Here is a 112,240-nt window from a genome sequence, read left to right as displayed (position 1 = left end):
AGTGTTCTTGAAGAGCCATAAGTATGGTTTTATTTGGAATTATTATCCACAGGGTTATTGGCATTTGTTTCGAAGACCGTGTCGGGAGTTCATGAAGTGCGCAACTCCCTATATACGGAAACCGCAACAAATAAACAGACAATAGAGAAGAGATTTTGTAACAGATTTACGGTTATTCTTAAACTTTGTTTGCTACACACTTCAATTCATAAGTTTGGGGTGAGTAAAAATACTAAGCAAAACACCTCTAAACTATTGAGCAAAACAACAGTTTTCAATATTGATAATAATAAGAAATGTACCAAATCAGTGTATTAGAATGTCAATTATGTGACACTGAAGACTGGAGAAATGGACTTCAATTCAGCAGGGAAATCAAATAACTATTTTAAATATTTTTAAACATATGAATCAATCAAATCAGATGCTTATTTGTGAATTGTAATCACACTTCATAATATTACTGTTTTTACTGTATATTTGATCATAAAAATGCTGCCTTGGTGAGTATAAGAGACTATCAAAAACATTGAAAAAATCTTACAGACCCCAAATTGTCAACAGCCAACACTTACTGGGTAACTAATATAATATAATATAATATAATATAATATAATATAATATAATATAATATAGATTATAAAAGATTGCTATGTGTCAAAATAATATATAATATAATATAATATAATATAATATAATATATAATATATAATATAATATAATATAATAATAATAATATAAATATAATATAAAATATAATATAATATAATATAATATAATATAATGATTATAAAAGATTGCTATGTGTCAAAGTTTAAGTAGACACCTGAAACAAGACTTTTTTAAGGAGGTCTACAATACTTAGAGAATGTGTTTTAGCTTAGTACTGTTACACTGACGAGCTGCCAACCAGACAGATCCATTTAAAAAATAAACTTCAAATTTTGCTGTTGTGCCACATACTTGGATAACCACTTATTCTGAAGAAATTATGGCTGGCCAGATCAGAGACACAATCGGTATTATTCTTTGAAAACAAATTATCAAACATATTGTGTGTTAGACAAGCTTTTTACTGGTCAAAAAACAACCGAACCCTGCAGTGAGGTTAAACAAAGAATTGCATTTTCATTTCATGAGGGGTTAGTTGTCAGAGACTCAGATGTAATGCCCAACCTTTAGAAAGACATGAGTCATAGAACTCAGAATCGTCCAAAGAGCAAATGTCACAGCCCACAGTAATTCAGACTTGGCTCATTTCTGCTACACAGTGTTCTGTCAGTCCGTTATACCGAGAACCTCTCGTTCCAGAGCTTGTTACTGGATACTGCAAACGCTCACACAGTTCACACAAGCAGACTTCCTCATTGCGAAGTTCCCGCCAATAATAAAACTGTGACCATAAATTGTGATCTGCCTTGAAAATGAACTGTTACATGCCAACAGCTGTTGCACGATTTTTAGTAGTTTGGTCATTTTCAGAGGCATTCCTTTCAAGCACACTGTGTTCAGATGGAATGTGTCCAATTTTGTAAGCAACCTCTGTGCTAGAACATGAAGACACTGGAAAAAGGTTAAATGGGGCTTGATTTAATAAGCCGGTTCATTTTTAATCCCAGCTTTCTTTTTATGGTAATCCAATGCATGCCGAAGCAGTTTAGAATTCTTCGGTATTGGCATGCTAATGCTGCGCTAACATATATGTGCCCATGTTTTTACATGAGTGTGTCCATGCACTGCCCTGCCTTTGTCCAGTCTAACTCAATGTGTCTCATTGAGTCCAAATGTATACTTCTATTGTGGCCTCTAAGACAAATATGTAGCATCGTGACTGCTCCTCCACCCCCAGTCCAGGCAACCCAGCACATAGCACTAGTTCACAAACAATCAAGTGTCCATTGACCAGCCAAGGACAACAGTGGTCTTATGTGCTCGATGGGCGTTTGGACGTACAAGGAGGGTTAGTGTGGTGACATGGTTTGTCATCGCCAGCTGGTATGGTGGGCATGTGAGGGCGAAGACGACCCATTGTTCTTGCACCACCAGAACAATTGCACGTTTCAGAGGGCCACACTGTCTTTGAGGGACAACGCAGCCCCCTGATTGCAATGAGGGGCCGATTGCATGTGATACAAGAGTGCACAGTTTGCTGTTATCTTCTGTTGTTAGTTATTTTGAATAAATGTATGATTTCCACAAAAATATTAAGCAGCAATGTGTATGTATATGTATATGTATATATATATATATATACATATACATACATGCATACATACTCATTGCTGCTTAATAAGTGGGGAAAATATTTATTTGATCCCCTGCTGATTTTGTAAGTTTGCCCACTTAAAAATAATGAAGGGTCTGTAATTTTTATGGTAGGTTTATTTTAACGTATAGAGACAGAATACAAACCAAAAAATCCAGAAAAAAAAACACATTATATAAAGGTTAGAAATTGATTTGCATTTCAGTGAGTGAAATAAGTATTCGATCCCCAAGCAAAACATGACTTAGTACTTGGTGCAGAAACCCTTGTTGGCAAGCACAGAGGTAAGACGTTTTTTGTAGCTGGTCACCAGGTTTGCACACATCTCAGGAGGGATTTTGGTCCACTCCGCTTTATAGATCCTCTCTTAATCTTTAAGTTTTCTTGGCTGTCGTTTGACAAGTCGAAGATTCAGCTTCCTCCACAGATTTTCTATAGGACTGAGGTCTGGAGACTGTGCTTCTTCTTGAGCCACTCCTTTGTTGCCTTGGCGGTATGTTTCTGGTCATTGTAATGCTGGAAGACCCATCCATGACCCATCTTAAGTGTTCTGGCTGAGGGAAGGAGGTTCTCATCCAAGATTTTACAGTACATGGCCCCGTCCATTTGCCCCTTTATTCGGTGAAGTTGTCCTGTACCCTTAGCAGAAATACAGCCACAAAGCATAATGTTTCCACCTCCGTGCTTGATTGTAGGGATGGTGTTCTTGGGGTAATAGTCAGCATTTCTCTCCCTCCAAACACGGCTAGTCGAGTTAATGCCAAAGAGCTCAATTTTGGTCTCATCTGACCACAGCACTTTCTCCAAAGCCTTCCCTGAATCATTTAGATGTTAATTGGCAAACTTTAAATGGGCCTGTATATGTGGCCTTTTTTAGCAGGGGGACCTTGCGGGCGCTGCAGAATTTCAGTCCATTGCGGCGTAGTGTGTTATCAATGTTTTGCTTGGTGACTGTGATCCCAACTCCCTTAAAGGGATACTCCACCCCAAAATGAAAATTTTGTCATTATTCACTTACGCCCATGTCGTTCCAAACCCATAAAAACTTCGTTCGTCTTCGGAACACAATTTAAGATATTTTGGATGAAAACCGGGAGGCTTGTGACTGTCCCATAGACTGCCAAGTAAATTACACAGGCAAGGTCCAGAAAAGTATGAAAAGCATCGTCAGAATAGTCCATCTGCCATCAGTGGTTCAACCGTAACGTTACGAAGCGATGATAATACTTTTTGTACACGAATTAAACAAAAATAATGAATTTATTCAACAATTTGTCTCCTCTGCGTCTCTCAATATCACCGTAGTGCCATTTTGGCGAATCTGAGCTGTACGCAGGCAGCTTACACTCTTCTGTGTTAGCCATGCCACAAGGATACGTTTTCTACATCTATTTATGCTTTGATTTGAAAGAAAACAGCGCATCCTTGTGGCGCAGCTGACACAGAAGAGCATAAGTAACCTGCGTACATGTGTTTTTTCTGGATTTTTTGGTTGGTATTCTGTCTCTATCCGTTCAAATAAACCTACTATAAAAATTACGGACCCTTCATTTCTTTGTAAGTGGGCAAACTTACAAAATCAGCAAGGGATCAAATAAATATTTTCCCCACTGTATATAAACAAAAAACTGTTGTTTAAATTGTAATAATAAGAGACATAAGACACACACACACACACACACACAAAAAAAAACAAGCATACTTTTGAATGGTAGTGTTTATGAAATAAATTCAAAGAAATTTGAGTGGAAGATAACATATAGGCCTACTGTTATGAAATACAAGAAACCAGGAAGTGTTAAAGTATTACATACAGTCACAGTCCTCCTCCCCGACAACATGTGCATCATACTAAACAGGCCAATTCAGATCAATATTTTCTATTAATGCTCTATACTCTCCAGCTCAAGGCCTTTTATTTTTATTGTCTTCAAAATACGCACACTTTTATTCCCCTTCCACATCAGCTCTCAAAACTCTCAAATGATCAAAAGGAAACTTGAGAAAATTGATTTTCAGATAATGCTGTGTTGTTGCTGCTTGAGATTGTCCCTCAGAGATGAGTGCGACCGAGCCTGTCATTGAGCTCTGTACTGTAACACACAAACATATATACACACACACTCACTTCTAAAACAGCCTTTACCAAAGAGCTATTTTACAATAATGGAGAATATGTTCCTCTATATTTTACTGACAGTTACATTTGCCTGTTATTGAATTTCACATCACTACACAATGTTTTAAAAAAGCGGTACTTTGATATAAAGTTTCCAGGCTTCTTTTCTTTTTTTTGCTCCTTGTTTTTTCAAATTAGAATTTCTTTTTTTTTTTATCTAATGGAATGTTCTAATGGAATGAGCATCATTAGAATGCATTAAATTCCCACTTGAAAGTGTCAGAATTGTCCATGTGAAGATTGGAACTCTACAAATAAATACTCAAGTTATTTGTCCTTGCCCATTAAACATTCAATAATTAAAGCATAAATGAAATGAATAAAGCTTACCATTGTTACCAGAAACTGTACCTCACTAAATTAATAAATAAATTTACCAATAGGGCTGCTGCTTGAATTAATAAGGCTGATCAGCCAAAAAAAAAAATCAATAACTTTTAACTAACAACAATAATTAATGTTTTTTTATTAAATAAAATTTTATAAAATAATGTTTATTAAATTTTCTATGAAGTGTTGGATGACTAAATAACACTCTGCAACCTGGCCCTGCATCTAGCTAAATAAGTTAGTAAAATATTATTAATTCTTAATAATCTAAAATGATTTAGACCCTAGAAATATTTTAACAGCTATTGCAGATAATAAAATAATTTTGATATAAACAGTCTTCCTTTTATGCTGTTTTGTCTCCCTTGAGAAAGCTGTTGCCTTATACTCTTTGCCTAACACCTCTCCTTCTCACCTTAATTCAGTTTACACAGATAGAAATAGTTTTTTTTGGCAATCTAATATGTGATATGTGTGGAGGAGTCGGACTTACAGCTTGTCATTGTGAATGATTGATTGATGGTGCTATTAGAATGAGTCAATAGCAGATGTGTGTTTAAGAGTTTAGGTGAAGTACATTTAACTCTTCTTTCTATTGTCATCCAGAAACATTTTACAAATCCCAAAAGCATGCTAAAAGAATGAGTGTCTTGTCAAACTTTCACTCAGGTAATCTGGTTTTGGCACTAACATTGGATTCGGGGGTTGAAGGCGAATTACACAATAATGTTTCTTTATCTCGTGCTCTATCTAGATAGACTGATGACAGAATGTACAATATTTGTTTTTCTCTGCGTGTAAATTCTTTCTCCCAGGCCTTAGTGAAAAACACATAAAAGTGTTAAATAAAGCTCTTAACAGATACAATTCAGCATAAGAGGCTCATAAGAGCTTTTTTATGTTTATTTTTTTTTTAAGTTTAAATATATATATCTGGATAGATTTATAATAGACTGAATAATATTTGTTATTCTCTGCTTGTCAAATTTTTCTTCCAGGCCTTATTGATAAAGACAAACTGGCATAAAAGAGTTAAATAAGGCTATTCTGGGTTAAATAAAATTCAGGATTAGTGGCATACCACAACTTCAACATATATATTCTTTATGTTTGTTTTAGTTTAAATATATATCTGGATAGACTGATGACAGAATTAACAATATTTGTTTTAGTATAGTAATTATTAAGTTTTATTATAAGTGTAGGTAAAAATGAATGAAGAATGAATGAATCAGAACAGGAGAGATGTGATGAGATGGGCTTTTGGAAGCAAAAGTGAAAGTGTCTGTTAACTTACCTTTAATATAGATTACCACTATCAAAACCTAATTATACCTTTAAGCTCTGCTGCCAACATCCCCTGCAGTGCAGAGAACAAAAAGACCCAACATCTACTTACATTGAAGCCTTACTTCAGCATAACTTGACACGCTAATGGCTCCAAGGCTGAATAAAGACAACCCAAGCCCATAAGAGCCTTTCACCTTCACTGGAGGGCGGTCAGACAGAAAATATATATAAAAAACTTGCCAGGAAAGTAAAAAAAAAAAAGTGGGTAAAGTCACCTGTGTTTTAAACTATAAAGGCTACCACAGCCTCCTGACAGACCCCCAGTCATCAGAGTTAAGCTGGCGGCCATGTTGTAAATCACATAATGCAGTCTTTCCCTACAGACTTTCACCATGTTTAATCCTGATCTCAGAGGGGCAACATCCAGCAGTATAATAAAACACAAAACACTCTCTCCTCTAGCCACACAGTTTAACCTGCCCTGCAACAATGAAGCTACACCTACAAAGAACCTCTCGTTCTTCACTTCAATGCGTCCATCTATCTCTCCCTTTCTCGGTCCCCAGCGTGTTTTTGTCATTCGCGGTCTCCCTGCAGGCATTTATCACCGGGTCACGTAGAATGAGAGCAACCCTGGACTCAGGCCAAGCACAGAGCGCAGAGGGGTGAGAGAAACGTCTGGGGTCACGACTGTGTAAGTATTTGATCATCATGAGATCATTCTGCTTTTTATCCATAGGTATATTGTTAAAATCGAATTATATGTGACAGATATTTTTGTTGAGAAGTTATTGGCTTTGCATACAAAGATCACATGGTGTAACTTGTCTGCATTGTGACAGAATAGAGTCTCTGTCAATATGTGTCACGTCAGTAAATGCTGCCCCCATGAGGATGATTATGTTAATAATTTCTCATAAGACACTTAAAGGTACACTGCTTTAAAAAAAAGTTCTACAAATTACCTACTTCGCAGGAAAAATATGTTGAAATCATGTATACTCATTTTTGCATAACCACATAAAAGGCCAACACATATTGCAATTAACCAACTGTTAAACTACAACATATATAAAACAACTGTGACATCCTGCTTCCGGACATTTATAAGAAATACTGCTTGCCTGAGGACACCCTTCAACCATTTGGCTAGTTCACACTTGTATACCCACTATAGCAAATATATAGCAATATGATTATATTGGAATAAAATGAAATTTAAAAAACTATTGAACAACTAGTTTTAATAAACATTTAAAAAATCACTGCTAGAGGAACCACATCAATTGTTTATTTGGACGTCTGTCTCAAAACCTTACTGTTATTGAGACATATTCAGTTACAACTTACCTGAGTCAACCAGCCTCAACTCCCTTGTTTGTGAAAGCCAAGTCCACCATTATTTACTAAATATTTCAGTCTTTTGAGGTTGTTATACTGTGCAGAATTTTATTTTAAACCAGAATATAAAATAAAGCTGCTAAAATGATTTGACTCTTATGTCACACCTGTTAGGACTACGTTAGCTTACTGTATTTGAGCAAATGAAGGCAGGTAAACAAAGCACTGACCTCTACTGGTGACAAGTGGATAAAGATGTTTTGGATCAGTAGTTCCTTCCTGTACAATTTTTATCAACAACGCACCGGCTGCTAAATCTTCAGTGCAATTGCACAAGTAACTGAATTTTCTGGAGTGTGTGAGTTAGTTTTAATAGAATGAAACATTTTCTTATTAACTTACATTATTTATTTTGATAAAATATTGAATATAATCATATATATGTATAACAGAGAAATTATAGTTAGCTTCAGCTGCTACACATGAAAATAAAACAACAATTGAGCGTTACTAATAATCACCACTGAGTGTTTGTAATAACTTCTGATTGCGATCCAGTGTGGATTTTGGTCAAATTATGAGGCAGACATATATTGTTGGTAGGCTAACATTTTAGAAGAATTTTATGGGGAAGATATGCAACTTATGTGGGGCGTGAAAAAAATAATAGTGTAACTTATTACTGTTACCAGAAAGTAATAATTAAAGTAATAATATTACTTTTGAAAGGAGTAAATAAAGTAGTAATATATTAAATATTTTGAGTAACTAGCCCAACACTGCTGCTGATTCACGACCAATAACTCTTGAACTGTTTCTTTTTAGTGAATCAAAAACATGCAGGATGATCGGAGTAGTTTGATTCCTGAAAGAAAAAAATGAATCGGAATGCCGATTCTTTTAACAATTAGCTGAATTTTTTCATTATTCTGATGTTCTGAATTTAAATGAAGAAGGCTTTGTGGCCATGCCATTATTAGCCTGTGCATAAAAGAACACACAGTAGATGTACACGAACACACTTACACTCACTCACACGGACCCCTGCATCATTCAAACAGACAGAAAACATGATCCCATTAAGCTGAATGTGTGGGCTGTGTTCAGCCATCAGACTCTCAGAGTCAGACATTACTTATGAGGCTGTAAAAGGCTAAAGACACAGAGCACCGGAGTCCTCTGTCTTATTAACTGTCAGTTAGTCCAAGCTATGAGCATGAGTATAAGACTGAATAACTGCCAGGAGAGTTGTCTTAAAAGAAAAGTTAATCCAAAAGTATAATTCTGTCATCATTTAGCCTACTCACTTTTATGTTGTTCCACAGGCTTATGTTGTTATTTTCCCCATGTAATAGAAAAATATAAATTTTTGTTAGGCAGTATTTAATGGAGCCTGTCGATATACAAATTGGACCTAAAATCCATGTTTATAAAATATATTTTTTAGAAGACTCTAAAACAGTTGATAGTAAGCTCGTAAATACGAAAACATAAAATGAAACAATAAGACTTGTTGTTTTTTAACTTATCAATTCAATGCCTTATTCATAACACATAAAATATGCTACATTTGTCGCCACCTACTGGGGTAAATATGCAATATGAAGAAACAGTCACTGAATAAGTCACTGGCCTGAATCAATCTCCTCATCACTAATGGAAAAACAAAAATCTTCTTTTGTAAAGAGTAAATAATAACAGATTTTTCATTTCTGAGTAAACTATTAGGCCTACTGTAAAGCAGATAATGCAAACCATGTAGAGAAGTTGAAGCAGTTGAACTGGGTGAACATCGGCAGTATAATGGCCACTGAGTGTGAGAGTGGGTGTCTGTATATGATTCTGTGTAGGAGGAGCTCAGCTTTGCCTGAAGATGTTGGCAAAAGATGGATCGAGAGATGAGGCAATTTTCCAGCTGTGAGGGACAGAGAGAGAATCTCAGATCCCCGGAGAGAGAACAGACAATCCATCACAACACAGTGAAACAGGTTTTGTAGTGTTTGCAGAGACGTAATTCAGTCTGAGAAAAAAATGAGACCTACGTCGATACCTTGATGATAATGATTATTGAACACCATACATTAAAGAACACACCAACAGACGGCATAAATCGATAGTTAAGGTTTAATGAAGTGTTTATGTTGGTAGGCCTAGTTCTGTCATTGACCCCTACTGTTTGACTCAAAGAAAGAGGATTTAAAAACAGGTCAGTGTACATATCCTTTGAGTTTACACTGTGTGAGATTTCTGCCCTATTGGTGTTTTATGAAAAGTACGTATTTGATATGAAAGTGCAAAAAATAATGCCAAATTATTCAATATTGAGATGCAGATAAATAGGCTAAATACATGTAGGAGACAATCTGTTAATATCTATATGAATTAGACATTTCACCTATAAGAATAATCCAAATCAGTAAGTAATTGAGTCAAACCAGTTATAATTTGTATACATCTGATAAAGCAACAATTATAAGAATTAACATAATTATTTGCTGTAAATAATCTAGTAAGGGGATAAAAATGTGATTAAGGCATCCCCTCAACTAAAAGCTACAAGTCAATTCCCTATTATGTACTGAAGATTTATTATATTGATTTACCTGACATGCAGGCTTGCACAGATGCACCTTCTCCTTTTTTTTTAAATTGCACACTGTTCTGCCAGTTAAACCACATACAGTTAAACCATTTGTCACTATTGTGTCTGCCCTGCATTCTATATATATCTTCTCCACTATATTTCATCACATAATCCCACGTTATGATGATATGTGACCCAAGTTTGACATTACAGTTATAAGATCACTTTCTTTGTTAATATAAAGCTAACTGTGAATCTACACTTGCATGGTGTCCCCCATTCCCAAAAATCCTGTGACCTAAAAGGAAAATATGGTGGAAAAGAGAAGTGCACAGTTTGGTTTGACACATACTGTACCTGCTCAAGGACATTCTGTATCCTACACTGCTTGATACTCTTCACCGGATATGCAGCAGGAGTCCAGGTCACCTGCCAAGAAGTTAAGCTAAGTACACTCAAAAGCAGCTTACTGTCTTTATCAGATCATCAGTGTTTATGTGCTTGTCGGCAAACCAAAATACCCAAAGAAAGTCACCCTCTTTATATGGCCTTCCCATTTTCCATAGTATTTCAGCCAGTTTCGTTCCTAAAAGCATAACATTATAATGTTAAGTGTGGGTAACTTCTCAATTTTCAGGTTTAGGCAACAATTAAACGGACAGTTATGTGGCTTATATAAAAAACCTCCTTGATTTTGTTAACATACCATATTAATGAGGTATTTCATGTACATCACTTTTTAAATACAAACCAAAAACTGTCCATATGGAGAAACACTATTCAGATCACTGTCATGTGCCATGCACGACAAACACCATGTGAAAGAAATAATCACATAATTCTCTGCTGATCTTATTGGATAAGGCAAACCTCCCACAGAGCTTCCAGAATGCCCTGCTCTTTAATCTCAGCAGATGACTGGACAATAGAAATCAAATGACTGGGCAATAGAAATCTGGATGTTTTTACAACTGAACAAGTTTTATTCACAATAACAAACACTACGCACCAAACGCCATTCTAATAATGTCAACTTTTCTTACAAGTAATTTTATGAGTGTTTTTACAAAAAGAAAAATATATTATTAAATAATCCTACACTATTTACATAGAAACACATAATTAGAATTTAAATAAAATAATTACAAAAAATACAGGTTTGAGCATAGAGTTTCAGTCTCTGGCCTGGGACGTTTCTTGGAGTAATTGTGCGGATGTAAAAGCAGCAGTGGGAATGCAGAAGTCACAGGTCAGGGTTTAGCTGCCAAGTTGTCTCCTCAACTCAAGGGGCCTTCTCAAGCATCCCCTCACCCTGTACCTGGTTCTCCCTCTGTACCATAGCACATATTGGGGCCTCATATGTTGCTATTCTCCTAAACCTGCAAAATCTGCCTCTTCGTTTAGGGCTCATGAAATCATGTGTTATCTGATGCTGAACATAGCAGTGTACTCATCATCAGACAGGTCAAAAAAATATATTTACATTTTTTATACCCTTTCCCAATTCACAACCCCGGTTTACCTTAAAAATAGAACTTTTATTTTTTTTTATAAAGCATTACTTTAAAATAAAACAAAACATCTAACTTCTTGTCTCTTTATCCATCTGTCAAAGTATGTGCACTCTCACTTGCACACATTTCATACATAAATACACAAGGGTGAAAAAAACACCTGTCTAGCTTCTTTAAAAGGTGATTTAAAAAGTGTTTCTTTTCATTTGCCATACCTGTCATATGACAGATTATGTTGTTTACTCCTAATAAATAGAAGGACTCACTGTACTGAGGCTAGTTTCCATAGTTATATCTTTCACACTATTCCAAATCCCTGACTAGCCATTCTTAGGTTGAATATCAACTCAAATATGAAATAAAATATGACTATAAAATTGTTTAGAGTTTGTGAAGCAAAGTACAAAGTCAAAGGGAGAAGCAAAGCTGGCAAAAAAATAAATTTTGATCTATTTTTCGAGCCAATAATTTGGATATTAATGTGTTTTGTTTTGTTTTTCACCATAATATGGAATTCTAATATACTAATTGGATTACAGGAAAGTGTCTGACTGACAAAAGTTTGTATTTAGATTTTTTTTCCCTTCACCAGTTCCTCGTTAATTGGCTTTGTCTACACTTTGCATAGTGTTAGGGATATAGTTACAGTTTTAGGCTGTGTCCCACAGCTCTCTACCTCAGGTAGGCGTGGCCAAAGTTTGGTGGGTGGGGCTCGCTCAGCTCACAGTGGCAGCAGCCTCTTCATTTGCCCCCTCGTCCACTTGATTACCTTTGCCCATGGCCTTCATCTTAGCCATGATGTCAGTGAAGGTCTCTTTGACAGTTTTCTCCAGGATCCAGCCCTCGCTCTCACTCTCAGGGTCTTCTGGGTTGACCAGTGTGGACAGAGAGGTGTTTACGTACTGAAGTCCAATCATTACAGCAATCTAAAGCAAAACATGAAAGATATGTTGTTGTTGTTTTTTTTTTTTATCAAATGTATAAAAGGTTCTACATTTCAAGTCGGTGATTTGAAATCACCTTTTCTAAGAAAGCAAGATTTAGCTCCACCCCACAGATTAGAACCTATGATCCCTGTGAATCTTCAGTGTCACCACACCATCTCACACTTCTAATCTCCACCACAACTAGTTCAAGGTCTTGTTGTTGCTACTGCATGTCATAAGCCTGGCAGATTTCGTTCAAATATTTTTTTTTTAGATAAATGTCAGGTAATATATATTAAAAAATGTATTTACCAATCTTTTTAAAAGTAAGATCAGGTAAAAAGAGTCCCTTAAGGTAATAGCCGCTGATAATTTATCCTAGAATGTCAATCAATATTTCGGTATTACTACAAGGTAGTCAAACATTGTATTATATTTTAAGCAATGCAGATGTTTTCCATGATAGTGCCATGTTAGGTGATTGATTGAGGGAACAAGGCTCCTCTCAGTGAACATGGTACAAAGACATACAAACTATTACGCCTCTAACCAGCCTTCACTTTTGCACCCTTTTGGGATGGTCTAATAAGAAGTACAGGGTTTAAATCATCCCCAAATCTGTAGCCAAAACAATTTGTAGTTATTATTTACCTTATTAGGAGCAGACAACAAAACACCATTTAATGGCAGGATTTGAACTGTTTACAGGTTTAAGTGTCAGAACTGGACAAAACCAGAGATCAGTTTGACTGTTATAGCACAATCTATTAAGATTAGAAGAACGTAATGTATGTGATTAAAGTCTGATCCTGGATTAGCACATTACGATATTTCAAAGCTAAACATCTTACATGCAAGAGGGTGACCATCAGCACAAGTATCCCAATTGTGTTCATCATTCCACCATAGTAGGACACCAGAGCATCTCGGCAGCCACGTTTCCAGATGTTTAGCTCTTCGGTGTAGTGGTCATAGCTGTAGTGAGCGGAGTTGTTGGTTATTTGCTGTTGGATGCAGGGCCGTGGAGAGCTAGGGTTGCAGCAGCTGAAGGGAACTCCGTCCATTAGGTATTTTCCATCCACATTGCTGCTGATTCGGCTAAAGACAAAAAGTTTATTAATAACAAATTTCTCATTAAATTTCAGAATGTATTTGACAAGTATGACTCAAATGTACAGTAAATGAAAAACAACATTTAAAAAGCACTGTGAATGTTTCATTTGACATCAATTATCATTTTAAAATTAAATAAATTATATAGGCATTTCTCAGCCAGAAGAAAAAAAAAGGGCAACATTCTTTTTTTAGTATGAAAACTGTTAATACTCACAAAAAACTTTGAGAATTCTGCATTACAACTTCAATGTTATTTATTATCAATTAAATACAATTTATATAAATAAATGTAATTTATATAGCTCATTTAAGCCACTTTAGAAAACTTTTCATTGACTTTGTAGGTTAGGTGTTAAACATCAAAAGCCATTAAATATTTCTTTGATATTAATGCATAAGCTTTCGGCTAGTAATTTCAATGTCTATTCCAAGCCAATCTACCAGGTATTCAACTGATTGAAAGGGACAGTAAGCTCTGAGGGCAAGAAAATGTGATCCAAGAAGATTAGTGACTAAATCTAAACTGGCTAACATGCCTGATACCACTTACACTGCAAATTGACCCCTGCGAATCACCCATTCCCTCCCCTTACTGTAAATTGCTAAATAATTTTGTAAAAAAAAAAAAATAAATAAAAAATAAAGTCATTATAAATAAGTCATTATAAAAACGTCCACAACAAACTATTTTTATCATTTAAAAGATTTAAGTGTCTTAAATTAAATTTCTCTCAACCCGTTATATGAATGTCTAAACTATTTATGAACATCATGAAATGAAAAGAACTGAAAGAAAACAATGTTTACATTAAGAAAAAAAAAAAAACCTAAAAAAAAAAACACTTACTCTTTGACTCCCTTGGAGCTAAAGTCCAGGTACCGGTTGCTCACCCACTGGATCTCGAACCAATCTTTGTAGTTGTTGTTGCCACAGCAGCGAAACTCCATCTGCATGAGATCCAGAGTTCTCTTCATGTAGCAGCGTCCTGGTGTATCGGTGTCCTTGTAGTACTTCATTCCATTTTTCAGGCCCTCAGCAAGTGTAAACTCTAGAGGAATGCGCATGGCAAAACACATAGCCGCTGTGACAATGAGGAGGATGTTGAAGAACAAACAACAAATGAGAAAGGGCTTCACAATGGACTTCCATTTCACAAACTTGGTGGAGTCGAGCGAGTCGTAGCAGATTTTGCCCCCAGAGGCACTGAGAAAACATGCCAAAAGACCCACACCTATTAGAATGTTGGGTACAAAATGACTCTCATTGTTGTCCATAAGTTCGCTTCTCTTGCGCAGTTCAATTTTAAAGAAAAGGCCCATGCTGAAGACCAGCACTCCGGCCATAATGGAAAACCAGTACATGAGCCATAGCATCTGGGCCAGCTTCACCCGTTTCTTCAGGTCAAACTTTACCTTCATTAGAGCCATGATGAACAACTAGTTAAAGTCCAAATAAAAGTCCAAAAAAAGTCTTTTCAGAGTTTGGAGATCTCCAAAGACAGCTCTGCAATGTAGCTTACAGAAGTTGAACGTTGAAAGTACGTTCAAGGCGCAATGTGTAATCCATTCCAGTAAAGCGAGAACTTTTTAGCTACTTTCATGATGATCTTCGCACCCATAATAGACTAAGTTCAACTCAGGTTCTTCTAAAAGTAAACACCAATCGATACCTTATGATCTTAAAAATGGATTTTCATCTCAATAATTAAAACAGCAGTGTCCTTGGGTTGTGACGCAAATAGTGGTGTCTCTCTATCTGCAAAAGAGAGGACAAAAGCCAAGGATCCAAATGATTAAACACAAAGTTACTGTACGTCATCCTTAACCCAGCTAATCACCCTCATCCCATTTACAGAAATCCCTGGCCAGTAGATGAGCCTATCTGTAAGCTGCTGCCGTGGCGTCTGATTGGCTTGATTGGTCACATGGTATGAATGGGATAACCACAGAGACACCAAAAACCAAGAGGCTAAGACTTAAGACCACTACACTTCTACTTCCAGGGTCTTTGAGTTCATGAAAAACACGCCACTGTTTGAGAGGATCTCTACATTTCTCAAAGTTGAAATATTCATGGAACTGACGATAGTCAAAACCCTGACACTTTACAATTTGTTAACATTATTTAATCCATAAGCTAACATGAACTAAGAATGAGGAATATAATTCTACAATTTTTATTAGTCTTTGTTAATGTTAGTTGCACAATTATTTAATGCATGAACTAACATTAAACAATATGACTATTTAAAAAATGTATTAATGTTGAAATTAGCATTAATATTAATGAATTCTCAAAGATTAATAGTCGAGAAGTATCGTTAAACAATGAAAACATGTTAACTTATTTAGTCAAATGAATCCTTATTGTTATATTTTACCCACAAAATAATAATAGTCAAATAGTAAAATTAGTAAAATATAAATTAACCTACAGAACTTCACATTCAGATAATGATTATACTTGTATAAAAGACTGCAGCTAAAGGTCACATTATTCACTGTATTAGAGTATTACCCAAATATAACAGACCACGTCTTGCAGTTACATTTAAGAACTGTTATCGTTTTTAAAATATTAAATGAAAACCCCATCTGTATGCATTATTTTGCATATAATACACAAAAGCACCAAAATTAAGATCTGTATAGCATTTTTCCATAAAGATTTTATGTTGAAAGATGAAAGATTTTATGTTCAAAAACTTGTTACCAAACAAAAATGTCAATTTCTTCAAGTTAATCTACGACAAAGTGTCTGAATAGAAACAGAATTAAAAGAATTTCACCCAAAAATTAAAACTGTTATCATTCACTCAACCTCAAGTCAGTCCGAACCTGAATGGCGTTTTTGAAATTTTGAAAAACTCTTGTAGTTGAATATTTGTATTCTGCAGGTTTGGAGTGTCATGAGGGTGAGTAAACGATGACAGAAGTTTCATTTTAGGGTGAATTATCCTTTCAACATTGATTTTATTTAGTGATTATGATTATTAAATGCATAGACTTGGCAAATGAATCACAAATACACGCAAATGTGATCAAATCAGACTTTATTATTGTCTTACACAGCCTTCTATTAACATATATATTATTAATCAAATCAATTGATTTGCAAGTTGGAATTCTAGAACATTCTATGTTTATGGGATCTCAATTTTAGCATCATATTGACTGAGCGCACAATAATGCAATCAGATCATTATTGTTAGGATGCTTGTTCCACAACATCCCAACTACATATTCTCTCAGTCTCAGGGATGACAGTCCAGTTGGGTGAAGGTGTGCCAGCAGCAAGCCAATTGAAGTCGTCCACCTCTGTCCAATTATTCCTGTTTGGATCGAGTCCAGCCACTTTGTAATGATCATGAATCCCTGGATAAGTCCATGTAAATGGGGCAAACCGGACCCCATGACAGTCCTCTATAATTGCCCGGCTGGTCACATGCAGATATATCTGAGTGGCAGTGGTGTTATGGGTGCGCAGCTGCTGACAAGGGAATACTAAAGTGCTGTCAGTGCACTGGTCTACGAAAACAGAGCTGGACACTGGCCCGGAGAGGATCTCGCAGCCGCGGATGTTCTTGATGTGCACAGTGCTCGGACAGCCATAGAGCCTGACTTTACAGTTTGTCAGATGAGAAAATCTCGCTGCTGGATCTCCTCAGCTTGCTTGATTAAGACCTGACTGTCAGCATGAGAGAATCCACACTGATTTACAGAGACAGCAGCATCCACCACCACCACAGTACCAGCCACATCAGACGCAGACTTATCTGTTGTTTGTTGAAGCGGTGCAGGCTGCTTACTTGCTTCGGTGTTCCTGGATCTAAAGGCGAATTTCTTTTTAGGCAACAGCTCATCTCTTTTCTCAGCAAGCGAGCTCTGGAGCTTCTGCAGGGATGCTTGCGCCTGTCGTATTTCATACTGGGTTAGAAACATCATGCTGTCATTGAAGAACTTCTGGAGCTGGTGAATTTTCAAAGTGGCCTCTTCCAGTGTTTCTGCGGCTTTGTCGCGGTCATTATGGTCACAGGCGGAGAGCATCTCCTCGACTGCTGTCTTCTCAGCATTAAAGGTGGACGTGAAGAAATCGCTCTTTTCTTCCGTCACGGTCTGGCTCTCCTTGACGTTTCTCCGGCGCTCTGCCTCCTCCAGCCTCGCTTGATCCCTTCGTAACACACGTTCGGGAACTCTGACAGCTGTATTTGTTTCTCCGTCATCATTCCCCACATTAACTTCCACTCCCAGTGCCGACATGATGTTTCAAAACAGGCGCGGTGAACGCAAGTTGATCATGTGAAGACTCGTCAAAGTGTGCTTCTCAATGATTGGACTAAGAATCAGCTCCGTTAGTAACGCGGCGTTCTATTGGCGCATTAAATGTTCACGTTCATAATAAACTTATGACTGTTTTCCCATACATAATTAAAATGTAGTATTTATTTATTACTTTGTTTAGACTTCTTCTTTCATATTCATATTTAATTAGTTAATGATTTTTAATTGATGTGAAATGTATTACAGCATGTTTATAAAAACAATTGTGTTGATTTATTTCTTTTAGAATTGCAAGACTGTATTATTGTTATTATTTGCATATCCCTTACAGTTCATATTGATTATCTGTTGAATTTTGTACATGGTCAGTGCCACGTACTGACCATGCACTGTAAACAAAAATCAAACCAGCAGGGTTATTATTATATTTTGCATTTTAATTTATATTTAAGTTTACTCCATTGCGGTTAGTTTCATTTTCCTTTTATCGTGTTTTTTTTTTTTTTAAAGATTAGTCCATTGTCTAGTTATTTTCAGTACTTTAAATTGGTTTTAAAATTACTACAAAGTAACTTTATTTTTTGTTCGTTTTGAAGTGATGAAAATATTTCTCAATAAATTTTATTCGATTTTTATTTTAGTTTTAATTTAGTTTTCGTTATTGATACAATCTCATATATTTTACATACTCAGATAAAGGATTCAATGAGGTATTGTTTGTTAGGTTGACACTTGTGGGTGATGTGTGGTTTCAGGACACTAAGGTGTGGTCGATGAGGATTCCCCGCCCCCTGTCTCTTGTTTAAATTTTAAATTTTTTATTAATTTATTCATGTCGGGCATTTCGAGTTGATAATCAAAACAACAGCTTTAACTTGTTGCAAAAAAGGTGGAAAAAACCTCAATAGTAAACAGAGTTTAACAGACCCTTTTTCGTTCAAGTAAAGATCCCTATGGAGTGTAGTGCACTATGTAGTGATGCTGCCTTCTGCTGGAGCTGCACCGCTCCACCGGCCCGTGCAGAGATGGCGAGGAAACCCCGCGGACACGGCACTGCTTTTTCATGACGGTGAGTTTCCCCTTTGAGTGTATTATAATTTTGTGATAAAAATTTCAAGGAAAAAACACACACAACCTCCTTCCTCCCCTTCCTTCGGGGAGGGAAGAGCAAGCGTGGAGAGAGAAAAATCTATCTGAGACTGAGCAGCAAGGACAGTGAGGGGAAATATATATGAGTGGGAGAGGGAGAAAGAAGAAGAAGAAGGAGGAGGAGGAGGAGGAGGAGGGGGAGCAAATTAAAAGTTGCCAAATGGAGATATTGGGTTTCAAGAGGAGTTAGACAGGAGTAAGGGTTTGCTTCTTATTCAAGTCGTCTTTGTGTGATGCAAATTCAAATAAATATGTATGCTTCGCCAACGATCTGTTCTCCGCTCGGTTTTGGGTTTTTGCTCGACGAATTCAGCCGTTTCTTAAAAACGTTAGGTGTGGGGGGGAACGTCCACAGCGTCAAGAAGGCCATCATCAACTCCCGAGCACGAAGAACGCTTAGGACTCGCCTGAAGATCCGCGTTTACCCGCTTCTTAAACCCACGACGTCCGCGCCGTCCGAAGCCGAACACGGGTCTCTTCGTCCCGCGTGTCCCGCTCGCACTCCTCGGCTGTCACAGATGCGCAAATACGCTTTTAGAAGAGCATTTGCGACAAAACGAGCCTCTCCAGCCTCGGTCTATTTATGGACAAAGTCCCTGTGTGTTTGTATCCGTTACATTCAGCGAGATTAAGGCGGGTTTTGTGCGTCCTGCCCTTGCGCCACGGAGAGCCTTTCAGTCCTCCCTTCCACCGTTTGACAAGTGAATCAGAAAAACGCGTCGCCTTGCTTCAACAGGGTTTTACTGTGTATTTCGAGGGGTTGCTGGTTTTCTACGTGTCTATTTTCCGCCCCTTTGACTTAACAGGCAAAGAGGATAGATAGGCTTTTTTTTTCTGAGAGGAAGAAAAAAATAATTCATCTCCTCCCTCATTTGGCTTGCTAACTTGACTACAGCCTAAACGAATACAAGTGTTAAATATATCTCTCACATTTAGTACATCGTTTAGTTTATAAAACCAGTATTTGCATGTATAAGAATGATTTTTAAAAAAATATTTTTAAGTCGAGATGTAAAAGGGCCGTATTAATCTGTCATACCTTTTTTCTTTGTCTAGATTGCACTACACGGATATTGCTAGCTTAGTCTTGCTAGTTAGAAAATGTTAAAAAAAAGTTTTGAATATAAATAGCATGCATAAGATCTTAATATTAAGCCGTTATTATTGACTAATCTTATAATTCGTTCGAATCCATTTATAACCTTTATAGACTGTTCGATCATTGAGTTTATTTTGTCTGTTCCTGTGTGCATGTTAAATTATGAAATAAAGGCTAACATTCGCTTTTATATATATATATATATATATATATATATATATATATATATATATATATATATATATATATATATATATATATATATCTGCAAGCTTATTAAGCTCTTTTTAACAACACGTCCTTGAGAAAATACAAAAGAGAAAAATACATACACATCGAATGCTGTTCAAACATGTAATCACTTTGGAAAAACACAGACAACGAATTTTATTCCCTCACTAGCCTTAACCATAAAGTGTGTTATAAAACATTAACAGAAGCTTGTGAAGTGCAAGTGAACAGTCAAACTGGCCAAACATGTGTCACCCATCCCCCATGTCGCTTCCTTTGTCACATTTCCACACATGAATTTTCAAGCTGTTCACATTCCAACTGCAACTTTACAAAGAAATACGATCTGAAATTAAAGTCGAGTAACATTATACCAATGCACAAGTACTCTGCGTCACGATGTCCTTTGTCTGTGGGCTGTAGCGAGCTGTGGCGCAGTTTCAATAACCTGCTGCCATTTTGAAGTCTCTACAGGCTGCAGCAAAGAGTACAGCCATTCTTTATGTAACACAATTGACTTATGCATTTTTAAACATAAAAAAATCATATTCGTATTTAAATAAAAGGACCATGCATATTAGACAGTTTCACTATTCAAACATTACTGTTTATGTGTTTGGTGGAATGTCAAACAGTTTATTACTGTTTAGTACACAGTAATAATTAGTAATATGCAATTTTTTTGTTTTTGTTTTATATTTATTCTTTGAAAGAAAATAGAATGATGTCAGAGGGTGCCACATCATGAAGTACTTAAACATTTTAAATTATTAATTCACTTTTGTTTGTCACACCTTTGTGTGTTTACATTGTTATCATAGATTGGCCTATTAATATATCTAATATATTATTGTACCTGAATGTAATATTTACACATTAATTCGCAACCTAGGCTTGAAATTAGAAACTATACCTGAGAATGTTCATTGACAGACTGGGGTTCCTGACAGATTGCATAGCCTAGTTTTGATTGTGTTTAGAACATTATACATGCTCCATTTATTGGATCTTTCAGATGTAGGCTACTTAGAACTAATTCACATACAATTTATATCTTAGCGTAGTCAAAGTCAGGGCTGAATTCAAATTTAAAGAACTTGTACATTGTTGAGTCCATTGAAAAATCTCAAAATCTGTAATTACTGTGTCACAGGTGTCATGGATGATGAAGACGACCGCCGTCTTCTGGATTTTATAGGGTAAGCAGCATTGCGATTTGATGATTACACCTTTTTTACCCATCAAATGTAACAAATGTGTTATCATGAACTTTTTTTTTTTTTTTTTTTTACAGAGATGTGCAAGCATTGAATGAGTATCTTCATGGTTCAAATAGTAAATCTGTAAGTATGCTTAGACTAGGCCTATTTGACATATGTATTTTAAATTATAATGTTATTGACAACTTTACTTGACATTCAAACAGATTGGAGAAGATGATGTGACTAATGCAGCGTTTGGGTCGGCCAGTTCATTCTTAACTAGTGACACAGTGAGTATAGACAAGGTTCCTATCAAGGAAAGACAAGCTCATATCTAGTGGAATGTGAAAATACTATGATCTCAAAAACTTATTTTCAAACACAGTTAAATAAAATATTTCAATATTTCCATAAATGTGATTTCTTATGTTCAAATAGTTATAGTTTGCATGCAACTGGGATATCTAGAATGGGTTTTAGAGCATCTAAACAACAAATGATTTGGTTTTCTACTCAGGGTGGCTCCAACAATGGACTCAAAGATGACCACAATCATTTGGGAGAATTTGGGGAGGCTGGTGGAGCTGAGCTTCAGCTCTCAAGCAGTCTTCCGTTCATGGAGGATGACCTCGACAGTGGAACCTCACAAGATGGGGTCGATCTTGGGGGCGAGGACCAACCCTTCGACATCCTTCAGAAGTCATTGCTGGAAGCAGATATTACAGAGCAGACATTGGCTCAAGAAGCCCTTTTGGACTCCCAGCCCTCTTTCATTCCCACAGCTTCCGCTTTCCCTCAGCAGCTGGTCTCTGGAGGGTTTGGAGGTATCGCAGGTCCTGGTGTGGTGGCACCATTGGCACAACCTCAGGCTTTTATCCAGCAGGTTCCCCAACTACCCTTGCCAAACGGCCCTGCTGGACACATCCAGGTAGTGGGATCCTTCAATGGCAGTGCCTCCTCCATGATGACTATCAACAGTTTGGAACAGCCTCAGATCCTTTTGAGGCAGAGCGGAAATGTAGTGACAAACAACAGCGGACAAGGTACCATGTTCACCCCTTCTGCAGCTGGTCAGGTGTCAATGTCCTTCAATAAAGGGACGATACCGCTTCAGAATTTTATCATCCAGAGAGGCCCTATGCAACAGACATTGATTAGATCCATTCAGCCTAAACCCTTACAGACAGGGGGACAAACTGTATACAATATCAGCAACATCGGACTTCAACCCAGCACCACAACTACTGCGAATTTAGTCAGTAACTCCTACACAGCCAGTGGCTCTCCTCAGTCTGCTCAACAGGTGAAAGTGGTCAATTCAGCCAGCAGCATTTTAATGCATTCACCTCTGGGGCAACAAGCGCAACCACAGTCCCAGTCCAGTCTGCCTCAAGGGCAGTTTTTGCTACCCACTTCTGTTTCCCTCACCCCTGGTACGACTGTTCACAGCTTCCAGTCTGTGAATGGGCAGGTGTTACAAACAAACACTCAAGTGGGCGACCCGTCGTCAATGTGCACTACCACCTACTCCATCCTCACCAATCAGAACACAACAGTACAGCTTCTTGCTGGGCAGAACTTTTCAACTGGAGGGCAGCTTATAGTCAATCAAGGTTTGGTTGCTGGAGGTCAAATAGGCCAAGCTTCACCAACACCTGTTGTGCAGGTGTCTCAAAGGCCTGGTGCCATGGCCAAAGTTTGGACTGCCAGCGCCTCACCTAGCCCAACCCCTGTACAGGCGTCACAGGCTTCGGGCCACCTCACCATGGTCAGCTCAGTCCAAGGCCCACAGGTTTGTCAACAGTTATCTGTGACCCCTGGACAGCACCTCCTTATGCCTGTGGCCCAGAACGTTCCAGCTACTTCTGGTGTTCAGGAGTTACAAGTTTCTTTAAACCAGGTGAAACATATTCTTTTTTATTGCAACCTTGTTTGACTGCTCAAAGTGTTATCATTTCATCACATTTGAATGTTTCTTCAATTTCATAGGACACCATAGCAGCAACACAAAGGGGGCAAACACAATTAGTTAATCTTCTTGGTACCAAAGGTAAGACTCCTTTGAAACATTTTTGTGTTTCCATCAGTGACCAGTTTTAATGAAATCTAGTTTATTCATTCATTAATACATACTTGCTTTCTATTTCATTATATTTAAAAATGTAATTTATTCCTGTGATGGTAAAGCTGAATTTTCAGCAGCCATTATTTGTTTTCAGTTTTCAGTGTAACATGATCCTTAGAAATCATTCTGATATGCTGATTTGGTGCTCGAGAAACATTACTTATTATAATCAGTGCTGAAAACCGTTGTGCTGCTTAATATTTTGTTGTGTTTTTTATTTTATTTGATTAAATCTTAGCTGTGAAAACGCTCACTCCTGCCAGTCAGGAATTGCCTTTTACACTGAAGCGACCTGCAACTCAACAACTTACTAGAGGAGAAATGTGAGTGCCCAAATTTTACACTACAGGTCCTTGCACACTGAGTCCAAAATTTTCGTATTTGTTTTTTTGTATTCGTCATCCTTTCCAATCAAAATGCTTGCTACGGATGCGACAGCGCAGAAAATCGAACCTGGTCCGAATTTTTTATTACGGACGAAAGTTTCAAAAGCAGTATGTAAACGTGATTGACACAACATGAGGTTGTATTTATTTTTTAACATGCGAAAATTTCAGACGGTAATTTCAGACTCCTTGTGCAAATACCTTACATCTCTTACAACTGGTGTTTTCTGCACCACTAGTGTCAACCAAAGGTAAAAATAAGGATTGTAACACTGGCCATTATTTTACAGGGTTCTCCAGCAGTTAAGACGAGATCACAGTAGAGTCATGTCTTCAGAGCGGACGCCCTTCACTTCATTTAATGATGTCATTGACAGATTACTGCCCTATCATGTTTTCCAAGGCTCACCACCACAAGATGAAGATTTCAACAAAGGTGCATTTCCTCAATGTTTCCTCAATATATATAATATTTAACCACAGATAAGTATTGACCGAATGTGACCTAGGTTCTGATGACTGTTTTTGACTTTACAGTTGACGAGGAGTTTGAGGCAGTTGCCATACAAGTGTTAAACAGAACGCAGGCCATGGTGAACAAATACAGGCGCTTACTTATGGTGGAGGCAGAGGTATGTTCAGAACACAGCCCTTTAAATAATGTACAAAAGACCTCTTAGCATTATTTAGGTGATTACTCTAATATTAGGTAATTACTGTAGTATTATTCCTGTTAATGCAAAATCATTTTCTTTCAGATGTCCAGCCCTTCATCAGAAACGGTGATGATTGACAGGACTTTTAATCAAGAGGAACGGGGCAACTTGACCCAAGACAAACGAATGGTAATAGTGGATCCAGGTAAGAGATTGGAAGCCTCTATGAATTTATCCATTTTCAATGTCTGTCATTGTTACTAAAACCTACGTAAAACATTTAACAGATGTTATGTTTAAAACCATTTCATACTGTTTTGTGATCAACTTGTTCAAGTTTTTTAAAATGAGCATATGGGTCATTTCTTGAAATTGGTGTCTTTTGCGTTCCTAAGAAATAATCATTAATATAACAACAAATAAATGTGCAATTTAAAAGCATAACAATACTATGTATGTATTTCATCAATATTACATAAAAAAGTCAATTAAATATTATTTAAAACCACAAATGCTGGTAAGGGTAAGGTTTTTGGCCTTTCCCTCACTATGATTTTTCTTTTTCAGCAGGACATTTAATTTGCAGATTGAAGGCAAAATCATATCAAAATCACATTTGCATATAGTTCTTAATATAGTCTAATGGTTAAGCAATGTTTTTGGCACAAGTATGCATATTCTATAACACATAAATCATTTTATTGGTGATTTATTCCCCTGATTTCATGTCAGCCCTGTTACCCTCATCAAAAAACCCTTGTAAAATAATGTACATTCAAGTGACATAATTTCTAGGAGGCTACATCATCTGTCAACCAGGATTCCAACACTTAAAACATAAGCATGTTTCGCTTACTCCTCTATAATGTTCTATTTTTGATGATTTGTGAGGCTTGACTGCATCATGCAATGTCAATCCTGTTATCAAAATTAAAAAATAAAAACAATCATTTCTTACATCCATTTAATATAATCAATATCAACAAGTAACACCCTTTCAAAGTGTCCAGCATGTGCTTTTGTGAACCTGTTACTAACTATTAGCTAGCAATTAGTAAATTTGTTTGAAATCTTCAAACCTGTTACTGTCAACCTGTTACTTTTTAGAGTAACATGTTTTGACATGTGGGTAACAGGGATGATATTGATTATCTGGTTAAAAAACATAATCTTTTAAAAATACAAAAATTTAAAAACACACAAACGCAACATAATTGCTTTATTGCTTAAATGTCTCTATACATGTACTGTATTTACACGTAAATGCAACCAAAATGCAGTTTTTGCGAAGCTTTTTTGCTTAATTGGCTTTATGTTTGTGATGTTTCGCTACGTCGCTCTCTCAGATGGCTTCCTGGAAGACTTCTGCTGTGGCCCTAAACTGAAGATCCGAAGTACAGAAGTTTTGACGCCCGCCACCCATGAGGGCAATCCCAGCGTAATGGAGACATCCCCAAGGCATTCCATAAGTCACACCGAAAGAGATGGGCAGGGTGTGAACAGCCACACAGAACCTGCTTATAGGACAGAACCTCAACAACAAAGAATGGAGGAACACAGAAGAACTCCCATCAAGTGCATCCTGGACCTAAAAAAAAATAAATTCAACAACCTAATCAGCAGCAACAGTCAACCTGCTCACTACCCTGCATCTCCCAGCCAATCACAGCATAGCTCCACCCAAGGCAACCCTTCAAACCTGGAGCAGGGTCATGAACATCAACTTCCCTCAGATCATAGTCAAGCCCCATTGGCTGACACTGACTCTGTGCTTGAGGCTGCCGTGAATAGCATCTTAGAATGTTAGACAGTGCCATATTTATGTTTGTTAGTTGTTCCATGGTAATCTCATTTCATGCCATTTGTGTGCAAGCTGAACGGACGTACATTGGCATTATCGCGGGTTAAAATCCACACATGTGCATGACCATGTCGATCAAAGGAAAAAGGAAGAATAATCTGATGATGATAATACAATAATACTCCTCCTGTTCTACAAAAGAATACAAAATAAAAAATCCTTTTAAAAAACTCTACACAATACACAACAGGATACCACACACACATAAATATGTGCACACATACACACACACAATCAAGCAGTAAGTGTGATGTTTGAAATGTCATGAGTAGACATGGATATTTGTAGCTTATTGGTCAAAATCAGACACTTAGACTAATAGTCCGCACTTAAGGTTTTATGGTTGTCTCAACACTTATGTTGTGTCATTGCAGTAGAGATTGACCAAGTGACGCACACAAACACACCTGCGCGTTTAATTGTTTTTGAGCATCGGTTGTGCTCTTATTTTCTTTTTTGGTTTAGTTTTTTTTGTACCTTACAGGTATGTGACCCCACCACAGAGACAAAACTCACTTGTGTTGTTTTGTGCAGGGGAAAGTTAAGACCTCAGATTGAGGGTACAATGTTACATTGTTTAAATATATTTTTTTGTTTGTTTTAATTAATTATTTTGAAATGATGCATTATTTTTTTTATTTCTTTGTAAAATCTGTGCTGCTTCCTGCCTGGAGAAAATATGTGCTGTTTTCTACCTTAAGTAAATGTCTCAATAACTCACATGGGCGAATCTCATAAAAACTTGTCAGTCACATTTTGACCCAAAATTAAAGGAAATAAAAATAAGTAATATTTTGCAAAAAGAAATTAAAACTATTTTAGGATCAATAACATATATTTTTGCATTGTGATATTTTTTTTTTACAACAATCAAGCACATTGTACCACAAATTTTACATAATTAAATTCATTTTACATATTTTGAAAAAAATATATATTTTTCAGAATCTTTGGTTTTTTAATTAACTATGGTTTATATTTAGTTTAAATAAGCATGAATTAAAGGCTCTGCAACAACACTGTTATGTATAAGTACATTATAATTGAAATTTAGTTTTTTTCTCACATAAACATATATATTGCTTCTTTAATTATAATGAAAATATGTTTTGTTGCATTAATAATAATTATAATAAAAAGGTTATATTAGTAATGAAATAATGTCAGTGGTCAGCAAAAACTCAGTGGTCCACTATAGGCTTGATTTCTCTGAGCAAATATAATGTCTTGTTTCTTTCCTTTGATTTGAGATTTCTGTGAGATTCACCCACTTAGATATCCTTTGAAACTTTGCATTTTTCCCTGTGCATCGAGTCCCCTGCTGGTCAGGCTGTAGTCTTGGTGGTCGGTTTGCAGTTTTTGCCCCTAGTGGCAGCTTCTATTTGCACATGTGGAAATGACCTTGTACTTCAGATAGCCATGCTAACAGCTCTAACAGCCCCTTTGCAGATCTCTTCTCTCCTATGAGTTCTTAATTTGTGAAAGCAGCAGTAGTGCCTCACAGCATATCAGTTTTTCATTCATTAGGCTTATTCTAATCAGTTGCGTTAGGAGATGGCTGTTAACTGAAATAATGTAGTTTGGTTGGAGTAAGACAGACGCACATTTCAACAACCAGTTCTGAGAAATCATTTCTGAAGAGGAGACTTTTAGCATTCAGTTGTATTTTGTAGGCTTGAAAATATATTAACTGTGCCATTACAAGGCATGTGAGCTGTAACAATGGGAATACGATCAAGATGATGTCAAAAACTGACCAGAGTGGAGAAACTGCAGTGTGTGGACATTTTCACAAGTCTGCGTTTCCATTAGCATCCATTCCGGAGCAGAAGGGAAGGTTGCTTGTTTCCATCTATACACGTCATCCCATTGTTTTTGCATCATTAACACTAAACTCCACTGTCTTTTCCAGCAATTCAACCAAAAATGACACACAGACAGAAAAAAAAAGTGAAATATTCTTCTCTCTGATCTGAGCTCTTGTGGTCGGTATTAGAGAGCATTCCAAAAGACCTTCACTTCGAAGGGCTTCTTTGCCTTAGAGCGAGTGAAAACAAGTTTAAATACTCTATCATTTGTTTTTACTGCTTTTTGTTGTGCGAGTCTGGCCTTCAGTTATCGTAAAACCCCATGGTAAAAGTTGCTTTTATCGTTTTATTTTCTGCATCAGCCGAAACTTGATTTGTAATGTTTGTATTACAAAAAATAAAAACATGAAACACAAAATATTTATACTTTTTGTAAAGAAAAAGAATGTAAAACAAAAAAGTTATTTTTATTATGTTAGGTATGTGTTCACGTCTTACTGTATGTGGTCAATTGTTTTTGTGAGTGTTCATTACAACAGCAAAGATAAATATTAAATTCATTTTGAATACAGACCATTTTTGTAATGTCTTCACTTTTGATGAATTATGGGTATTTATATTTAATAATATTTCATATAAGTTGGCAAATTAAAGGATGATGATGTAAACAACAATAAAATATATGACAGGACTTACAAAAAAAACAGTTTAGAACAATATTCTATAATTTTTGTTAATAACAAAATGAAAACTTATTAGTACAATTTTTCAAATTATACAAATATAAGTTTAGCTTAAAACATTCTCTTTGTCTGCAAATAAATGAACATTTAAAAATATTTAAGTTAAATAAATCCATTAGCCATGCTCCCAGATCATTCAAAATAATTCTAACAAAAATACAAGCAAACCTAATATTGTAGTGAACTACTAGTTGCTGGTGTTATAATCTTGCCATATTAATTATTAAGCTTATTATCATCGCCCTTCTGCTTCTCCAAAGTGTGCTACAATTACGATGACCACCAAACGTCCCTAATGGTACTTCCTCCAGCGTTCTTTCTCTGTGAAACAGCATAAAACAAGCCATTTTATTTATGTGTCAATGATTATGGGATGTGTGTAGATGGCATTAATTCAGACTGAGATGTGGGTAATTCCATATGTAACACAGGACACAGTATCCAGTCAACAGCATGGATATCCTACCGATTCCTCCTCTCCGAACATCAATATACTTCCTGTAGTACCACTGCCATCCTGATCACATACAACCAAGAATATCAAAAACACTAGACAAAATGCTGTATTGTGATTTTTAAGGAACAAACCTTGCTTCGACATGGTCACAATCTCTCTGGGTGACAGATGAGTTCAAGCGCCAAGCCACACACAGAGTTCATTCAGTCTGACATCTCCAAGCTTCCTCTGCACTACAGGCACTACAATGATTGGTATGAGAAACTTGTACGTCATGATAACTGGTGTGGAAGCACAATGAGGATGTGGAACTTAAATGAAATTAAGAGATTTAGATGAAAGAATGAATGAAAATTGCAATAAGAGGAATAAGAAGAGGAAGTGTTTCGCATACTATATTTCCAATACCTTCAATGGACAAACAGCTCTTTCCAGCCGAGATGATGAAAGTGTAGCTCATTCACTATCAGCCTGATATCCTAGACACCAAAGACTGTGCATAATAACTCTATGGTACCCAATAATGAAATGTTTACAATAACTGTTGTTTACATACAATTTGCTGTCTAATAATCTCAGACATACAGTCTTTGATGTTCTCATAATGGTAGAATAAAAACTAGCTTACCAATAAACTAGCCCCATAATACAAAGTTGCAAAAGATACTAGACACTACTAGAAACAAGTATTTTTTTTTTTTTCAAAGGTATTGCCTGTTTACTTCAAAACGATTACATAAAGAACAAAACATCACATAAATCATGCATTACCTTCACTTTGGTTCGCTGGTCCAGCAGATTGATCTTTCATCCAAATACTTTCATTAGCATAGCTGCCTAAAGGTTGTGTGGAGAACTGTATTCTGTTGTAAGCAGTCACTATCTCTGGGCTCCATGACAGACTTCTGACAGCTTGCAGTTTTGAGCTTAGGATGTCTTCTGCAGGTTGATGAATGACTTTTCCAGATAAAGTGGGTGAAGGTGGAACGGCAATCTTGGTAACTGCTGTTTCAGGTTTGTTTGATTGTTGCACTTCAGAAATCTCTTTGGTCTCCACAGAAAAATCTTTAGATGTTTCCATAATAGGATAAGGCACAAACAGATAATAAGACCTCTTGTAATACAAACTGTCATTGATGTGGTCCCACACTGAAGTCTTGGATGAAAAGAAAGTATGAGCTTTATGCTCTTTTGCTCTTGATTCTAGATCAAAATCCTTGTTTTGACTGTAAAGTCTTTCAGGCTTCTCCATGAAGTTCACTTTTATTAAAAATTTTGGATTTTCATGATGCACAGTGCACTCAGGCGGGAGGCTAGAGTTTTTCAGAATGGCTGGAACAAATCCAGGGGTATTGATTTTACTCTTGGTGATGGACAACTGTCTTGGCGCCATCTTTGGTTTCTTTTTGTCTTTAGTACTTTTTCCATTACTTTGAGATGTTCCCTGATTTGGTCTTTTGGAGATCTCACAAAAGCTTTTATCTATTTCATTTTCAGATAATGAGGTAGGGTTGCTGGGCTTCTTTGAGACTGGACATAACAGCTGTAATCTCTCAAGTTCCTTCTGTCTTTTAGCAAGCCATTTGCTTTTAGGTCTCTCCGTGTTCAGAGTCTGAGCTGATGGGACTTTGACCTCAGCAGCTGCGAGAAGACTGTCTGCATTGTGATTATCTTCTTTCCTTCTTCCTTTGGAGGTTAGTGTTTCATCAAATATGACATTATTTATTTCTGTTGTTGCTGTTTTTTTATGGATCTTCTGTTTGGAAGTGGTTGAACTCGGCTCTTTGGATGCTTGAATGCTTTTCTTGGGTTGTACAACTGATGCCATTTTACAGTGAGGGAGGTGGGTTTTCAGCCTCTTGAAGCGCTTTCCACAATATGGACAGTCTTCTAATTGGTGGTGGTGGTGGTGGTGGTGGGGGCGGGGGGTAATATGGGTTATATGGGTTAATATACATGTAATTCTTAAAATACATGAAATTAATTCTAGAATGAATGTATAATTCATTGTATAATTTCATGTATTTTAACCCATATACTTTTAACCCATATATATATATGTATGTATATATATATATATATATATATATATATATATATATATATATATAAACACGAATTATTTAGACATGTATCATTATATATAATCTTGCATGAAAATTTTGAAATAGGAAATAGTAATAAAATAATATAAACGTATAAGCGTAATATTAAAATGGTCTATTTTTTAAAAATATCAAATCTTTGGCTAATAAAAATGTTTGAGGATAAATTCTCACCAATGGCGAATTAGCTTTGCGGGTTGGACTACAAATTGACGTCATCATTACTGAATAAATTATTAAAGAGGATAAAATTCTAAACTTTTAGATGATTTGCCCAATCCAAATCTCCGCAAATGTTTTATTCAATGTAGTGTTATCCAAAAATAATAATTCAATTCAAAATAAAACGTTACGAATCGTACGTCACCCCTCGCTCAAAGGCACGCATGTTACGTCATTATGACAGCAACAGATGGAAGGCTGAGTGAGAGAGTGAGAGAGTGAGAGAGAGAGAGAGAGAGAAAGAGAGAGTGAGAGAGAGAGAGAGAGAGAATGAGATCCGGCGAGATGGATACGTTGTAACTTCATAAAATGACTGAACTCAAGATCCATCTGTGAACAGACAGAGGTAGAGTACATCACAACCCTTCCGTCTCTTCACAATCTATTTATTCCGTTCAGATCCCTTCGTTTGTTCCGTCGTAGGAACAGTTCATCGCTGGGAGGAAGTAAAGTGAACTACACATAGCATTGTGCTATCTGTCTCTCAGCTTGACATTATGCACGCACTATTTTTGTAACATTATTACCGATTTACATCTGTGCGCTTATGCAAACGAGCCGTTTTGACTCATGTCGGACGTTAACGCTAATTAACATCATACGTTTATATTTAAATTATATAGATAAGGTGTTTCCCTTCCGTTCTTTGTCAATCCTATGCAGATCATTTTTCTAGTATGAATATAATAGCTCAGTTTATAAGCTGATAATATACGCTTATATTGGCAGGCCTGAATTATTAAATATTAATGGTATGCCTTCTGCACACCTGCACTGCAATGTAAACGTGTCTGCAGCTTCTCACTGTGAATTGCATTTGTCATTTCGCTCATCATTAGGGCCAAACCTTGACAGATCCCTTCATTTCGCTGAAAGGGAAGCCGGTGGTCTCTGAGACGGAGAGGTGCTGTGTGCCCTTATTTGGCTGTCAAATGCACAGAAACGACATGTTGACAGAAAGCAGGTAACATCATTTGCTTACAATTGTGTTTGCATGCATGTTTCATGATGCATTTATGTAACACACATGTCCTGCAGACATCCATGTTGCTGCTGTTGACAGTGTATGCAGATTTAGTGTAGTATTTCATGTCTGCTGGTTATTTTTAGATGTTCTTTTACAAGGCTGATCCTCTTGACTAGTAACTATATCGGTTAAATGAGTCTGTGCTGTTACACAGCATCAAGCTTGACAGCTCTTGTTATAATGGCATTTTTATTCTTAAATCTGAGTCATAATCCTGCAGTGGACATATTGATGACTAATGGTTGCAATCAAGTCTGCAGTGCCCCATTGCTTAAGAAATGGTGATGCATACTACTAAGAAAGATTTGCATCTAGAATGTTCTGAATCAGCTCAAAAAGACCTGGTTGTTTTATAATAATAATAATAAGACTGTCACAAATTATTCTATGCATGTTGAACATAGTAGTCAAAGGTGATGATCTCTGTCAACAGGAAACGCAGACGCAGCTGTGATGCTGACGAGCTTCAGGTCTTGCCCCAGGCAAAGAGGTCTGGAGGTTATTCTTTTCTCCCTGAGGTTGGCCGTGATGTCTGGGACTCTGAGGTAAGAGGGCACAGCAGTTGACCAGGAACCTTCTTTCGTTCAAGAACAGTCAACTGAGACTGTTGATGTTCATTCTTGAATGTATTTCATTAAGGTAAAAGCTAGAGAAAGTGCTTAAGTATAGAGTTAAGACTGTTTTCAGTAGTGTATCCCGCAGACCAAAGCGGCAACTTTACCTTTCATGAATGAACTAAAATTTCAGATGCTATTTTTAATCATTTATTTTTTTCTGACTACCAAATTGTAAGATATTTTTGGCCGATATATTAAGTAAAATAATTTATGTTGCATGATAGTCAGCTTCATGTCCAAGATCACATGGTATGACGAGCTTATGTGAAATGAATGTAAGCTAGCGTTACTTTTAAAAATGTTATTCAGTTTATACATTACAAAATTTTTTAAGTAGGACATTAGTCATTATTAAATTCTATTATGTTCACCTATGCTGCATTTATTTGAGGAAAAATACGGTAAATACGGTGAAATATTACAATTTAAAATAGCTGTTTTCTAACTGAATATATTTTAAAAAGTCATTTATTCCTGTGATGGTAAAGCTGAATTTTCAGCAGCCTGTTGTAAACTCAGAATTCGGACAGTTACAATTGCGAGATCTAAATGCAAAATTCTGAGAAAAAAGCCAGAATTACGAGATGTAAACTTGCAATTGTGAGATATAATGTCAGAGTTGTGAAATATAAATAATTCATGGAATGTCGCAGTTGCCGGTATTTTTTATTTCGTGGCAGAAACAAGCCAAAAATTTACCTGATTTTTTTTTTTTTACTGACCCCAAACTTCTGAACGGTAGTATATTCACTAGTAAACACAGAGAAACCAGAAGTGGTAAAGCACAGGAACCTCTACCACCCCTCTATTCTTATTCATTCTCCATTCCTTGGCACCCAGCAGTCTTCCAGCAGTGACAGCAGTGGGATCAGCAGTCCAGAGCGAATGGCAGGAGCCACTTCCAACATCCAGAAGACTGAACAAAGAGGACTCCATGTATCCCAGGCTCCCTGCAGCCCTATTGCCCACACCATCTCAGCAGAAGAGCCGGCCGTCTCCTTGAGCCACAACCTCTCATACGATCACATCAATCGTATCTTAAGGGAGGCCCACTTCAGTAGCCTGCAAACTCGTGGTCAGCAAGGGTCGACGTGATCCACAACGACTCTTCCAGTACCCATTGGCGTTAAGGAACAATGTACAGGGGACCGTATGGGGGCCACTTGAAGGCCTAGCACAAATATAGGCCCTCTAAATGCATTTGTCTTCTTTCTTATAGCACTTTTTCAAGTTCATAGTGTTTATGTGGGGCTCTGCTTGATGTATTGAACTTCACATAGGTGCTATATAAAAGAAATATCAAAAAAATTGTCAAGTTCTTATGTAAGCTTTTGCCCTTTACTAGACAGTCACACATGGTGCTACTGCAGTTCTGGGTCACATTTTATTCAGACACGTGAATTTGGTCATTTTTGACCCTCTTTGGCTGGTCTGGAAAAGGAAAAGAACTCAAATAATTTCCTGTATTTAACAGCTGAAGTGTAGACACCATGTGATTATAATGCAGCCCCTGCTTTGGAGTCATTAAGAATACTGTTGACGTGTTTACAGAAGATTCTGGTTTGGTTGTGACTGGAATTTAGATTCTTTCAGGAAGTTTTTGGGGCTTGATGATTGCTTACATATCCAAAACTCAGGTCTAGAGGATTTCTCTCTGCGTGCCATAAAAGTTCATACTTTAAATGAGGAACTTGGTGCCAGATCCTTACATTTTTTTTTTTTTTAATATAGTATAGTCTCTCTTTACCTTTACGTTAGAAAAAATGGATATTAGCACATCACACTGTAGAGAGACAATTCTGAAAATGCATGCTGGACTCAGGTCTGTTAATGTACATAATGATGCACTCTTTCTCTATGAATTTAAAGGTGTAAACCAATGAATTATTGTGCAAATCCAGTCACTGCAAATTGAAAGCCATGTCTGATATTCACACAACAATTTCCTGGTTTCATTTCACAATAACCAGAGGTTGAAATGCACTAGTTCAGATCAGTCACTGTGCTCAGTGTAACACGAGGACTCGTCTTCTATGGGCAGACCAGGCATGATCTAAAATTAGCTTGCACCTAACGAAGCACTCTACAGTATCACATCACTGCAAAATCCTAAATATTTTACCATAGAATATCCATACAATCCACTTAAGCCTGTGTTTGTCAAATATACATGCTGGCTTAATTCTTTTCACAATGTTAAACCAAACAGGAATTGTAGTACCTACTCCTAAATTTAGTATAGTTCAGTCCATTTTAGACAAAATTTTGAAGCTTAGTCCAAACAGATTGTATGAGGACAGTTACATCATTTCAAGCAAGTGATCTAATCATGTACGAAATACTTATGTACTTTAAACTACTCAGTGCACAATACTGTACAACCCAGGCACTGTGCTTTGTGTGAAAGAATATTAGCTTTTGATGATGAAAATTGTCCCTGCGGTCACCATTGTTTTGTATGTAGGATTGTACATAATATATAGCTAGCATATATACAATATTTAAAATCGTTGTTATTTTATTAAATGTTCTGCTGGTGTAAATAAAAATAAAGTTTTTTTTTTTTAAATATATGTATTCATTTTTTATTTCTATTCCAGGCTCTGAATGGACATTTTTCTTATTCAAACCTGTCTTTTATAATGCCTGCCTTTAATTTTATACGTTTAAATACACTTTCACATAAGACAGTTCTTTATAAATTTGCACATAAGATAGACATTGTTTTGGCAGGATGCATTTTGATAGGATGCATTTTGATTAAACTCAAAATGGGTGTTAATGTTTGTTCTTATTTTATAATACACACAGGAAGACATAGGTGCTTTTAGTAAGAGGAAAGACTGTAGTGCAAAAAGTAGCAACCATTGCAGTAACACTTGTGTTTAACACCACAACAGAAAAGCATCCTGAGTTTTCTCAAATGTATCTTCATGAATTCAGAAGGAGCTGAAGAAATGTACCGTTACTGATCGTCGAGACTTGATTTGTTCCTAGCTTGAACTCTTAATGTGAACCACTAGCAACATTAAGACAGTATGTAAAGAGTATGTTTGCAATTGCAGGTGGATGTTACCTTCATAAGTACTAGTTAAGACTGACCACATTTACATGCAAAATAATTTATGATCAAAAAATCCTTCACAGCAGCTGGAATATTCCTGTATACATGTAATCAGCATATAAACTTAGACATGCATGTTTTTTACCTGCTTTTCCGTGGTGGAAATACTGGAAATTTTAGAAATTCTGAATTGTAATGACAACAAATCAGGTTACCGCAGGCTAAAATGTTCATGTGCATGTAAACGTGGTCACATTTGTTGCAATTATTATATCATTATTAGATTAGAATGAAGTTATTTTCCCCCCAAATCAACACATAACCGTAAATGAATGTTAGCATCACAGATTGAGGAAGGAGAACACAGACACTTGCTCACTAGATGTGTGTGAGCCTGCAGTTTTCTCACAGCTTTTCTCAATTGCACAGTCTGTGCCTGTAGTGGCTTCTACACTTATCTGGGCGTCTGACTCGACAGGAACAGGCTCAACCAAACACACAGGTTTGCTTCTGTTTACTAACTCCATTCCACTGAAGAGTGACAGTCTGGGTGGCTCTGAGATCTTAGAGGTTTCTGTGTTCCTGTACTCCAGCTCTTCTTGTTCTCTTTTCATATGAGACTCAGGTACAGAGCTGTTACCCTGAAGGTGTTGTGTAGATGAGGTCTTCTCTGATGGGATAACAGAGGTTGTGTTTTCTCCTAGGTGCCCCGGAACAAAGGGGACGATTATAGATTCAGGAGGCTGATCTGAAAGCGAAGAGCTGGCAGAGGTTGGACGTCCAGCCCGGTCACATTTGGAATTTGTGACACTACCAAGCAAGGCCTCAAATTGCCTTAAGAGCTAATGAAACAAAACAATCTTTTAGTCCTACATAACTACAAAGATAATACAGAAAAATTGGTAAGGAAACAGGTTTTTGGTTTTTGCTAGCAATGTTTGCTCAGAAATTGCTAGTATATTTCACAATTAGTCACAAAATGGAATTGAATTAAAAGTAAAACACTCTAATATTTTGATAGATTCCAATCATTTTCTTTTGAAAAACTTTTCATGAAAATTGTGTAGGGCAACTGTTACCTTGGTTGCCTTGTTGGCGACGGGGCCTGTGGTTCCTTCGCTAAGTTGGGCAAGGCGTTTGTTTGTGATATTGAAAATATGGTCTAAAGAGAGGAAATCTGAAGACATCAGGCAGGCCAGAGCACACAACGCCCTCTGCAGGAAGGAAATACAAATTGGTTATGCTGTATGGTCTCAATATAAATTGCTCATGCAAGTTCAATAAAAAAAAGTTTATTTGAAATAATATTCTGAGTAGTGTAACAGAATAGGAGACTTTACCATCTGGATGATTTGTGTGTGGTCCTGGAGTTTGCGAGACAGAAGTTCAACGACCACCTCACAGTTGAGAGTGGAGCATCTGAAAGAAAACAGAGGATCAAGATGTAAACGATTTTATGTACACTGCATACACTGACATCACAGCCCAGGAGTATACTGTAGATCAGTATATGTCTACACTGATGCCAAAATCATGCACGTGTCTCATAATGAATCATTTACTCTTTGATAAAACGCTGGCTCTCTTCTCTGCACAGGAAGACTTTGGAACCGCTGGTCAGTCTGTTGATAAGTGCCGTCTCCTGACCACAGTCCCCCAACTGAATGGCCTCCACACTGATTCAAATCAACACAAATATCACAAAATACCAATTTGAATCTCACACAACCTCAAAAGAATCAAATAAAAAAATAATAATTATTATTATATTTTGTTTTGTGAAAATCTCCTTCTTTATTATCAACATTGGTGACAATAATAAATGTTTCTTCAGCAGCAAATCTGCATATTAGAATGATTTCTGAAGGATCATGTGACATTGAAGACTGTAGTAATGATGCTGAAAATTCAGCTTTGCTATCACAGGAATAAATTACATTTTAAAATATAATAATTAGAAAACAGTTATTTTGATCAAATAAATGCCAACTTGGTGAGCATAATAGGGTTCTTTCCAAAAAAGTACTTACACATATATCTATAATAATATTTGTTGTATACTGCTCATAAAGTATGCTGATTTACTTGTAACAAAATGTATAAATAATATTTTTATTGTAATAGTTAATATATTACTGCTCTACAGCAATGATAATCTGAGGGTCATTGAGAAAAAAACAACAACCCTAAACATTCCAAATTCATTACGATAAATAGAGTTTATGCTTAATTTAACTCATAATTTAACGGTCCTAAAAATAATCCTCATTTAAAATGCAAAATATAATATTATTTTTTTATATGTTATAGTTCTTGTGATTTTGTTGACATTGGAGGCTATTGTCTTCATACTGGAAATAAGATGCCAGCATTAAATTTCCCCTTAGCTATGCAATGGCCTGGCGATAATGACCTAAAACACTTGAGAAAGCAATGTGTGCTGACCTCTATCAAGGACAAAAGCCCTGTAGCCATCTGTCCCTTACCGCTCTGATAGGTCACCGCTCTCCCGACTCGCCCCGGAGTGGCTGCCCGAGCCACCCGACTTACTGCTTCCTCCCAGTGAGGTCTGGCTGGCTTCTGCAGCCTCCTGGGATGAGTTGTGTGAGGAGCTGTGCCCACTGTCTGTTTCCTCCCAACCTCCACCAGCCTGCCCTGGGCATCTGTGAGATGCTGCGAGGAGGAGAAATGGTCATTTGTTTGACATTCTTAACATGCACTTGACCTGCTTTTAAAATGAGTGCATGGCTCACCTCTGTGGCCATGGGATTGGATGTTGTAGGCACATGCTGGCACTGCCATCTCCACAGTAGCAGAGGGTGCCACCACAGCGTGGTAGTGGTTATCATGGAGACGGATGCCAGGATGCTCTGTTGGAGGAAGAACAGCGCTGGCAACCACTTCGGCAGCTTTCTGAATCTTGTCCAACAGAGTCCCTCCACCTGAACGAGTGAGGCAAACATTGCGTGAAATAAAACAGGACATACACCAGCACGCCTTCCAGTTGTAAATATTAGTTGAATAGAATGAATGATATTAAATGTCTGTGTCTTACTGGATTCTTTCCTTCCTGGGCTGTATCCGAACCCCTGCATGCCAGACCTGAGCGACTCCGAACCCATTCCTGTAAACAAAAATCATTTACATACGATAGCATGTCGATACTTTTAACTTATAATAAAACAAGCTAAACAGAAACATTCAAAAACACCAAGCCTGGTTCACTCACCCACAGATTGTGTCACTGTTTTGTGTGGAGACAATCCAGAATCTGGGGACATGGTATCATTAAAGAGTAGGGTAGCCAACTCCTGTATAGTAACAAACACTGGCTTAATTCAGTTATTAATAGATAACAAGAAATACACAGAAAAGTGACTGCTTCCTGTACTAATTATATGTTGCATGTTCTTTATGACTAGACAGAAGAACAGAAAGTTATTGATCATAGGAATGATTGTACTGCAGTTTAATCGATCGATGTTATCGATTTGTCTGTACAAAGAGACAGTTTTACCTGAGCCGAGCTTCTGACTTTCTGAAAGAGAGCATTTCCATGGATGGGGTCCGGGGGGCCACTGTACCCTAAGAAAGACGTTTTTAATTGTTTTTGTGTAAAGGAGTCTCCTACACATACAACAGCAACATTTATTTGATGTAAAATAAAGTAAAAACAGTAATGCTGTGAAATCTTATAATTTAAAATAACTATTTTCTGTTTTAATATGTTTTAAAATGTAATTTATTCCTGGGATGACGAAGCTACATTTTTAGCATCATCAGCGTGTCACATGATCCTTCAGAAATCATGCTAATATGCTTATTATTTCATCACAATATAAATTACTGCTTTGCCTTTAAATGACTACCCAGTTTGGCTGGCGTCACCAATCCATCCCATTTTTCATGTCATACAGAAACCACTTTCCAATCCAATCAGTTCCTAGTGGCTAAAACCAAGTCCCACCTTATCCTGTTTCACCAAGTAAAATGGGTTGCTAACATCACTGCATCTTGACTGAAAGAGTTCAACAGTTATTGATGCTCTGGTTTTATTGATTGAAACATGGTTTTATGTGTGTGCACAGACTCCTTAGAATCAGTTAATGACTTCCTTTTAAAAGTGCTACAGTGTTCATCTTGAACTGTTTAGATCTGCTTACCAATTACTTCTTGTATAAATGTAGCATTCCGCCGTAGCTCTGTGAGGAAGTGAGGTGGTCCATGGCCACATAAATGCAGAAGAATCTTCAGGACCTTGGACAGGGTTAAAAGGCACAATAAACACACCTAAAGCCAAAATTTCAAAAACGCTTAAAAACACTGAGCTCAATAAAGGAAGTTCGTTACACTTTTCGGGGTTTGAACCTACAACCTTTTGGTTTCCAACCAAGGCAACCCACCCAAACTCACCTTAAGTTTGACATGGCAGGACTCCACCTGTAGTCTCTCCAAGAGGTACTCAAGAAGACACTGGCAGCAGCCCACTGACTCGTGGGAAATTTCTTAAATATCATGACAGTTAAGGTCCACTGATGACAGAGCATTCATTATTCTGCCCTATCCTCCTATGTAATGGCAAAAAAGGATACTGCCGATTTCCTCAAAGAGATAGCCGGGACAGGGCGATTCGTCATCTGATGTTGCTCGCATAAGTGTTGGCACCTGAGACAAAAAAAAGAGGTGTCTTACAAAAAAATCATATATGTATAGTACAACAGCACAGTGCTTTTACCGTCTGAATCCACTCACAAAGTCAGCACCATGGCACAATAGTAGTAATATGTGTACGTTTACATATATTATAGCACTGAATGTAATGGTATTTATATGGTACTTCAAGGTACTTAGAAATAATACTTGTATTACCACAATATATACCAGGGTATATGATATTACCATGGTATATATTCAAAGCACTAAGGAAGTACCATGGTTATTATGGTTGTCTTTTTCCACTCTCTGTAAACAGAAACATCAATCATATGCAGAGATAAACTAGATATTTTTCTATTTAACAACAGCTAACGCCAGATATCTAATAAACAACGTAGATAACCAGGTTTGGCGTCAAAAATAGCTGAAATGACGTTATTTCCCCAGCTCCACGAATACGTACTTTTTGTAGGAAAACCAACCGTTCCAATAATGAAGCCATGGTGAAGAAATCTGTGTTTTTTCGCCTGTCTATTTAACATTGCTCACAGGGCGGGTGACAGTGCAGGTCCTGCCTGCCCAAGAAAGTCTTCACAAACCATACAGACCTCTGTTTAGCTCGCCCTCTCCGGTTTGACGTTGCGACGTCCGCTTTGTGAGTCGGATCTTTTCTGTGAATCAGTTGAACCGATTCTCTCACGAATTACTTCTTTGGTTATCGGTTCAAAAGAATCGATTCGCGGGAATGAATTAAAAATGTCGCAGCCAATAGAACGTGGGTCGGAAGACCACGTGATCGAATGCGGAAGTTTCTCTGGAGCGGATTTCTCGAAATCCGGAATGTCTTTGAAATCAACTCCGTGTTACTACTGGCTCTCCACTGTAAGTAGGAAACTACAACGTAAAAAAAACAACCAATCATAAAGCAGTGCATATGTTTGTGGTTCTAAACTAACGCTTTGATTGGCCGCTCGTCAGTGGGAGGTTTACACGCGTTATCTCAAAGGTCACCAGCATGGCGCTCTGCTTGTTGAATATACACATCGCATCTATGAGCCGGCTCAGTGATTTATAAATGAACTTCGGAATTCGACCCACCAAATTATTATTTTGCTGGTAAATAAAAGGATTATTGTAGTATATTTTGTAGTTTTTGAACCATGTCCAGTTCAAATGTGTGGAGTCGCAGCAGAGCGAGAATGAGGCTCTTCCCAGAGCTGTTGGCTCAGTGTTCAGGAGAGGTACACCTTCATTCCGTAATCCTTCCTCAACATTATTCTTATATATATATATATATATATATATACAATATATATATATATATATATATATATATGATCCCTAGTATTATGCATTTATGCTTTTGTTGTAGTCTGTTCATCGTTCTGTTTTTCTGTTATTATATTATTAGGCCGCTGCTTATGGTAAATGTGTGGCCTCTACAACCACTGGCAAACAGGAGCTGACCAAAAACATGTGTGTCAAAGAATTTGAAGCACTAAAAAGCTGCTTTCAATCAGCTGTGAGTGTTTTTTTGTGATTATGCAGTACATAGACGAGTATTTCCTAACAAGTATCCCATTTACACAAACATACATTGTACATGTACTATTTAAATTATTGTATTTTATAGTTTAATAATGAATAAATTACACATTTAATTTATATATATATGTATATTAGTGCTGTCAAATCATTAATCACAATTAGTAGCATCCAAAATAAAAGTTTTTGTTTACATAATGTGTGTACTGTGTGTATATATTATGTATATATAAAGACAAAACACATACAGCATATATTTTGAAAATATTTACATGTATATATTTATATTCATATTTATTATATCATATATAAATATATTTAATATATAAACAAAATATTTTGCTTAAATATATATATATATATATATATATATATATATATATATATATATATATATATATATATATATATATATATATATGCATGTGTGTATTTATATAAAATGAAAAAATATACACATATTACAAAAAAATACAAAATAAACAAAAAATTCAAAACACTAAACCAAATAATCGCGATTAATTGTTTGACAGCACTATATATACATATATATTAATTTAATTACTCATTTAATGTTTATAGATATCATTTGCAAACATATGTTCTGCTGGCCTTTCTAATGAATTGTTTTATATTTGCAGGCAAAAAAGGGAGTAAAGTGAAGAAGATCATGAATAAATATCATGTTGACTTGATATTTTGACCTGAGATCATTATAATTAGACAGTTAAACTCTTCTGAGGATGAATATCTGTCTTTTTTCAATAGTAGCTTTTGTCATTTCTCTCTCTTTGTAAATATACATAAATATATAATAATGTGTTTCAGATGGATAATTGTATTGTGCAGAAAACCACAATGAAGTGTCTTTTTTTTTTATAAAAAATGAAAACATAAATATCTTCCTTTGTTCATACATAACATTACAATATAAAATATAGAGGCAGTTTGGACTAAATTATATCACCATCTGCATCATTACTTTGCTGTTTCCACATATCAGTATATCAGAATTGGGATAAAAGAGACAGACTAATGATAACCAGACATTCTGTGTTGTTTGGAGTGTGCATTTAATGAAGGAGTGGCAAAATGAGAAATGAGATATGAGGTGTTACGTGATGAGTGGTCATTATCACGCCCTTGACCGCCGATTGCGGATCAGCACTTGAGTTAAACTCCAAATTTGGACTCGCTTCTGAAATCTAGGATGGCGGTTTTAGGGGTTTTGTTTCCAATCTAACAAAAGCGGGCTGAAACATGAAAGGCCAGCTGATTAATGTGTATCCGTGGGGTGTATGTCACTGACACCACAAAAGATTATGGGCTCTTAGTCATCTCGTATGGAATGTTAAGCCATGCCACTGTTAAATACAACCTTCCTGCATAACCTGCACCCTCATTAGCCACATGTTAATTGATAGAAGGGCCATAAAGTCAGCCACTAATGAGTGGGGATCAACAAACAATTCAACCAGCCAATTAGAGGAACAAAGAATAGTGGTATAAAAAATTCCAGCAAAGCAATAACCTGTATTTCTTTAAGAAAAGGCAAGCTAAAAGACAGGTTATGCTTCAGCTTAATCACAATCGTTGTTTGTGGCCTTCCTTCACACTTTTTCAGTGCACTACAAGGTGTTAATTGAAAAAGAATGGTCTTGTGGAAACGGTTGTGTTTGGTCCAAATTGGCTATAAAATCTAATGGTTTAGGGGAACTTGCCTTGACATTAAAAAGGGTTATGCAGACGATCGGTTCTGTGCACAATGACACATGTGCACATTACATTGGCAAACAGTGCCTCAAGGTCTTTACTATGCCAGTACAATACATGGCATGTCAACTAGTGATTTTTAAATGTATAGTTGTCAAACAAAAATGAACAAATAAATAAAAATAAATTAATAAGACAAATAAGAAAAAAGAAAAACAAAAAAAAACCAAAAAATAAAAGCAACACAACAAACATTTCACAAAGAGCTGCTGTTACATAAATAAGTTTATTAGTTTATTCCAATTTAAGAACAAAAAATAGTTTGGGTCATCAAACAGTCATGTACACATCAAATCTAATAAAATGTAAAATGAATAATTTTAACAGTGAATTCAAACCATATCTATATATATTTACTTTCTTTATAAACATAAAATCTTTTGAAATAGGAAAAAGATCCCCAAAAGCGAGATCAGGAAACTTCAAACCATATCTACATATATTTACTTTCTTTTGAAATAGGAAAAAGATCCCCAAAAGCGAGATCAGGAAATTCATCAAGAGAATACAGTCTATTACCCTGACTAGTTTGCCCAGCAAGGTAAAGAAAATGCAGAAAGGGGACAAAAAGCTGCAATCCACACACAGTGTGGGTGTAACAGTCTTCAAATACACATCAGTGCAGAACATAAACCCTGTAAGGCACTGACAAGAACCAAGTCGTCATATGCAAAAATATGGAATGCTCAAGAGAAAAGCAATGCAACCCTGAAAAGAAACTCGTTGCAAGGAATTGACTGTGGGAAACAGTAATGTTATGTTCAACACTTAATCTGGAATATATACAAGGTCCAATTTCAGATCAACCTCAAACGATGAGAGTTGAGTACTTTCGAAAGAGTCACAGACAACTGAAACACATGTGAAACAACCAGAAGAAAAAACTCAGAGACCAAAAGATGAATAAAAAAATCAAACATAAATGATTCAGATATTTCATTCACTTATAGCTGGTCTGATTAACTATTAGTTATAACAGTTAACTATATAGTTAACTTGTCAATAAACTATTATTTATCATAAGTTAACCATTTGGAAGGAATATCTGATCCTGAAGACATGCATAGAAAAAAAAGACACTCCTTCAAAAGACAAACTTGATTGCAATTAAAAAAAAAAAGTTTCATAAAGGATTTTGGACAAATACAAGGAAATGATGATTTCATCAGGCCTTTTCTGAAAACCATTAACCAATCTCAGACCACTTAGTAATTCACCAGCTCACTGGAAAAACAAGTATGTCTTAATGTAGAGTGACTGTAGTTTCAGATAACAGCATGTCACTATTCTAGCAAGCAGATGGACCATGGATCCTTTAACACTCCATTTTCATTATAGTTTCTAGAGAAGAAAATAAAGCTTCTGCAAGAAGATAAAAGCTGCATTTTTTAAAACCGCATCTCATATTAATTTGGCTTCTATTTTCATTCACAGGAGATAAAACTTCAATAAGGAAGTATGTATTAGTGACATTACATTTTAGAACCAGCCGTACAATTTACCATAGCAGCCACAAGGGGGTACACTTGTGCCGTTTTCTTATGCAATGGTCCAAAACACAATATTCTGAAATGCCCTGTGTGCCCATCAAGGCCTGTTTTTAATGTGATGCCTGCTCAGTTTATTACACGAGACATTCTGTTTATTACACCAGATTCAGCAAAATCTCACACAAAACAATAATGGAAGCTCATAAGAGACTATGGATCCAGTGTTCCCCGCAGACAACTAAAGGATCAAATCAAAGTGCCCACTGTCATCATGAACCCAAAAGGAATGGTGTGTCTTAGATAAAGGCATCTACTTGTAAAATGAAGAGGAAAGAGATTCTTCTCACTGCCAGATCATGTTTGTTTTTGAGAGGTCCAGGGAAAGGTTCAGTGGGTTCCAGAGATTGTAATTCTGGAACAACCTACTCTAGTCTTCATTCTCCTGCCTCTGAAACATCTGTTTAAGCTGGCGTGTATGAATCAGAGATCCCGCCAGGAGCTGCCCCTTTAGGTCAGCATGTAAATCTAAGCCTCCTACGTCCCGCAGAAGATCCAGGTCAGCGCCTCCTCCGCCCTCAGGGTCCACAGATCTGCGTCTCCTCTTAAGGTCCAGGCCTCCATTATCTCTGCTCCTCTTTCCCTCTTTCTTCTCCTCTTCTGGTGAAACTATATTCTCCTTCAAGTCCCTGCCTCCTTTTTGCTTAGGCATTGGCAGGACTTCTCCTGCTTTGGGGGCATCACCATCCTTCTTTGTGTCAATGACCTGCTGTAGTTTGTCTAGATGTTCTTTCTGCTCGAGTATCCTTTTCTCTTTCTCGGCACGCTCCATGATCTCTTTATCAGTCTTGTCTCGCTCCCGTTTCAAGCTCTCATCCTCAAGACTTCCTTTACCCTGTCGCGCATCGATGACCTGCTGCAGCTGGTCTAGCCGCTCCTTCTGCTCTAACAATCTTTCCTCCTTCTCGGCATGCTCCATGATCTCTTTATCCATCTTCTCTCTTTCAAGTTTCAACCTTTCTGCTTCAAGCCTTTCCTTCTCTAGCTGTTCCTTTTGCTGCCGCACATGTTCTAGCTCCTGCTCACGTGCCAGTTCCTCTTTTCTTTCCCGTTCCTTCCGCTCCTTCTCGACACGGGCCTGCACCTCCTTCTCAATCCTTTCCTTCTCCAACTTTTCTTTCTCTATTCTCTCTTTCTCCGCCTCCAGTTGGGCCAGTTTCTGCCTCACTCTCTCCTCCTCTTCTGCAAGAGCGTCAGGATTGATTTTGGCTGGTTCTGTTTCTCGAGGACGCAGAGGAACACCTCGAGCACCGACCTCTGGAGGTACTGCTCCATCATTCCCTGCTTGGTTGTTTAGCTCCAGCTCCTCCTTCTTGGGAACTTTAACACCTTCATCTTGCACCGCTTCAAGGGCATTGCTGGGAAGACTGACTACAACTTGAGCCTCTTTTGCTTCAGGGTCTTCAGACTCTCCCTGAGACTGCTGGAACTGGTCTGGAGCGACAGCGGCAACTTTAGCCTTCACTGCTCCTTCCATCCCTTCGAACTCCTTCCGCACAATGTTCCCCAACTCACCTACACCTTCTCCTAAAAAACACATGATGTGTTTCATTACTGCACTGCATGCAAGATCACTTCAGCAGGAAGCACAACACTGGTAACACTAGAGGTTAACTGAATCATTCTCTTTTTATTGTTCACCAGTGGCAGAAAAACTTTAACTTTCTACGTCTAGACAAATTCGCTGACTTTCAGACTCACCTGCTGCTGCCTTTGGCTCATCTACTCCTTCCTTTACTTGATGGACCTCCTCATTCACATCTAAGTGTTTTTCTTCAAGGTCCACATGTCTTTTCTGCTGATCGACTGCCTTTGGTTCTTCTTCTCCCTCCTTAATTTGGTGGATCTCCTTGTGTTGCTCCTCAATCACAGCCAGGAGTTTTTCTTGTTGGTCCAGAAGCCTTTTCTGCTGTTCCTGCTGCTCCTTAATTACCTGGAGCAGCACAGCATGGTCCAACTGACCCTCTGAGGATCAGCCGAGCAAAAAGGTAAAAGAGAAGTTAGAATGAATATGTTGTAGGCTGCTTATAAAAGTGTAATTAACTGTGGTCAAACATACTTCTCAATCTGAGAGTTTATCAAATTAAGGAGCATAATTTAAAATGATCAAAAAATAGATAGTTTTCAGTTTTTCTGAAGAAAATGTTAGTGGTGTCCATCCATAACAACCATTACGCTTTATTTGGCTTGATAACTTTCCCACTATTTGTTAAGCTATGTTATGCAAGTTTCCAGAGCACTGTTTAGTTTTTCAGGTGGTTTGTAGGAAGTCTCTACGTGGTTAGTAAGGCATTGCTACACATCTACTAGGAGACTGCTATGTTGTTTTGGGTAATCTGTAGTGCACTGCTATGTAGTTCCTAGTCAAATATGGAACACTAACAACATCAATATGGAATTCTACCAAAGAAATCACTTTCATCATCAAACAAGAGAAAGACTAAGGATCCCAATTAATACCAGATGGCTGTTCAGTTATGTGTCTAGAGCTATAGTACAGTACAAACATCTGTAAGCTACAATAATGGTCAATGTATCAACACAGGTAACAGACTATTGGTTATTAACAGCTATACGGGTTAAAGCGTGAGAGGATGACTGTTAAAAATAACACCAAAGAAGACAGACTAAGACACATCATCTCGTACCTGCAACAATCTTTTTAATCACTGTAGGAGGCAGGAGTCCGTGGCACAACAGAATGGCGGAGGAAGATAAGAAATCGAGAAACAAAAGAGAAAAAGACAGCAGAAAGAGGGCAAAGTGCCTTAATAAAAAAACAAGCCATGTGAAAGAGACAGAGATTTAAGATTTGGTGCATCTTTGCAGTATATCTGAGTGTAGCAATGCAATGTGACATTTCAGAGGTTGGCCAGTTTGCTGAGAGAAAGTAAGACAAGCATTTGGAAAAGAAAAATGGCAAGTTGTACATTGAAAAAGAGTTTTTTTAAAAAACTTGTAGGATATGTATTATTACAAAACAGATCTAATAAAAGTTATGACGGGACACTGGTTCATAAAGCTACTGTCTAGTGGGCAACTTATAAACTAGGTTTTACATATCAATGACTATATTTTCAAGTGTAAAGATTGCATTGCATTGCTTGATTACCAGTGTTGTTACGATTAACTAAAACTATTAAAAAAACATTTTCTGCAATTGAAATAAAGCTGAAATAAAATAAAATATAAATATTACTTTACAAACACTTAATGAAAACTAGGAATGCTGCCTCTGCAATTAACTAACGTTTAAGATGAAATAAAACTGTAACAAAAAATAAAGCTAAATAGAAACAAACTAAAATCAAAATGAAAACTATAAAAATAAAGCCAGTTCAAAGCCATCCAGCTAGGAGTGATGGAGTAGAACAGAACCAGGCAAAGAGAAGCAAAGATCGCACCTGTGAGCTCAAACATCTGACTGAATGACTGAACATATGTTATATTTCAAACCACATTTCCTAAAGATTCTGGACACTGTTCTGTCAATGTTCTGATGGACTCACCTTCCATCTTGTCCCCATCTCCATCCTTGTCCGCCCCTACATCCTTTCCATCTGGAACCTTCTGTTCCTTGTGCTCCTGCACCAGAAACTTCTCCTTCGCTGCAGGAAGCAGTCAGTGAATGAACAAATCATTACAGAGTGGAAAAGGTCATATGCTTGGACCTTATGAAGTGCCATGTCATATCAACAGAATATGAATAAAAACAAAATGTCAAAGATGTTGTTTACAAGCCACTTAGAGTTTATCAGTCATGTACGCTAAACAGAAACTAGATGTTTACATTTTCTGAAGATCTGAGTGGTTCACTCACATTTCTCACCCTGGGGTTCAGGGGCTTTGTCCATCTCCTCTGGCTTCTTCTCTCGGGGCGCTTCATTCGCATCTTGCTGTTCTTTCAATTCAGGCAGGTTGTCTGGCTCTTTATGGACCACCAAGGGCTCGACCTTCTTCAGATCCTCTGGATTTTTCGCCTTGTCCAACACTTCATTAACTGCATGCTGGTCCTGATCGACATCCCTTTTCACCACATCTTCTTTTTCTTTAGACTCCTCCTCTTTTACAGCTTCCACCTCTTGTGCTTGCCCCGCCCCCTGCTCAGCAAGAAGCTCCTCCTCCTCTTTTGCAGGAAGTTTCTTTTCTTCCTCCACAACTCTAGGTTGTTTCTTTTCATCCTCCAGTTCCTCCTGGTTTTTGATCTCATCTATCTGAACTCTGTCATGAGGGATGGGCGGTTCATGGCGATGGGCTTCCCCTTCTGGGACCGCAACACCTGTTGAAGAAAAGCCAGATCACTGTAACTTCTCACAGGTTCTCATATGTCACAAAACCATCTAAATTACACAGTTAAATGAATGCATTACCTGCTTCAGGGCGGTCCAGCTGAACCTTTTCCTCCTTATCCTTTCGCTCAGCCACTTCCACAGGTACTTTAATTTGAGGGGGCTCTGCTGCTGCCTTCTCTACTGGCTGTTCAGCCTCAATTGGTGGCCTATCTGGCTTCTCTCCTGGATCAGGTTCCAGTCTATTCTCTTGCACTGCAAAACACACAGATCATTAGACGTGTCACAATGTACAAAAAAATAACGGCAAGTTTCTGTGCGGGGTGAAAGACATGTCAAATTTATCCCACACCTATGGCTCTCAGGCTTCATGTGGCTCTTTAATGGCAGTCTCAAGTCTTTCATTTTTTTGTTCTTGAATTAGTTTTTGCCTGAGGCCTGTCAGATGTACTTTGCAGTGGAACTCAAGTTACTTTGCTGAACATATAACAATATAATATAACAAAATATTTCTATTTTAAATAAACACTGTTCCTATTTATCAAAGAATACTGAAAAAAAAAATGTATCACTGTTTCCACAAAAATATTAAGCATCACAATTGTTTTCAACATCAATATTAATAAGAAATGTTTCTTGAGAATCAAATCAACATCTTGAAGTAATTTGCAATCACAGGAATAAATCACATTTTAAAATATAATAAAACAGAAAAGTTGATGAGAAAAGGAGACTTCTTTCAAAAACATCTCCGAAATCATTCGAAAAGTAAAACTGTTTCAGAGATAAAAAAAAAAAAATAGTTCATACTTTTCAATAAACTACAATGAAGAAAAAAATATCCTTTGGAATAACATTTCAAAATAAGACCAGGAACGTGTATTAAAAAACAAATGGGGTCCATTTTCGGAGGGCTTTTATAAAATACAAGTCTCAAACTACTAGTTTCTACTAGTCTCCTGGACCAGCTATAGTTATACAATATTACTTTCAATACAAGCCATATGCGCATGACTTTTCTGCTGCAGCAGTCCTAAAAATCCCACTGAGAGTGTTTCACAAACACCAGAAGAGGGCAGCAGAGTATGAAAGACCAACAAGACAAGAGCTGAACCATAGAGGAGATTTCTAATAAGGGTACGAGATAGATGCTCAGTGCTTTCCATATAACCTTGCCACTCGTCCTGTGCAAAACAGCCTTTGAATATTTACAATGTCCACACATTCCTTTAACCTGAGCCTGTAGTGTACTACCATAACAGATAATCTACTGCATGACAGCATTTATGCATACGCAGAAAGGAGTTAGTCATTGCAAATGAGAAAGGACAGCAGTTTTGATAAACATTATCTATGGGAGCTGAAAAGAAAGAAAGAGTGTACAATACAGGGGGTGGGGTGGGGTGCACTTCCCTACAATCCTGAAAAGCAAAGCGTGCATGTGCATACAGCTGCAAACGCACACCTCTATATGCTCGTGGGCTCCATGTTCCACTCACTCGCTCACTGAGCCCTGTGTTTTCACACAGCTGCCCTCTCCAGCACGCCGTAAACAGGAAACAGGTGTGGAAGTGGGTGTCCGCTCAATGATAAATGCCAGTGTCAGTCAGCAGGAGGGAGTGAGAGGGAGAGGAAGGAGGAGTGGCAGAACAGAAAAGGAGAGGTAATGGTGGATGAAGTTGTTGGGACGCTCCTGGTATCTGCCTTTTTATGAGCCTCTGTCCTGTATCGGCCCGTGTTGGAGGAAACACTGTTGTTCCTGCCCTCTCCCAGATTTGGACGCCCTCCCATCTCCCTCCCCTGACCGGAGCCATAACGGGAAATCGCCACCGGCCGTTTCACTGCTGCTCTGGGACAGTGAGCGCTCAGGTTTGAAGGGCGTCATGCAGGTCACTGATTCAAAGAGAGGCCAGCTACTGGAGCTCATCATTTGTGCTCCTTCACTGTTCTTTTTCTTTTTCTCATTATAACTTGTCCTTTCAGAACTTCCTTTTCTATTTTGTGTCATCTGTCAACTGATAAATTTCTCTTCATCAATATAAAGCATAGATGTACCTGGTCCTTTAGGCAACTCATGGGCGACAAGGATGGGAGGCTTGTCCTCAGTTTTTGCAGGGACATCCGGAGGGGGAATTAATTTCTGTGGCTCGTTGGAGGAAATGGACAGTGTGGTGAAGGTACTGATGAGCAGGATGCCGAGACCAACCCACAAAACCAGCTTTAAAAAAAAAGAGATGAAGAGAGAAATTAAAAGAGAAAAGAAAGTTCTGTTAAATATTATATACATAAACAGATAATTTGACATTTTTATATTAAGACCATGTTTATCAGATTAAATGACATCAAAATTAATTAAAAATTCATGATCATGCCTTTAAAAAAATATTTTACTTTGAAAACTATCTTGAATATGATGTATACTATTTCAAAATTACATAATGATAATACAAAAATTATATTTTCAAACTTTGCATTTTTAAGAGGTACATTCTAAATTTTGAAAAGATTTCTCTTTTAAAATATCTTGCTAATTACTATTGACACTAAAAACTAAAGGTAATAATTTTAAAAAAAACAAACAAATCATTGCGGTCAGCAATGTCCATCCATAATTAAACCAAAATCAAATACATACATGCATATATTTGATTCTATTTGACTATAATAAACATGTTTTAAAGAAAAAAAAACACCAATGAATCAAATGTAAACCATTCAATTTATGTTCTTTTTCTACACGGTTTTGTCAACTCAATAATATGACACAAATTCCATTCAAGCTTGGCTTCCCTGAGACAAACAGTAAAACTACTCAGTACAAAAACAAAATATCCTAAAACTACAATAAAAACCTTTGAAAAGATAAAACTGGTAAATTAAATGAAAGTAATAAAAATGGTAATAAGTATTTTTTAAATGCATTAACAAATAAAAAAAAAAAGGAAAAACATTTTCCCTAACTGAAAATGGGGAAGGATGTATCTGTAAGTGTGATGTGTGCGCTCTCAAATCTGTCTCAGTGTTACGCTATTTTTGCAGTTGACTTTCATCTTTTTTTTTTGAAAAACAAATTTGTGATTTGATTCAAATCGATAAACGATAGATTCAATTTCCCCCCATCGCTAATAAAACTGTTTAAATTCCAATAGAATCAGTGCAAATTTAATTTTAGTGGTTTTAAATTCAATATACAAAGATGGCAAGGGCATCGCTGGCATCCAATCTACAATAATGTCCTACAGTCACATTAATGGAGCACCAAACGCTGATGAAATCTATTAAAGCAGGTCCCTCCCAGTTCCACGGTGCTGATCTGTGGGTATTCTGTGTGCAGCGGTGGACCTGGACATGTCAGGCTGCTTGGCATGAGACAAGGAAGAGTGGCATCATCCGCTCATGCCAACACAAACATCTGCTGCGCTCGTTATGACAAGGAGCTCTTTTGGAATGGTCCTTGCCCCAATATCAGGACCGCCACCCATTTGGGTGGACTCCAGTGTTTGGGAAGTAACCCTGTGGGCAGAGACTCATGGGCATGGAAGTGTGGCATGGTTGGCACTAAAGAACAATGAACATCAGTATGTTGGCTGCTCGCAAACCACACAATATAAAAGAGGTGAGGAAGACATCAGCATTGTGGTTACACATCATCTAAGATGAGACCTCGGTTTCTTTCACTCTATTGTGAAAGAGTAAAGGCATCTGTAATTTGGGCAGGAGACGAAAGGGGCACAGCCCGAGGCACAGTGCCAGCACACACACTGTGGGAATGACTCCACACAGCAAGTCACTGCACTCGCAGGATATCAAAATTAATGACAAACTCCATTACAAAGAGAGAGGAGCAGCTGCCTTTTCTCCCTGACACACAATTCCAGCGCATTCTTCTTCTTTCAGATCACATCAGATATCAAACAGACAAAATTGATGCACTCCCTTTAGATTCTTTGCCCTTTTTGCTTTAATGAGCTACACTTCCATTCAAAATTTTGGGGTCAGTTTTTTATGTTAACCAAGGCTGCATTTATTTGAAAAACAGTATATTGTGAAATATTCTCACAATTTAAAAGAACTGTTTTATATACTGTAGATACATCGGATGAGTAAAACATTTGACTGTCGGATGTGCTGTACCTGTGCAGTCCAGGCGTTCTTCATGATCTTCTTGTAGATGAGAGCTGGGCAGATGAAGCAGATCAGACTGCCCATGGTGGCTCCAGTCAAACCCAGGATGGTCTCCACTATGGCACACGCACACAAACAAACATTTATTTTATAGAACCGTTCTGTATCCAAAGATTTTTACCAAAAAGTATGAATTACATGAAATTAAGGTCTTGAGGCTGTTGATTAGTGGTTGCTAAGGCATTGCTAAATGATTGAAGTAGTATCCTGGTCTCTAAATATGATGAATAAAACATTTGAGGTAATATTAGTTATACGTCAAAGTTTACTGATTTTAAATGTACTTGACTCATCAAACCCCAAACTGTAATTTTAAGCAATAGTAACAGTTAGACTCACCTTAACATACACCACTAAATACACATCTAAAAAAAAAATCATAGTATTAAACCAATAGATCCAGGTATAAAATATGATTGGACAAGTCATATTTGAAGCTATAAAACAGCCCATACTAAGTCTATATTAATGTATTAAGTTGCTATGTAACAAAACCAAAACCAATGTAAGGCTGATGGACTACATTACTTAAGAATAGATTTGTGTAAGTATTTTGCAGTTAAGAACTGTAATTATTCATTGCCCATTAATGCTATCAGATTTCTACTTGCACTCATTGTTCATTGCTCTTGAAAGAAACTTGAAAGTTTCCAAAGGACTTGTAAAATGTCTAGTGCTGTAATTATTAAGAATATTTTTCAAGATAAAAAGTAGTTTTAAAACAAAAAAATTCTAAATGTTTCAGATTTTTTCAAATGTTTAATCAAAAAAATACAGTAAAACTGTAATAATGTGAGATTTTTACAATTTAAAAGATCTGTTTTCTATTTAATATATTTTAAAATATCATTTGTTCTTCTTTTTTTCTTCTTTGTGATGGCAAGTTTTCAGTGTCACACAATCCTTCAGAAATCATTCTGCTATTCTGATTTGGTGCTCAAGAAACATTTTCTATTAAACCCAAGCCTGAACTAACTTCACAACATGAACAGGTAATATTATCTGATTTGTTTTTACTAGTATTTAAACTTACTGCCCTTGACACTCACTGTAAGTCATATAACACAATTTTAACAGTTTTAAAAATCACTGTAACATACAGCCTTAGGTGGCTAATTGCTCTAAGATACAAACCAAAATAAAACAGCAGCTAAGTGTACAAATCTATTTCAACCTGCACTATATTCAGACCCAGCATGAGGAGGCAGTTTAAACCGGAAAAAATGGCCCAGGCAATCTACACCATCTCATCTCCTGAATCACCACATCCATCCTCCATCAGTCTTTCTCCCCAGACCGCTCCATCACACGCTCCCCCCTCATCCTTCTATCTGCCTCCTACCATCCTTCCTCCACGCTGCCCTTGTGTTGCAAGGCTGGGCAGTGGGCCCAGGGGGTGTTTTTCATCCTGAGAGCAGCCATATTGTTTTAGTCAAATTTATGCCCTGCAGTGTCTGCTTCCCTGTGGTTGGATTTGTGGCCGTGAGGACACGCCAGTGGCCAGCGGAGCCGTCATGGAGGACAGAGCTACGTCTTTCCCCCATTCAATCGTCTCTGCGAGTCTCACCTTCCCTTCTCTATTAGTCTAATTGGGCCCGCTGAGCCAAATGGAGCCCAAGCCAGCGACAGCCAATCTCCATGAAGAATGAATAAAACATTGCCCACCCCACCATTGCCTAAAACACACATCTTTATCATCCTGTTCCGCTGATAATGAATGGATGGTATAGAGAGGGCAGATAAGGAGTGACTGACAGAGAGATATTTTAAAAGGGGAGATGAAGTGGGGTGTGACGTCATGGGGGTATTAGGAAGAGTAAAACTTAGGCACACACAAACAGACTTACCATTAGGAATGAGGATGCCGCCCAACATGGTGCCAAAAACAATGCAAAGAGTGATGCTCTTGAAGCGAAGAGGTGGCATATACCCACCTGCAGCGAAGGTGCCATCCTTTTGCTGAAAAACAGAGACAAACAGAGCACTTTCACAAACCTGTTACTAGATTCCAGACACACATGTAGTTCTCCAAGCCTCTGTTATGGCTGAACAAGTGAAATGCATGTAAGGATATTGGGTTTGGCATGCAAGCTTCATAAACCCCCCTCCGCTCTGTTGTCAAAATGCCAAATTTAACGACAGCATAAAACCCTTCGCCCACCCGCGAATCCAGCCATGATTTGAGCTGATTCAGCATGGGAGCGGCGGTGAGACAGCGAGCCAATGTCTTGGCTGGTTTATGGAGGAGATCTGGACCTGTTCTCATCAATCCAGCCCCTTTTATTTCCTCCTGAATCTCTCCGGGCCCCAGCAGTCTGCTGTCCGTGGAGGCTGGATCACTGGTGTCTTAGAGGTGGAAGGAGACTTTGGATCTCAAGGGATCCATACGGAGGGACAGAGAAGGAAAATGCATTCTGACTGAGACCAGACTTGGGGTCTGACATCAGCCCTGTGTAAAGCCCTGTTAGGCTCAATGACGTCTTTATTGAGTCCATTAAATTTGGCAAAATACTTCTGCAGCTGGTGCAGTTTATGTGCATCAGGAAGGAGGAGACACCTGAGTTTGTCCCGACAATGTCCAGATGCTGGCAAGTAAATTATTTTATAAATAGGCCAAGAATTTTGCTATGAAAATTTCATTTGCTATTTAAAAAAGGGTATTAATTTGGTGGACAAAATGGGATGTTGTTGTTATGAACAACCAGTTCCAAGTAGTCACAATACACATCTCAGGGACTTCTGACTGTCCTATTCTAAATAAAAACAGAAGTGCTGGGGTTAGAAAAGCAGTCATCATACTGAAGTCCAGGAACCCAAAGGGAGCCAACAAGCAGGTTTAGTGTAAGTTTAGTGAGATAAATCAAAAAGTGAGATAATAAAAAAAAAAAAAAAAAATATATATATATATATATATATATATATATATATATATATTATATATATATATATATATATATAATATATATATATTATATATATATATATATTTTTTTTTTTTTTTTTTTTTTTAGGAATAATAATAATAATAATAATAATAAAATAATAATAATAAGTTATCATATAATATTTGAAATACTGTATTCATAATATATTACAATATAAATAGATTTTCATACATGAAAATATATTGCTGTCTATATATTTTAGGAAGGGGGTCGGTCGCAAAGGAAACATTGAATTTGGGGGTCCATGGCACCAAAAAGTTTGAAAACCTCTGTCTTTGTAAAATTGTTACCTGCTGCTCGAATAGCATGGTGTTGATAGCCTGTCTGCAGGGCAGGATCATCATAGGAAAGCCCACAGCCACAGACATCATGAAGCCCACACGAATCATTTCTGTTACCAGGTTAGATGGAAAGTTCATCAGTACGTTCCCGGCAATGATATCTGTGAAGCTCACATAACCAAAGAACCCCACCTGGAGGAACATAGTACAAAGTACGGTTAAGCGTTTGAGTCTTTTGAGTCTTATGAAGGACAAATCTGCATAACACTCAAGCCAAAATGAAAAAGCATTCATAACTTTTGTAATGTGATATATTTTCAATTAAATCCTAAATAGTAGATAATGTAAGGCAAGACTTGATATTAACCATTGAATGAAATGAAAAGTTGTTATAGTATTGCTTAATTCTTTTCTGAGCACAAACGTTGATTTAAGAATTCTTTATGTTCAATTAAAAATCATCAAAACATATTTTGCATTTCGAAACAGTCTTTGTTTAAATATATTCACTGCAGTTTTTCAATTCAAAAAGTTGGATCACAACTCAGTTCTAAAGTAATGTTTGTTTGGATGTAAACAAAGTAAAAAAAAAAAAGAATCTGTTACATTGATTTTCCACTTCAGTATGTGTTACGTCTGAGTAAACATACAATCTCATACAAGGTCACTTGATCCTGTTTGAAATGATCAGGACTAATACTTTTTATGGCATTGTACAGAAGCAGCCCAACAGAGATACATGTCTCTTTCCTTGTCTCTTTGATGACCTCACAACACCTCCTGACTGTGCAATGATATTGTTTTTATGTGATGAAAAATAGCAAGCTGCTTTTCAAAGGTCTTTAAAGCCTGTCAGCCCCCCGAAGGCCCTATCTACAGAGAAACAAAGCAGTGCCTTCCCTCTCCGACCTTGCTGGCCTTGATCTATCCGCAGAGGAAAAGGTTCCCTTCAGTAGCAACACCAGGCAGATGTCCTTGAGCCCGCCACAAAACTCCCTCTCTATTCTATTCTGCAAACCCTCCCCTGATTCAATTCAGCTTTTGTTCAAAGAGAAAAAAAGCAAAAAGATGATGAAATTTAAAAGTAGAATACAAAGAACACTGCGAAAAAATCACGAGCAATATTATCTCTCAAGGTAACGTTTATACTCCCGCTTTCAGAGAAGAGCATGGGGACCAGAAACATTCTGACGATGTCTTAAAACACATTCCACACAAAGTGGCCCTGAAAGTATTTATGAAGGAATAAAAGAGACACAGCATTTGATGTTGATGGAGCGTGTCAGTGCACGTGGGTCAGAGAAGAACGTGCCAGTCAGTCTGACCCCATCGTCTGAGTTCACTCTGTTCCTTCGAAAGGGAATCGGGAGGATCAGTGTGCGCCCACCACCCACAACAGGGGAAGGGCGATCATCTGTGGAGCCGGATATGGATCTAAGAGTAAGAACGTGAGCAGACAGCAGCTCTACTATCCTTGAATCCTCATTTCTTTACCGTGTCTGAGGCACATGCTCCCAGGAGCCAATAAGGACAGAGCAGCTACAAGTGTTATAAGTTTAACAGTTTCTATAAAAAAATTGAAATGTTTGTCGAATTTTAAATGTTTTTGAAAAAAAAAAGCTATTATGCTCACTAAGGCTGCATTTATTTGATCATAAATACAGTAAACTAGTAATGTATTAGTATCAGTGAAGTATTATTAAAAATTTTAAGATTTTTATTTTAATATATTTTAAAATGTTATTTATTCCTGTGATGACACCAGTCTTTAGAGTCACATTATCCTCAGACAAATCATTCTAATATGTTGATTTGGTCCTCATAAAACCTTATTATTATTATTATCAATGTTACAAAACAAAACAAAACAGCATAATATTTCGTGTAAATAAACAACTCAATCCGGCCAATCCCCATGTTCTTCTCAATCCCAACTCAATCCGTGTCCTTAGCCATAATCAAGAACTGGCTAAAAACACATCTCTTCCATCTTTATTTGACCCTCTTACTCTAACACTCTCTATTGTAATTCTAATCTTAAAAAAAAAAGAACACTTGTCTCTTTTAGACTTTTACTCTATTCATTTGCTGCTTGTTTTCTTTAAAAAAAAAAAAAACACTAACTAGCTTTCTAATCTTCTTTTTAATTTTTCTTTTCATTTATTATACAAGCAAAAAAGACCTCTAACACTAGCTTACTCTATTCTTTTCCTATTCTATCTGTTTTCTTTTTATTTATAATATTATTTAAAAAGCCCTTGCTATGTATACTGCGTTAAGCTAACTGAGACTTGTTATAGCACTTGTATATCATTGCTCTTTTGTTGATTTTGTTTGCTTCCATTGTCCTCATTTGTAAGCTGCCTACTATAAGAAAAATTTATAAATGAGAAATATTAATTTAAAATATTAATAAGATGAATACTTATTAATATCATATGACGACTATCCGAAGTGTAAGACATTTTTATTTATTTCTATGAAATATGAATATAATAATTATGAAAGATGACTTCTCATTTGTCAGCAAATTAAAAAGCAGCAGATAAGAGGTGGTCAGATTGCACTGGCCAGATTTTAAGCTTTTAGATCACAAATGAAAAAAAAAAAAAAAAAAATAAAATCCAAATGTAAAAAAAAAAAAAAAAAAAAAAAAAAAAAATGGAATGGTTATTGTTAACAAGCTGCTGATTATCAGTTAGCAGTTGATAAATGGTCTCACACACTTACTGTGATGTAGAAGGTTGTGACCACGTTGAGCGAGGAGGTGAATATTGTGCTCATTCTCTTCACCGAGGGCTCATCCAGGCTGTCGTAAGTGGGCAATACTTGCCTATGGAAGAAAAAGCTTTTTATATACATCAGGCTCAAGATGCATGCATTACAGTAGGTCAATACAACATAAAACTATAAGATACTGTCGATTACAGCAGCTGTAAATGTAGTGTTCAGTTATATGTGTGCAGCTCACATTTTTGTAAGGAAGCTTCAAAAATGTTTGTTATTTGAGCTGTAAATAAGTCTAAATCACTGTTTAACACAGGGGCTACGGTTCTAGGTGGAAGAACATTTGGTTGTATTGGGTGAATGTTTCATATTGTAAACAGTTCATTTCTTGTGTCCTTGTGTATATCATGTGAATGTTACCGAGTCTAACCATTTTACCATGGACTGATCCGATATGTTAGATATGTAAGTAAACATGATTTTTCTGTTTTTTTTTACAAAGTGACAGCATATTATAATCGACAGCATTTCACAGATAAAGTCTACAGACTTGCATTAAACCCAAAGCATTCCTTTAATAAAGTATCACAATATTAAAGGACACATTATTATAACAGATGCACAATTTGTGTAATGTCAGATTTATAGTAACGTTATGACAAAATATAACAAATTATAACATTTTGTGAATCCACATAAATGCTTATTTATGGGTTAACTCAAACTGACCAGTCACAGTATAATCATTATTTAGCATAAGGACAAACTGAACTGTGCATTTGAGCTCTAGAGACACAAACATGCAAGAGAGCAAGAGAAGCAGGAATTTAATATAGAAAGGCCATCACTCATTTCAGACACACAAAAGACAAAATGGAGGAAGGGTGGGAAGGAGGGAGAGTCGAATTGGATGAAACGAGCACTGATAAAGGGTTCAGTATCACGGAGAAACAAAAAACAGCTACAAAAAGAGCAGAAAAAAATCTCTGTCTGTCATCAGGACAACCAATAAAACCAGACGCCAGCAAAACATTAAATGGGGAATTTACAATGGCTATATATTAGCGACAAGTGCTAGTCAGACTTTACCATGTTATAAAATTTCCTGGCAGTATGGGCTTTTGTTCGGGCTCTCTTACTCTCAACCCACTCACAGCTTTCGTAGACACAGTCGGAGCCCATTCCTGCTTTTATTAAGATATACAGTACCACGTTCTGGGTTTTTTAAGCCAACGCCTGATCTCACACCAAAGGCCAGTCTGTCTCATAGCTGGAACTCACTCGCAATAAAAACCAGAGAGCTGGGAGAGAGAGAGAGAAAGAGAGAGAGAGAGAGAGACGTCTATGTAGACTTCTACATTTTATGTGTATTTATTTTTTAATTTTTCACTTATTCATTAAAACATTGCACAGTTTTGATATTGCTCACGCAATCATTTTGCATTCAAACTTAGTTTGAGGTTTGAAAATCTCCCACTGACTACCATTCAACGTTAGGGTCAGTAAAAAAAAATTTAAGAGACGAATGAATACTTTTATTCAGCATGGATGCATAAAATTGTTTAAAAGTTATAGACATTTATAACGTTACAAAATATTTAAATGCCATTTTTTTATTTTCTACTCATCAGAGGATAAAAACTATCATGGTTTCCAAAAACATGTAGCAGTACAACTTTTCAACAATGATAATAATAAGAAATGTTTCTTGAGTACCAAATCAGCATATTAAAATTATTTCTGAAGGATCATTTGACACCAGATACTGGAACAATAGCTTCTGAAAATTCAGCTTTTCCATCAAATTAATAAACTATATTTAAAATATAATAAATCAGAAAATCCATTATTTTAAAACGTTTTACTGTATTTTGAGCAAATATTTTCGATTCAAAAACATTTAAAGAATCTTACTGACTTTTGAACGGTAGCGCATGTTGATAGAAAGTTTGCCATTCAAAATGCAATGGAAGTTTGCATTCGAACATTTATTTGTATACTGTATTGCACAAATCTCTACAATTGTCTGCAGGAAGCCAAAAATGTCTATGATCTGAATGTGGCATAATGTAGGATTCAGCAAAAAAACAAGCTCATTTTCTTTCTCAGAGGAAACACTTATTTACCGACACCATTTGCCACCAAATGGTTGATTCTCATACACAATTAACAAAAAACAAGTCATTTGTTGAGGCGCCATTTACCCAAAACTAAAGTCTAAAATCTGATTTTACGTGCCTTGCAAGCCTTGGTATTTCCCTCAAAAACTACAAATATGGTTTTATAATTTCCTTTGGTTTAAATGTTAGTCTTTCAAGTCCTTCCAAAAGCTTTTTGACAATACCTTTCATCTTTTTTGAGAAATCCGAATCTGAGAGGAGGCGCATGGAAGTCACGCAGCCAATCAAAAAGCAAAAAGCTTTTAAAGCCATGACAGGGATCCAAAATATAATTCAGACATTCAATTATAATTACATAGAATTCAGTGTCATAAGACTGAAAGAAAGGACCACAGAAAAGCCATTCCTGATGAATGGAGAGAAAAGACCCCAAAAACCCATTCCTGATGAAATTACAGTGTGTGTGTGGAAGGGGAAGATCAGTGATGCTACAGTCCCACTGCACTTTCTCTACACCTCTACCAAGTGTTGACACAATAATTATTTTGTAATACTGCTAAAATGATCCCGTAATAACACCTAAGCTGTGAACCTGTGACTTGATGCTGTGTAAGCTGACATGACAATTTTATGATAGGAATAACACCATTATAGTGTTTACACATTACAGTGGAATTTACACATTAAGTGGGAGCCGTATAAGGGCGCCAGCAGACCCAGAATGCTGCTCTTCAATGAACAGTATCTGTTCTCTTAGTCAAAAGAGCAAGCAGGTCAACTTTTCTCTAAAGATTCAATTTGGCATTGGATAGAGCTTATACTAAATGCACTAAAGTAATAAATGTAAATAGATGGGTAAACGTAGGCGTTGACAGGAACTGTTTGTGGTCGGATCAGAGGTCATGTCGCGCCGTCTCACTCTTCTAATGATCGGGTGTAATGTCAATGTATGTCAATGCCGGCAAAGAAGCCACAGCCAAATATCACTCATCACCCTTCAGAGACAGAGAGTGTGGGTGTGTGAGTGTGTGTGTAAAGGGGGAGTTACAGTAAGCTTCAAGAGCCGCATTACCTCATCCACACCAGAATCCAACACTGACACCTCCTCCACCCCAACACCCTCACTCTCAAACACACACATCTGTGCTGGCATCTGTACACTCAGACACCTCAATTCTATTCACTTCCAAACACATTAATATCCAGACAGACACAAACACAAGCACCATGTTGAGGATAATAGAAGGAATCTTCTATGTATATTTATCTGATTTTATGGGTAAAAGTTACTGTTATATCATTAATATCATTAATGATCTATGCTAAGCTAAGCTAAAAGTGCTACTGCCAGACCCAGAGATCGGCTGAATGGATTCAAAAATGGTAAAACACTACTGTTTTACTCTAGGAGAGTTGGAAAATGAGCCTATTTCCAAAAATAGTGGAGTGTTCCTTTAAGTGTTTTTCTTTAATTGCTAATGTGAACTTTTTACACCACAGACTGAACAAAATTAAGCATTACTTGTTAACTGGTTGACATAAATTGGTATTATCTAATTGTGTACTTAAATGTAACAGCTTAAAATTTTTGGTTGATTGTAATCCATTACATACCTTTCTATCAAAGTGAATTAATCATTTTAACTTTGAGTTCTTGTCATATTTTATTACCATTTTCTAAACTATAGCGAATAAACTGTGATATAATGTGAGAAATGTGGAAGGTGTCTGAATAAATGTTGGTTTGACTGTGTGTGTGTGTGTGTATATATATATATATATATATGCGCATGCTGAATATACCTGGATATATTTAGTTTAATTGTTTACAAAAACATGAATTTGAAAGATAATATTAGACATGTAAACTAAGTAAAACTATGATAACCATATGTGTATTGTATAAAATTTAATATGATGTTGATATAGTAAAACTACAGTGGAAATTATTTGCACAATAAGAAATTAAACTTAAAAAAGGGAAAAGAAGAGCTGAAAGAACTAGGAGTGGAAGATCATTAGACACTGGTGAATGCCATTAATGTTGTGAAAGATAAGAAACAGAAAGGAGTCAATGACTCTCTATGCCCAAACTTAAGATTGCATAACCACGTAAACATTGAGATTACCAACCCCTTGCATGGTTAGTATATTTGAGCTAGCAAAAAGCAAAGAAAGGAAACAAAATTAGGTCAAGATGGGGAAAAAGAATGTGAATTCTTATCAAAGTGGATACACACTGGACAAATGTCTGCCAGCAGTATCAAAGACCTGTAATAACTATGAACTCAACATTAATCTATGGTACTCCCACAACATATTAGAGTTTCAACATAATACAAATAAAGACTGTGTCAGTGCACAGTGGTTGAATTCGTAAGGTGAAGATCCGGTCACGATGAACTCTTTATTGATAAACTATGATAAGCTGCGAAAACTCATCATTCCTTGTTTATGAATCATTAATGCTTGTATGAGAATGCACTAATATTTCAACTGTATGCAGATCTGATAAACTGCCAACTGACAAAATAAATCAAGATGACCTTGTGGGTCAGTCTATTATTGCTAAGAAAACCCAAGCTATTCAAACACTTTAAAAATGGAAAGAGGCCTTTCATGGTTGAGAATAGTTCACTAATTTTGTCATTATTCACTCACCTGTCATTCCAAACCTGTATGACTTTTGAATTAGCAAGTTTTCAATGTGCACATATGCAACAGAGATGTTAAAGCTATGGCAGAAGTAAGACAAACAGTGAATAAAAACTTAAATGTCTATCTTTTCCTCCATAAAAAAAAGAATGTCATACAGGTTTAGAATGACATGACTGTGATTAAATGATCACAGATTTTTCATTTTTGGGTCAACTATGCCTTTAAGGAACAGAGTTAATGTTAAGGACAGGGTAAAAACAGTATAAGCAGAAGGCAAATGTTAGAGATTCCATGCAGGTTAGTGCCACATTCAGTTGAATAAAGAATATAGTTTTGACATAAGCTGAGCACCTTCAGAATATATCAGTCTACCAACAAGGCTCCATTTTCTCAAGGCAAACACACTTGTATTAGATGCATTGGCTCTTGAATTCAAGGAATGTTATGATGTCCTTTTGCACCATGAAAATGGAGCCCTACATTAAGCCTAACTGGCCTTATTCAGGCGACAGAAAGGAGGAGAGAGGCGGTGCAAGGACTGCGGAGTACTTACGACTGACAGGCAAATGCCATGCCACAGATAGGGATGCAGCGAAAGACGCCGTCCCACCGAAATGAAATGACCTTGTTCAGCCACTGGCCAGTGATGAGGCCGTGTTTGAAGGAGGACAGCACCATCTGTGGTGGAGGGGAAAGTAGGAGGGTTACAGATCATCCCATAAAGACAGGGCGGAGGGAGGAAGAGGACGACGAGAAGGGCAGTAATGATGCTGTGATAAGACCCTTAGACTGACAATGAAGAGTGCATGGAGATCCTGTAATCTTTTTAAAGGGATAGTTCATCCTAAAATTTAAATTCTGTCATCTTTTACTCATTTTCATGTCATTCCAAAAGTACATGACTTTATTTTGGCATGGAACACATTATGGACAATGTGCTGGTCACTCTTTTCAAACGCTCAGAAAAAAAGGCAAAGATATCAAAAGTATATTAAAAATAACCCATACGATCTATTTGAATAAATTTTGAAATGTAATTTATTCCTGTGACGACAAAGATGAATTTTCAGCAGCCATTCACTTCAGCCTTATGTGATCTTTCAGAAATAATTATAATATGTTGATTTGGTTCTCAAGTTAATATTTCTTATTATCAATGTTAAAAAACGGTTCCTTAATATTCTTGTGTAAATTGTAATTTTTTCAGGATAATCTGATGAATAGAAAGTTTATAAAAAGCATTTTAAATAGATTTACTCTGTTTGATGTTACTGTCACTTTTGATCTATTTAATGCATTTTTGTTGAATAAAAGTATTAATTAAAAACCTTGCTGACCCCAAACTTTTGATTGGTACTATATATGATAACTTAGTGTAAAAAATACTGAGAGTTAAGTACTGCCTGATTTGAAATCCATATGGCTTTAAAACAACATTTTAAATAATGATAGAATTTTCATTTTTGGGTGAACTACTCCTTCAAGGGGATAAAGAAAGGGAAAAAAAATCAACTAATGTAAGAAAAACAAATCATACTGATCAGCTTCCACACTTAATTATTAATGCCAGTTCATCTCTACAGGACAGCAAAACTTTCTTGTTGCATGCAAAAAAATCTTGAAGGGTAAAATCTGATTGCTGCAAACTTTTGCAGAAAACATTTGCGGTAGCTTGCCACTTTCCCTTCAAAATCAAGAGCGCCAGCCCGTGTAACATCAGAATCACCACCAATCCCAGCCCAACCAGATCTGCTTACTCAGTTGTAAGGTTTAACTCCAGCGGAAGTATATCAGAGGACGCTGGATATTACCAAAGAGTCAAGACAACTCTGATGACACACAAGACATATAAATTCTGCCACCATGGCACTAACCTCACACACACAAAAAAAAACCCTGAACCAGATGGCACCAACATACAGAGCTTTGGATTGAATGAAGGTGGACAGAGGAGGAAGGGGATTTTGGGTAATGTAGTTGAATCCATGGCAGTGGTATGGTCCGTTCTCTGGGGCGGATTACTTACGGGTGGCAGCAGAAGGTGGTGGCGATAATTGGCAGACACTGTATGACACCCTTGAAGCGCCACAGATGTACTTGCTCCACCCAGGAGCCACTGATTATTCCGTAACGCAGAGAGGACAATACTATCTATAGGCCGCCAAGTCAGAGCATCAGATGGTTGGTCAGAAGTCAGCATCAGGAATGGGGGCGGGGCAGCGGTTCAGATGGGGGCAGAGGGAAAACATAATTAGATGGTAAAATGTTAAACTAAGAAATGGGTTGGGAAAAAATGGCCCATTGAGCTAGATAAAAGGTATAAAACTGCATAGGTTGTGCACTCAGTGTCTTTAATGTCTTTAATGTCAATGGCTCTTGAACTATTATAAGATATTCAGTCCACAAAATCTGGACTATACATAGAAATAATTCTGTTCTATTCTATACAATTTTATTACGAATTATGTTATCGGCATAATAGATCTTTTCAAAAGTTTGTATAAAAACAGACTGTGTTCTCTAGATTTGAGAATGTTCCAGAGAGTCTTTTGCTGCAATGGAACACTTGACTGTCTGTAAGATAATTGACCTAGATATAGTGCAGAACCTAAAATATGTCTTCATTCTTTGTTTTAAATTTTTCAAAATCCTAAAATTTTTTACAGATAAAAAAAAAAAAAAAGAAAAAAAGAAAAAACATTTTTAATATGATCTGAGCATTTTAAACCCATTGCATATAACTTGGACAAAAAAAAAACATTTTGAGTCTTGAATTTAAGTACAAACTTGATTTAAAAGCTCTGAGTACAACACTAACTCAGTATAAGATTTCAGAATGTTTTGTAATGTTTCTCTTCAGTTCTTTCAGAACATGCTTTTTACTTTTATGCTTTTACAGATTTGGAGCAAGAAACATTGAAAATCTGCTACCATGGTGATGCATATTCACATTGTATTCACACACAAAAAAAATGAAACCGGCAACTTCCACATAACACTCTTCAAAAGGTACAGAAAATTGGCAAATTTCTTTTTTTTTTTTAAATACTATAAATGAATTCCACACATACTTAATACACTGCATCATTGAAGTGACTTGAAATGAAAGTGAAAAACATGACCTTAAAGCAACCATAACGAACAGCTCCAATCTGAAGTGTTTGAAAATCATGTTGAAGTGCACTCTTATGTTTTGCAAAACATTTTTATATCATTTAATATACTCAAAATGCTAAAAGATCAAATTACTTTCTCATACAAATGTCTTCACATACCCATATATTCCTACACCTGAATGAGGGTGTGCTGATGGAATCTGTGGAAAGGGGAACGACTCACCGTGAACATGAAGAGTGTGTAGAAGATAAGAGCCATGGCTGAAAACGACTGGATTGATGACATCATGTTTCTTTGCAAGCTGAGTGGCAGCACAATGAACAGCGACACAGCGATCAGTAGCACGATACGGAAGCTACGCGTCACCTAAAGGAAGCAAAAAGAAAAGCAGTTACTGGCCAATTCAGGGCAACAAAGCTGTGTATATTTATATACACAACAGCAACATAACACATAGCTATACGAAAAACTGCACAGAAAACATTGGTCATCATTTAATGTACAGTAAAAATTGGCAAACTGTTTATTTATTCATCCATCACATTTTTTATTTAACCATCATCATTTCATCTAAGATGCCTAAAGTTTTTTTGTTTTTCTCCAGAAAACACCTGTCAAATATTCAGAAACGATTATGCAACCAAAACAAGAATACAAGAAACAAAATCCCTACTATGTCTTGCATAAGATGCTGCAAGTAACACAATGAAAATACAGATTTGGGGCCAGGCCAGTAAGAAATATTTACAGCCAGTAAAACTTAAAAAACCACCCACCAATTAAGGAGGTTAATGAACAATTTCAACTAAACTAAAGTCATAAAAAGTCCTTGAAGTGTTTTTTTATGGTTACATGACACAGCTCAGCACTTTTTTTTAAGATAGCGGCCTTTGATTTTATCATTTCAGGAGGTTAATGAACAAGGGCAATGATCAGTTCTGGGAACCTTATCATTAATTGATTTGGAATAACTGTGTTGGGAGTAATAACAGGAGTTAACATAATTTTAGTCATGTGACAACATCAAATCTTATTTCTTACCTCCAGCCCAAGCAGCTGAGCAAAGAAGTTGGAACCCAGATCTGCGATGACAACATAGAAAGCAATGCATGTCCCCAACATGAGGCCAATCATGCTGAAAACAGAGAAAGAATATAAGTAGATAATACAAGCAAAAAGAGCTTATTTAATTCATGAGGTCGAAGATAAATCTCCACAAAGTCATCTTACCTTAATTCCACAAGTGCCTTGCCTGGTTTTCCATAAGCATGAAAAGCTGGAAAGGGAGATAGAAATGAAAAAGGCTTCTTGCAAAAATGTTCTTGTAAAAAATTTTTTTACCGCTTCCACAAAAAGGGTTGTAAATTTTCCTCTTGATTAGAATTTTTTTTTAATAACACTAATATCACAAATACTACTTTTAGTCTGCATTAGCCATGTGTTATAGGTTCTTGACTTTTCTGTTTTATTTTTCTTACTCGTAATGAGAAAAATACAGATGTTACAATCTGGTGACCTAATTTAATTAACAATATAATAAATTATTCCACTGTAATCAACACTGAGGATGCTTTAAAATGATCATAATGACGGAAATTGATGAAACCTCTGAGTGTGTCTGTTGCTTTCAGTCACTCTCACCTAGTCCAGCGTAAGTCCTGCGTTTTGTGTTACTGGCCGAGTGGACTAGAAACATGCAGGACTGGTGGGTCATCCACGAACAGAAGAACAACAACAATGTGCCCAACACAATTCCACACTACAAAAAGAATGAAAAAATGGCTATAAAAATTCAGAGACAAACACAGATGTCCTACACGTTTAAATTCCAATGCTTTTACTGATTCTTGTATAAAAAGAGTGGACAAACTGAAATGGCAGCTTATCAATTTCTGATTCACTTTGTTCACGCAGTTAACAGATTATTAACAAAAGTTGTGTATAAACAACTCCTAGTCCGTATGGCAGATTTCAATATTTGATATCCTCCTGTAAACATACAATACAACACAGCACACGTTCCCATAAGCTCTAACCATGTGTTTACCTGTTTGAAGCAGAAGGGCATCGTCAAGACACTCACACCCACAATGCTGTTTACAACGTTCATGATCAGACCCCAGTTTGACACGGTCATTTTGGCTCTCAGACGGCTGAGATCTCTAATGTCCAAACGGGTGTGTGTGGCACTTCCACAATGGACTAAGGTTTAATTGAGATAAGTGGCTTGATGCAGCTGTCCTTCAATTGGCCGCTATGACACTCTGTGGAGGCGCAGAAGAAAACGAATACACCAGCATCATATCCAACCCTACTGAATGAGAGATTTTTGTTTTTTAAATGTACTAATTTGCTACTGTTATACTTCATGTATGAAGAGGACTATACAGCTTAATACAAAACGGCAATGTATAAACCATTAGTAAACAATTAAATAGCTTATTTATTCATTTTGTACATGCAAACAGCTTCTGGAAAACAGTAATCAATAAAAATCTAAGCATATAAAATCTATATAATCAATACAAATTTTATCCTAGTAAACTCTATACCAAACAGACTATGAAATATACAATAGATGCTAGATTTAGATTGATACAGGGCTATAAGATTTCCTTTCATGCTAAAGAAAGCAGATCACCACAGAATGACATCTGGAACAAATTGAACACGTTTATCTATTGTTGGTTTACAGACATGTTCAACTAACCTGATCCCCTTAAAATATTAAAAACGACATATCTGTAATTGCTAGGCTGATTACAAACATTCAGTGCAGTTGTCAAATGTGTTTTAGGTTTTCCTGCCATATGGCAACAGTTGTGTTGTCAGGAGCACTTTTGACTACTTTTACACAACTCATAGCACAAATTGATTGGTAATGTGTGGGAAGATGTCTTTGAGGGGCTCAGTTTAAAATAAAATAAGAAATGGCAGCATGTGTTTGCATGCACAGAAAATATACTGTGTTTTTATTTTTCAAAAACTCTTGAAAACATTCAATTTATCAGAATAGTATCAATGTGCATGTGACAACATATATGAATACTATACAATTTACACACTAGAAATATTAATTATTGCATACCGTTTTAATTTAGCTAATTTAGCAAGCTATTCGTTACAACAATGAACATTTCTCAGAAGTAAACATTGTCTGTCTATAAAGTTTCTCATATCAAGACTGAGGAGGGTCTAAAAAAGTTTGTTTACATACCACGTCCACACTTTTTCCCATCAGTCATTCATTTGTGACATCGGTTCATGACTGTTTTAAAACGATTATAAATAAACTTCCTGTTATATTTGTGCCGTCTGTATAAAATTACAGGAGATCAAATTAAAGGAGATTCAACAAATATTTAGAAAGAAATTTCCCGAATTATGCGAAAATTTCCTTGTTTCCCCAATCTGTAACCAGGAAGTATGCGCAGCGCTGCCAGTGTGGCGTTACCAAAGACACTAGTGCGACCTGCTGCCTCCAGTGGCCAGGAGTGGCACTGCACGCTGTCTGCAGCCTGTCACGGTTAGTCAGGTTCATTTTCGTTTGCCAAATACAGCTCAAATTGCAAGTTGACAGTTTGTTCGTTTTGTTTTCAAAGTAACTAACACCTGCAATATCTTCAGAGTCCCGCGATGCTTTACTTTGACACACGGCGTAGAATTTATGCATGCAGAGATCATATCAATGGCTCGGTCTGTCAACAGCACCTGCACAGACGAAACACGGTGTTGTTTCATTTGGACAGAGATTTAAGCCGGAAAGGGAAGCAGGAACAAGGGATGTTGATCTGCAACAGGAGCCCTGCGGAATCCAGGCAACAGAGGCTTCTGTTCTGTTACTGGTGTGTAAGGAGGAGAGAGGAGAGAGGTTGGGACCAGCGTGCCCCAGTCAGGCATGCGCTCTCTTGGGAAGGGATTTTAGTGTGTTGTTTTAGGGGGGCTGGTTTTAGGTAGGAGACAGGAAAAGTCTGGCTATTGTGTACCACTGGCCTTCGAACCTAACTGACAAGTCAGCCCATTGGCCGGAGGGTCTTGTCACTCCACACCTAATCCCTGAAGATTGGAATTAGGCCCGAGCAGGCTGGGCAGATTTGGCGGCCGGGGGTGGCGCGGCGGGGGTGGAGGGAGGGCAGATTCTGTAGCCAGGAAGAAATTAGACACAGGCACCCGATTGAACCGCTGACCTCCAGGGGAAACCCCTGGTCAGCACGAGGTCACGGGAGCACAAAGCGGGGCGATGAACTGCGAGAGGTCAAGCATGCATGTGGCTGAAAGAGCGCCTTTGTAAACTCAAGGCATGCACAAAATTTCCCATCAGCCACCAAAGTCACAGGCTCCTCAGGAAGCCAAGGAAGGGGGATGAAACCTGGCGACGGAGTGTTGCATCGCTTGTGTGTGTGTGTGTGTGTGTGTGTGTGTGTGTGTGTGTGTGTGTGTGTGTGTGTGTGAGTGACCTCAGAAAGGACACACACAGACTGCAGCAGTAATCACATTTAATTACACATCAACCAGCCTTGTGAATGAGGTTTTTAATGCAGACTCTCCCTACACACAAAAAGACTGACATGTGCAGCTAAACATTGCCTACCTTTGTCCTCCTAAAATCTATTAAAGCCCTCTCTATTAACCATCAGCATCGCTAAAGACTGCAGATAATGGCCATTATGTTGATAATTGTGAATAAAAGGAACAAAAGATGTTTTTTTGTGCTATGCCTCAATCAACCGTTCAACCAAAGGTCGGACCTATTTATAATGGGAGCCTGGTTGAAACTAAAGGCTGAATTCAATAAAAGAAACGAATACCTCATCTTGTGCCAATAATCTGTCAACGCTCAGTCGCTAATCGATTACTTAAGTATTCTAAACAGTCCTGTCAGTGTTTGTTCATTCCAGTGTCACCTGTTTTAATATGATTTACAAAATCAAATCATTTCTTTATTGAATTATCATGAGTTTCAAATCTATTTCTAATTCATGGTGGTGTGTTTTAAATACAGCAGGCTCAGTGATAAAGATAAGAAAACAGTTTAGAAGAAAAACCTTTTGACTGTGTTCTGCATATGAAAGTCTGTGTGTGACTGAGAATTTAATTAAGAATGTTTTTCAAATTAATTTGCTTATAGGCATAGACTGATATATCTGAATTTTGCATAACCCTGCTGACAAAATAAATAAATTCATGACTGACAAAAAGCACTAATAATGTATATTATGTAACGTATATACAGTATGTATATATATTTTAACCAAATGCCAAAGATTTAATATTGAGGGTTAAAGTTTAAGAATTCATCATTAAATAACTCATATTAATCATACACTATTTAAAATTTCAGGGAAAACATGTCCCTCCATGTGTATATGGTGGTTACAGCTCTGCTTTAGGAAGAACATTTGGGAGATGACACAGAATATTAACTGGTACTTGAAAACAGTGCTCATTGTTTCATGGATATTTCTTGTTAAATAAGCAGAACACGGCCTCAGACACATTGACACGTCACTGCGTGGGGGTCAGCAACGTTGTTGGGAATTTTTCCCGCAGTAACTCATGTACAGGCATAGCGCAGCTCCTTGGGATGTGCATGTGGACAGTAAAAGTGTCAGAATGACATTTACACCATTACAACGACTAAATCTCTCTACATTACAGATACTGCTATTATGGCTTTGGATGAATCTCTCTCACACACACACACTCAAACTCACAAGATGCCAATTGTGGAGGGAAAAGCTGTGCATTCAGTATTTACTTGGCCTGACAGCTATAATTTCAGTTTTCACACAGCTTAAAGATAGGGGGTAATTAAAGTGAGAATGTTTTCCTTTCAGATTAGTTGTCCTGTCCATTTATCAGTTGTCTGACCACATGTGTACAGACGCTGGATGCCTGTGAAGCACTCACTGAAAGTCAGTCTTTCAGAAAGAGCGCCAAATTGTCTTTCCCCATTAAAAGCTGCTCTCCACCCAAACATGGCAAGCGTCTCGACTTGACAGGCGGCTATTTTACAGGCCTGAAACATTCCTCTGCCTCTCCTAACGTCTTTTGCTGTACCCGACCTATCCCTCCCCCCGTGACTGCCAACTACAGTAGCGTCTGTTAGTACATCTCAATCAGGTCTTCATGTTGAATTGGGCTTAACTAACCCCACTCAAACAGCCATGAAATAGCAGAGAAAAAAAACATCATAAATCTTTGCACAGGAAAAAACCCTCAGACTCATAAAAAAAGGAGGGTGACAAGAGTTGCCCTGATGGGCTGATCTATGTAGCTTCTCCTTTCAAAGTTACACACAGGCATCCTAATACAAGCCCGCCGTATATCAGCTATGGGGGCTGGAGGGTCCGGTCAATGCCAGGGCCTGTTACATGCGACCCACAGAAAAAGGGCTCCTGTGTCGGCTCCCGCCGAGTTCCTCCAATTAAAATCCTTTTTTGAGACATGGTTATGTGCGAACGCCGACACTTGACTGATTTTTTGATATACAGTCTTGGTAGTGGGGTCCACATAAAGAAAGAAGGAACCTCATTCCTGTGTGGCGGTGGGGAGTGATTGGGGTGGTTTTGGGTTTCTGTAAAACTAACGAATCATTTAGGGTTTGCTTGATGAAAGTTTATTCTAAATATAATATATTACACCATAAATGCTTTGATTTGGCCTCAGTTTACACAAGCTATGGCCACCGCATGCTTCTGGAAGTCTTTCTGTGCCGCTTTCGGGCCTCTCAATAATTCTTTGAGGAATTTGCATTCGGCATTTCTCACTAATTATAACCCTCGTGGTAAAAAGAGAGAAGACACCGGTAGCTCAGTGCCTTAAAAGACAAAAGCATAGATCACAGATCATTTTAGTGGCTCCTCCTACTTCGGCCACACCCACCGAATCACAGCCAATCACAGGCCCATGGCTCAGACTAGATGCGTGGCTCACAGCTGCTTAGGAATTAGAGGGGTACAACCAGTGCTCCCCTAACATTACTATGAATTTCTTTTAGATTACTTTCATGGCTTCACATGCAGCAAGTGAGCTACCCATCCCCTGCCCTCTTATTGACCCCATCTCTGGCCACGTATCTTCTTAGTAGTGAATGAGGGGAACAGATGGGGTACAGGAATACCCCCCTTTCCTCGCCCAGTTTTCAGTCTTTCTACCCCTCAATCAAATAACCATATAACCCCCTATCCCCCATTTTTATGGACTATGACCCCTAATCTCTCTCAACAGTGCAGTTTTATTAGGCTCCTCTGTCCTAGAGAAGTGAGTGTGCGCTGCATATTATAAAGAATCTGTTTTGCAAATTGAAGGAATGCCTTTGATGACGTCATACTGTAAAATTAAAATAGTCTGTCTGATACTGCTGTTCACTATGGAGGAGATGTTTGTGTTGCTAAATTTCAGTCATGATATCTTATTATTTATTGTTCAGCATGTTTAGATTACACAATGCATTAAAAAAAACTAGATTACAATACAATGTAAAACTGATCTGGTGGAATGAATGGAGGCATTTAAAATATAATGAAGACATTTATTATGTAATTTTATGTATTTTTAATTTGTCTTTTTTTAACAATATCTGTATAGTGCTATTCTTATGTAGCCATAATATTAATATAAATACAAAATTCATAACTCAAGGTTACATCGACACGCCTTTAGGTGGCGGTAGGTGTCTTGAGTTTTTGAACGATTCATTAGAGAGGATTTGTTCAGAAACACTGATTATTTAAAAAACGGCACGAATGACGTGCCGCATACTAGCACACTATTATCACAGTTTTTACCATATTTTTCTATGGCAGACATAGTAAAACTAATGTGTATGTTGTTCAAAAATCACCAAATGTCTTTACGGGTGATTCATTGAATCATTCAATCGATTCATTCGAAAACACTGAATCCTTCAGGAACGAAACAACACTACTGCTCTGCTCTCCTCTCATGTGGATTTTGAAGACAGTTTATCAGACCAAATTGTGTCAGAACTGTAAGTTAGTCAACATGAACTTCTTGTTTATGGAACTACTGTATAAAAGCCATATGGCCATATCATAGCCATATCATATATCTGCTTATTATGCTATTTCTCAGAAATGAGCCAAACCGCCAATGCTATTTGATCAGTGTGTGTGTGTGTGTGTGTGTGTGTGTGTGTACAGTAGACCTAAACGTTAACATAGTACCTGCTGTGCCTATAACAAGGCCATAACACTTAACTTTCACTTGTGGTTTTGTGATATTGCTCAATTGCTTCTATAATGTATTAACAAGTATATGCCATTTTGCAATCGTAATATCTTACATTAGCATGTTGTTCAAAACACAATCAATCTAACTTTATATAACTTTAAATATACATATAATCATCCAACACTGCGGGATTATTATAGGCCATTAGTTAAATTGGCAATTTGAGGATTCATTTTTCTCCCTTATATAAAATGTTTGTGTAATTAAAATAGATTTATAAAACAAGCTCTTTAGCCCCATGGAAAAAGTCCTAGTGCTTCCTATGACCAGTCTGTTCCTGGTTACAGCGCATCCACGTCATCTTTCTCTTTTTATTCAGAAGCTTCTGTATAGATTTCTTGCATTCAGTGTCTCTCTGCCTCCCAGCATGGTTTTCATTTTTGATTGTTTTGTCAGATCTAATCTGCACATACACATACAAGCACTGAAACACACACATACAATTCTGAAGGAGCACAGCAGCTGAAGTGAGCAGGAATCAAAGAGACATTGGGGATTTTTAATGGCTCCAAATGGCCATACAGTGGTGACAGTGTAGAATCAACATCCATCCATTATCTCTGCTTCTGCTTCTAACTCAGCCTTCACGAACACATGCTCAGGAACGCACACACACACACACACACACACACACACACACACACACACACACACACATACTTACCACACACGCATATTTACACTCAAACACAAGCAAATACAGACAGGTACACACTCATCCAGAAAAGTGTGTCACACTTGCTCCGGGTCCTCTGGAATCTCAGGCCCCCTCCTCACTCTCTCGTACTCTTTTTATTGCCCCATTTCCTCCTCCTCCTCCCTCGTTCTGTGGCACAGAAGTGTGTGAGGATCGCCACAGAGCAGCTGCTGGCAAGAGCTGCAGGTTCAGGCCAAAGAGAAACACATTATCCTGTTCTAAACAGGAAATGTCTTCTTAAATAGCCATAAGTAAAGGCTTCACTGCACAGTTGGGCCCTGGAAACACACTATTTTTTATTTCATGTCGAAAGCCAGCATATGTAAACATAATCACACATAAATCTAAACAGTTATTAGTTCACAGTCTGCCTTTTATATATCCTCATAGCACAAGAGAATATTTGTGCCTGGAAATGCTGTGAAGCTTATCTATATTGGTTAGTGGTGCAACGGATCACAAAATTCACGGTTCGGATCATATACAGATTTTGAGTCACGAATCAGATAATTTTTCGGAAGTTAAAAGTACTTCTATACCACAGCAAAAACTACTAGTTAGTAATAAAACAAGAACAGTTACACAAATTACAAGCATAGATGAAAAAAAAGTTCACAGTTACAAATATCAGAATATGCAGAAATGTAATAATTAAGTTTAACAGAATAGTGCTGACTGCACAAGTTAAATACAGAATAATCTTTGTTAGAGCTGTGGTGTTAATTGATTAGCAGACAGAAACTGGTATTTATTAGCTGCTGTCTCTTTAAGACCAAATGCACAGACCTAATACTGACACACATCTGGTTTCTTTCTTTACATTCACTTAAGACATAACCGACTGTGTTTACTAGAATACTTGACAAAACGGGTATTTTAACAAATTTGTGTATATGTGAAAGAGGAACCACGCAGTGTCTGAATCGCGACTCTCTCTCTGCGTGTGTGCGCTTTGGTTGGGCTGAGCGCGCAGCGAGTTAAAACTGTTTGAATGTGTAAACTGGCAAGACAAAACATGCAAATGATAAACTTTCACTCTATGATGGTTAAACTTAACTGTTAATCTGTGAATCAAATGTGTGCCGAACCATGAGGCCTGGTCTGTATGGATCACGGATCATCTATGATCCGTTGCACCCCTAATATTGGTGCATTATGTGCACACAGTTGCAAAAAGTATTGGGACACCTTTAAACTTTTGAAATGTATGTTCATGAGATGGCAAAACTGATGCTATAACTAAGTAGCCTAATGCTAGATTCCAGGCCTTTTTTAAAATTGTTTTAACTTTTGTTTTAACTATTTTTTAATAAATATTATATATTATTATATAATTATAATGTATAATATAGTATATATATAGTATGTTTTGATATGTTTATAGTTGAATATATATTATATTATAATATAACACTTTACCAGGCGACATACTTGTTATATTGATCCTCACAAATTTTCATTTTTTTGTTTTTTTATGTGTATACCCATACGTTTTTGACCAGCAGTAAAAATTATCTTTAGGCAATGTATTGTACATACAAGTGTAATTGATTTATTAAAAAAACTAAAAATGTAGTTAAATGATTTTAAATGTTTAAAGATTGTGAGGTCAAAAAAAATGGATGAATCTTTCACAGTAAGGTTATTGTGAACATTATAACATTTTCAAAATAGATAGGGATGGTGAATTTTGATTTCATGCTGACTTAAAATAAATGCCACTTGGTTTGACATTTTGTCACATAATGTAATGACTTTTTTCATGTATTTTTAAGTGTAGCTTAAGTGTCTAAATACTTTTTGGGGCTGATGTGCTTGTTTATTTTTCGTTTGGCGCTTACGAGCTGCAAATGGCCCTGGTTTTGTGTTCGCCTGCCCATGAGTGAGTGGCCTGCACACAGACAGTGGCTATCCACATGAAAGCCTTCAGTGTCTCCACAATCTCGCCTTTGTTCTTACGCTGGTCTGATCAAGGCCAGTCTATCTCACCTCCCCCTGCCCTCTCTCACTTCAAATTCAATATTACACTTCCATTCCATATCTACTCCTTTGCTTTCTTCTCTATCTGAAATTTAGCTCTGTAATTCTTGGCTTTTTCCAGGAAAAAAGAGGCCCATGCGATTGATGTTTTTAGCGGGTGTAGGGGACGCGGTGGTGTGGACAGAGGAAAGTGGTTGAGGAATAAAGCTGTGTCTTCCCTTTGTCATTACATCCTCCTCCCCATTTGTTTTCTTTTTCGAGTGTCCTTAAACAACAGCGTGGCTCTTTATTTTCTGTAATGTAATGGTGCTGCTTATTTGCTGTGAGTCATTGACTTTTTGCCAAAGTCACATTTTCCAGTGAGTTTTGAGCTGTAAACCGCATCAAAGGAAGGGTGGGGTGGGGGTCATTCCTACAGTGAGTGTAAATATTTGGGCATGAAACTCATAGTGGGTGGCACTTTGTGTTCACGAGAGAGGAGTGGCATTGCCCTTGGACACAGAGACATAAAACCATTCCCCTCTGTGCTCCGGCGCAGGAACCAACCCTTTACCCAGCTCTCCTTCACTGCTTAATTAGCTCTTATGAAATTAGATGAAGCCCACAGATAGACCTCAAGGGGAATAGCTAGTGCTCTGGGTCTCATTGTGGTGACTCAATATTTTGATCAGGGCCTGATTCATGAAAAATCTTGAGTTGCTCCTAGTAACAAAATTCTAAGAAAATTCTTAGAAATGTGGGAGTTTCTAGTAAAGGAAAAAGTAATTCAGAAAGCATCTTAACAAAATTGTTAGGTGTATGGATGAGTACTTTTAAAAGTGAAAGTCGTGACATTTGCCAGTCGTGACATTGGTGCTCTGCATTTAACCCATCCAAGTGCACACACACAGCAGTGAGAAGTGAACACACCATGAACACACACCCGGAGCAGTGGGCAGCTATATCCAGCGCCCGGGGAGCAACTGGGGGTTCAGTGCCTTGCACTTCAGCCATGGGTATTGAAGGTGGAGGAGAGCACTGTTCATTCACTCCCTCCCACCAACTCCTGCCAGCACCGAGACTCGAACCTGAGACTTTCTGGTCCAAAGTCCAATTCTCTAACCAATAGGCCACAGCTGCCCTCTTAAGAGGCTTAAGGGAGAAGAAATGTGTTGCACAGTGCATGACAGTGAATTAATAAGACTCTATTAGATCGTGCAGGGATTATGTTTGTGACCAATCTTATTAGAGACATGCTAACATCTCCAAAACCATGCAGAAATGCCATAGCTCCAGAAATGGAAGTAATCACCACATTAATTAACATATTTGGCAACTGGAAAAATGCAACTATGCAGCGGTAGGTACATTTACACGGACACTTTTCTGATTGACAAATCCAAACATTGGGAGGCAGGGCCGTGCGTAATTTACAGGGGCCTTACGCAACTTGCGTAGTGAGCGTATATTGCCGATCGGCTCTGACGGTAGTTTTCCAGGAAAAGGGTTGGAGATCCCTGTTGTAGATGGTTGCTAGAGGCTATGGGAAAGTTCCATCCATCTTATCATTTGTCAGATGGAAATCGGAAGTCCAGTTGTTTTTTAAAAGTAATACCACTCTCCTTAAGCCACAAAATTTGAGGTACCACTCTTACATCACAAACTTAATGGGAAGATTTTAATTTTTTTTTTAAATTTCTAGTCTGAGAAGCTAAGTAATTAGTTATGCCCAACAAGTAAATTGATTTAATACTCAATGTTAGAGGCTTAGTATGAGCGATATTAGTAGTGGTGATGTGGATAGTAGTACTACTAATAAATGTAAAATGCACATTGATCAAAAAGCTTCTATGAAAACCAGCAAGATGTAGTGAACATTTGTGCCCTGAACATCCTAAAATTGATTCAACTGCACCCTAAAGCAATGTTGTACATAACCACTACCATAGCCTATATCTGGACAAAAGAAAAATCAGACCTCAGTTTGTCTACAGGGATTTTTTAGTGCAGTTGAAGCCTGTTCTGTCAATAACTATGATTATCAGCTTGCTGAGGTCATGCTACAGAAAGAAGAGGGGCCTTGGGGTGTCAGAGGTGGGGCACATATGCCCACAAGGTATATGGACCTGCACTTCTACAACATGTGGGTGTACTTATATGCGACCTTACCAGAGTCACCCCAGCCCTGCCTACCAGGGCTCTAATCATAGTCTCCATGTCCTCAAGCTACACTATGTGGTCAGCAGACATTCTGGCTGCAGAGGAGAAACTTCAGCTGCCCGCATAATTTTCTCTCCTTTTTTAGCTGAATCTCGCCGGTGACCTCAGCCTGGCCTCTCGCTCACCCCAGCCTCCGCACGTCTAGCACCCCACCAAAACAACGTTAAGTTCTCTCTTGCTCAGAGACTCCAGTACAATGTAGACTTCCAGAGTTCAGCCAATCGTTTTGTATAAAGGCAATAAATCTGAATTGTTATTGTTCGGCCTACTATTTGCAAGCCAGTACACGTCTGTGTGTCAGAGCGTGCTGCATGCGCGAGCCACAGGTTGCACATTTGGTTTTAATTGTGGCCGTTTCAGTCCAGGGCAAATGGAAAGCACATGGAAACCCCTCCACCTGCCTTGAGTCAGCTACTGACAGAAACACAGCAAATCACACTGACAAGAGGAAGGGAGGCACTGAAAGAGAGAGAAAAAAAATGATAGCGAGTTGATAGAGGTCGTGCAGTGAATAATTAATGATGGATCTGAAAGGAAAATAATCTTTAAAAGGTAACGGAGAACAATTAAGCCTTCAAGACTAATGAAGTGCAAGCAGACAAGTTGGTGCAGGTAGGGGGCGCTGTAGGGTCTGGGTTTTTCATTGGCCACACAGGATCCTTGTGTGCAGTTTGGAAATATGCCTATGCCTGGCTGCCTTGATAAGAAACACATGCAATTCGGACAAAGAGACTCCTCTTGTATGATTCCCTCTGCTGAGGTGAGAACATAAACAAGCCAATTCAAATTAAAGAAGCCAGTGTCAAAATATTTAAAAACCCACCAAACCTGGGCTAAACCAATTTCAACAGAAACAAGACCGCTGGCTTCTGAGATACAGGCCTAGATGCATGACAAAAAAGATTCTTTGATCTGGCAACGGAAGCAAGTGGTGAAAACAGGTTTATGGAAAGATAAAACAGTAAAGTGATTACAAAGAGTAAGAAAAAATATGACAGATTTCCATCAACTTCTTGTTATCAGAATTGCGTTTGAATGATCTTGATATGCAGTTCAAATCATGCACTGCGTTTTATGTAGACAGGTATAGAGAGTGATTCCTGCATTTCATACTTTGAACCTTTACTGTTTAAAGGTCACTGGCATTTCTACTCTCCACGCATAATGCATGCTTTTTTCATATGAGGAGCATCCTGTGTTGTGTTACTGCTTACAGAGGCAGACGGCTATCATGTGTGAGGCTAAAATGTTTTTACTACTAAAAATAGTGTCTGCGGGAAAAATGTGTGTTTGCTGACAAGTTTCATTCATGCTGGGTTTGACTAACTGTATGAACAAGCAACCTTTTACAAGCCACAGATTTGAAAAGTTCTTGGAAGCTTTTTGGAAATTGGAAGGCACATACTTTTTCCAAGTCTGTCACATAAAGCGTATTCCGCACATTGACATACAACATGCTTGTGGGCTACAAATACTTCAGTTTTTAATTTATCTTTCCAAGACAGGCTTGTAAACAGCGTTTGCCTATTTCCGCATCAGAAATATATATATATGTATTTTATTACTGTGACAGAGTACAGTAATTGTGACTTTATTTCTCACAAAATGCATCTTTATTTCACATCATTTTTTCTTTATATCTCACAGTTATGACTGTGTATTTCACAGTTTCAATTTCTCATGACTGTAACTGCTATAATTGTGACTATATTTTAAAATGTGAGTTTACATCTCACAATTTCAACTTTATTGCTCATAACTGCAAATTTATTGTAATTGTAGCTATATTTTAGAATGTGACATTACATAGGTTGCAACTTTATTATACTATAACTTGCAATATGATTTTATATAACAAAATTGTAACTTTTTACTTTAAAATTATACATTTGTTTCTTCCAGTTATGACTTTATACCTCAAAATGTTACTTTATTTCAAAACTGTGAAATTGTGATTTCACATAAGGTCACATTACCTAGGTAATTACAATTGTGACTATATTTTAAACTGTGACCTTACGTCTCTCAATTGCAACTATATTATACTTTAACTCCTAGAATGTGATTTTATATCTTAAAATTTGAACTTTATATTTCTAAAATTGTAAATTTGTTTATTGTAATTGTGACTATATATCTCAACATGTTACTATATTTCAGAGTTGTGAAATTGTGATTTCTCGTAACGGCAGCTTAATTGCAATTGTGACTATTTCAAACTGTGACTTTACATCTCACATTTGCAACTTTATTTCTCATAACTGCAGCTTTATCATAAGTGTGACTAATTTAAAATTACTGCATCTCACAATAACTAACTTGCAATAAAATTTTATATTTTTAAAAAATATATTTATACGTTAACCATGTAAATCCATTTCTTGTGATTGTCTCTTAATATCTCAAAATTTGACTGTATTTCACAATTGTGATTTCTAATAACTGCAGATTTATATTATTATTATTTTTTATTGTGTGGAAAGAGGCAAAACCAAGCAGTGTAATGTTTAATCTAATCTGTGCAATCACTTTGTGCAATCATAGAGTCTCTTATTTAACTGCATTAAAATTTGAGTAGTTTCTGCTTTTTTTTCTGGCTACAGTTTGTGTAAACTAGAACTCAACTTAATTGGGGGGCACAAGGGAGCTTGCATTGCATCCAGGTCCGACTGCATATACACGACTGATCCCTGTGATCCTTTCATCAGTGTGAGGTGGGGCATACCCCACAAATAAGAACACACTCACCCCTAAACAAACATCCCACCAATCTCCACCTAACACAAACCGTCCAACTTCTCTTCACCATACACAAATGCTCCTGCTCCCTTCAACTCTTCTGAGGTCACAGCCAGCCTACCAAATGAGTTTCAAATGTTCATGTTATTTATGATTAGGTATCAATTCACTCTACAAATCCCTTGCAGATGTTTTTGTCACTGCAATCCTCTTCCACATACATAGGCTTGTGTATGCGTATGCGTGTGTGTGTGTGTGTGTGTGTGTGTGTGTGTGTGTGTTAGAGAGAGAGGGTCTTGTATGAATTATACATACAGCAGGTGTTACTGTTTACCACTAAGCCTTGAGCCTGGGTTATACATCACAGGCGTGGCAATATCATCTCAGTTCAGGCATGGGCGAAAATACATTTACAGTCTGACCCACCCCCAAAAAGGAAAAACAACAAGAACTGCTAAAGTTTGCGGAACAAAGTAACAAAAATAATGGTTGAATGAGAATTTCAACTAATAAATCAATATTGTATTTCACTTTATTTTATTTATATGCTACGTTATATTATTGCGCCTTTCACCTATTTTTTCCATTTTTATTCATTTACTTGCATATTTATACAGATAAATAGGCCACAAACCAATCCATTTTACGGTGTTGTTTCAGCCTGCACTATACTTTTACACCAGTAGGAGGGGTCGTCACTGTGGCTTACTATCTTTCATACTTTTATTTTTGATGTGATTGTTGATGTTATTTTAAATTCTGTTTTAGATTTTTTTTTTCAAGTTAACATGGAATCAAGCAATCTTTAAAGCAACCTTCTTTTTGGTCGGCATTCAATCCCTCTTATTTTTCACCCCCTCTTGCCTTCATTCTAATAACGTCCACATTCACATTTCCAGGGATGGATCTTGATGGATAAAATAATTCCCTCCCTACATTTTTCACTTGGAATATCCTGTTTATCTCAGAAATATTTCAAATAATAGAATTGTAAACATGAGCATGTTCCTTTGAGATGTTTGCACTTTAACACAAACAACATTTCTGTTATTAGAGTCATTTAAGCTGGAAGAGCAATTATGTCTTTCTTGCTTCATAAAAGTAGGTTTAATAGTAATGTAACTGTGAATTTTAAGAAGAGGGACTGAATGTTGCAGGCCTCACCATTCGGCTCATTATACAATTCCCCTGTGGCCTCCCCTAGAACATCTCTCTTACTGAAACTTACCCTTTCAGATCACATCAGTCATAGGTTACCCCCGCTTGACAGGTCTGCCTTGAGATTGACGCACACATCTTTAAACACACATACACTTCCTTATTCCTTCTTCCCTGTAAGGCATTCACAGGCAAGCAAAGACACACCACACACATACACCGGTGTCCTTTGGGGTCCTCCACACGCCAGGTCTGTGCAGTTCTGAGAGGCTGAGACGGGACTTAAGGCTCAAAGGACATGAGGAAGAGAGCACACATGACCTTCCCCGATCCCTTTTTCCCTCTGCCTCAACATCTGGTTTGGTTATCCCTGCCTGTAGTCGCACTCATACACACACTACCTCAACAAAACACACATGTGAGCCACCTCTTGCCCTCCGTCCATTAATCGTATCAACCACATCATGCCCTCTGCTTTCAATGTGATTGGTAAAGTAAACCCAAGACGTGAAAATGATGTATGAGCTGCTCTGCTACGGAAACGACAGTCGAGCAGAACCTCAACCTCAGCCGGACCCCGCTGTGCCGACCCCACTCTTCTCCCAGAAACCCTTTTCTCCCAATAGGCAAGACACACCTGTCCTCCTTACATGTCACAACGGTTTACAGACAGGAGTTTTTCAGCCTTTTATTGGAAGCATCTGAGCCAAAGCCTTGTTAGAGACAGGACCTGTGGAAGGCCATTACTGCTTCCAAAAACAGCATCTTACAGTAAATGCAGTTAATTTTTGAGAATTTAAGACCCATTATGATAAACGCTGCACCGCTTTTGTTTCACAGTAGAAAAAAAGTCTCAAGATGATGCATTTTGTCATTAGATTTTTTTTTTCAGCAGTGCAGTGGATTGTAATGATTCGGTGGAATGAGAGCATTGCGCTGTCATTGTGAATAATAAAAACATCAACTAACTGTTGTCTCGAAAGACAATGTGGGGTTCATTTTCAGCCATCTTGTCGTCAGCAATCACACTGTTATTTCTCAGCCTAAACACACCACACACTGCCGCAGCTTTCGCCGTAGAACAATGATCATCTCACTGAACCGTAATTCTGTCCCTTGAATTTCACAGAGAGGCTATAAGTATTAAGAACAGTACACAATCACTGAATTAAAGTGAGATGAAGATTAAGCTGATGCACTACAAATGCTATACAAAACAATAATCCATATAGCCTGTGTGTGTGTGTGTGTGTGTGTGTGTGTGTGTGTGTGTGTGTGTGTGTGTGTGTGTGTGTGTGTGTGAGAAAACTGTACTACATTTACCTAACTTCCTTAATATTTTCATACAATTATTCAACTCCAAAAAAAAAAAAAAAAATAAAAAATACATGATATTTACGTTTGATGTTGATTTGTGTAAATATACAATCCAAAACAATGTTTTATAACAACAGCTGACCTCAGATGACTCCGAAAGAAGCGCGCGTTCTTCAATCAAATTTTAATTAGCCGTCAGCAGTTTTATGCCTGGCTAAGTGTATAGTTGCGCGCGCAGACAAGACTACAGAACCGGATAAAAAACTCTGGTAGAAGAAATACGGATCATACAGACCTATATCACATCTTGTCTTTGTAAGTTTCTGAAACCTCACATGATACCCGTGTGTGCGGTGCCAAGTTCTGACAGACAAATTTGTCCTGTACTATTCCGTTCACACAGCATAGGCCTGTTAACTGAAAAGGCGGTTATGATTCGTTTGAATTCGATTAAGGAAAGCTATTGGGAAGCCTGTGAATTCGGTTATAGAATGCTGTTGTTACACCAACAGTGTATGAAGGTAGCCGCATTAAGTTTTAATCACCCTAATACAACGGTATTCTGTTGTATGAACATGGCCATAAAGACTTTTCAGGCCAAGTTTGTGAACACAGCACAGGCGTTACCGACGTCTAAATGTTGGCGGGGTTTCTTCAGAACTAGTAATTTTTTCCCAATCTTATTAATTAGTTATCGGTTCTTAAAGTTATGGTATGCTTTGATAATACAATTAACTATTTGAATAGATCAAGTAAAATATTGATTTCTCATGATATGTCCCCTGTAAGGTAGGCTAATCAATGGGAGATAACAGTTTTAAAAGTGATCTAAGACTTTATGAAATTAGATACTGTATGAAAAAATATATTGTAGATTAACTTTCAGTTTTAAAAAGGAACTAATAAATGATAGAAACATATTATCCTTATTTTATTCTGAGACAAAATTACATTATATTTCTCACTTTTTGCAACACACAGATTAATCCATATATTAGGAATTTTTAGGGAATCAGAAAGAAACATTATTTTAGCATTTTTTGACACACAATGCCTGTCTTCATCCAGGAATCATCCAGTGAGACTTCATGGGGATTCTTTGGATAAAAATTGTATTGTCGTTTACCATAAAAGTCATATCAGTTTAAATGGAGAGGTTCAAACTCTGGTATGCTTTTTATTCTCTGTTGTGCCGCTCTCTGTTCTGTACATGCATGTTGAGTCAATGTATCGTAATTTAAGTGGTTGCTTCTTGTAAGGTGTGACGATCTCAGTGGTTTTGGTGGTGCATGTGTCCATTGGGGGGTGGGGGTGGAGAGGGAGGCTCATCCCATTTTGTGGAAATGCTGAAACTCCAGGAGGTCTGACAGCCAATTAAATAAGCACCAATCCAGCTCCACCCTACCCCCACCCACCCTTCGCTCCAAGACCCCCTGCACCTCCTATTCAACACTCATTCCTCACTCAGAGAGGCAGACAGAGAAAAAGCGAGATAGTGAGACTAAGGGAGTGAGAGACAGAGAGAAAGAGAGATCTCTATTGTCATCACTGTCAGTCAGTCATAGCCATGGGCCTTAGAGGTAAAGCAGATAGACCAAAGAGCAGAGAAAGGCCATTGAGTCTTTGGATATGTTCGGTACCTTACAAGCCTGTTGGGTGTTTTGGTAGGGTTTCAGCACAGGAAAGAATTCGGCTTAAATTAAAAAAAAAAGACTCATTGGCCAGGACACCTGTAAGACTGGAGAAACTGATTGACCCCAGCACATTTTTATAATATGATAAGCAGGAGGGGCAGTTTTCGGAAGTAATTTTGATCTGTGTCTCATCAGTCTCAAAACCAAATTTTCTTGGATAGCCTGAATAATTTTGATCTTTATATAAAACTAAACATTTTTATGACCAGCATTACTCTCCCAGAAGGAAAGAAGAGAAAGTGACTTGCAGATCTGTTTGTGCCAATCTTCCACGAATATTTTTCTTGCTGTCAAAACATTTGTAAAGGGCTTAAAAGTGGGGGCTTTTAAAAGACAAACAATGAAATGAGAAACAGAAAAGAAAGAATTTAGCATTGCATGAAATATTTCCCAGATCAGTCTCTGATCACCAGTCAATATATCAATACAGTGAAAGAATGTAAAAGTCTTAGAGTCTAGTGAATGGACATTCATCATGGCCACTGCACCATTAGAATCTGCAGTTAGTCTTTTCACATCCTCATTGGTCATTACATGCAGAGCTCAGAAAACCACAGGAAACTGAACACTATGAAGAGAGAAACACACACAAGAGAAAACATGTTCAGGAACAGTATCACTCAGTTGCATTCTGTGTTTGGCAGTGTTCTAAAACTGCTTCGGTACTGATACAGTGTAACTTTGAAAAAAAAAAAAACTAACTTGCAGTGAAGAGCCAGGGTCATTCAAAACCACATATTATAGAACTGTGACAAAAACATTGGGTAAAAACAGACATGCTTCTGGTTTGACTTATTTCATTACCTAGAGAATATGCTTGGGTTAATTCTGTGATGTTTTTAACATGTTTACCATTTTATGTATTAAGAGTTTAATCTGAAATCACACCCTATTTGCCAAAATAAAAGAAAGAAAGAAAAAAGGAAAGAATGCAAACGCCTTTCCATTTTTTTTTTTAAATATTAAATCACGTTGCTTTAAAGATGTTTAAAACCCATAGCCAAAATAATCAAAGGAAAAAAGCACGTTTCCAGAAAGGATCAGAAAGGTATTTGGATTTACTTTAAATAGCACGGCGACTTTAGACGGGCTCTCCTGTGTTTTACAGCGCAGGATTCTGTAGACTGATAGCCGTTGTGTTTTCCAAACGACCGGTAGGCCTACTGGCAAGGTAACATTATCTAAAACATCGAGTTTGTGAGCTTTAAGAACAAGTTTATCATATAAAAAATAATAATTTATATTATAAAACGAATAGGCCTCATACAATGCGTTGACAGCAGTTGTTATTAAAAGGCTAGTAATTCTTAACACACACGCATATATATATATATATATATATATGTGGACTGTCTGAGTAAAACTGTCTGAGTAAATTGTGTATTGTTGTTGTTAATAATATAGCCTAGCCTTATTATGATCCACATTGGTGGCATTGCTTGTAAACTTGCTGAATATACACATCGACTGTTTTTGACCTTTTCAAAAAAAAAAAAAAAAAAAAGCATTTGCTTAATTAAGTTTTGAGTTTGACTATTTTCAGTCATGTCTCCACTTTAAATAGCGGCAAGCTCTTTGTCTTCGGTTGGCCTCCAATATTTCTTATAAATCCATAATGAATTTTAGAAGGCATTTTGAAGTGATATTTCAGTTCTCAGCTGGACACCTCAGACACAAAGGGAAAGGTATGAGGCTGCCTCAGGGGGGCGAGAGAGTCTCCTGCCTGAGAGTTCAGAGTTTTCCATAGAGCACTTACGATTATGGACCTTATTCTGTCTTTATACGGGTCGGAATTACACTGAATTACATTTAAATATAGAGGTAACAAAATCACTTTTATTAATAGTGAATCAAACACAGATCAGTAATTCATGTACATTAAATTTACAATATTTATGAACATATGTAAATCATGTCAAACTATTTGAATGTACATTAACAAATGTGCTTTACGTAATGTATACAATAATACTTATTAATGCTATATTAAATAAATAAAGGATATTATAAAGCGTTACCAGTGCTGTTTTTAAACTATAAGAGCAACCTAACTGCCTTGAACACTTCAGCTGATCATAGTGTTCATAAGCCTTATAATTCTGCATATCCAATATGGTATTTTAAGAGGTTCGTGAACTAATTCCTGGCCATAATTTTCAATTTACCAAGTTAGAATTTTTGAAAACGGACTGCATAAAAAAATAATAAACGTAAAAATAAATAAAAAATACTTGAGTAAATATTTATTATTTACTTTATTATTTTTCTTATCGTATTGCTTTGCCTTAAGCATTGAATCATTGGTAAACTATAAACTACGCTTACATAATTATACATAGCGCTATATGAGCATATAAAATGTCACACATTAACCCCTCTCCTATCTTCTACGCGTGTTAACAGTCCACAAGCATACAGGCAACCAAACAAATAAATTAAAGTGGACTTGTTGCTAGGCCTAATTGTAAAATGGCCTTAGTCTATATGCTTATCTTTCATGTTTAGGCCCATGTATAAAATCACAACATTTGAATTTATTTTAAAATTACTCGATTAGAATATTAAGAACAAAAGCAAAGGCTTTTCGGATGCTTTTCTAAATGCTCTACACTATAAACATCCCAAATACAGTTGGCAGCGCGATGTATTGTCAATGAAGTGAAAAGACTGATAACACGAACTATATGAGAGGCCCTATACTGGCCAGCAGCCTGCATAAATTAATGAATGTTTTATACATCAAGTACCCACGTCAATCTGGAAAATCTACAAAACACAGATGTGTCTTTGGTCTTTTGAAAATAATCGAGGAAAAACTGGTTATTTGGCCTTGATACTCTACTGGCCGTCGTCGGAGTAAGGCTTTGGGTCATAGGCAGGCTTTTGGTCTGGCGTGAATTTATTTTTATTTTCTTTTTTGAAAGATCGAGTAATTGTAAAACACAATGTTCCATTAAACATAATACCACAAAAATGCGCAAATTGACTGTCTTGATTTATTATAAATTTAGTATTTTCCTTTAAGAATATTCCGCCACTTTCTACGTCTACGTATTCATAAAAAAAGCCTTCTGCTCGAGTCACTTTGAATTAACTTCAGAAACTCGTGACTAGCTCGCTGCAGGGCAGTCTGTTGTTAAACATAAAGAAGAAAACGAGGCAAATTAAATATTCTTTATTTGTTCCTGTATTCTTGTTTTTGTGAAGTGCTGGAGGTAAACTGCTATGTTGTCTCTTTATGTCATTCATAGGAAACCCCAATTTATTAATTATCTAAAGAACGGTTAATCTCAAAATTACAAAACATAAAAACAAGGAGCCTACAGGGTTAATGTAAAGTTACCAAACTCATATCAACCCTATGCCACATAAGCAAAAGTCCACAATTAATTAAATATGCATGCACACATGTAAAAACATAATATATGTGTATATAGGCTACAGCTATAACATGGACTGTGGTAAAAAAAAAAAAAAAAAAAAAAACATAAATATGTCCACAAAATAAAATAGTAGGCTAGATAAGGTCGGAAAAATAAAAAGGCTTGTATAGTTTGTTTTAGATTCGGGGCAAGATATGTTTCCTGAATTATCTGGGGCCTATTCTACAATGTTGAATTGGATTTGCTTTTGTGCATGTTGATAAAAACACACATTCAAATGTGTTCAATTATGGCACACACACACCAAGCTTTTTTAGTTTTAGGCAGTTGTGTCACCCAGAAAAATGTACATTTTGACATTATACAAATGTTATCATTTGAACTCATTATAGTGTTCTAAAATTTCCCCAACAAACCCTTAATCAACCCTTTTTTTATTATCCATAGCGATATAAGAATGAGTCGAAACAGATCTTGAACACGATTTAAAAAACATAAACAAAAACTGTGTGTAGCATATACCCTACAGACAGACTGACAGACAGACAACAAAATATGACTCACAACTGTTTGTTAAATATGTCGAAATAATGTAACAAAAATACGTTAGGATCAGGGAAATGGCTTTTATTTTACACACTAAGAGACAATAAATAGGAAACCATTAATCAGATTACACTATTTTGTTCCACAAAACATGCTTTGCAAAGGTTAAATAAATAAATAAATAAAAATACAATAATATGTAAATCAAGCGCGATATTAAAAAAAAATAACGCTGGACATAATCAATAACCATTTAATCCTGTTTCAATTCCAGAATCCAAATCGCAGTTCTAGGCTATATGCGTTGATTACAAATAAAATAGCACAAGCTAGCCTACGTTAGAGTGTATTCGTTATTTCAGAGTATTTCTGCTCAGATAATTTTAATACAATTTTATAAGTTTAAATTTTTACATAAGCTAATTTACCTATAGCCTTGGCTTTATATGCCGACTATGAAAACAAAGCCAGTAAACGCTTGTCTTGCTATAGATCGCGTTGTTTGCATTAATAAAAGCTAGTTTACAGCTTGCGTATATTACCAATGATTCAAACAATTGTACTCTAAGAAATGTGTGTATACGCAAAGAATTATTCATATATGTCCTTTTGACAGCAGTCTGTAGATAATATTATTTAAATATAAGCTAAATAAATAAATCAATGTATCCCACCTTAATGGCAACGCGACCTCCGAGACATCTTCTGCATATAAAACATCCTTTGATGCGAAAGCGACAAATTTAACCACACAAAATTTCATTTTTTCGAATCTTGTTGATTGACGATTACCTTTAGCGTTACATTATCGTGCGAATAATATCCCAACTCAAGCGAAAGAAAACAAGCGAGCGCGACATTCGAAACTCGCGCCAAATTCTCTATCTCTTGTTGGTCATTGTGACGCACCAATACTGCAGCGCGTGCTGGTCTAGTAATGCTATTTGGAAACATTTACAAATAGTCGACATCCTTGATCATCTTGCATTACACCATGAGAGCGCTACGCAGAGAAGAACGTTCGTGCTCGCGCTGCCAAGTGCCATTTATTGCCTTTATAAAGACTACATGTTAAAACCAGCTCTCGAACAAAACTGTGAAATAAGCTATAGCTCTCCCTCTGCTCCAGACGATGCAGTCTGCTCTGCAATCTTCCTCACTGTTGTATTCCACAGCGACGATCTAGACGTCTCATAAAACGCAATAGCCTACATTAAGCGTGCTGCATATCTTCCTCTGTAGGCGCACCGTCGTCCATTTCCACAACAGGGTTTGAAGCACCGGAGGCGCGCCATTCTTCTTAACGCAAATTCACGGGCGTCTTTAGGTAGCAGGGTTGGAGACGAGTCGTGCAAGGGGATCTCCCCTCCCCAACCCAGCCGCTGAGGTGGAGAGGGGGAGGGGAAACCCGCTGGATCTACGGGAGGGAGCCCTTGGCCAGCCGCGCAAAAAGGAATTCCCACCAAACGTAGCCCAGATTTAAGGGGGATCCGTAGACTCGATAGTCACAAACAACTGCCATGTTATACGTGCATTCCGATCGTGTCACAATTTTATTTAGACTTCATAAAACACAGCGTTGGAGAGTTTGTTCTAATATAGGCCTACAGGGAAAGGTGTGTGGGATGTATAAAGTAATTTGGAAATTAATGCGATCTGTCCACAAATAGATCACAGGGCGATCATACGTTGCATAGGCTATTATCCCAGTTAGAACTGACCGAAATGTAGCAGAATTTAAATTCGACTTGAGCCTATTTTTGTTTCAAAGAAAACTGACTCTGTGTTGGAGCTTAACATCGTGTCCACCTTAAAACATGTGCGCATACACTTTCAAATGGAGAGAGCTCACGATGGTGGTTAATGTCCAGGTCAGATGTTCTGCTTGGCCACTTTTTGGAAAGCTAAGATCGTTTGCTAGCTCATCGATTTGTGAAAAACGATAGAAGGGGCAATATAATATTAGAAAATTACTTTATAATAAATTAAGTGATGAAATCATTGACAGGTTACTTGCAATCTATTGGTGATTATATTTAGGTAATGATCATCTGCGTGTGTGAAAGTATGAATAAGATTTAAAAAAAAAATCTGTGCAGTGATTTCTTAAACATCGTTTAACGTAAAACACTTGTTAATGTTATAAATGAAGATTTTTGTACAACGTTACCTACTAAAAAAGTCTAGGCATGGCTATTTGGAAGTACTGTGAGTTGGGGTTTCGCATTTCAAATGAATTACTCTCGGCTTTCCAACAGTCGCAGTTCACACCTATGTAAACGCACCCCGGAGGGCAACAGATTTATTTGCAAGAGAACTATTTTACCCCTCCTTCTTACCCTCGACTCGGTGATGGATGGACGATCTCTCTTTGTCTAAATGCAAATAGACTTTAACCCTGAATTAATGGATAACTCCGTAGAGGGGTGATTACTCGACTTTCGGGTTGATCTGCCTTTCTCGTAGTCCGTCTGTCACCAGCTACATGACAATTGATCATTGGACGCACATTTCGTGAACCCCCTGAATGTGCAAATTATTAGATGGTCGAGTTGAATTGACAGTGTCCCTCTTGCACTGGTTTATTAATCAACTGGACTATCTATCTATCTATCTATCTATCTATCTATCTATCTATCTATCTATCTATCTATCTATCTATCTATCTATCTATCTATCTATCTATCTATCTATCTATCTATCTATCTATCTATCTATCTATCTCATTTTTGTTGAAAACAGAACATGTCCACTATGGATGGATGGATGGATAGACTAAATTAATAGGCCTAAATATTTTTATTTAAAGTTAATCAAAAATATAGTGTTTCAGTACTTTCTTTTTCCAAAACCATGCTACATATTTCAGGCTATTTATTTGGCTGGTGTTCTGTATGTCGAGATTACAGTGCAATAAATAGCCAATAATATTTGGAATTTTGGATGCAATCTCCAACTTTAACTCTGATAAACATAACATGGCTGTCATTTACCCCTGAGCTAGCTGCAGACCCCCTGTGGTTGTCTGTAAGGAGCCCCATTTAAAAGCTATAAAGAACACAGCAGCGAGTGCAGAGAGGGGAATGGGGAGGCATTTTAGATTTGATTTGAAGTTTTAGGATCAGACAGTAGATCAATAGACAGTAGATGTTTTTGAATACAGTGGGTTTTTAGAGACTTTTAAACCTGCTCTAAAAATGCAGAAATCTTATTTGTCAATTATCGTCTGACTTTTATAGGCACAATTTACCAAATAGAATAATTCACTTCGTTAATTGTCTTTGTGTGTGTTTTGTATTTTTTGTAATGTGCTTGATTGCATACATGCTGAAACTTGTAGCATCGGGGTTGAGCATTTATTGATAATAAAGCAACAAATAGAAGGTCTGAGAATGTGTGTGCAATACATATCAGTGTGTAAGCATGTGTGTTCAGTTGTGCCCTGGTCTTCAGCATGACTTGCACATTATTACCAGAGGTACTAAAATTTTATTTCCAGCTAACATTGTCAGGATACAGAGTGTGTGTGCTTGAGTGTGTGAGAGAATATGTGTATAATAGCACTATTGCCTTTTGCCAAGGGGGGCGTTTGCTCATGTAGCTTGTAAAACTCAATGTCTGGGCACCCTTTAAGCCGTCCCTATGAAATATCACTTGTGTTCTTGCTGTCCAGTGATAAAAGAGCCAACAGGATTTGGAACTGATCTACAGAAGAGACCACCTGTTGCAGAGGACAAGAGAGATACAACACAAATCATTATTAGTTGATACTGTACGTCATGTAACTCCTCGTTTTGTTATTAAGCCATACTCTTTAATGCATGTGAAACCATGTAAAGGGCTGCATATTAGCAAATATGCAAACTTTTAGGAGTAGTTAATCCTAAAAATTAAAATTGTCTTTTTTTTATTATTTTTTTACCCTCAAGCCGTTCCAAACCTGTAAGACTTTTTTTTCATGGGTGAACTGTTCCTTTGAGTGACCTTCATAAGAAAATCATAAAATTCTTTTACTACCGTTTTCAAGATATTTAAATATAATTAAAAGTACGAATGTGATGTGAACATTAACAAACAGATCAGGAGGTCTGCAGGCCCACAAACTCATTTCATCCTTGCCTTCGCCCCCTCATTTATCCCTCACTTATTTTTTCTCTCTTTCTGCTTCTCTCATTCTCTTCCTTAACTATGTTCCCATCCATTTTGCAGCTGATGGAGTCAGTTGTTCATTCTTCTCATAAAATCAAATCAGCAGTGGTCTTGGGACCTTGGAGTGTATCAGAGGGTGAACGCAGGGTCGTCTCGTTCTCTTTGCTCATCTTTAAAAAGAAAGCTATGCCCAAGGCCTGGAGATAGAGACTGATAAAAGGCAGCAGAATGTGAGAAAGAAAGGAACGAGGAATAGTGGGGAGAGGGAGGAAAAGAGATGGTTCATTGTTGGGTGGGCAGTCCCATCACTTGATGACTGCGGCACTCCTCAACCCTGCAGCTGGGTTCTGATGCCCTCACAAACTGTCTTTCTTCTTCCCAACAACAACCATGGCTTCGGGGGGTCACAGAAGATGCCTGCCCTGCCATGTGATGGCGCTACAGATGTGGTGAGGGAACTTCTTTAACAGCCAGGGCAAAAAACGAATGCGTCAGATACAAAGCGAGGGCCACAATACTGTCCTTGTATCTTTCTCCCAGCTGCTGTATTTAACAGCTGCAATAAAGAGCTTATTTGAAAAACCTGAAAAAAAGAAGAAATTGAATGCCTCAGACTTTTTAAGGGATGGCTCTGTTTGTCGTTCTCTCTGTACTACAACGTCTAATGCCTCATGCATATGTATGCAAGTGTTTAAATCAGACCTCTAGCTCTGATCTGAAGATAAAAGAATGAGCACTGCTCAACCTTGTTCACATCTATCAACCTTTGCCCAAGTCATTCTGCTGTGGATTTGGAACTGGTTTGGTGGTGTGAATTTGGCACTGAATATTTCTTTTTATTTTCTTATTTATAAACATGTGATAAATCAGGGAATTAATGTGTTGGCTAAACTTTCCCAAAACTGGAGTCATTCCCTCAGTGCAATGTTTTTACTGTAGTTTGTTTTAAAAACGTTTTTACATTATAATTTGCCAATTGCCTGTTTTACTCTAGGAAACTAGAAAATTTTGTTACAACCCATTTATAGAAAATCTGCATAGTGTACTGAATCGTTCCATGCATCCCAGAAACCCCAGGGTCGCATCGAAGCTGGCGACCATCGTAGTGACGTCACTCTAGTTTGGACACTGACAGCTTGTCTGGATTTGCGGTGCAAGAAAAACCCCAAAACTTTGTACATGTCTTTACTCATTTACAGATTTTGATTTTATTTTTCTCCACTACAGTTTCCCACACCAAACCTGTCTAGGTGAGGCCCGTATGCCTTTTAAAAGACGGCGTGAGTGCAAACAGATTTGAGCATAAAACACACAGCCTCTGTTGTAAGGTTTTGTGCATGACAATACTTCTATTAATATTACTTCGCTCATGAACAGCTCCACCACACAGATTAAATGGGTGTCATCTGTGTTTTCAGTTTGGCTGTGAGAAGTCGAAATGTTGCTATGGCTATCACTAGCCTGTGTCAGTCATCGATGTTTCGGATGTGATTTATGTATTCTGTTCACAGACAGGACAGTTCACTTGTGTTTGAATAGGACTGTCACTTTAAAAGCAGTCTATACGTGGCCTATGAGTTGCTTTCAATGGTTAATTTCATGGAAGTTCCTGCTTCTTTGTCCACTGAAGTGAAGATTTGAATCGCACTTATAGCCTACTATCAAAAAAATCTAAAATGTTTTGAAAATCATGGCACCTTTAAAAAGTTTTCCATTCATTGGATTGTCCACAGCTTTAGCTTGAAAACAGGGAGGAATTTAGAGTCTTATTTTTCTAACATATTACAGCTGTGATCACACTGGGCTAAGCACAGACAGGTTTACTGTGATTTCTCCAGTGGGGAAAGAGATACGCCCTTAACATGCGATAAGTCTGTCCAAAGGCAAAATTGTGGGCCTAAGGAATGAAAGTATATCTATATATGTACTTATAATCTGTAGATTGTTTTTTTTTTTTTTTACCTAGATTTTTAATCTCTTGAAGCCAGGACAATTTTACTGGTTTTCCTACATTTCTTTAGCTCCAAGTGACTTTTTATTTGTTTATTAAGGCTAGTGAACCCCTTACCTAAAATTGAATTTGCTTAAGTCCATGTCTTGTTTGTCAAAAGTCCAAAACAATATTTTGTCATCCCGTGATATTTGCCTGTGTTTTCTTTAATTCACCATTCTGATTAATATGTTAATCTCATCATCTCAAAGCTGGTCTGGAGGGGCTGAATGATGATTGAAAGGCCAATGAGGATTTGTTCTTCTATAAAAAATTGCTATGTTAAATGACATTTTTAAATAGATTTATACATTTTGTTTCAAATATGTAATATATGAGGGGAGGGCAAGACTGATTAGATTACATTCCAATTGAAATAAATGGAACATGTGCATTAAAGCATTCCAGTAGTCATATATTTGCATCTTCTGACACTCACATTCTGGTAGCACTGTGGAGCATATAAGGAGCATGGATCTTAAGTTTTGTCACACTGTAATTTTAATTAACGCGTACATACAAGACAGAAAGGTTAGAAGTTTGTAGCAGGATACTATCATTCATGCTTTCATGAATATGGAGAGGTTGAGCTCCACCACTTTAATCTTCCGTTAGCTGCCCCGAAGCTTGCTTAACACAGACAATAGTGTTAATTATTCCACGCTTCTCTCCTTCAAACACTTACCATTCACATATGTTTATGCAACAAACAAAACATGCCCAAAACACACAGTTATTAAGAATATTCAACATACAAGCAAATGATGGTTATAAGTTCTGCCACTGCAGTCATGCCAATGACACTATTTTTAATGGCACAGTCAGGGTCATTTGGGGCTAATGAGTTTGTGTCCATGAAAAAGCACTAGGCAACTGTTCTCCCTTAAATTGATCAATTTGAAATTGTATTCATAAACGCATACAGGCGTCTTTTGTATATGCAGTATATTTAGATGCGCTGTGGTGTCTGTTCTGTCAGCTTGCTGTTGTCCCCATCTTAGATGCATAACTGTTTAAATACACTTGGACTGCTAATTATGGGTGTGCATACATAAGCATACTAGCAGATATTATCTGATTTGTTTGTCATTTGGGGTAGGCTTGCTCACTGAATGTCCATATCTGATAAATATGATATGACAACTGTAATGAGTAAAAAATATTATGTTCAGCACCTTTCTGCTCTTCCACACACTTAAGTTCATGAGTAAGTTTGCCTGGGTGTTTATAATTTCTAAAACATCTTGGCTAAAAGGTAGGCTATTTATAAACAGTGTGGGTTTTTTTAGGGAGGGAGATAGTTAAATCTATATGGTCAAACCCATAAACAATTACATCAATTTATTAATTTATTTGTTTAATATTTGCCGACAGTTGCTCTCCCATACATATCCACAATGTATTTTTTTAAAATAGGCTTGATATTAGTCTGACAGATTATAATCTCCCCAATCATAAATTTAATTTAATCTCTTTTGCCTTTTCTGGCTTTATTTTGGACAGAAACAAATAATATTATTAGTATACCCACTGTGATTGGTCTTAATTCTATCAGCCTTCTGTAATATTATTACAAAGATGAAAACTCTTAGGTTAATGAAAACTAAAATGGTTTGTATATGCTTGTTGTTACGCACATAGATAAAGTAAACTTGATCACTTTTGTTGTTAATTAATTATTTTGAATACATTTTTAGGAGTTTTAGACTCCCTAAACGTCACTTTCTCAAAAGTGTCATTTGTTTCTTTGTGTAAAACTTTTTTTGTGTTGAGTCCACCTTTATACCAAAGTTGTAACCCAGGTTTAAAAGTTTGTCTTTCAACGTGTTAAGTGCATTATATCAGGATATATGTGTGTAAAGCTCAAGCTTTGGCTGCATCGCTAAAAGGTCTCACTTGATCAGTGGTCTCGGGACTGAAAGCGTTAATTTTCTGACGTCATCATTCCCGGGGCGGTGACCTTAAAGGTAGGGGTGGGGGCAAATTTTTGCTCCGGGGATGAGTGGGAAGTACGCCTCGCTTTCAAGGCAAATAGCCTGTTTTGGATGTAAAAACATAACTTGTGTATAAGAGTCGGGCATTGCTTTTCTTTCAGGACAACATAAGTATTTTGTAATGGATTGCCTGTGTTACCTCAAGGTAAACCTGTAGTTCTTTAAGTAAACAACGTATTGAAGCGAATGTGTGTTTTGTGGTGTTTCTAGGCTACTGATCTTACCACGTCTAACGTTACATATCTTCTGTTCGCAGACACGTTGGGTTTATCGAATACATCGTATCGGCACACAGTGTGTCCCTTTAAAAAACACAAATGTGCTTTTAAAAACAGTCGGTTTAAAACAACAGTGTTCTATACAGTTGTGTCGATGTCTTAGAATTTCGCACGGTCGCGATCGGCTCGTGGTTTGCCTGCGATGTCTTTACATTTCCTAAGTTACCACATGAAATCGGCTACTGTAGTTCGATTAACATGGGTTATTTTCGCAGACCACGAGGAAAGTCCAATATGGTGGAGAATATATGATTAAGTGTATCCAAGGTCTGTACGAAGCGGAGGAAACGGGTCGCTTTCCCCAAGTCTATTCCAAGGTCCCGTTCAGTGCAAACATGCAAAAAAGTAGAATAGTTCAAGGTGTGTTAAGGAGTTGGGGTATGCTCAAGAGACACGTGCCCTCTCCCCTAATTAAATGAGGCAAAATGCAATGGTCTGGATATGACAGCAGATTAAATTTCGTTCGGCTCTCCATCAATTTTCTGTTTAATGTCACTGAGCTCCATTGTGGGAGAAGAGGACGCGTCATCCAGCCATAAATTTGTGATTATAGAGGCTCGAGGAGGCAGTTGGCTCTATTCGGACGGATTTGCTCCGTACCTTTAGATAGATCTTCGACCACCAGAAACCATTCAAGTGCTCTTTTATATACCATTTAAGCTTTAAAGACTTTTACCGGACTAGACTATGATTAAGTAGTCATGTTAAATTAAATAGGCTCTATTTGTTTTTCCAAAGACTGTTAAGATTTGTTAGGAGGCTCTGCACGAGGAAGGGACACTTCAGACGGCTTTTTCTTTATCAAGATTTGAATCCAGATCACTGGCGCATTTCCCCCCTTTTTGCATAAATCAATAGTCAATCCTTATTCAAAAATATTTTCTATCTGGACGGACTTCCATTTTTATAGGTAGGTGTTTTCTGCTCATCTGATTGTAATTAATCGCAGCCATCAGGACTTTTGCAGAATTTAGAAGATCGTGCTTTACATGTTTGTTTGTGTCTATTATGTAGAAGGTATATGGGTTGTCAAAATGAATCACGGCTTTATACGAGGTTGTTCCTGACATTAAAAAAATACACTTTTCATGTCAGATGCACCGTTCGAGCAAGAACTATTAAGCGGTCAGTAAAAAGTGACTTTTATAGCATTTTTGAGAAGTGAAGCCTATTTCTAAAACCGGGTTTACACTGGCTTTGATTTAAACGGTTCAAAGCTTAAACAATATTCTTACATGTAGATACATTTGATATGGGCATATCAATGTTTTATATTTATAAAGATTTTATCACTGTTTATTGGGGTACAGGAGACACGCCGTTGTGTGTAATGTGGGAGAGGGCCTTTTGACCGGATTTTTGATTGTTCTGACCTTTTCATTGTTTGTGCTACACTCTCAAATCCTTTACTTAACAAAAAAGATGGATTTTTCTAACAGATATAAATTATATTCAATTAAATATAGACTAGCCTATTTTATTTTAACTTTTTTTTTTATTTGTTGTTTTCGTATGCATGCCAAAAATGTATACTTTTAAAAACAACTTATACACATGGCTACATGATCGTTCAGTCATACATTAATTCATTAATTCATTCGAATTTATTCATTTGTGTTATTGATTTGCTCACCAACGCTACTGGGTCACAGGGTCAAAACATTGTTGCTGCTTAACGAAACATGTAGTGATGCTGAGTGGATTTATATTATTTCAGTCTGTTTGAATGGAGCCATTCCTGAAATGTAATACTATACAATTGTTTATACAACCAAATTAAACTCGGAATTACTTATTTTTGTTCCCATAATAAATCAGCATGTATCAAGGGCCTGGGCTTTCACGGAGGGACACTGAGACATCGATGTACTTGTGTCGCTGATTGATAACAACGTGTAACACATTGAATACATACATGTGAGAGGACCTGTGAAGATCTGACACCCACCAGGCTGTGATACAAGCATATACTCTACATACACGGTAGGCTACACTCGGATCAAGACCGTGTCCCATGTCAAAACCGAGTGGGCCACTGACAATCACTTAAAAGCATGTGGCTGAGCCATCCTCTTAAGGATTTATTTGAATCTTTACATGTAGACTCATTATCTAAGAATAATGCGGGTAGTGTAGATATATAATACTGCTCTCACACGATTTCATATAATGTATTTAATTATGGTTTTACTACTTTGTTTTAGATTTATGGCAGCAGAGAGCAATATACAAGCTCATAGTCATTCCCCTGTATGTGGATGCCTATTACAGTTTTCCAACTTGTATCTTGAACAACGGTACAAAATACGAAGATTACTTGAAATAGGTATTAATGATTTTATTCACTAATTTTCTACTAATTAGATCACTCATCCGATTAATATTCAATTTCTTTAGTCACGTTAAATTTGGGAGATAAGCTTTAAGGAGACATTTTACGAATTATCACAGAATTTAAACTGATGTATTTATAAGACAATCTTATTAATGAAGCACTATGGGGGCAGACGTCCGTTTCTTGTTCATTATAAATGGGTCAGTCAAGAATTGGTGCATAACAATGGCATAGATATTTATTTCCCGTTCATATGCGCTGTTTTGTGCTTCTTTTGTCCAAAGACGTTCATACCAGAAAGTTTCTTTAGTCATTTTTATTAAAGCAGCGTTGCTCAAGAGCTTTTATTTTTGTATTTTGTTACATGTAGCCTATTTACCTCTCTATAGTCTGACTTCTAGCTTTTACAATAAAACAGGTCGTAATGAGGTAGGTTCAACGCTATCTCACGACCAATTCGTACGTATTTTACGAGGTGGCTAATTCGTACGAATTTGTACGACCTCACTCGTACGATTTCGTACGATTTGGCTAGACCCCACTGACGGGTAGGTTTAGGGGCGGGGTTTGGTGTAGGTCATTCGTACAAATTCATACGAATGTCCAACTCGTAAAATACGTACGATTTGACAAAAATCGTATGAATTTGTACGAGTGTGGTCGTACGAATTCGTACGAATTAGCCACCCGAGTCACCAGCTTCATTCCAACGCGAAGAAAACCGATTAGGTTTGTGCCATTTATGGGGGTGAACCAGTACTTCCCTTAATTGGACACAGATGGGCTTTTTGTATCGATAACTCCATTCCTTGGAATTTATAAAGGGCAGCTAGTCGGTATCCACCCTTATTGGGAGTTGTTTTTCTATCATTCACAATCTAGCCCTAGGCCTTGTACCATCCTAAACCTAAAGCGCCTACTTCGCTTTATAGGGTTAAGATCTGGCTACATTTACCGTGTCTTCATCGTTTCAGGTAGAGTTTGACTTCGTTGTCAACTGTGTCTATCATGATCCCCTCATATACGACTCCTATAATGATCAGTGCAATATGTTTCTCCAGCGCTATGATTTCATAAGAACTCGCTGCTCTTGTAAAGTTCGATATCACACATAACGCTTCGGTCAGCGACAGCGGACCTAAATACACATAAATCCAATCTAAATATTCTTATGCATATAAATGCTTATTTATAGTGTCAGTGTTTTACATAGGCCTACAAGTCCTTATTTCAGATACATATGCCAGTAGGCTACTGCTGACATCGGGCCTTCTAAATAGTTTGTCCAAGCCGTACCCGTCCCTATTGCCTGACACTTATCAGAGGCCAAGTCATTTCACAAGAATTTTGCAATTCTAATGGTTGCAAAATGTTCAAAAGTAGGTCCAAAGATATTTCACTCGGATATCAATGCAGTAGCCTAACTTAATAATCAAAAGGAAAGGAGAGGTCACAAAATAACAATCAAACTTATTTCGACCGTGTAGTTGGTTCAAAACGCCAGGAGCCTATATAGACTCAAATTAAAAATCTTTTCAAGTTATTTGTTTCATGGTTTTTCATACAAGTCTTTTTGAAGAACAAAATAATTTGATGTTACTGTATAATTTAACAGTGCAATAGGCTAGTACACTTAGCTTTCATACAATATTTTTAATAAATACCAATTCATGAATTGTGGTTTTCAATAAAATACAGTTGATTATAGCCTAATTTAAGCGGTTTTCAATACAATACATTTGATTATAGCCTAATTTAAGCACGTGTTTCTTATGCAATTCTTTGAGCAGACATCTCTGGCCGTTTTACTGGGCCATGAGCAAAATGAACGTCTTGACTGAACATGCTTCATCCTCATCACCAGCTATGGAGTGCATTGTCACAATGATTCATCCAATGGACGCGTACATAAAATCCCCTGACCTACATGGACGTGTAGGCGCATGTAAGCACCATTTATACATTCGCATCAGAGTGGGCTCTGAATTCAGGCGTCCTGTCTGGATTATTCTATTGCCAATGGCAGACCAGGGCGATCTTGCACTATCTAAAACTGGTGTGCAACTTGGGCCTGACAATAACTGGGTCTCTGCGCACCCTTGGCCTATACGCTGGTGACAAACGCCCCGTTCCGGTAGTTTGAATGTGGCTGGGAGATGGAGGGAAAGTGTCAATCAGAGACGCTTCATTGATCACGGACAATGCGGTTCGCGGGACTGGTCTGTTTCGAGAGCAATCAGTCACTCCGCATTAATTATCCCCGCGTCCCACAGTAGGGCAGCTCGCGCTGGCACATGGACAGTGTGTGTCTGTTTGTGTGTGCGTGAGTGAAAGAAAAAAAAGAAAGAATGTGTGTAAGTGCGCGCGTGGGGAGAGAAGGAGATTGTGTGTGTGTGTGTTTGACAAAGAAAAAGTCGCTAAATTTGTGTTCAGGTAAATATGTATATATTTAAACGGGCCTGCATGCTAGTTATTGCCTTTGCTTGTGTGTAAATGTGTGTTTGCATGGGCTTCTTATGTGTGTGTTATCCGTACACCACTAAAAATGCACCCCACCCCCACCTTTCAAGTTGCGAAAAGGAGCCAATAAAAACCCAACAATAAAAGGGTCTTTCTTGTCACTAAATAAATTAAGTGCCGATATCTGCTTAAAGTGCTGCACCTCTTTGTATATTGCAGAACAGAAATCTTTATTTAACAATTACTATAAATTTTTTCAACACAATTACTTTGTACATTAACATATTAAGAGTAGGCCATAGCAAACTCTCAAACAATTACTGTAAAGTTGGTTAACACAATGACTGGGTACTTTGTCATATTAAGAGCTTCTGCTTACGGGTCGTTTGCATACTTGATTTCATACTTCCGTGGCCAAAATTTTGGTTGAATCTGATTAACAGTGGCACCCCCCCCCCTTCTTTTAGGACTGTCTTGATTTCTCTCTTTATCTGTCTTTTTATTTTGTTTACAACAAGCCCCACGCCTATAGTATCATAAACAATTTATACATTAATGGAATGATTTATTGAACTGTTGATTGTAGATTGGTTACACCTTGTGGAATGTCTTTTTACTTAATTTAAAAGTCTGTGTTATTATATCGTTTTTAGTACATCTATAGTTTCTCTCTAGTTTTTGTTCTCAAAAGTTCAGCCTAGTTTTTATCTAAAAAGTATAGGCTATATTAAGCTATGTAGTCGTATATGTAAAATATTAATATAAGAGGAAGAAATCTTCAATACATGGTATTTAATATAGCAATATTCTCTGTAGTTATTGATTAGGCTACATGTGTTTCCTTCAACCATATTGAGCATATATTAAAAACGTAGTAGCCTATTATCAACATCCACTATAAAGCCATTTAAAAAAAAAAAAAAAAAAAAGAAAAAAAAAATACGCTACTGTTACAACGGGACGTAATAACAAAACCCCCTATGGTACATATTCAAAAAAAATTACCGTTCTTCCAGTGGCCTTAAGTTTTGTGTGATGGTAGTGCACAGAAGGTTTTCCTGAATAAAGTTTCATGGGTTGAAGTTAAAGAGATGAAGAAAGAAAAATATCAGAGTATAGAAAATCATAGAAGAACAAAGACAAAACATTGCAGCATGTATTTTATATGTTTAATGATTAAAAAAAAAAAAAAAAAAAAAAAAAACAATAACATCCTTTGGCAGGCATCATATATATATATATATATATATATATATATATATATATATATATATATATATATATATATTAATTGAATAATAGCTAATGCATTTTAATACAGACAATAATAATATAGACAACTACTACAGTAATTGAATACATTCTGTTTATAATCGTCTTCCAGTTTTTCACTCACCAAGGTTTTCCTTAACTGCATTTGTACCGAAAGAAAGAACGGCGTATAACAGTTTCCGTATTAGCGCATAATTGTTAGTATATATTTTACAGCCATTTACTACTTACTGTTATTAAATATCCATTCAAAATTAGAAGTCGCAGTCAGTGTGAAGTTTTTACATTTCATCGTAAAAAAAATCCTCACGCACGCTCGTTTTTGGTCGCTTTTGATTTCATTTCCAGTCTTGTCCTGTTATAGTCTATTAGATTCCATGTATTAGAATTATCATGTTGCTGTTGAATTAAGCGATATTAATCCGAGAATCTATACTTTAAATTTAATACAACATGTAATTTCCCCCTTTTTAACGCATTCCCTTTGATTAAGTCACTCTTGACTCTCCTTTAGCTTTGGGGCCAACGAGGTTCGCCTAGGGGAGGCCTTGAAACCGCCCCTCCTTATCTCCTTTCATCATCCAGCTCTGGGCCGCCTTGAAACCGCAAGGCCAGTAATTGCTTTTTTCAGGCAGCCCAGTGCGGACTGGACAGCAGCCAATCAGAGCCTTGTTTACATTCTATGATTGACAGCGCTCTGGAAACACGCCAACCAATCAAACAATTTTCAAGGCCCAGGCTTTTAACCCTTCGTTTGCCGTTGCACCGTAGTTTGGGTTTTAACTGATTATTTACCATGCTGAATTTGTTCTGGCTTAGAACTGTTCACTTGACTCGTGATCTGATTCTTTACTCTTTCAACTTAACATGCAGTGACGCGCTTGAAGTTAAGTGATATCGTATGGCCTAATTCACAAATTGGTTAAAAGATGAATTGGAGACACTTCATGTTTCTTCTTGGTTTGGGGTTTATTTACGTTCAGCATGTGAGTTGCTCAATTGCTTGTTTTAGATTTGTTCAATTAGATTTATTATACTCTACCAGACCAGCTGTTATTTAGCCTAAAATAATACATATACATCTACCATGTCTGCATAAAGGCTTACTATTCCTCAACTTAAAGCAGGGTTAAAAACTCAAATGTTATGAAATGCGTTTCTTTGTTTGTTTCAAGTCTTTTAAATAATGACACTCTAGGCTGCATAAGTAACCATGTGGTCGTGCCTCACACTGAACTCGTCGCGAGACAGGAAAGCTCAAATAAAGCGCCCGCCGTTTTGTTTAGTTGATCCAGCTGACGCGCCATTGGCTCAGAGCGCCATCCAATCGGAGCCACTGTTTATCCTGGGGCGCGCTGCACGAGCTTATTGACATGTAGGTATTAGACCAATGGGCGCGACTGCTCCCCCAGTCACCTCCCCCTCTTCTTCTTGAGTGGCACTAGCAGACTCGGAAAAGAGCCTCTGACTGCTTGTACGGGGCTCGATTCAGCAGAAGCTCTTACTACCACGGTGCATCTCCGAACTTCTGCACTGCACACGCACTGCAATCAGCAGACTCTAGGATGTAACCATTTCCATATGTTTTTATTCTGCCTCTGCTCTTTTACGTATTTTTTTGTATCATGTTTTTTTTAAACCCATTTATTGTTTTGCAAGGAATAACTTACCAGTAAGTAATTCGTTTATATTGTATACATTTATATGCGTGCAATAATAAACATTTGCCTTCAAGAGCTGCTCTTACTTTTTTTAAGAACATCTGGCGTTATACAAAATTATGGAGTTTTGTATTGCGGGGGGTGAAAAAAAAGCTATCCATTAATTTTCATCTGGTTCTATTGCTTTCTTTGAGCAATAATAACAATAGTAATGACATCAACAACAAAAACAATTATAATAATACTCATAATCATTATAATAATAGGAGATTTGTGCAATACTTAATTGCTACCGAATTTCTGCATTATTTTGAATAAAATGGAATTTTATTTACAGCGAAGACCTAGTGTCTGGTTGACTAATAAAGGATACAATACAAGTGTGAATAATTACATTCTTTGAGAGACATTCATTCGCAAACTGCTATATGCGATGGACGTGATGGCAGAAGTAAGATAAGCGCTTTTACCTTTCTACAGTTTACACGTAGAATGAATATTAGGAAGTTTTTTTTTATTAAATTAAAGAGATTTTCAGTTTTTTAACTAATTTTTAGTTTTTATAGGCTTATATTATATATACAGCGTTTTCCATTGATGTACCATGATTCATAAAATTGTCTGGCTTTTATCAGAGGACATTTCCTACCACTCAAATCCTTTAGGAAACCTGTTCTTTCATGCGCTCCTCCTCACCTCCCATCCGTCCTCCGAGCCAAATCTAATAGATCTCAGATCCCAATAAATGTTAAAAGTTCGGCTTTGGTTAATAGTGGGAGGATACTACGTTCAAATACCACATGCTTTAAAATTTGTGCCCAATTTCTTTTAATGATGTCACAGAAATGATACATGTTTGCTGGAAATGTCCTTTGTCAGCGCAAAAATGGTGCACTACATTTAATTCTGCGCTTCAGAGAGCTTATTCTTTAGAAATTTAAGCTTATGGTCATTATTTGAGGAAATATGTAATTTTGTGCAATTCACTCACTATACTATAACCTCTCTCTCTTTTCAGTTTTTGTGTTTTTAATGAAGGCTGTAGGGCTACAGCAATTTTGGCACTGCAACCATCCTTACACTCCAAACTGGTGACTTCCACCGTTTTAAGGCCTCGATTAGCAATACGTTGAAACATCCAACAGACGTTCAGCGTTCCGAACGTCAAATATCTGGAGATATGACCTATGTCTTCGGTTTATAGTTTGTAATTTAAAATAAATGGAAAGGACAGCTGGAGTTTCAAACTTGTTTAAAATATCTTTGTTTCCTTTGATTCTGTGTGATAATGAGATCACTTACGACTGTTCGCATGAGCTTTTTTAATTCTGCTATGCAGACTTTCTTTTATTAACTCACAATTTTCAGTAGTCTGGCAAAAGTAAGCTACTTTTTTTCTTTTTTTTTGCAAGCATGTTTTGACGCAAATCTCTCGCCGTTTAATAACATCGCATGACAATTCTCTCAATGCACCATTTTGACAAGACTCCATCTGCAACAACGTAAGATCATATATTGCTTGTATACCCGTGATTTAGGAAACTTAAGGACAAAGGTGAAATATAGACTCCTTGTGCATTTCCACCAAATACAATGTTATGGAAAACCTAGATCAGATGAACAAAGCAGTTTAATTAACTGAAATGACTGACAAAATGGACTGAAGAAATTACATTTATAGTGGGATGCATTAAATAAATAAGAGCTTATAATGAAAGCAGTCATGCCAAACGTCAGCGATTATAGATTTTCGTAATGTTTTTCATCTCGTCAAAAAGACTGATTTGGCTTTGTCAGTTTTCCATCTTTTTTGCTAAAATGTCCTTGGTTTTCCATATAGGCTTAAGGAGACTGTAAAAATGTATTGATCTTGGCATCTCTCTGTGAATGGTGTATAGCCTGCAGTGAGTCTTCTGTGTAAAAGTGGAGGTGTGCTGCAAGCTCGCTCAATTGTGGTGAGATGAGAGAGACGAGCGGAGAATTTGTGTTTAGGCAGCAGTCGCAGCAATGGACGTACACTCGTGGTGTTTTCAATGAAGGATTACCATTCCACATCTGAAGGATACTAACATGATACGATCTTGTGGATTTGCATCACTCGCTCGTGTAACTGGTTTGTAATTTAAACTACATTTTATGATTTTTGTGTTGCAGAAAACATGACTGGGACATACTTTTTTGGCCGTCAGAGCCAAAATTGTGCTGAATGCAAGACCTAAGCGAAACTCTTAACGGGATTATAACATCTGGGCGGCGTTCGGTTCGGTTCTCGTGGATTCCCGATCAGGATTTCGGATTTATCGTTTTTATATCGGGATGGAAGGTCGGGATTTCGCTCCTCCGCCGCACCTTCTGGCAGAGCGAGGCGCGCTGGTTCACAGAGGCGCCTCGAGGATCACTCCTGCCGGGCACACGGCTGTGCAGCATCCCGGTCACTTTCAGCCTGGGAAATATTACCCCTCACACATACCGATGCCTCCACATTCAGGTAAGTGTTATGTTTGTTTTCCCATGTCGATAAGTGAATGACTTTAAAACATACTTTGAGCAGATTAAAATTGCTTAACCTAACAATATCGCACAATATCGCTACTTAGCCTACACTAAATTTTTTATTATTATTGGGAAATAAAGGTCTTTTTGGAAATAAGCAATTGCTTCGGTCTCCACATACTAGTCAAATCTGACTGCATTGTAGCTTTTTATCGGATAGTTTACTTGAATAATATCTGACATGTGCTGTTTTAGGAGAGGTGCGTATCAGAAGAGAGCAGTAAGAAAATATACCCTTAACCTTTAACTGGGAATATTACTGTAGTGCACCGTAATTTATATTTAGTCTTTACGTTTATTTCTGATGATTAAATGAATATGCTGTTTTGTTAATAATGAACATTTACTATATAGCTGGATTGCCCTCTTGGTTTCGCGCTCATTCAGACATCTAGTTTTCTCTGACGAAAAGCCCCATGATTTTCTGTTAATTATTAGGGTGCATATTTGAGCGGTTTGCTGCCACAGCTGCTTTAAGTTAATAACACAAGCTTTGGTGTGTGTGTGTGAGCTGTGGTTCGAGAAGTCTCCGAGATTAGGGTCAGTAGTTATGTGTGTATATGTGTGTGTGTGCTAAAAGAGGCGTCTGTAATACCAGAAAATCCGGTTTCTATATTGAGCGGTGATGTGATGGGGTGCGAATGAGTTGACAGTGCATGCATTAGATTTAACAAGTGTCTCCAGCATTCAAAGTACCTTTGGGATAGAGGTACACTTTGCATTTTGGTTATTAATGAGATAGCCTATAAATTCATATATATGTGCACACGAATACGTCAGCCTGTGAATGCTTCAGCTTCTGTTGTTAATCGCAGAGAATATCACATTTTGTAGGTAATTCCACATTTTTATTTTATTTTATTTTATATATAACATTGGTTGACATAGCCGTCCTTTTGGATGATGTGTTGTTTTAAAGAATGTGTTCAGCACTTTTAGTTTTAAACAATGAATTAAACTTCCTTTGGTGTTGTTTTAGTCGTTGTACTTAAATATAAATATTTTTTTTCTTTTTTGTTTCTTTCCATATAGCTTAACATTTTTTTTTCATATATATATATTCTTTTATACAACCCCTTGGCTTGTTAAACTGGTGTGTGTGTGTGAATATATATATATATATATATATATATATATATATATATATATATATATAT

The 112,240-nt window shown here is 37.2% G+C and overlaps 8 protein-coding genes across 16 annotated transcripts in view; 4 read left to right on the top strand and 4 right to left on the bottom strand.

Moving 5' to 3' along the window:
- Window positions 1-11,995: 11,995 nt before the first annotated feature.
- On the bottom strand, window positions 11,996-16,437 carry LOC109100019 (peripherin-2-like). The gene is made up of 3 exons (XM_019113516.2): window positions 14,394-16,437; window positions 13,282-13,528; window positions 11,996-12,430 (listed from the first exon to the last, which is right to left on the bottom strand). Exons 1-3 carry the CDS (start codon window positions 14,972-14,974, stop codon window positions 12,221-12,223), a joined length of 1,038 nt encoding a protein of 345 aa, XP_018969061.1. The 5' UTR covers window positions 14,975-16,437; the 3' UTR covers window positions 11,996-12,220.
- A 145-nt stretch (window positions 16,438-16,582) lies between these two features.
- On the bottom strand, window positions 16,583-18,648 carry LOC109100018 (tubulin-specific chaperone C-like). Its single transcript, XM_042735876.1, is given in 2 exon segments — window positions 16,583-17,191; window positions 17,194-18,648. Coding segments are annotated over 2 exon segments (1,050 nt in total). The 5' UTR covers window positions 17,807-18,648; the 3' UTR covers window positions 16,583-16,754.
- Window positions 18,649-18,653: 5 nt separating this feature from the next.
- LOC109100246 (BRD4-interacting chromatin-remodeling complex-associated protein-like) lies at window positions 18,654-26,614 on the top strand. Of its 2 annotated transcripts, none has more exons than XM_019113738.2 (11): window positions 18,654-18,896; window positions 21,460-21,505; window positions 21,601-21,649; window positions 21,733-21,798; window positions 22,026-23,408; window positions 23,498-23,558; window positions 23,872-23,956; window positions 24,310-24,455; window positions 24,557-24,651; window positions 24,778-24,880; window positions 26,022-26,614. In XM_019113738.2, exons 1-11 carry the CDS (start codon window positions 18,806-18,808, stop codon window positions 26,480-26,482), a joined length of 2,586 nt encoding a protein of 861 aa, XP_018969283.2. In that variant the 5' UTR covers window positions 18,654-18,805; the 3' UTR covers window positions 26,483-26,614. The 2 variants fall into 2 exon arrangements, with proteins under 2 accessions (XP_018969283.2, XP_042591809.1); XM_042735875.1 differs by having other exon boundaries at window positions 18,749-19,172.
- Window positions 26,615-32,077: 5,463 nt separating this feature from the next.
- Window positions 32,078-34,733, top strand: si:dkey-21c1.1 (protein FAM104A-like). 2 transcript variants are annotated; one of them, XM_019113742.2, is made up of 4 exons: window positions 32,078-32,217; window positions 32,711-32,835; window positions 33,332-33,443; window positions 34,359-34,733. In XM_019113742.2, the coding sequence occupies exons 2-4, from the start codon at window positions 32,804-32,806 to the stop codon at window positions 34,608-34,610; spliced, it is 396 nt and encodes a 131-aa protein (XP_018969287.1). In that variant the 5' UTR covers window positions 32,078-32,217; window positions 32,711-32,803; the 3' UTR covers window positions 34,611-34,733. The 2 variants fall into 2 exon arrangements, with proteins under 2 accessions (XP_018969287.1, XP_018969286.1); XM_019113741.2 differs by having other exon boundaries at window positions 34,356-34,733.
- Window positions 34,734-35,220: 487 nt separating this feature from the next.
- Window positions 35,221-41,876, bottom strand: tepsin (TEPSIN adaptor related protein complex 4 accessory protein). Its single transcript, XM_019113740.2, has 13 exons — window positions 41,699-41,876; window positions 41,172-41,244; window positions 40,993-41,084; window positions 40,743-40,836; window positions 40,097-40,164; window positions 39,809-39,890; window positions 39,635-39,703; window positions 39,333-39,521; window positions 39,066-39,252; window positions 38,142-38,255; window positions 37,920-37,998; window positions 37,659-37,793; window positions 35,221-37,421 (listed from the first exon to the last, which is right to left on the bottom strand). Exons 1-13 carry the CDS (start codon window positions 41,735-41,737, stop codon window positions 36,921-36,923), a joined length of 1,722 nt encoding a protein of 573 aa, XP_018969285.1. The 5' UTR covers window positions 41,738-41,876; the 3' UTR covers window positions 35,221-36,920.
- A 171-nt stretch (window positions 41,877-42,047) lies between these two features.
- Window positions 42,048-43,636, top strand: ndufaf8 (NADH:ubiquinone oxidoreductase complex assembly factor 8). The gene is made up of 3 exons (XM_042735874.1): window positions 42,048-42,476; window positions 42,647-42,757; window positions 43,422-43,636. The coding sequence occupies exons 1-3, from the start codon at window positions 42,396-42,398 to the stop codon at window positions 43,440-43,442; spliced, it is 213 nt and encodes a 70-aa protein (XP_042591808.1). The 5' UTR covers window positions 42,048-42,395; the 3' UTR covers window positions 43,443-43,636.
- A 1,654-nt stretch (window positions 43,637-45,290) lies between these two features.
- On the bottom strand, window positions 45,291-71,881 carry LOC109099966 (putative sodium-coupled neutral amino acid transporter 10). Of its 3 annotated transcripts, none has more exons than XM_042735870.1 (18): window positions 71,640-71,881; window positions 70,470-70,686; window positions 70,064-70,181; window positions 69,653-69,698; window positions 69,464-69,557; window positions 68,645-68,788; window positions 65,859-65,983; window positions 60,531-60,633; window positions 57,810-57,992; window positions 56,422-56,533; window positions 54,524-54,630; window positions 52,445-52,607; window positions 50,471-50,644; window positions 49,921-50,379; window positions 49,610-49,708; window positions 48,749-48,769; window positions 47,802-48,065; window positions 45,291-47,627 (listed from the first exon to the last, which is right to left on the bottom strand). In XM_042735870.1, exons 2-18 carry the CDS (start codon window positions 70,557-70,559, stop codon window positions 46,471-46,473), a joined length of 3,459 nt encoding a protein of 1,152 aa, XP_042591804.1. In that variant the 5' UTR covers window positions 70,560-70,686; window positions 71,640-71,881; the 3' UTR covers window positions 45,291-46,470. The 3 variants fall into 3 exon arrangements, with proteins under 3 accessions (XP_042591804.1, XP_042591806.1, XP_042591807.1); XM_042735872.1 differs by lacking the exon at window positions 65,859-65,983 and adding an exon at window positions 67,332-67,456 and having other exon boundaries at window positions 71,640-71,880; XM_042735873.1 differs by lacking the exons at window positions 48,749-48,769; window positions 65,859-65,983 and adding an exon at window positions 67,332-67,456 and having other exon boundaries at window positions 71,640-71,879.
- Window positions 71,882-100,538: 28,657 nt separating this feature from the next.
- bahcc1b (BAH domain and coiled-coil containing 1b) overlaps window positions 100,539-112,240 on the top strand; it is a 101,119-nt gene continuing 89,417 nt past the window's right edge. The window contains exons 1-2 of one of the 5 annotated variants that reach the window (XM_042735866.1): window positions 100,539-101,712; window positions 110,685-111,018. In XM_042735866.1, the coding sequence (XP_042591800.1) occupies window positions 110,847-111,018 (172 nt within the window). In that variant the 5' untranslated portion in view covers window positions 100,539-101,712; window positions 110,685-110,846. Of the gene's footprint in view, window positions 101,713-107,828; window positions 108,542-110,684; window positions 111,019-112,240 lie in introns of those variants that run through there. The other 4 variants (XM_042735867.1, XM_042735868.1, XM_042735865.1 and 1 more) reach the window with 4 other exon arrangements.

Source organism: Cyprinus carpio, chromosome B12 (genome assembly GCF_018340385.1).
Source record: "Cyprinus carpio isolate SPL01 chromosome B12, ASM1834038v1, whole genome shotgun sequence".
Taxonomy (NCBI): Eukaryota; Metazoa; Chordata; class Actinopteri; order Cypriniformes; family Cyprinidae; genus Cyprinus; species Cyprinus carpio.
The sequence above is the reverse complement of the archived record's forward strand: the minus strand, read 5'-3'. Positions and strand labels throughout refer to the sequence as shown.

Coding starts and splice junctions, on each gene's coding strand:
- LOC109100019 (XM_019113516.2), bottom strand. CDS start 14,974: ATGGCTCTAATGAAGGTAAAGTTTGACCTGAAGAAACGGGTGAAGCTG. Junction 13,529..14,393: donor AGCTCCAAGGGAGTCAAAGA/GTAAGTGTTTTT, acceptor TTTTGTCTTTAG/CCGAATCAGCAGCAATGTGG. Junction 12,431..13,281: donor TGATGGTCACCCTCTTGCAT/GTAAGATGTTTA, acceptor GTTTTGCTTTAG/ATTGCTGTAATGATTGGACT.
- LOC109100246 (XM_019113738.2), top strand. CDS start 18,806: ATGCTGCCTTCTGCTGGAGCTGCACCGCTCCACCGGCCCGTGCAGAGA. Junction 18,897..21,459: donor GGCACTGCTTTTTCATGACG/GTGAGTTTCCCC, acceptor ACTGTGTCACAG/GTGTCATGGATGATGAAGAC. Junction 24,652..24,777: donor TACTTATGGTGGAGGCAGAG/GTATGTTCAGAA, acceptor ATTTTCTTTCAG/ATGTCCAGCCCTTCATCAGA.
- si:dkey-21c1.1 (XM_019113741.2), top strand. CDS start 32,804: ATGCACAGAAACGACATGTTGACAGAAAGCAG. Junction 32,836..33,331: donor GACATGTTGACAGAAAGCAG/GTAACATCATTT, acceptor CTCTGTCAACAG/GAAACGCAGACGCAGCTGTG. Junction 33,444..34,355: donor GTGATGTCTGGGACTCTGAG/GTAAGAGGGCAC, acceptor CTTGGCACCCAG/CAGTCTTCCAGCAGTGACAG.
- tepsin (XM_019113740.2), bottom strand. CDS start 41,737: ATGGCTTCATTATTGGAACGGTTGGTTTTCCTACAAAAA. Junction 39,253..39,332: donor CCAATCCCATGGCCACAGAG/GTGAGCCATGCA, acceptor TCCTCCTCGCAG/CATCTCACAGATGCCCAGGG. Junction 37,794..37,919: donor ACACACAAATCATCCAGATG/GTAAAGTCTCCT, acceptor TCCTTCCTGCAG/AGGGCGTTGTGTGCTCTGGC.
- ndufaf8 (XM_042735874.1), top strand. CDS start 42,396: ATGTCCAGTTCAAATGTGTGGAGTCGCAGCAGAGCGAGAATGAGGCTC. Junction 42,477..42,646: donor TGGCTCAGTGTTCAGGAGAG/GTACACCTTCAT, acceptor TTATATTATTAG/GCCGCTGCTTATGGTAAATG. Junction 42,758..43,421: donor AAAGCTGCTTTCAATCAGCT/GTGAGTGTTTTT, acceptor TTATATTTGCAG/GCAAAAAAGGGAGTAAAGTG.
- LOC109099966 (XM_042735870.1), bottom strand. CDS start 70,559: ATGACCGTGTCAAACTGGGGTCTGATCATGAACGTTGTAAACAGCATT. Junction 70,182..70,469: donor TGCCCTTCTGCTTCAAACAG/GTAAACACATGG, acceptor TTCTTTTTGTAG/TGTGGAATTGTGTTGGGCAC. Junction 49,709..49,920: donor TGAACCCCAGGGTGAGAAAT/GTGAGTGAACCA, acceptor TGCTTCCTGCAG/CGAAGGAGAAGTTTCTGGTG.